The sequence below is a fragment of the Lepus europaeus genome, chromosome X (assembly GCF_033115175.1).
Source record: "Lepus europaeus isolate LE1 chromosome X, mLepTim1.pri, whole genome shotgun sequence".
Lineage (NCBI taxonomy): Eukaryota > Metazoa > Chordata > Mammalia > Lagomorpha > Leporidae > Lepus > Lepus europaeus.
In genome coordinates this window covers 45,435,853-45,580,031 of record NC_084850.1, presented here as the reverse complement: position 1 = coordinate 45,580,031, position 144,179 = coordinate 45,435,853, and the positions used below count along the sequence as shown (strand labels likewise).

Genomic DNA, 144,179 nt, shown 5'->3' with positions numbered 1-144,179 from the left:
TTGGGCCCCTGATACCCACGTGGGAGACCGCGATGGAGTTCATCACTCTTGTCTCTGGCCTGTTTTAGTCCTGGCTGTTGCAGCTATTTAGGGAATGAAACAGTGATGGAATAATTTTTTTCTCTCTGCCTGTCAAGTAAATAACTCAATCTTCAAAAAAAAGAATGCAAGCATTACACCGGACTCATCATAAACCCAAGATATAAGCCATGGGGACTATGAGGCTGAAACAATAGCAATTCCTGAAATTATGAATGGGAGAAAACCTCAGGAGGAAGCCAGAACAGCCTCTGGAAAACATTTAAAAATCCAGAATTCTCTGTGAAGATTTATTTGTTGAGTAACTGATTTATACCTAAAGGTACAGAACCTTATCCAGAACACAGCAGTAACAGGTTGATATGAAGTTCCTCTTTTCCTATAACTGACCTCAAATATCCACTCGATATCTTAAATTCAGAAAACTTTCAGTTGGGCATCTGAGGCTACCAGCTCAGTGAACCAAAACAGCTAGCTCTTTTACACACCACCCATACCCATAAATAAAGTAGAAAAAGGATATAACTTTTGATAAATAAAATAGAGTTTTCCTTTCCAATATGACCATGTATATTCCATGAGTCATGCTGGACATCCTCTATACCACTAGTGCATGGGTAAGTAAGCCTAGGGAGAGATGATAAGTTGGAATTTTCCAGATAACAAAGGAGACAGGGCTAATAACCACCAACTCTCAACACAGCCCAACTTTCTGGGTCCCAAGAGCTATAGAAGATGGATTTGGCATATGTCCAAATGTCCAAGTTGGACTTAAATAGATGATACTGCCAGAGGTTTAAAACATGACTCAATATGAAAGCATGTGAAAGTAAAGTCATATGATGGAATCGGCTAAAAACCTAACAGAAGATGTAATCAAATTTGTAAGGGTCTTCTAATACCCAGATGAGATGTGTGGCAAAGGTTTGCATCAACAGGCTGTTAGAATATTTGCTTACACAGATCCCATAAGCAACTAGAAGAGCAATTATGGCCAACCAAATAAGAAATACACACAGTCACAAACACCTGTCTTTTCCCTCTCCTGATTCCCTAGCTACTCCCCTCCCAATGTATCACCAAAGAATGCACAGGAAAAAGAGGATGGAAGATATGCTTTTTAAAAGAAAAAGAAGGAAAATCTACCAAGCACCCCTCAAACTCTTAGCCACTATATCCAGATATCTCACCTGAAGAAAAAGAAAAGATAGCATTTGAATCATATATGAACTCCGGCTAAAACAAAGGCATTAAAACCAAAATGAGACTCTTCTAATATCTTAAAGTAGCTGAAAAGTGACAGAATCAGACTGAAATGTTTACCACAGTCCCTGTATTCCAGTTTTGTTTTTTTTAAAGTCAGTGTAACATAACACAGTAAATAGCAGTTAGAGGGAAAAATAATGTCACTTTGCATTGATATGCCAATGAATTGAGACACTTAAGGACATGTTAGTTTAGGTCTTTTGTCTACTTCTTGTCCTTTAGAATGTAAGCTCCATAAGGGTAACTATTTAGTCATTAGCTGTTGTATCCTCAGCACCTAGCATAGAGCCCAACACGTAACTGGCGACTAGTACATGTTTTAAGAGCAAGACCTATGAAGGTAACATCAAATTTTCAAGTAATACAAATGAACAGAAGCTTTCAAAGCTATTTTTTCCAAGTTACTCATTTATTTGAACCAGAACATCTTTAACATGATTATCCAGATATGATCTGTATCTAATAACCTGCTATCACAAATCTGTTGGTACCCTCTTCTTCTACCCTAAAAGTCATCTGCAAAAGTCTTCCTGGGGCCAGCACTGTGGTGCACTGTGGTGCAGCAGGTTAAAATGCTGCTTCCAGCACCAGCATCCCACATAGGCAATGGTTGGATTTCCAGATGCTCCACTACTGACCCAGCTCTCTTCTATGGCCTGGGAAAGCAGTGGAAGACGGCCCAAGTCCTTGGGCCCCTGAACCCGCATGGGAGACCCGGAATAAGCTCTTGGCTCCTGGCTTCAGATCAGCCCAGTTCCAGCTGTTGCAGCCTTTTGGGGAGTGAACCAGCAGACAGAAGGTGTGTCTGTCTGTCTCTAATTCTGCTTTTCAAATAAAGTAAATAAATCTTTTTAAAAATTCCCTATGTTTTTCAGCCAGATTTCTCTGACTGAAAAAAATCATAGGAGGTAAATATTATATTTATAATAAAAATATAATTTATTGAGCATTTTGTGCATGCCAGACACTGTGTTAAAATGTTACATGGCATTTCAGCTTCAATAATCTTGTGAAGTATTGTTATTCACTTTTTACCTTTCAGGAAACTGACACTTGTGACTCACCCAAGGTCACAATATTAGTAAGCTGTGGGGACAAAAAGATTTGACTCTAGATCTGTGTGACCACACAGTCCAATCTTAGCCACTGCTAAATTATTTTTGCCAAAGGATTCAAATGCTGTGGAAATCAAAGAGCAAGTTTAAGATTATAAAATGTGGCTGGCTCCTTACCTTCGAGGAGCTATAACCTAACTATGGAGATGCACACAAACTAGACTGCTTAGTCAAGGGGAAGACAGTGAAGAGCCTATATATGTTAAATGGTAAGGGAATATACATGGGAAAAGTATTTTGTAGCACATTCAGTAGGTAATTCAAATTTCCCATTGAAAGGAAAAGTATGCCAAACTGCCAATTCAAATAGCCAAAAAGAAAGCACAATCAATCTCCTAGCAGCACTCATCTGCACAGCAGTAGGCCTGAAATATCATCATTGATCAAGGAATGTCTCAACACTGTGACCACTAGGCTCCCAACATACGGTTCGGTTCTACACATCTGTTTAAATACTAAAAGTGTCAGAAGCAGCTCAAGTTATCCCCTAGAAATGTTGCACTGAAATTTAAGTTTATTACATTTAAATTTTTTCCCCTTGGTGATTTTACAACCAACTTACTGTTGTATGAAGAAAGTGAATAGGAGCATGTATAATACCTACTAAGGTGGAAATTATGCTGCTATTCAATTCTTTCAAAATTACTCCCCCCCCCAAAAAAAATCAATCTTTCTCCCCTACCATGACTATAAATATTCAATGGTTTTCACTCCTGAAGTTCATATTCCCGAGAGCTTTGTGTTTACTGACTCCCTAGGGTTAATATGTAAAAATCCCCATAGACCACACAAGGAATTTTAAAGAATGAAAATGCTAGGACAATAGCTAATGAAGGCATTAGTATTCCTCTCCTTAGAGTACCAAATCCTGCTATAAGTAGTGCCATCTTGAAGAGTTTTTAAAAATGTAATTGAACTAAATCTTTTGACAGATAATTGTAATGATGATGTTATGCTTGAATGACTTTCAAGTATGGTTTGCAAATTACTTTCTCCACTTTACTCTCTTCCTCTTTTAAAGTACCAGGTATGCCAGATTTCTGGTTCATGCTAATTTTGTAAAGTATCTAAACAGCAAACTCCTTGTCTCTATAAACCAAAACAAGTTATGGATATAGTTGAGCACATTTAATATTCAACTAAATATATTAGCTAGCTGCAGTTATATTTCTTATTACGTTGTTGTTGCAAAAGAAAATGTTGTCATCTTTACGATTTTTCCAGTCATTTTATATATAAGATGATCTTTGACTTACAATGTTTGGCTTGTGATTATTGACTTCATGATGGTGTCAAATAAATATTCATTCAGTAGAAACTATACTGCAAATTTTTAATTTTTGTCTTTCCCTGGGCTAGCAATATGAAGTATGACCCTCTCTCATGATTCTGGGTAATGACAGTAAATCACAGTTCCAATCAGTCCCACAATCATGGGGACACAACACATACTTTAACATATATTGTGTCGCTGAACTATAGTGTATGGTAGATTAGATGCATTAAATGCATTGTAAATTACATTTTTCAATTGATGGGTTAGTGGGTTAATCAGGACATAGCCCCATTATAAGTAAAGGAATACACACACATCTCATGCATAGATACACACAAATATGTACACACATACAGAGGCAGTTCTGTAAGATAACACACATTTACCTCAATCTCTTACATCTGAATTTTACAGTCATCTACAATGATATCTGGTACAGTATTTACATAAAGATGGTCCTAAGGTCCTAGATCTTAAATTAGAATACAAAAAGCAATAATGTTAATGAGATTCTCCTAAGATTGGAAAACTGGATCTCAAACTTAAACTTGCAAAAGACCTCGATATTTATCCATTCCAACTTGCAAAGAACCAAAAAGTTTATTTTAAACTTCCCTATACACAGCTTGTCCTTAAGTACTTCCCATCACTTGAAAACCACTGCACAAGGTGGCAGTCACCCTGGTGTTAGATCTAATAGGTAGAAATGGAAGTACAAAGAAAGATACATGTAGGCAGAAACCAAAAAATCAGAGATAAAAGAGTGGGAAAACAGAGAGATAGCTAAAGACAGAGACAGATGGATAGGACACAGATGGAGAGGAAAAAATACATCCATAGAGGAGAAACAGAGAGACAGAGAAAACATATGGAGAAGCAGAGAGACAGAAAAACACAGAAATGTAGACACAAATAGTTAACATAATGAGAAAGGAGGAAACGGAATGGTAATGAAAAAGGAACTGCTGAGAGATAGCAGAAGGGACAGAGAGTAAAAAGGGAAGCAAACATGAGGAAACAATGGTATACACAACTATAGGATTTCTTTATTTTTTTCATAGTCATTGGAATCCCCAGCTTTGTGTTCAGTACATAATCCTCCCAACTAGAGATTTAATTATACAATCTCTCTTGCAGCTAGGTATATCCAAAGTATTTGAGTTTTAACCATTAAGATATAACCCAAACTACTGTATACAACAGAGGTTAGTCTTTTTCAGGATTGTTCCAGCAAATCTAAATGTAGTAGCTATAAGGTTATATAAGCTGTTTAGACAAAAAAAAAAAAAAAAAAACCTAATCATTACTCATTTTGGCATGTTAGTTAAATCCATCATCCAAATCATTCCATAAAAAAAGTATGTCAATGTTCTTCTCAAAATGTAATATACATTCTCATACACTATTTTTTTGTTTTTGAAATCTTTTAATATAAATTTCATAAGGAAAGCTTTTGAAATATAGCAGTTCTTCCCCCCCATATTCCCCTTCCCACCCCCACTCCCATCCCACCTCCTACTCTCTCTCCCATCCCATTCTTAAGATTCATTTTCAATTATCTTTATGTACAGAAGATCTACTTAGTATATACTAAGTAAAGATTTCAACAGTTTGCACCCACACAAAGTATAAAGTACTGTTTTAAGACAAGTTTTACTGTTAATTCTCATAGCATAACTCATTAAGGACAGAAGTCCAACACAGGGAGCAAGTGCAAAGTAACTCCTGTTGTTAACTTATTTATGATGTCAGTGATCACCAGAGACTCTTGTCATGAGCTGCCAAGGCTATGGAAGCCTTTTGAGTCCACAAACTGTCATTATTTAGATAGGGCCATAAGCAAATTCGAAGTTCTCTCCTTCCCTCAGAGAAAGGTACCTCCTTATTTGATGACCCCTTCTTTCCACTGCGATCTCACTCACAGAGAACTTTCATGTAGGCCCTTTTTTGCCACCACATACACTATTTATGACATTACAAATTGGCACAGCATTTTGGAAGGTCATTTAGCAACACTTGGCAAAACTCAAATTCATAATAAGTCCCTTTCATAGAAATCTATACTACAGAAATCCAAAGGCATATGCATAGAAATATGCATTAAGGATGATCAATACTGTACACACACTGTTATAGTGAAAATTCAGGAACTCAATACCTTTTCATGGGGGGAGTATGGTACATCAATACTGTAGAATACTATATAGCCACTAAGGAGACTGATGTAAAGAGCAGTACATTTATCTATAAGATAATGAAAAGCAAATATCCCACATACAGTGGAAACAGTTATATATGCATGTGTGTATGTATGTATGGAAATTTATAGAAAAAATTTTGAAACTTTAAATACTGTAAATATTGGGGAGTTGCTTAAGTTTAAGATTGAATGTAAATTTGACTTTTTACTCTATATTGTGGTGGTGAGAATTAATTATGTTCTCTAAATACTTATAAATCTTTGCCTCCAGGTACATGATAGGATTGTACTTCCTGGTCCCATTGCATTGGTAAAACCATGTGATTGTTCTAGCCAATTACTTATGAGCAAAAGTCATTGTTCACACTTGTTTATCATCTCCAGGCCAGAGCATTTATTTGTCAATGCAATGGATTCCAAAGCTATCTCCTTTTGCCACAATGGCAAATATTGTTTAAGATGATCCTTGTACCATCATCCTGAGTTTCATAATGAAGATTTACAGGGCTGAACTTCTAGTCAACTTGCTACATTAATGAGAAACAATATTTGCTGTTACAAACCATCAAGGTCTGGGGATTGTTACAATAACATCCTCTAAACTATCCTGCTACAACTGATTGTTTAAATTTTACACTTAGGTGAATATTATACTTTTTGGGTACACTAAAATTAATACAACATCTAGAATGGCCTACAACATTCTCTATAGAGAATTCAAAATGCAATGAGACCAGCTGGCGCCACGGCTCACTAGGCTAATCCTCCATCTTGTGGTGCCGGCACACCGGGTTCTAGTCCCGGTCGGGGCACCGATCCTGTCCTGGTTGCCCCTCTTCCAGGCCAGCTCTCTGCTGTGGCCAGGGAGTGCAGTGGAGGATGGCCCAAGTCCTTGGGCCCTGCACCCCATGGGAGACCAGGAGAAGCACCTGGCTCCTGCCATCGGATCAGCACGGTGCGCCGGCCGCGGCGGCCATTGGAGGGTGAACCAATGGCAAAAGGAAGACCTTTCTCTGTCTCTTTCTCTCACTGTCCACTCTGCCTGTCAATAAATAAATAAAGATAATGGCAATACTATTGGTGGTCTCATTGCATTTTTTTTTGACAGGCAGAGTGGACAGTGAGAGAGAGACAGAGAGAAAGGTCTTCCTTTTGCCGTTGGTTCACCCTCCAATGGCTGCCGCGGCCGGCGCACCGCGCTGATCCGATGGCAGGAGCCAGGTGCTTCTCCTGGTCTCCCATGGGGTGCAGGGCCCAAGAACTTGGACCATCCTCCACTACACTCCCAGGCCACAGCAGAGAGCTGGCCTGGAAGAGGGGCAACCGGGACAGAATCGGTGCCCCGACCGGGACTAGAACCCGGTGTGCTGGCGCCACAAGGCGGAGGATTAGCCTGTTGAGCCACGGCGCCGGCCTTAGTATTGTCATTATCTAGATTCAGTATAATAATCAATATGTAAGTATTTCAAGGGAAGAAATTATTTTTTGTTTTCATCCCCACTGCTGACTAGAACACAGGTATGCAATGCACTCTTCTTGAATGCTGAATGAATAGCATTTTTTATTAAACCTATAGTTTTATGTTAATCCCTTTGAAATTTCATTGTTAGTTTTAGTCTGTTGTTCTAAATAATCAATATCACATCAAATCATAAGGCTTATATTCATTTTATTATCTCTCCCATCTAGCTCTGTGTCATCTGAACATTTCATAAGCTTGCTTTCTCTTTTCAATCAAGTCAAAAAAAAGTTCTAAATAAAATAGGATATAGAACACAGGCCTGCAGACTACCACTACAGATCTCTCTATATGTTACCATTAATCCAGTTGACCAAATAGATGTAAATTATTTAACTATACTAGAATTCATCTATCTAGTCTTTATTGGTACATGTTGTCATGAGATATTATTCATTTGTTACATCAAGCTTTCATATTGATACAACAGTCTAATAAGTTCTCAAAAAGAAAACAGGTCTATTTGGCCTTTCTCTTAAGGTCCATTAATTACACACTTAATAAATTTACTGTGTGGCGGCCAGTGCCGTGGCTCACTAGGCTAATCCTCCACCTGCGGTGCTGGCACACTGGGTTCTAGTCCCAGTCGGGGTGCCGGATTCTGCCCCAGTTGCACCTCTTCCAGACCAGCTCTCTGCTGTGGCCTGGGAGTGCAGTGGAGGATGGCCCAAGTTCTTGGGCCCTGCACCCCATGGGAGACCAGGAGAAGCACTTGGCTCCTGCCTTCGGATCAGCGTGGTGCGCCGACTGCAGTGCGCCGGCCGCGGCAGCCATTGGAGGGTGAACCAACGGCAAAAGGAAGACCTTTCTCTCTCTCTCTCTCTCTCACTGTCCACTCTGCCTGTAAAAAAAAAAAATTACTGTGTGGCTACAATGAAGATACAAATGGGAAAAAGGTTAACTATGATATCTACCTTCTATGTGATCATAGCTAGTACAAAAGAAAACAGTTAAACAGCCAATAACAATAAAGTGTTGTAAATGTAATGAGAACAATAAATATTTTAAATGGAATAAGAGAAACACGAAGTGTTTTCACAGCAAAAATGGGATAAACCAAATTCATGTTAATGAGAAAGAGGAGGCTTTCTGGAGAAAGTGATTTCTAAAGTGATACCTAGGACATAATAGGAAAGATTGTTTAAGAAAGAGGCAATATACTATACAGCAGTAAAAAACAATGAAATCCGGTCATTTGCAACAAAATGGAGGAATCTGGAAAACATCATGCTGAGTGAAACAAGCCAGTCCCAAAAGGACAAATATCATATGTTCTCCCTGATCGGTGACAACCGAACATCAAAAAGGAAACCTGTTGAAGTAAAATGGACACTATGAGAAACAGTGACTTGATCAGCCCTTGCCCTGACTGTCGATGAACAACTTAATACTTCATCCCTTTTAGTATTTTTAGTATTTTTTTTGTTCTACTTAATACTATTGGTTGAACTCTGTAATTAACACACAATTTTTCTTAGGTGTTTAACTGAAAAGTGATCCCTGTTAAATATGAGAGTGGGAAGAAGAGAGGGAGGAGAGGTACAGTTTGGCACATGCTCAGTCGGACTTGCCCCAAATGGTGGAGTTAGAAACATACCAGGGGATTCTGATTCAATCCCATCAAGGTGGCATGTACTAATGCCATCTCACTAGTCAAAGTGATGTGTTTCAGCTCACAATTGATCATAATGATAGGTCTAAGAGTCAAAGGGATCACACAAACAAGACTAGTGTCTGCTAATACTAACTCATAGAATCAAAAAGGAGAGAACGATCCAACATGGGAAGTGGGATACACAACAGACTCACAGAATGGCAGATGTCCTAAACAGCACTCTGGCCTCAGAATCAGCACTTAAGGCATTCGGATCTGGCTGAAGAGCCCATAAGAGTATTTTAGGCATGGAAAGCCAAGACACTCTGGCAAAAAAAAAAAAATGCCCTAAGTAACCCTAAATGAAAGATCTCTGAGAGTGAGATCCCAGTCGAAAGAACAGGCCATCAAAGAAGGAGGTACCTTGCTCTGAAGGGAGGAGAGAACTTCCACTTTGACCATGACCTTGTCTAAACAAGATTGGAGTTGGCGAACTCAAAAGGCTTCCATAGCTTTGGTATCTCATGACTAGAGCCTAGGGAGATTACTGATGCCATAAACAAGAGTGTCAATTGTTAAGTCAACAACAGGAGTCACTGTGCACTTACTCCCCATGTAGGATCTCTGTCCTTAATGTGTTGTACAATGTGAATTAATGCTATAACTAGTACTCAAACAGTACTTTATACTTTGTGTGTCTGTATGGATGCAAACTGTTGAAATCTTTACTTAATATATACTAAATTGATTTTCTGTATATAAAGATAATTGAAAATGAATCTTGATGCGAATGGAATGGGAGAGGGAGCAGGAGATGGGAGGGTTGTGGGTGGGAGGGAAGTTATGGGGGTGGGGGAGGGAGGGAAAGCCACTGTAATCCAAAAGCAGTACTTTGGAAATTTATATTTATTAAATAAAACTTTTAAAAAAAGGAACAATAGTGCAAAGGTAAGAGGATGACACATTCATTGAAATAAAATGATTTCAATATAGCAGAATCACAAAGTCTTAGAAGAAATACAGATAGTTGACACTGAATGTATGAGCAGGGGTCCGAGACTGAGTTATGTCCAATACATCTAAACATGAATGCAAAGTGGGAAACTGGAGAAACTCATAGGAGTTAAGGAAAGAGATCAGGGATATATACTTGGTGGTTGTAAGCACATAGATGGCATTTAATGTCAGGACAAGCTAAATGACCAAACATTAGAGGCAGAATAAGAAGGTGGTCAAGGAGGCCTGTTGTGTGGCACAGTGGGCTAAGCTGCCATCTGCAATCCCTTGTCATAGCACTGCTTCAAGTCCTTGCTACTCTGCCTCTGATCCAGATGCCTGCGGGAGAAATATGATCCAATTTCTTGGGCCCCTATTCCCCACAAAGGAGACCTGAATGGAGTTCCAGCCTCCTGGTTTTGGCCTGGCCCTGGCCCAGCCCCAAGCATGGCAGCCACCTGGGAGTAAATCAGCACATGGAAGATTATTCTCTGTGTGTTTTGGCTTCTCTTCTGTCATTCTACCTTTTAAAGAAAATAAATATATAAAGAAAAAGGTGGTGAAGAGGCCTGAAAACAATATTAGGAGGCAGGCAGATTCAGAATAGCCCACAAAAGTGACTGGAAAAACAAGCAATGTGAGTTACAAGGGAAATCAGGAGGGAAGCCAAAGTAATGGCATATTTCAAAAATGACAACTATGTTAAATGCTACTGGGTAATCTAGTGAGTCAAAGACTGAAAAGTGTCCTTTTTATTTAGCCAAGAAAAGGCTGTCAGCCAAGACGACGTTGCCAAAACAGATCAGTGAAGTAGCAGACTTAGAACCAGACTGGGCAGACTGAAAGATGAGTAAATCAAAGTAAGGAGGTAGATCAGTGTGCAGAGACAATGCTCACAACGAATAGCTGTGATAGAAAGTGAGAGAGGGTAAGTGTACAGCATGAGGGCAGAGAATAAACTGATATTGTCTCATGATTAGACTTGAATTATGGGTTTTATTTTTCTTTAGTGAAGAAGAGAAACTTGAACAAGGTTTAAATGCTGAGAGAAACAAGCCACAGTAAAAGGGAAGGGATGGCAGAAAAGAAAACAATTACCCTATCACATAAGAATATTAAAGAAATAAATAAGAAAAGTTGCTGGAGCTCAGGTGGAAGGGTTTATCATATACAGGAGCAGGTCCAGATCTTCAATGAAGGATCAGAAATATAAAGGCGGCAGAAATAATAGATGAAGGTGTGGTAGGCTTGTAAAGCTTGTGGTGGGTAGTGGCCATCTTGTGGCTTTTACATTCTCTGTAAACAGCTAGCAAGTTTATCTGTAGAGAAACGGTAATGGAAGTTGGAGGAAGTATATACGTTTTTGCAGGTAGTTCATTCTAGGATGTCTATAGCACTGGAAGTTAAGTTTGCCAATTTAACTTTCTAGAGGTGAAATTTTTGTTTAGAGTTGTTTGAAACTGAGGCATTTGACTATATCTAATACTATTGCACTTATATTTTCTCTATGACTTTCCTCAAAAGGATATTCAGTGGAAGTTTACTGGTAGTAGCTGAAAGAACACCTTTTTAGTATTCTACCATGCCAACAAAGATTCTCATCTCATTAACCCTCATACCTTCCGTTATCAATACTCCTACTGAGAGGTTGTAGTGTTTGAAGAATTATTTTAACCTCATTACCTTTGTGTAAATGTGGACAAACTGAGGTTCACTGAGGTAACTAAATTTCACTATAGGAAGCATTCATTTGGAGGCATAAAATACTATCCATATTTTATAATGTTTGTTACCTATCCATCAAGATTCATTAATATTAATGACTTAGTCATTTCCCTTCACTGAACAATAGCTAAAGACTTTGAACTTACACTCAGGTATATGTGAGCTCCCTTTCTCTCTCTGTCCCCCCCATTTATAGAATTGAATAAAATTTATCCTGCTGCCCTGTAACTCATGTCCACTGCCATATAAATCAAGAATATGTTCCTGCCTGTACTCTCTATCTGGGTTCCCCTAACCTACTTTGTCTGCAGAAATAATTGCTGACATTTTTCCCCCTTTTAAATTTCCCCTTTTTGAAATCTCTTTGGGGTCTTAGGTAGCAACCAGTTTACCAGATATAACTGTCCTTAAAAATGAACAAATGAGAGAAAGCTAAAGACTGACTCCTCGTAACATTTATTTTAATTAAGTCTTCTAGGGATTAATTCAATAAAGGGACAATCTCTTTAATAATAATTATAATGATTGTTAGCATGGAATTATGCTTCTAGCCCACTAGTGTTTCCACATATTTTAAATATAAGCTGAAATTTTACTAAAATATATAACTATACCCTAGGATCACTGTAATTGCTCCTTAAAGCCTTTAAAAAAATATAGCCCTACCCCAAACTAATATACAATGCTTTGGTCCCCCTTATGCTGATCAAACTGGTGGCATCTAACAAGTTAACAATGATGTTTATAATAACAATGTAATTTAGTGTTAGAAGTCCTGCAGCAAAACAAACTCAAAATTGGCAGAGAATATAAACTGATATTCATTTTCTGAAGACCAAATTAGCTATTATGTTTGTATAATAACCTTTAACAATTATTTATCTCAGAAAATACAAAGACGTGTGTACAATGCTCATTCTAGCATTATTCCTAACAGCACAAAATAAATAAAATATATTAAAAAAGACAGAAATGGTTAGTCTATTTTACAGTATGAGGGTACTTCAAAATTTTCTTAGAGAGGTGGGCTTTGGCCTAGTAGCTCACATACCTGTTGGAAGGCCCACACCCCACACTGGGAGTACCCGTATTTGAGCCCCATCTGTGCACCAAGTTCTACCTTCCTGCTAATGCATACCCTGGGAGGCAGCAGGTGAAGACTCAAGTACTTGGAACCCTGTTGTCCATATAGGAGACCTGGACTGAGTTTCCATCTCCTACCTTTGGCCTGGCCCAGTACTGGCTATTGCAGGCATTTGGGAAATGAACTAGTGGACAGAATCTCTGTTCATATCTCTTGCTCTTTCAAATTTAAAAAAATGTGGAAAAGGGAAATGAGTTAATTTGTTCCCAACATTTTGAAATTTATGCACACAAACAGCCTTCAAAAAGTTCATGGAAAATGATTAAGGATAAGAGGTATGACTTTCAAAACATTTTACAACAAAAAATCTTTTAATTGTACCTTTCCAAACTTTTTGAAGCATTCTTGTAAGTATGACAGACCATTATTCTATATCACAGCAAAACAAAAATGCACACACTTTGACTTAACATCTTAAGAAAATAATCCAAAATGTAACTAAAGATTTGTACACTAATATGTCCATCTCATCAATATTTATACCAAAGTTGGAAATAATCCAAATGTCTAATGGGAAATTTGTTAAATTATGGCATACCTATATACTGGAATATTACATAATCATTAACAAAGAGCTGTTTAAAATATTTTTTGATGGGAAGAGACAGAAGGCTTTAAGATTTGTTTTTCAAAGATTTATTTATTGATTTGAAAATCAGATTTACAGAGAAAGTTGGATCAATCGATCTTCCACCCACTGAATCACTACCCAGTTGGCTGCAACCATTGGGCTACTCTAAAGATAGGTTCTCAGAACTCCATTGGGATTTCCTGTGTGGGTGACTAGGGCCCAAGGACTTGAGTCATCTGCTGCTGCCTTACCAGGTGCGTTAGCAGAGAGCTGGATCAGAAACGAAGCAGGGGAACCTCAAACTGGAACTCAAATGGGATGCCAGCTTCTCAGGCAGCAGCTTAATTGGCTGCACCACAATGCCAGCCCCTAAAATGTTACTGATATAGAAAATGTTCTTTAAATAGTACCAAGGGCAGTCAAGATAATAAAACTGTTAAGTACAAGTTTGCAAGATACAAGATCAAAGTAACTCCAAATGAATCACACACCTAAATGTAAGAACTACAATTCTAAAACTCTTGGCCCGGAACTGTGGTGTAGCAGGTTAAGCTGCTACTATGACACTAGCAACCCATATCAACGCCGGTGCAAGTCTTGGCTGCTCCACTTTCAATCCAGCTCCCTGTTGATGCATATGGGAAAGTAGCAGCAAATAACCCAAGTGCTTGACTCCTGAAACCACATGGAAAACCAAAAGCTCCTGGCTTCAGCCTGGCCGAGCCTCATTCATGGCAGCTGTTTGGGGAGTGCACCAGCTGATGAAGACCTCCCTTCCTCCCTCTCCCTCTCTCAAATAAAATCAATCTTTTTAAAAATTCTAAAATTCTTGATAGATAACATAGGTGTAAATTTCCATGCTTATTTTTTGAGAGGCAGGCACACAGTTTCCATCAGTTGATTCACCCCCAAAATGTACACATTGGCTAAGTCTAGACTGGAGCTGAGGCTGGGAGAAAAGAATGCAACCCAGGCCAGTGCCACGGCTCAATAGGCTAATCCTCCGCCTGCGGCGCCAGCACACCGGGTTCTAGACCCAGTCGGGGCGCCGGATTCTGTCCCGGTTGCCCCTCTTCCAGGCCAGCTCTCTGCTGTGGCCAGGGAGTGCAGTGGAGGATGGCCCAAGTCCTTGGGCCCTGCACCCCATGGGAGACCAGGAGAAGCACCTGGCTCCTGGCTTCGGATCAGCACGGTGCGCCGGCCGTGGCAGCCATTGGAGGGTGAACCAATGGCAAAAAGGAAGACCTTTCTCTCTGTCTCTCTCTCTCTCACTGTCCACTCTGCCTGTCCAAAAAAAAAAAAAAAAAAAAAAAAGAATGCAACCCAGAACTCCCATGCGGATGGCAGGAACCCAATTACTTGAGCATCACCACTGCTTCCTCCCAAGGTCTACATTAGCAGTAAATTGCAATCAGGAATTAGAACTGGGAACCAAATCCAGGAACTCTGATCTGGGACACGGGTATCTTTAACAACCAAGCTAAACAGCCACCCAAATCTTCAGATCTTGATTTAGGCTAAACTCAGAAATGACACCAGCTATTGAAACAAAATACAAACTAGATGCCAGCAGAATTGAAAACCCTGTATTACAGAAAATACCAAGAATAAAAAGAAATCCCACAGAATGGAAAACATGCTTTCAAATCATATATGGTATAGGACTTGTATCTAGCATATATGAAGAATTCTCGCAACTCAAGAATAAAAACAGAAATAGCCCAATGAAAAATTTGGCAAAGTATTTGTATAGATATAATTCAAATGGGTTTGCAATTGGCCAATAGATACATGAAACACAATTATTCTAAGAAAATTAAAATCAAAACCACAAGATACCATTTCACATTCAGTAGGATGGTTACAATTAAAATCACATTGTAACTGGCAATGGTGAGAATAGAGAAATCAGAACCGTCATACATTACTGGTGGGGATTTAAAATGGTTATATGGTGTCATATCTAAGAAGACACAATATGTACATGTTTTTGTGTGAGCATATGTTTTAATTTCTCTTGGACACATACCTAGGAAATGAAACTTCCGGGTCATATGGTGACTCTACATTTAACCCTCTGAAGAACTGCCCAACTGTTTCCAAAGCAGCTAGACATATGCGATACCCCATATATATGTATAAATCTTATAATCTTATTGAAAACATTTTAATTTAAAAATTAAGTTTTCAAAGAGCTTTAAAAATGTGACTTAGTATAGTGCATCTGAAAATATAATTTCTAATAAAATTTCAAAAATATGTATCTATACAATGAAATCTGACAATAAAATGAAGTAGTTATGCATGCCATAATGTGGATGAATGTTGGAAGCATTCTGCTAAGTGAAAGAAGCTAGTCACACACACACACAAAAAACACATATTGAATGATTCTACTTATATAAAATGTCCAGATTATATAAATCCATCGAAAAAAAGATTAATGGTTGCCAGGAAATCAAATGGTGACTGTTATACATTTTAAATCACTAAATTATACATATTTTGTATACACATCTCAATAAAATTAAAAATTAGTTCCTTGATGAAGAAAATGTGATATATGTATGAATATACAATGGAATATTTTTCAGCCAAAAGAGAATGAAATGCTGCCATATGCAACAAAATGGATGGAACTAAAGGACATTATGCTAAGTGAAATAACTGAGACACAGAAAGACAAATACCACATGTTCCCTTCAAATGTGGAAAAGCTTTAAAAACATCTATCTGAATGTAGAATAGTGATTAGTAGATGCTGAAAAATTGGTAGGATGCATAGAGGGATATTGTCTAACAGGTAGCAAAACACAGTCTGATAGAGTAAATTCTAGTGTTCTACAGCACACTGGGTTGAATATAGTTCACAGTGAGGTAAAGAATTTTAACAAAGGAGCTGGTAGCCTCCTAAGGAAAAAGTAAGCCTAATTATCTGATTAAAAAAGGAAATAGTTAAAAAGTTAAATAGTTTTAAAAAGGAAATAGTTAAAAAGTTAAATAGTTAAAAAAGGAAATAGTAAGCCTAATTATCTCATTTCATCAGTAATCACTGTACAGGTATGTTGAAATATTATACTATACCCCATAAAGTATTACATGGTGATTCAAAATAAATGTAAATGTATAAATAAAAATGTAAATGGTCAATCCAATCACTTAATACAATTATATAAAGTTCACTGATGGAGTTTCTCCCCTTTTAAATTTTATTTTCACACATGAAAATCACAGTTCTAGACTATGTGTCAAATGTGTGATTTTTAAAGTTAGACCCTTTGGACATAGCAGATTTTGGGCAAATGATGATTTCATTCAACTCCAAGTATTTCTGATGCAGACCTCTATCACCAAGCTCCCCTTTTAGATCTTACAGGTTTTAGGTATTATAAGATATCTTGAAAAAGTACCAGGTAATCACAATATTTACCACATCATCCTTATATTCTCTCATACATGGGGATATTTGAGGGGACAGTTCATTTTTCACAATAGGCCTAGATAGCCTTAAAGCATGAATCACTAAAATCTTTATACTCCTGGGAAGTGGTAAAGGATAAGTAAGTAAAAGTAACTGGTGCTTGTGGTCTTTATTGACATCATGATCATCTGATGTTAAAACATAAATGTGAATTCTCCTTGTAAAAAGCTAACTTGGGAGGAGAGAGGGCAGTGCTGTGGAGCGGTGGGTTAAAGCCCTGGCCTGAAGCGCCGGCATCCCAAATGGGTGTCGTCGGTTCTAGTCCCGGCTGTTTCTCTTCCAATCCAGCTCTCTGCTGTGGCCTGGGATAGCAGAAGAAGATGGCCCAAGTCCTTGGGCCCCTGCACCCACATTGGAGACCTGGAAGAAGCTCCTGGCTTTGGATTGGCCCAGCTCCAGCCATTGCAGCCATTTGGGGAGTGAGCCAACAGATAGAAAATCTCTCTCGCTCGCTTGCTCAGCTTCTCCATAACTCTGCCTTTCAAATATTAAATAAATCCTTTTAAAGAAATTAAAATAATCCAGTTAAAAAGTAGACAAAGTACTTGAACAGGCATGTACTTGAACAGACATTTTTCAACAGAGGAAATTCAAACAGCCAACAGACCCTAAAGAAAATGCTCAGGACCATTAGCCATCAGGGAAATCCAAATAAACACCATGGTGAGATCTCACCTGTTAGACTGGCTCTCATGCAGAAATCAACAAATGACAAATGTGGTGAAGATGTGGGGAAAAAGGCACCCTGGTCCACTTCTGGTGGCAATGTAAACTGGTGCAGCCACTATGGAACACAGTATGGAGATACCTCAGAAATCTGAATATAGACCTACCAAATGACCCAGCCTGGGAATTTACCCAAGGGAAATGAAATCAGCATATGAAAGTGTTGGGGCTGTGCTGTGGCACAGGGGGTTAATACCTTGGCCTGAAGCGCTGGCATCCCATATGGGCACCAGTTTAAGACCCAGTTGCTCCACTTCTGATCCAGCTCTCTGCTATGGTCTGGGAAAGCAGTGGAAGATGGCCCAAGTACTTGGGCCCCTGCACCCAAGTGGGAGACCTGGAAGAAGTTCCTGGCTCCTGGCTTCGTATTGGCGCAGCTCCAGCCATTGCAGCTAGTTGGTGAGTGAACCAGCGGATGGAAGACTCCTCCCTCCCTCTCGCTCCCTCTCTTTGTACTCTGCCTTTCAAGTAAAAATAAATAAATCTTAAAAAGAAAGTGTTATCTACACCCCCATGTTCATTACAGCACAATTCACAGTAGCCAAGATATGGAATCAACCAGATGTCCATCAGTTGTTAACTGGATAAAGAAATTATGGGATATGTATACCATGGAATACTATTCAGCTGTAAAAAATAATTGAAATCCTGTCTTGCAGTAAGATGGGCACAAATGGAAACCATTACACTGAGTGAAATAAGCCACTCCCAAAAAGCCAGATATGTTTTCTCTGATTCGAGATAACGAATAGAGTACCTGAAATGTAACATATTGGAGTGAAACAGACATTTTGAGATTTGATGATTTTTTTTTTACAGCCCTGTCTCTTTCATTGAGGAAGTTCCACTATTTGTTGAACTCCTTTTCTTAGTGCAGGATTAACTATACAATCATTAAGTAAACTGAAAACAGACCTTCACAAAAATTTTAAAAAAGAAAGCTAATGAGCAGATTAAGACCTGCTCGGGATGCCTTCATCCCATACCACAGTGCCTGGTTCGAGTCCTGGCTCTCGTCTGATTCCAGCTTCCTACTAATATGCACTTTTGGAGGCAGCAGATGATGGTTCAAGTACTTAAATCCTTGCCATTTTAAGAGGATACCCAGATTGAGTTCCAGGGTCCTGCATTAGGCCTGCCCCAGCCCTGTCTGTTGTGGGCATTTGTGGAGTGAGCCAGCAATGGAAGATATCTAGATCTCCTTTCCTCCCTCCATCTCTTGCTTTCTGCCTTTTGAGTAAATATTAATGAGTAAATAAATAACTTCTAACTTCCCTTCACAAAATTACGTTCAACTGTCTACTGCCCATACCACCACTGCTATGGACAAGATGACAGCTCAAAAGATATCTAAAAACATCACAATCAGCACAAAGGTTCAGTAAGAAAATTACTTGGTCCAAATGAGCGTAGCTAATTCTATTACCCATATAATAAAAACTGGAAGGAAATTATATCTCATTTGTAGTTAAAACACTACTTTTTTTTACTGAGTTGTAACCTAAAGACATACTTTACAGATAGCAAACTTGAAAGGATTTTTCATGAACACAGTTTTATACTCCCTAACAAAATCCGTAATCCTAAACTAATTTTTAATAAAGGAGCTAGATTCTGGGTAGATATTTCTACTTGGTATCTGTTTATACAGAATTATTTTTCAAAAGAAATTATTAAAATATTTTCAACTTTATATTTCATATTACTGTGAGGTTAGCAAAGAACTGGTTGGACATTGATAAAATCAAAAATATACTATATGAATATCTTTGAAGCTAAGTAGAGGTTTGTACCAGAGGGTCACAAAAACCTCTATCTCACACACAAATGAAACAGTCACAACCCAGGTAACCCTTAATTTAATTCAGTGAACAAATACTGAGACTCAACTAATGTATTCAGCAGTTATAAAGGATACTGTATTGTAACGAAGAGAAACAAGAAATTACCCCTGCTCCCATTATGCTAACATTGTATGGAAAGAAACACACATTAACAATTAGATTGTTTAATTGTAATATTATGCATGAGCAAACTATGCTGCTTGGAGACCCAATCCAGTATGTGATGGTCACAGAAATCTTATTTGAAGAAGTGTCACTGGGTCGGAGCTACAGAGAGTGGGTAGGAAAGAGAGAGGAAAATGTTCTACTAAGAGAGCATAAGATAAGAAAGGGCTTGTAGGTTAACCTGATACAGAAATCAGAATGAGATCCACTTATCTAGAACAGAGAAGAGTAGCAGGAGAGAAACTTGTAGAAGTGAGCTGCAGCCAGAACCCACAGGGCACTGAGGCAGTGGAAAGGAATTTACATTTATCCAACGTGCAGTGGGAAGCAAAAGTTTGACACAACAAAGTGACAGGGTCTGATTTACTATGCTAAGAATGGCTGCTGTGCTAAGAATGGACTAAAAGCACAAGCAGAGGGAATAGAGCAGCATTCTCAAAAAACTGATACCATCTTTTAAAGGATGTTGGCATGATGGCCATCGACGTAATGATGAAAAGACACTGCTTAGGGAGTGCAAAAGGGAAGCTTAAAACACACAGAAAGGGAGTCAAAAAGTGGTACTTCTGCACTTTCTTGATCTCCCAGAAACCACATGCAGACTCATCTGCTTAGTTCTTAAATCTTGGCTACTCTGGAAGGAAAAGATCTAGAGGCAAGCAGATCAATTTGGAAACTATTATGTAGTACAGATTAGAGATGATGGAGGGTTATCTTAGAATGTTAACAATGAAGAAAAATTAAATATTTTTGATTAAAAAATACAGCTAAGGGGTTGGCATTGTGATGTGGCAGGTAGAGCCACCACCTGTGACACTGGTATCCCATATGGGCACCAATTCTAGTCCTGGCTGCTCCACTTCCCATCCAACTCCCTATTAATAGCCCGAGAAAAGCATCAGAAGATGGCCCAAGTGCTTGGGCCCCTGCCACCCACACGGGAGGTCTGGAATAAGCTCCTGGCTCAGCCCTGGCCATTACAGACACTTGGGGAATGAACCAGCAGATGGAAGATCTGTGTGTGTGTGTGTGTGTGTGTTGGTCTCCCTCTCTTCCTAATTCTTTCAAATAAATAAATCTTTAAGAAGTATAGCTGGGGCTGGCACTGTGACGTAGTAGGTTAAGCCACTGCCTGCAGTGCCAACATCTGTATGGGCACCAGTTTGAGTCCTGGCTGCTGCTATGGCCTGGGAAATCTGTCAAGGATGGCCCAAGTCCTTAGGCTCCTGCACTTGCTTAAGAGACCTGGAGGAATCTCCTGGCTTCGGATCAGTGCAGCTCTGGCTATTGCAGCCATCTGGAGAGTGAACCAGTGGATGAAGACTTCTCTGCCTCTCCTTCTCTAACTCTTTCAAATACATAAATCTTTAAAAAAAGTATAGTTAAAACATAACACATCTCACATAACTGAGAATAGCCCTTTGTACAAATTCACATCTTCTCTGTCTCTTCTAAATTCCTCAGAATAAAGTCTCCCACTGAGACCTACTATTGTTTCTCTGGTTTGTTGTTTTATTTTCTCTTTGTCCAGTGATAATGTTCTCTTGGAAAAATACAGATTATTTTTCTTATGTGTAACAAGGTTGTTACTTGAACTTGTCCATCTGCTTTAGAGAACTCTGGAAGGCACAAATACAGTTCTGTGGCTCAATTTGCACATGTTCCTCTGAACATTGCGCATGGGAGACATGAATGTCTAGTAATGTTAAGTTTCCTACATTCTTGACTTTGAACACTGTAGGGAAGAATGATAGGCCCAAACTCACACTTTTAGGAAATGGAACAGCTCATAGCCAAGGTATTCTTAATGTCTTAAACAATAGTGCTGAACACTTTGTATAGCATTTCAAAGTTTAACACAAAGCATTTAAGGACTTATTTCTATGCAGGAAAAATAGAAAGGGTTGTATGAATTTATATAAGGTTATTCAGGCTTGTTTAGATTGGGAAACAAAATCTAGCACTCAATCTGGTACAAAGAAAGACACAGATACCTACTTAGTATTACCTGTGTGCACACAGCATGCTAGGTATGTCACAGTATAACTATCACAGTATAACCATATAACCTGCAGTCAGACTCTTCAATGTGAGCCCCAGCAGGGCCATCTGCTAGCTGTAGGCTTTGAGCAAGTTCCTTAACCCGTTTATATCTGCTGTAGGATTGTATAATCTGTAAGTGAGATAAAGATAGTACCTTTATTGTGTAGGTACTATTATTATACAAGGCACTTCATAAATATGAAATATAGAATCACACAGAGCTTAAAGTAAAGAATGATTATTATTTGCCATCAGCATCATCTAACTCCTTCAATGTAATATTCACTAAAATACTACAGTCACTGTACAGCAAAAGGACACTGGTACCCAAAGAAGTTAAGTTGTTCCAAGATTACAAAGAATATGGGATTCGAAATTAAGCCCTTTGGACTGAAAATCCATTTCATTTTTCTGTCTTATCATGCTACTGAGTCCCAGGAACTCTGGGTGAGACTTTCAATCCTAACTAAAAATTAAGCCACAGCCCAGCCTTCTCAGGTTCCAAATAAGAATCTGGCACAGAGAAGAGCCCCACTTCCTAACTGGCCCTATACTTTCTGACTACATGCCTTCTCCTCTCTGCTTGTTCCCTTTATTTTGAAGTCCAGATATCCTCCACTCACGTGATCCACCCAAGCATCTTCCTATTTTGATAAAATTTCCCAAGTTACAAGCTATTCTAGGGTTAAATTTACCATATAGGTTTCTTCTGAGCCTTCCATAGGTTAACAAGGAAAGAAGAAAACAGAAGAGAGAAGGGGAAAAGAGACAGTGAGGGCCACGAATGGACAAGAAGGTACTTGTTAGGCAAATTGTCGACATGTAATACTGTAATATAATAATTTTACATCAATACTAATGTTATAATGTCATGTAATGACATAAAAATAACCATTAGATCCGAAAATGGTACAGCAGTTGCCTCTGAAGAATGAGTCTAGTTTGTCATTGTTTTTTGCTCTCATAACCTTCTCGATGTTATTTTCACTGTTTTTTCCCCATGTTTTTTGTTTTGTTTTCACTAAGGGTGGGAATACTTGTTATAAGCTCAAAAAGAAATAGTTTAAATAACTAAGCAAAACATTTTGATAGGTATGTATATGAATATATAGGAAGAAGGATAAATGATAGCTCACCCACAAAGTGGTATGTAGTACAGCATTTGTGAAGAGAGAGGGGTAGGCTCCAAGTTTGTTGTTGGAGAACAGTATAGAAGCAAAATTAGGCTGGTGCTGTGGCGCAGCGGATTAACACCCTGGCCTGAAGCACCGGCATCTCTTATGGGCGCTGGTTCAAGACCCTGCTGCTCCACTTCTGATCCAGCTCTCTGCTCTGGCCTGGGAAAGCAGTACAAGATGGCCCAAGTCCTTGGGCCCCTGCACCCATGTGGGAGACCCCGAAGAAGCTCCTGGCTCTGGATCAGTGCAGCTCCGGCCATTGCGGCCAACTGGGGAGTGAACCACTGGATGGAAGACCTCTCTCTGCCTCTCCTAATTCTGACTTTCAAATAAATAAATAAATCTTTTTAAAAAGAAGCAAAATTATTTTTTTAACATGGCTCAAACACAAAGGCAATACCTGGTTATTAAATGATTCATGAGTACAGAAGTATATAGTGAAGAATGATATATAACTTAAAGATTTACCTTTCTATTTACTTATCTTTTGATAAGGCAGAGAGACATAATGATTTCCTACCTGCCGGGTCACTCCCTAAACGCATCTAACATCAGGGACCACACCAGGCTGAAACCAGGAGCCAGGAACTCCATCTGGGTCTCCCATGTGACTGGCAGGGGCCCAAGCACTTGAGACATCACATGCTGCCTCCCATGGTGTGCATCAGCAGAAAGCTGGATCAAAAATGAAGCCAGAACTTGAAGAAAAGCACTAGGGTATGAGCTGCAGGTGTACCAAGCTCATTTTGACCACTCAGCTAAATTATTGCTCCATATTTTCTAAACAAAATGTTATAAAAACCAGTGCTTTTGGAGTTTTTTCCATGTAATGCTATATGATAAACATCTTCATATGCCAGACCATGGTTACCTACCTCATACTTTCTAGTAGGTACAAACTACACTATCACTTTGCTTTTCCATAATTAATCAAATCATACTTAATGATGGATACTTTTCAGTTTTGTGTTTAGAAGATTTACTTATTTACTTGAAAGAGTTAACACAAAAGGAGAGGGGGAGAGAGAGAGAGAGAGAGAGAGAGAGAGAGAGAGAGAGATCCTCCATCTGCTGGTTTACTCCAACTGTCCAGAGCTGTGCCAATCCCAAGCCAGGAGCCAAGTATTTCCTCCGGCTTTCCCACATGGGTGCAGGGGCCCAAAGACTTGGGCCATCTTCTACTGCTTTCCCAGGCCACAGCAGAGAGCTGGATTGGAAGTGGAGCAGCCAGGACTCAAACTGGTGCCCATATGGGATGCCAGCACCGTAGGCAGTGTCTTTACCTGCTACGGCACAGCACCGGCCAACAAATTCTTTCAATTTCTGTTATGGGAGGTCTTTATTTCACCTTCATTCATAAATGAGAGCATTGCAGGGTACAGTATTCTGGGTTGACAATTCTTTTTCTCCTAAGACTCGGACTATATCTCATCATTCTCTTCTAGCATGTAGGGTTTCTGATGAGAATTCAGCTGTGTGTCTAATTGGAGGTCCTCTGAAAATAATCTGGCATTTCTTTAGTGCACATTTTAGAATCTGTTATGTTTTACTGTGGAGAATTTGACTATGTGTCTTGGTGATGATGTTTTCTAGTCATGTCTATTAGAAATTCTATGTACTTCTTGTATTTTTCTCCAAATAAGGGAAGTTTTCTCTAATTATTTCACTAAAAAGGGTTTCTAATCCATCCTCTTTCCACGCCTTCAAGAATTCCTAAGACCCATATGTGGGGTCATTTGATCATATCCCATAGGTCTCCAACATTGCTTTTTAGGTTTCTAATTTTTTTGTTGTTGTTCTGACTATAAAATTTCCAGAGATTTGTCTTCTAACTCGGATATTCTTTCTTCTGCCTCACCAAGTCTGTTGTTAAAGCTTTCCACTGCATTTTTATTTGATTTACTGAATTATTCATTTCTAGTATTTCATTTTGACTTCTCTTTAAAATCTCAATTTCATGGGAAAATTTTCATTCATGTCATGTATGGATTCCTTTAATTCATGGATTTGCTTTTATTACTTCTAAGTAATTATATGATCATTTTTTTGAATTCTGTTTCTGGCACTTTTTCTATCTCTTCATTTTCACATTCTAGTATTGAAGTGTTATTGTGTTCCTTTGGAAGCGTCATGCTGTCTTCCTTATTCTTGTTTCTTGAACTGCTGCATTTCTTTTTAGACATTCATGGAGATACTGGGTCCCCCCCACACCCACTGTGATGGCTTTTATCTTCAGACTATGCCTTTGTGGCTTAGTGGAGTGTCTGCTCTTTCAGTGAATACCCAGAGGTGTGTGCTGGGTGTGGCCAGTGCTTCAGGGTAAGGAGAGTGTCTAATTTGACACCCAAAGTTGGCATGGTAGATCTCTTTTTTTGTTTATCAGAGGGGAGGATTGGCATAGTTTCATGCTCACCTCCTCTACTCCAAGGAGCCCAATGCCTGGGTGCTAGCCACAGGGGGTACAATATTCATCCTCACTGCCACAAGAACAACACAAAGGATCTATGCAGTCCTTGGTGTAAGCATGGATCCCACAGCAATGACCCTCACCAAGGAACTAGGAAGCCCCAAGCATGTGGAGTTGCCCACAGTGACTGCCCAATCCCAGCCACACCCTGTGCCCTCCGACACAGCCACAGTGTTTTCACAGTTCCAGCATTCAAGGCTCCCAGAGTCATGAGCAGCTGGCCCCCTGTCAATTCTCCCAGGCAGACTTAGGCATCTCCTCTCAGCTGGTTGCTGTGTACATGGATATGAGCTGGCATAGCTGTTACATATGTCCAAAATGGTGCCTACTCCCTCTCAGCTAGTTATAGGACACTGGTGCTGGTTGGTTGGGGTGAGAGAATTGTGCCCCCTTTTTTTCTCTCCTCTAAGTTGGCAGGTACACTGTTCCCCACAGGGCTCCAAGCCAGACACTTACATCATGCTCTTCCTGCAGCTTTATTGCCAGTGGCTTGGGCTGCTGCAGTCTGGTCTCACCTCACTCTCCAAAGTTGGTACTGAGGCTCTCGGCTGCCTGGGTCCCAAGTTGTGTGCATCCACACCCTCCATGTCAATCCACAGTGTCTCTCTAATTTGCATAGAGTTTCCTCTGCAGTGTTTTCCTTAACTCTTCCCTGAGATTGTACTCTCTCCACTTTGTTTTTTAACCATCTTTCCCTAGACTAGATTAGTAAGCTCCCTCCCTATTCTGCCATCTTGGAATTCCTCTATCAACATATTTCTATAGTATAAAATCTCAGAAGAATGGTGGCTTCAAAAGAAACTGGATTTTACATTGTGAATGTTGCCAAAATGTCTCTAATAAATTCAATACCAAATTATACACCCAACAATAGCATGTAAATGCATGTCTTCACATTTAACCACCATTAATATATTTTAGTTTGCATTTATATTTTCAACTATGAGATATATCATTTATATATTTATTGACTATATTCCATTTTTGTATAAATTACTTTTTCATGTATTTTGTCCTATTTTCCATTCAGGTGCTTAGTTTTTATAAGTAATTTGCAATTAAAGTAGCCCTGTAGCTACTATAGGTAATATAAACATTTCTACCAATAAAAGCATTTTTAAGTCAAGGAGTATTCCAAAGCATCTGAAAAGTCAAAAATATCAACTACGTAGTAGGATGAATGTTCATTCTAAAAATGAAAGCACTAAAACCCAGGTGTCTGAAGCATTCTTAAAAAAAATCACCAAGATTTTTGTCAAAAGAGAAAAAAATACCATTTATGGAAATAGCCATCTTCAATATTACCAACTATTTACACAGTGTATTGACAATTGTTAAATTAAGAGAATCTAAAGGAAGGAATGGATACATATGAAATACATCAGAGCATGCCAGGGAGCTGAACTACTTACAAAGTTGAGGACTCCTTTTGTTCCTCTCATTACTTTGCCATGAATGGACAGGAAGGTACTTGTTTAGTAAATTGTTCCATTGACAAAAGATTCCATATTTCTTAGTTACAGTAAATGGCTAGCACCTGGAATCAGCCTGTTAGTGAACATTGTTGCAAATGCAATGAACTTAATGGCAATTCAGGCCCATCCTGCTCCTTCATCCTTCAAATGACTTAGCAGTTTCCCATTCATTCAGTTTCAAAAGTATGGATTTAGAATAGCGTCCTTTCCTAGATTCCGCCTCAAAGGACTGTGGGGGATCTAGGTCATTCCCAATGTCAGGACTAACCTAGTCTAAGTCAGGTATACTCAGAGGTAGCCCACACTGACTGGAATGGTTCCCAGAGATCCATAGTGGTTGAATATGATATAGCCACATTAACTTAAGTGCTCTGGGATATGAAAAGAACAAAGGAAGGACTATGTTTCCAGATGTCCAATTGAAATTTTCAAGGAAGAAGTGAAAAACAACAAAGACTTCATGGGACAAGAGCAGACAGACACCACTGGGGCCAGCTGTGCAGTGCAGCCAGCTGCTGGCTGTGAGCCACCATCCTACCATGTCAACATAGGAAGAAGTTGCCACGTGTCCCACCACTGGCAGTTTTAGCTGAGAAGGAATTCCACAGTCACCCAGTTTCACTTAAGCCTGGAGAGCTGATTGGGGTCTGAGCAACTTGTCGGGCTTGGAGGAGGGAAGGTGTCTTGCTTCCTCCCCATCCTCCACTCCCGCAAAGTGCCATACTCGGCAGCAAGACGTTGTGCAGTGTGCTTCTGTTCTCCTACCAGCATCAGAGTCAGGGCAATGTGTGGGGCAGAGGAAAAATCCCCTGTATTCTGCAACTGTGGGAGTTTTGGGGGCTAACACTAGAAGCAGCCTATAAAAAAACCATTCCCACCCTGGGAGATCTATGTATTGATCCAACTATACCCCGCAACACCAGGACTGTAACAATTAGTTCTAAATTTCTAGTCCCGGTTGGGGCACCAGTTGCTCCTTTTCCACTCCAGCTCTCTGCTGTTGCCCAGGAGGGCAGCGGAGGATGGCCCAAGTGATTGGGTCCCTGCACCCACATGGGAGACCGGGAGGAAGCACCCGGCTCCTGGCTTCGGATCAGCGCAGTGTCGGCCGTAGCAGCCATTAGGGGAGTGAACCAACGGTTGACCTTTCTCTGTCTCTCTCTCTCACTGTCTATTAACTGTCTAACTCTGCCTGTCAAAAAATTAAAAAAAAAAAAAAAGATCCAGCACTAGTTGGTCTCTCCTAGCAGGACCTCAGGAGGGGTCCATCCATATCGCACAGTCCTAGAGCCACAGCAATTGTTGCCACAAGCCCCCATCAGCACTCAGGCTTGCAAGTAGGACAAAGGTACAGCCACCCATGTCTCACTCTCACTAAGAACATGGCCCTGTGTATTACATTTGCCAGGGAGACTGACACTGAACTCTGTGTGGACCAAAGATACACAGTCAAGGAAACCTTTATTTATATCAAGGTCACACTTCTATCCCTATGAACTACAAACTAGTTTACTATGTCACTTATAGACATAGCTGACATTGATTCAGACAAAAGAAATCACTCACAGACTATACTCCGGGGCTCACCTAGAACAAAAGCCAATGCAACAAGCCATGTGATACCTTGCATTCCAGCTAAACCATAAATTATTTTACAATACAACCTACTACACAAAGAAGGGACGAATACATAAAAAGGGCAGATGTCAACATAGGGACAAGGAAACATGAAGAAGGTAGCACGATGGCACCAAAAGAACACAATACTCCTCCAGAATTAGATTCCAAACTGAAGGAAACCTATAAAATGACAGATATAGAATTCAAAATAGTGACTGTAAGGAAACTCAATGAGATGCAACAGAACACAGATAAATAAATGAGATTAATTATATGAAAAAAATATTACTAAGGAAACAGAGCTCATTAAGAAGAACCAAATAGAAATTTTGGAGATGAAATCTTCAATTAGTGAAATAAAAAAATCTGATTTAGAGCTTTAAGAGCAGAATAGACCAAGTGGAAGAAAGAATTTCTGACCTTGAGAATAAGAATTTTGAAATAACCCAATCAGACAAAAATAAAGAGTAAAGAATTAATGAAGAAACTCTGTGAAATATGGGATACCACTAAATGACCAAATATTCATCTTTTAGGTATTCCTGAAGGATAATAAAAGGAAAAAGGCATTGAGAACCTGCTAAATAGTTGAAAATTTTCCAAGTCCTGAAAGAAACATGGACATCCAGCTCGAAGAACTCCAAGCTGACTAACCAAAAATGATCTTCTCCAAGGCATACTGTCATCACACTGTCAAATGTTAAAGATAAGGAAAGGGGAGCTGGCACCGTGGCTCACTTGGTAAATCCTCCACCTTTGGCACCAGCATCCCATATGGGCGCCGGGTTCTAGTCCAGGCTGCTCCTCTTCCAGTCCAGCTCTCTGCCGTGGCCCGGGAGGGCAGTGGAGGATGGCCAAGTGCTTGGGCCCTGCACCCACATGGGAGACCAGGAGGAAGCACCTGGCTCCTGGCTTTGGATCAGCGTAGCATCGGCCATGGCGGCCATTTCGGGGGTGAACCAACAGATTGAAGACCTTTCTCTCTGTCTCTCTCACTGTCTAAAAAAAGATAAGGAGAGACTCCTCAAGACAGTAAGAGAAAAGCCTAAGGTTACATATAAAGTTACATATAAAGGAAGACCAATTAGATTAACATCAGACTTCTCAGCTGAAACCCTACAGGCCAAAAGAATGAGATGATAAATTTAAGGTGTTAAAAAAAACATGTTCTGGGGCCAGCACTGTGGTGTAGTGGTAAAGCCGCCGCCTGCAGTGCTGGCATCCCATATGGGTGCCAGTTTGAGTCCCGGCTGCTCCACTTCTGATCCAGCTCTCTGCTATGGCCTGGGAAAGCAGCAGCAGATGGCCCAAGACCTTGGGCACCTGCACCCATATGGGAGACCCAGGAGAAGCTCCTGTACTGGTGCAGCTCTAGCCATTGTGGCCAATTGGAGAGTGAACCAGCGGTTGGAAGACCTCCCTCCCTCCCTCCCCCCCGCACCTCTCCTCCTCTCTGTGTAACCCTTTCAAGTAAATAAATAAATATTTTTTTTTAAAAAAAAAAAAAACATTTTCCAACCAAGATTATATCCAATGAAGCTATCCTTTAAAAATGGAGGAGAAAAAGTATTTTCTATATAAGGAAAAACAGAATTCACCACCATATTAGCCTTAAAAGAAATTTTAAAGGGCATCCTGCATTAAAAGTAAACATCATGAAAACACACAACACCAAATTCACTAACAGAGCAAGCAGATAGATCAATAAAATTATAAGTCTTAGTTCTTATTTATCAATACTAAACTTGAATGTAAATGGATTAAATTTACCAAAATATTTAGGTTGGCTGAATGGATTAATAAATAAACAAACACGACCCCACTATATGTTGCCTACAAGAAACTCATTTCACAGAGATACATGCACACTGAAAGTGAAGAGTTTGAAAAAGATATACCAGGCAAATGAAAACAAAAAGTGAGCAGGAGTAGCTATTCTGATATCAGATAACAGAGACTATAACCAAAAACTGTAAAAAGATATAAAGAAGGACATTATATCTTCAAAAAAGATTCAATTCAGCAAGAAAACATAACAATAAATATATATGCACTCAACACAAGACCACACAGATACATACAGAAAAGACTATTAGACCTAAAGGGAGAGAAACTCCAATACTACAATAGTGGGTTACCTCAACACCCCACTCTCATCAATAGATCATCCAGACCAAAAAAAAAAAAATCAAGATACAGAGTTGAAACATACTAATAAGTAAATGGACCTAACAGACATTTACAGGACATTTCACCCATCAGTTACAGAATATACATTCTTCTCATCAGTATATTTTCTAGAAGAGACCTAAACATATCAGGTAACAAATCAAGTCTCAGCCAATTAAAAGACTGAAATCATACCATGTATCTTCTCAGACCATAAAGGAATAAGACTACAAATCAACAACAAAAAGAATACTCATAAATACTTGGAAATTAAACCGCATGCTACTTTTAGTGATCAACGGGTCATTGACAAAATTAAAAAGGAAATAAAAAAATTTCTTGAAATAAATGACATTAAAAGCACAACATATCAAAACCTGTGGGATACAGCAAAAGCAATATTAAGAGGGAAGTTTATAGCATTAAGTGTTTATGTTAAAAAAGAGAAATGTCAGGGCTGGTGTTGTGGGTGAACAGGTTAAGCCACTGTCTGCAGTGCCAGCATCCCACATGGGTGCTAGCTCCTGTCCGGGGTCCCAGCTGCTCCACTTCTAATTCAGCTCCCTGCTAATGTATCTGGGAAAGCATCAGAAGATTGCCCAATTTTCTGGACTGCTGCCACCCACAGGGGAAACCCAGATAAAACTCTTGGCTCTTGACTTCAGCCTTGCCCAGTCCTGGCTATTGTGGCCATTTGGGGAGTCAGTCAGTGAATCCAAGATCTCTATCTTCCTTTCTGTGACTCTTCATTTAAATAAATAAAATAAATCTTTAAAAAGAGAGAGAGAGAGAGAGAGAGAGAGAGAGAGAGAGAGAGAGATGGGGCCGGTGCTGTGGTGTAGCAAGTAAAGCTGCCACCAGCAGTGCCAGGATCTCACATGGGCGCTGGTTCAAGCCCCGGCTGCTCCACTTCCGATCCAGCTCTCTGCGATAGCCTGGGAAAGTCCTTGGGTCCCCCCGCACCCACATGGGAGACCAGGAAGAAGTCCCCAGCTCCTGGCTTTGGATCAGCCCAGCTCTGGCCATTGCAGGCAACTGGGGAGTGATCCAGCAGATGGAAATCTCTCTATCTCTGCCTCTCCTTCTCTTTCTGTGTAACTCTTTCAAATAAATAAATAAATCTCTTAAAGAGAGAAATGTCTCAAATTAAAGATCTAATGATGCACCTTGAAGACTTAGAAAACCAAGAACAAACCAAATGCAAAAATCATCAGGAGCCAAGAAATAGGTATCAGAGCAGAAATAAATGAAATTGAAACCAAAAAAATACATAACAGATCAAAACAGTTGGTTTTTTGAGAAGATAAACAAAATAAACCTCTAGCAAGACTAACAAAGAACAAAAGAAAAACTAATAAAATTAGAAATGAAAAAGGAAGCATTACAACTGACAGCACTGAAATACAAAGGATCATAACAATTATGAAGAACTATATGCTAATGAACTAGAAAAAACTCCAAAAATGGATAAATTCCTGGATTCATATAACCTAACATGATTAAATCAAGAAGATATAGACAATCCAAACAGCCCCATAACAAGAAATGAGATTGAACAGTAAGTCTTCTGTCAAGGAAAAGTCCAGAACCTCTTGTCTTTACTATTGAATTGTACAAAACAGTTAAAAAGAAAGTAACTCCAATATTCTTCTAACTATTTCAAAATATTGAACAGTATGGAACTCTGCCAAACTCATTTTAGTGACGCCAGTACTACTTTGATACCAAAGCCAAAGACATAACGCAGAAAGAAAACTATAGACCTGTATCCTTAATGAACACAGAGGCAAAGATGCCCAACAGAATACTAGCAAATTGAATCCTAAACCACATCAAAAAGATCATACATCACTATCAAGTATGATTTGCCCCAGAAATCCAAGGGTGGTTCAACATCCACAAATCAATAAACTTCATCAATCATATCAATAGAATGAAGAGCAAAAACCAAATGATCATCTCATTAGATGCAGAGAAAACATTTGATAAGATTCAACACCCCTTCATGATAAAAACACTCTACAAATTAGGTATAGAAGGAACATTCTTCAAAATTATAAAGGCTATCTATGACAAACCAACAGCCAATATCTTGCTGAATGCTTAAAAGCTAAAAGCATTTCCCCTCAGATCTGGAACAAGACAAGGATGTCACTTTTGCCACTGTTATTCAATATAGTACTAGAAGTTTTAGTAAGAGCAATTAGAGAGGAAAAAGAAATAAAAGACATCAAAATTGCAAAAGAAGTCAATTATCTGTAGGTGACATGATGATGTACATGGAAAAACCTAAACACTCTATCAAAAAGCTGTTAGAATTGATAAACCAATTCATTGAATTTGTATATTACAAAATAAATGTACAAAACAGTAGTTTTGTGTGCTATTAATGAACTCAAAGAGAAATCACATTCACAATAGCCACACACACACAAAAATCAAACATTTAGGAATAAATTTAACCACAGGAGTGAAAGATCTCTACAATGAAAATTATCAAGCACTAATCAAAGAAATTGGCAAGGACAAACAAAAAAATGGAAAGATATCCCTTGCTCATAGATCAGAGTAATCAATATCATTAAAATTTCTATACTATCTAAACCGATCTACAAATTCAGTAGTATCCCTAGCAAGATACCAATGATATTCTTTACATAATCAGAAAAAGCAATCTTTTTTTTTTTTGACAGGCAGAGTTAGGCTGAGAGGGAGAGACAAAAGGAAAGGTCTTCCTTTTCCATTGGTTCACCCCCCAAATGGCTGCTGCGACCAGCGCGCTGCACCGATCCGAAGCCAGGAGCCAGGTGCTTCCTCCTGGTCTCCCATGCGGGTGCAGGGACCAAGCACTTGGGCCATCTTCCACTGAAAAAACATCTTAAAATTGATATAGAATCGGTCAGCACTGCGGCTCAATAGGCTAATCCTCCGCCTGCGGCGCCAGCACACTGGGTTCTAGTCCTGGTTGGGGCACCAGATTCTGTCCCGGTTGCTCCTCTTCCAGTCCAGCTCTCTGCTGTGGCCCAGGAGGGCAGTGGAGGATGGCCCAAGTCCTTGGGCCCTGCACCCACATGGGAGACCAGGAGAAGCACCTGGCTTCGGATCAGCGCGGTGCGCTGGCCGCAGTGGCCATTGGAGGGTGAACCGACAGTAAAGGAAGACCTTTCTCTGTCTGTCTCTCACTGTCCACTCTGTCAAAAAAAATGATATAGGATCACAAAAGACACAGAATAGGGGGGCTGGCATTGTGGGTGCAGTGAATAAAGCCACCTTCTGCAACACCAGCTTCACATATGGGCACCAGTTCAAGTCCTGGCTGCTCTATTTCCTACCTAGCTCTGTGCTAATATGCCTGAGAAAGCAGCAGAGGATGGCCCAACCACTGGGGTCCCTGCACCTATGTGGGAGCCCCAGAAGAAGCTCTTGGCTCCTGTCTTCAGCCTGGCCCAGCCCTGGCTGTTGTAACCTTGGAGGACTGAACAAGCAGATGGAAGATTTCTCACTGTAACTCTGCATTTCAAATAAATAAAACAAATCTTTAAAAAAGGACCCAGAATAGCCAAAGTGATCCTAAACAAGAGAAATCAAGCTGGAGGCATTACAATACCCGATTCCCAAGCATACTACAGACTTATAGTAATTAAAATATCATGATATTGGCAAAAAAAACTGATACATAAATCAATGGAACAGAATAAAGAGCCCAGAAATTTATATATATACATACAGCCTACTGATTTGACACAAATGCCTAGACACTACAGTGTAGTAAGGATAATCTCTTCAACAAATGGTGCTAGCAATACTAGAGAGGTCCAAACCTCTCTCCACATACAAAAATCAATTCAACATGGATCAAAGACCCGAGACTATGAAGTTGCTGGGAAAAAAATATAGGGAAAACACTCCAAGACATTGATGTAAGGGACGACTTCTTGAACAAAACCCCCAAAGCACAGGCAACAAAAGCAGAATTAAGTAAATAGGACTATATCAAACTCAGAAGCTTTTGCACAGCAAAACAAATCAATAGCATGAAGAGACATCCAACAGAATGTTACAAATATTTGCAAACCACTGATCTGACAAAGGATTAATATCCCAAATATATCAGCAATTTAAAAAACTCAACAAAAACATAGCTAACCCAGTTGAGAAATGGGCAAAGGTCTTCGACAGTTCTCAAAAGAAGAAATACAAATGGCCAAATATATGAAAAAATGCTCAACATCACTATCCATCAGGGAAATGCAAATCAAAACCACCAAGAGATATCACCTCACCCGTCAGAATGACTAAAATCCAAAACACAGAGACTAACAAATCCTGGCGAGGATGTGGACAAAGAGGAACACTTATACACTATTGGTATGAACGTAAACTAGTGCAGCTACTGTGGAAAATAGCATGGAAATCCCTTAAAATACTAGAAAGAGACTTGCCATTTGATCTAGCAATCCCAGTACTGGGAATAAATCAAAAAAACTTGAACACAATATACCAAAGAGATACCTGCCCTACCACGTTCATACCAGCACGGTTAACAATAACCAAAATTTGGAACCAAGGTATCCATCATCAGATGAATGAATAAAAATGTAATATGTGCTTATATACACACATACAAATGGATTATTATTCAGCTATAAAGAATGAAATCTTGTCATTTGCAACAAAATGGACACAACTGGAGGACATCACGTTGAGTGAAATAAGCCAGACCCAGAAAGACAAATACTGCATGTTCTCTCTTGTATGTGGAAGCTAAAATCTAAAAAACAAAAAAAAAGAAATTTGTGTATCATTCTTGCAAATGTAATTTTGTAAAGCTTTGTTTTATACCTTTTGTCAAACCAATGGTTAAGAATGTTATATTACGATAGTTTTGATGATCTGTGATTACTTTAAAATTTACTGTACATGGGTGAAATGGTCATTTTTCCATTAAATTATCATTTATAGCTGCTGTCTATATCCCCACCTAACTAGGATCTTTTTGTTTTTCACTTGTTAAACTTCTTATTCGGTGAAGTATTAAGCCTTTTTTCTATAATGTAAATTTAAAGTGTATTATCTCAAAAACTGGAAAAAAGAAAAGGAGAAGAAAGGGTGGGAATGAGAGAGGAAAGGGAGGGAGAAGAGGAGTATCATTATGTTCTTAGAATTGTATCTACAAATCATATTGCATCTGTTAAAAACTAACTAAAAAGTAAACTAAAAAAATTTAAAAGCCCAATTCTCCAAAGGGAACAGCCCTGACTGGAAAACTTTGCCTATTTCTATGATATAAATACTGCCATCATGGCAAATTTCTATCTGGCAAAGTTATATCATTTAACACAGCATTGGAAAGAAATATACCAGCACAGTAACCTCAGCCTCATTTTCTAAGTCCAGTAGTGTGCATTTGGGGCTACTCCAGAAACAGAAATGTCTTTCAGAGCCAATGTATATTCAGAATTGGATGACTTCTACCAAGCAGCCTGGGCAAATGCCCTAAATGGCAGACCATGAATTCAAATGTCCTGAACTCAAGCTACTGCTGTTCCCTTTAAATATAGAAAATTATAAAACATACAGCCTTCCCAACAGATTACAACATGCTTTCCTTACTTTTTAGGAATAAAGTAACATCAATTGGTTATTCTAGGCTATGACTAAATACAAACAGCAGTACTATGTAAAGACAGTTTCTAGACATTCCAAGGTAAAACTTAAAAATAAAGCTTACGGGGGCCGGCGCTGTGGCGCAGCAGGTAAAGCCGCTGCCTGCAGTGCCGGCATCCCATATGAGCATTGGTTCGAGACCTGGCTGCTCCACTTCCAATCCAGCTCTCTGCTCTGGCCTGGGAAAGCAGTGGAGGATGGCCCAAGTCCTTGGGGCCCTGCACCTACCTGGGAGAACCGGAGGAAGCTACGGGCTCCTGACTTTGGATTGGTGCAGCTCCGGCCATTGTGGTCAACTGGAGAGTGAGTGAACAAGGGGATGGAAGACTTCTCTCTCTCCCTCTCTCCCTCCCCCTCACCTCTTCTACTTCTCCTTCTATCTCCATGTAACTCTTTCAAATAAATAATAAATAAAAAATAAAGCTTATGAATCTCAATCAGAAAACTGCAACAAATAACTTGGTAATAAGTATCTGACTTAGAAAGCTACCATAATGGAAAGCAATGAGACTATGTAGGTGGAGACTGAATACAAAAAAGTCAGGATCTTCTTTTATATAAGAGATACAAAGAACCAACCATGAAAAATTATTTTCTCTAGTTCAACAGGAGATTTTTGTATATTCTTCAGTTATGTGCTTGTCCATTGACTAAACAGATAAAGTACACTTTGGGGACTGAGCTCTACCCTGAGATCCACTGGGAGCTCCCAAGCAAGTTCACTCAGCTAACCAGCACAGAACCGAGGTTAGAATAGTAAGATCCCAGTAGACTTATTTTAGACCTCAGCCATGAACTAAGAGCTTCGCATTGACTATTATCCCTCAGTGGCATTATATTGGTCCTCAGGGAAGTACAGTGAGTGAAAAGCTCAGATAAAACCCATTTACTAGTGAAAACAAGCCAAAGCCACCACCCACTGAATATAGCATCAGAGCATCATCTCTACATAAAAAAAAATTACAACTTAGAGACTCCAAGTAGGCAAAATGGTGACTTTTTTTTTTGCAGAAGAGATGGGAAAGGTAGGCAGTTGGCTATACAACAGTCCCTTACAACCACATTCTGAGCAACTTCCCTAGAGTAACAGCCAAAGTAGGAGCAAACACCTGTCTTCCTGTTTACATCATACATCAGGATATATTCACAGTATCCTCTGCTATTCTGTAAAAATGTTACACCAATACCAGGAGGGAGAACAAAGTCAATACACCTGCCAAAAGAGACCCATCAAAGACACATACTCAATATTGCAAGTAGAGAAGTGTGAATACTGAGACAGCCTGCCTACCTTGCCAAGGATCTTTTAAAGGAATTTCTTCAAAATGTTTCTTTTCTAAAGAACGAAGAACAAGCAAGCAGAAGATAACAATTGTAATCAACACTTTGTGCATGAGATACTTCTCTCTCGAGCTCAAAATGCTCTAAATGACCTAATTTCATTAAATAAACATGCATAGTGGTCAGTGCTGGGCCCAGAGTCTTTACAAGGTAAGAACAAAGACATAATTAAGTGATTTCCTAAGCAATTTATAACAGTAAGTAAATGAAATATAATCAAATACACACCTCCTGAATGACACTTTATCCATTGATAATTGTATGGCAAAGCTGCTGGTTAGTGCTCATATTCATCTTGATTTTTGTTTATGCATCTTGATCTTTTCTCTTCCCTTGTATATTTCCACTAAAAAGTATAAATTTGTCTTTATTGGTTAATACCCACTCCGAACTAGCGCCAACATCTTCTAGTATATGGTTATTTATTAGATTAGGATCATAAAGTCAGTCCAGCTAAGTTCTATTGAGGTGCCTTTTGGTCAACAATAATTAGCTGGTTTCAAAAGTACTGTGAAGCACAAAGAGATCATTTTACATCAAGGTCTAGTGAGCACAGGCCAATAGCCAAGCAAGAGTACCTAATTGCCTAACAAAAATATAATCAATGGCCCACACCATGGCTCGCTTGGCTAATCCTCCACCTGCAGCGCCGGCACCCCAGGTTCTAGTCCCGGTTGGGGCACCAGGTACTAGTCCCAGTTGCTCCTCTTCCAGTCCAGCTCTCTGCTGTGGCCCAGGAGGGCAGTGGAGGATGACCCAGGTGCTTGGGTCCATGCACCCGCATAGGAGACCAGGAGGAAGTACCCAGCTCCTGGCTTCGGATCGGTGCAGCGCCAGCTGTAGCGGCCATTGGGGGAGTGAACCAACGGAAGAAAGACCTTTCTCTCCGTCTATGACTCTAACTCTGCCTGGCAAAGAAAATTATAATCAGCTACCTATTACTGTTTTTCAAGTTGATCTCATAGATATCAACTCTTTAATGCTCTTCCCATTAGTCATTTTATGTGTTTTAAACCTTTCATTGCTTCCCATTGTTTTTAGAATAAAAATAAAAATCTGTAATATAATCTATAAAGCCTCTCAAAATATGACTCCTGCCCTACTTTTCAGTCTCTATTCCAGCCAAATTCTTCATTGTTTCCTACGTTTAAGGTCCCTGGAATATGCCATGTTCTCCATCATCTCCTGAACCATCACATATGCTATCCCTCTGCTCAGAATGCTGGCACTTCTTCATCTAGCAAACTTTTCTCATCTTTCAAGTCTCAAGTATGCAATTGCTCCAGAGTGCTTCCTCTGATTTGACAAGTTCTCTCAACTTTTTTGTTGAACACTGCACCCGTTCCTGATAACTCATTTGCAAAAATTTCATCAATGTCTATCTTATTTTCCCCACAATGTCTAACACAATATTTATATATAAGGGTACATCAAAAAGTCCATGAAAATGGAATTAAAAGATCATGTACAAAAAAAAAAAAAGATCATGTGCATTTTTCACAAACCTTTTGAAGTACTTTTGTATATAGAGTAAGTGGCCAAAAAAAAAATGCTTACTGGTAATATTTGAACATCCCAAGTCTTCAATAATATTTCTTGGAGACTAATATAGTAACCACTCCAAAGTTTGTATATCACATCCAAAGCTTAAGTTAACTGAAATTCTGTAACAAAATAGAATTTTATTGTTCCCAGTTTTGAATAGGAACAGTGAATCTGTTTTTATCATATTTTCGCAGCATAAAAATTGATTTACTCATACTCTGGAGAGCTTTGTAGCTGCTACTTGTGTACTGTTAGGAGGTACTCATTAAAGCCATGCCCAGATTCCGTGGCAGTTTTCCTTTGTTAGGTTTCATGTCAGATACCTCTAGGAAACAAATTACTATTTTCCACTAAAGCATGAATTGCCAACACTAATTCTTTTGTCTTTTAGTTAGCTCTGTAGATAATGATTTAAGTTGCATTGCCTTTGATACTATTCCCCACTTTTCTATGGCTTTTAATTTTAATGAGGATTTCCATTTTCTCATTCCTCCCTTTGCTCCCAACAAGCTCATGCTGCACATCACCAAAAGGGTTTTGTTTGCATTTCTTATTCTGACTGCTGATTTCTGAATATCAGTTTTCCTTTCCAGATGCTGTTCTAATGGACTTCTGATCACAACATTTCTATTAACATACACCTGAGATTTGCTGACATTCAAAAAGCCAAACAAAACACACAGAAAGCCTCACATCTCACATAAGGATGAATGGACAACTTAAAGACTCCCTCATCAACTCTACTTGTTGTAAGTTACAGAACATTCTTCAATCTGGAATTCAGTGAAGAATAAATGTGCTTTCATTCTTGTATGTTTCATTGAATATCAACCAATCTCTTTAAATAACTAAATATAAGTGGAAAGATTTTTTAATTCTTTTAAGGTATTCTTCAAGGCAAAAATATATAGAAATGCTTGTTAATCAGCAGTCCCCCCAACATGAATTTCCTTATTCATTTAAACTATTACTATACCCTAGGCATAAATCACACTTTCAGGTCTACTGGAAGAGATGGATGTAAGTGCATGGTCCCTACCCTCTAAGTTACTTCAATTAAAATTTGCTACTTTTCCTCACCTCATTCCACATTTCTATACCATCCTCCAAAATAACTCATCTGCTCCCTTTCAGTCAAGATTCTACAAATGAATTCTGCCTATTATACTTTCACTCACTCTCCTCTAAGCCTTTATAAATGAACATTTCTTTTGTACTTATGACATATCTTTCAAATGTATATGCTATTAATATTAGTTAATAATTATTAGGAAAGACCCCAAGACCCAACTACCATAATACTTACAGTCCCTACTGTTGCAACCCCCCCCTCCAAACTAGTTGGAGATGTAGTCATAGAATCCCCAAACTAGGGTCCACACATCTGACATATAGAAAGCCAATCACTGATATCAGGTTGGTGGAAGAAAGTAGGTATTTATTTGCAAAGCACATAGCAAGGAGCCAGATAGGTATTGCTTAATTCCTGGGCTCCCTGAGGGGTAAGGGTAAAGAATTTTATGGGTTAAAGTGGGACTGAGAGGTGCTTATTCAGTTTATATCTGAGTCCTGGTTGGTGGGTGATACTTGTGACCTTCTGTTGATTCATCAGCAATGTCATACTCTTCAGGGAATGTTTATGATGGCCAGGTTGGCTTCAGTTGGTCTGGGGGATTACATGCAAGTGGTAGTTACATTCCTGTGAACCACCACCACATTATTCCAGGCAGTAGTGGTCATTCCAGATTCTTGTCCATTTGAGAAGCAAATGATTCATCTGGTGATTAGAACTTTGTAGGGCCAGAGAATTCCTAAATGATGGACAAGTATTCCTTGGAGTAAGCAGAGAGGCTGGGTCTTGCTTCTATTTTATGGATGTTTGTGTAGGGGTTCAGTCTCACTGCCTATAAAGTAACTCCTTTAGGTTAAAGTATTATTCCAGAGCCCATCTTAAAATGTCATTTGTACTTGGAAATCATAGCACATTTTAAACCATGAGTAACTAGAGATGTTCACATCAAATTTATCAAATAGATAAGCAAGAACTTTTACTGGGGAAGGAGAAATGTAAAAGGAAGCACTGCGTACTAGACAGGGCAAGTGTAGGCTAAACACTGAAGTGTGGTTTGTGACTCAACCAGGACCTAACATGAAGGCATCAGGCACAGAGATTAATAATAACCAGAAAGAGAAAAAGAACACCAAAGGCTAACGTCATTTCCCTCACAGTTCTGTTGAAAGTCAATCCTGCATTTCAACACCCTCTGTTCACAGTGATACATTCTCATTCCAGATGTAAAAGGTAAAATGGTAATTAATAGAGATGATTACAACCAGCCAGTTTCCTTTGTGTCCATAGAGTTGCTGAGAGGTGTTTCCAGGCCGCAGAGCTGTTGTAAAAGTCAACTGCACAAGCATTTCTGCTTCTTGTTCCCACCCTGCCTATAATTCTGCCTTCCAGCAGTCATGGTGGAAAGGCAATTGAAGGACACAAAAAAACATCTAAACTCTGCTATAGGAAGACCAAGCCTGTTGATTTTCCTTATCACCAGAATCCAGTACTACAAGTAATGAACTCATTTTTTATTTATTTGACAGAGTTAGAGAGAGAGAGAGGTCTTCCATCTGCCGGTTCACTCCCAAATGGCTACGCCGATCCGAAGCCAGGAGCCAGGTGACTCCTCCTGGTCTCCCACGTGGGTGCAGGGGCCACAGCAGAGAGCTGGACTGGAAGAGGAGCAACCGGGACTAGAACCCGGCGCCCATATGGGATGCCAGCACCACAGGCAGAGGATTAACCAAGTGAGCCACGGCACCGGGCCCTGAACTCATTTTTAATAAAGAATTAACTATACAACTAACTCTTTGGAGGACATTCACTACCATCTCATCAAAAGTAGACTAAAAAGACAAATATAATACTTAATCTTATGTATTCTGGAAACCTAACTGTTCCATAATTTCCATGCAGTCAGTGTGTCAATTTCTAGACAAAAAGTATCTCACATAATTTACTTCCTTTAAATGATTACTATGAAAAATTGTAAAAATGGAAGTTCCATGTATCTCTCATTTGATGTTCAATAGGCACTTAGAGCTCAGGTTATCCAAAACTGAACTAAAAACATTTCCTCCCAAAACCTGTCGTTCTTTTCATATTTGGTACCTCCATTAGTAGTGTTTTCATTCACCCAAATTCCCAAGCTAGAAATTTCAAAGTCACCACAAATTCTTCTTCATGGCATATATTCAGGCATTAACATCTCTTAGAAATTCCATCTTCTCTGTGCCATGACCATTGCCTTACTTCAAAGAAACATCCTTTGCTCAATTCAATTATTTCCCAAGGCCTCAGAAATGGTCTACCTTCCTCTGAAGCGACCACACATTTTATCAGTAGTTTTCTTTTCATAAAGAATACATTTTACCACATCTCCATTCAGTATCAAGTTCTCCTCCAACTGCCTGCTAACCACATCATGAAACCCAAACTCGTACGTGGTATGGTCAAAAGGTCCTCTATAGATTTAGGTCAACCTATTTCTACAGCTTTATCTCCTGTCTCTCCCACTTATCCACCATAGGACTCAGCTACCTTGAACTTCTTACTATTTTTAAATACCAGTCTGTTACTGAATTTGTCATTACTGTACATGTTAATTCCTCATCCTAAACCGTTTCCCTCTATCCTGGAAAGTGCACCTTCTTCAGAACTGCGAAGAGTAAAAACCTAGATTCTTCTTCATAGCTACCCACTAGAAGAGGCTAGGAGAAAAGTGGAGGGGACAGTAACAAAGGTTTGCAGACAAGCCTACCTTGGTACATTCAAGCAAAACCACCAAACCAGCACATCTAAAGTCAACAGGGAAGGGATGACATTTTGTCCTTTACTCTTTTATCAGTTAGTTAAATTAATAATACCAAATACTGAGACCCCCTGACATCATCCTTAAGTTTTGCTTCTTTGACGAGTGTCTCTATCCCAGTTCCTGTCTTCACTACACCCTCACTAGTCTCTGTATTTCAGGGTGACAACCTCAAAACAATGCATTTTTTAAAGATTTATTATATTTATTTGAAAGAGTTACAGGGAGATAGAGACAGAGAGAAGTTGTCCATCCGCTGGTTCACTACCCAGATGGCCACAACGGCTGGAAATGCGCTGATCCGGAGCCGGGAGCCTCTTCCTGGTCTCCCACATGGGTGCAGGGGCCCAAGGACCTGGCCCATCTTCTACTGCTTTCCCAAGCCATAGCAGAGAGCTGGATCGGAAGTGGAGCAGGTAGGACTCGAACCAGTGCCCATATGGGATGCTGGCACTTCAGGCCAGGGCTTTAATCCACTGCGCCACAGCGCTGGCCCCAAAACAAGGGATTCTAAGCCTGGAATATGTAAACTTGGACTGGAAAAACATTGTACCATTCTTTTCATTCACTTCTTTCTGAAATTCAGCATGTTTTTATTATGAATCCAGTCAACAAACCACAGTAGTATTATTTGAACTTCTAACTTTGACACTCATAGAAATTATAATATCATATCATATGATTGCAGCATGTCTCCAAATATTATATTATGGTAATATTAGACCTGTTAAAACTGATTATTTAGGCCGGCACTGCAGCTCAATAGGCTAATCTTCCGCCTTGTGGCGCAGCACACCGGGTTCTAGTCCCGGTTGGGGCGCCGGATTCTGTCCTGGTTGCCCCTCTTCCAGTCCAGCTCTCTGCTGTGGCCAGGGAGTGCAGTGGAGGATGGCCCAGGTGCTTGGGTCCTGCACCCGCATGGGAGACCAGGAGAAGCACCTGGCTCCTGGCTCCGGATCGGCGTAGTGCGCCAGCCGCAGCGGCCATTGGAGGGTGAACCAACAGCAAAGGAAGATCTTTCTCTCTGTCTCTCTCTCATCGTCCACTCTGCCTGTCAAAAAAAAAACTGATTATTTAATGGGCTAATAAAATGTATAAATTATATATATTAAATATTTTGTTAACTGTATTTTTTAAAGATTTATTTATTTGAAAGGGAGAGTTACAGAGAGGCAGAGGCAAAGAGAGAGGTCTTCCATCTGGTGGTTCACTCCCCAGATGGCTGCAACGGCTGGAGCTGCGCAGATCTGAAGCCAGGAACCAGGAGCTTCTTCCAGGTTTCCCATGTGGGTGTAGGGGCCCAAGGACTTGGGTCATTTTCTACTATTTTCCCAGGCCATAGCAGAGAGCTGATTTGAAGTAGGGCAGCTGGGACTGGAACCGGCATTCATATGGATGTGAGCACTACAGGTGCTGGCTTTACCCATTACACCACAGTGCCAGCCCCAATTAGCTGTATTTCAAAAGAACTGGTTTCCTTCATGATCCTTTGCATTTTATTCCATGCATGGAGGAACAGTATCTCTGAGAAAACATCTAATCCCTAGGCTTCACCAGATTGCCTAAGGAAACAAGGGCACCAAGAACAGTTGATAGTCCTTTGGTTTAAAAAAAATGATTTTTAAATGTCAGTCCATTAAAAAAAAAAAAACAGAATCCTAGGCCTCATTGAGACACACATCTGGCTAGACACAGATCTTCATTTGAACCAATATTCTGAGTTTATATAAGGCGGCCCTGGACATTATTTTAATAGACACTGATGTGGGAATAGTACCTAAGTTTGAGAAAAATATACCATTTGCACAATCTGATAATAAATGAAGATTTGTTAACTACTGAAATGTGTTCTTTGTTTTGAATATTTTCATAGTCTCTTGTTAAGAGATCTTTTGATTTCTAATGACATTTTATTTTATTTTAGTTGAAAGGCACAGAGGGAGAGGAAGAAGAGGGAAAGGGATTGATTGATTTTTCATTTACTGATTCGCTTTCCAAATGCCTGCAACAGGCAGTGCTAGGCTAAGCCAAAGCCAGAAGTCTGAAACTCATGTCACAGAGTCCTAAGTACTTGGGTCATTATCTGCTGCATCCCAGGGCACACATTAGCAGGAAGCTGGATTGGAAGCAGAACTAGAACTTGAACACAGAGACTCCTACTTGAAATGCGGGCATCTTAACAGCAGCACAAAATGCCTGCCCCAATTCTTAATAGCAACCTTTTAAAAACTAGTCACCTTGGGGAGGAGGGGTAGAAAGGACAAAGACATTTTCTTAAATCAGGCCCAAGATGACTTGCAAAATTGAAATATATGAAATATGTTGAACTTTTATCAACAAACTGATTGAAAGTTACAAGATTTCCCCTTGTATCATTCCTCTAACTGTAACAAATCTAACAACATCCCACCACCAATGATCATCATTAAAATGCATTGTTGGGGTGGGTGTTCAGCCTAGTGGTTAAGACTCCATTAGGATGCTCATGTATCATAATGGAATGCCTGGATCTGAGTCCCAGTTCCAGTTCCTGCTAATGTGAACCCTGGCAGGCAGTGGTGATGGCTCAAGTAGTTGAATTCCTTCTACTTACCACATGGAAGACCTCAGTTGAGCTCCTGAATCCCAGCTTGGGGTTCCTGGCTTTTGTAAGCATTTGGGGGAGTGAACCAGTAGATGGTAATCCTTCCTCTGCATTTCAAATAAATTTTTTTAAAAAAACACATTGCTTTTTTTCAAATTTGTCTTCTATATCTCATCATTTATATCTCAGTGCACAGTATTTCCAGCAAGCCAGCAGCCTCAAGTCAGATCCCAGCATAGTCTTTGACTCTGTTCCCCATCCCACCCCCATATTAAATGCAATTATAAGGCTAACTACAGTGCTTTCTAAAGTATCCCCCAAATATGACATTTCTCGTCACTGCTTCTGTAATGACAGTAGTTGATGTCACTACTCCCCTAGACCACTGCAGCAGACCCCAACTGTTGTCCCTGAATCCTTTCTTATACCCTCTCTACTTCCTATACAGATTCCAGGCTGAGATTTTCAAAATGAAGTTTTGACTCCGTAATTCTGCAGCTTAAAATCTGTCAGCAACTCGTCATCCCCTCTAGATATACTGTTAAGTGTTTCAACAGAGCCCACAAAGCCTTGCATTTTCTTGCCCCCTGCTACTTCTATAATTTAATCACATTTCTCCTCATTCTCTAAACTCTAGCTCTTCTCTCCATTATTAAATTCACTAAGCTCTTTGCCAGGAATTTTTTATTTAATAGAAAGCTTTTATTTAATAAATATAAATTTCATATGTACAACTTTTGGATTATAGTGGTTCTTCCCCACCATACCCACCCTGTCATCCCCCACTCCTATCCCATACCTCCTATTCCCTCTCCCATCCCATTCTTCATTAAGATTCATTTTTAATTATATTTATATACAGAAGACCAACTCTATACTGAGTAAAGACTTCAACAGTTTGCACCCACACAGATACACAGTATAAAGTACTGTTGAAGGCTAGTTTTACCATTAATTCTCATAGTATAACACATTAAGGACAGAGGTCCTACATGGGGAACAAGTGCACAGTGACTCCTGTTGTTGATTTAACAATTGACACTTTTATGACATCAGTAATCACTCGAGGCTCTTGTCATGAGCTGCAAGGCCATGGAAACCTCTTGAGTTGACAAACTCCGTCATTATTTAGACAGGGTCATAAGCAAAGTGGAAGTTCTCTCGCCCCTTCAGAGAAAGGGACAAGAGCCAGTCTTGCCTGTGGCCCTTACATGTGGGTGGAGCCCTGCTGGGGCCTAGATGTTGTGCTACCTCCTAGTCCCAGTGTAACGGCATCAGGGAGGGCAGTGGTGAGGTCCTTCCAGGATCCATGTCCTCAGCTGTGGGAGGACTCAGCAGGATGTGCTGCTTGTGAAGCATAGGCGAGCTCCTCCCAGCCACAGAAACTTCCAGCAGCTCCATGGGCTTCCCAGCCCCAGACTGTGAGCAATGCGTTTCTATTGTTAACGGACTTCCTGGACTAAGATGTTTTGTCCCAGCAGCTGGAGAGACCCTGGCGTCCCCCTGTGCTGAATCCCCGTGATTCCTCCAGACCCCAGGGACCACTCTCCCCTCCTGTTCTGGTGGTCGCTCCTCTGCCTCAGCCTCTTCCTCCTCTTTTCTTTAAGGCAATTTATTCTCAGATTTGTCTGTTTTTTTTAACTTTTATTTAATGAATATAAATTTCCAGTGTACAGCTTATGGATTACAATGGCTGTCCCCCTCCCATAACTTCCCTCCCACCCGCAACCGTCCCCTCTCCCGCTCCCTCTCCCCTTCCATTCACATCAATATTCATTTTCAATTCTCCTTATATACAGAAGATCAATTTAGTATAAAGATTTCAACAGTTTGCACCCACAATCACCAGGAGCACAAAGTTATAATTGTTGGGCTGGATAATGCAGGGAAAACTACCATCCTTTACCAATTTTCTTTTTTTTTTTTTTATTTTTTTTTTAACTTTTATTTAATGAATATAAATTTCCAAAGTACAGCTTATGGGTTACAATGGCTTCCCCCCTCCCGTAAATTCCCTCCCGCCCGCAACCCTCCCCTCTCCCGCTCCCTCTCCCCTTCCATTCATGTAAGGATTCATTTTCAATTCTCTTTGTATACAGAAGATCAGCTTAGTATATATTAGGTAAAGTTTTCAACATTTTGCCCATATAGCACTACAAAGTGAAAAAAACTATCATTGGATTACTAATTATAGCATCAAATAGCAATGTACAGCACATTAAAGACAGAGAACCCACATGATTTTTTTTTCAAATTAATTAACTTTCTATGCCATTTCCCCTTCAATACCAGGTTGTTATTTTTTTTTTTCATTTCCAATTCTCTTTATATACAGAGGATCACTTCAGTATATCATTAGTAAAGAGCTCATCAGTTTGTGCCCACACAGAAACGCAAAGTATAAGGATAAAGTATTACATTCTATATCTAGAGTCAGGACCTAAGCTGATCAGGTCATTGTTTCTTATAGTGTCCATTTCATTTCCGTAGGTTTCCCCTTTGGTGCTCAGTTAGTTGTCGCCGATCAGGGAAAAGAAATGATATTTGTCTCTTTGGGACTGGCTTAATTCACTCAGCATGATGTTTTCCAGATCCCTCCATCTTGTTTCAAATGACTGGGTTTCATTGTTCCTTACTGCTGTATAGTATTCTATGGAGTACATGTCCCATAATTTCTTTATCCAGTCTACTGTTGATGGGCATTTGGGTTGGTTCCAGGTCTTAGCTATTGTGAATTGAGCTGCAATAAACATTAATGTGCAGATGGCTTTTTTATTAGCCAAATTAATTTCCTTTGGGTAAATTCCAAGGAGTGGGATGGCTGGGTTGTATGGTAGGTTATGTCCTTTACCAATTTTCTATGAATGAAGTCGTACACACATCCCCTACAATAGGAAGTAATGTAGAAGAGATAGTGATTAATAATACCCGTTTCCTAATGTGGGATATTGGTGGCCAAGAATCTCTTCGTTCTTCCTGGAACACTTACTATACTAACACAGAGTTTGTAATAGTTGTTGTGGACAGTACAGAGAGAGGATTTCTGTAACTAGAGAAGAACTCTATAAAATGTTAGCACATGAGGACTTAAGGAAAGCTGGATTGCTGATTTTTGCTAATAAACAAGATGTTAAAGAATGCATGACTATAGCAGAAATCTCTCAGTTTTTGAAGCTGACTTCTATCAAAGATCACCAGTGGCATATCCAGGCCTGCTGTGCTCTTACTGGAGAGGGATTATGTCAAGGACTTGAATGGATGATGTCCCGACTTAAGATTAGATGATCTCTACTGACCTCGTCTTACAGACTTTGTGTAAACAGTGTGCTGGACTTTACCTGAAAGCTGCAAAATCTAATAGTTTAGATATATTTATAATAAACTGATTTAAACATTTTCTATAAGAAGAAAAATTCAGACCACTTGTTTGAAAACAAAGAAGAAGTCTCACCTTCCAATTTAGTTTCTCATTATTCCTTCCAAAGTAAGTTATGAAAGCTGTGATTGACATTTTTCTCATAATGAATGCTCTCAGGACATTGTGTAGCCTGTGGTAAGTACAAAGGGAGAGGAATGCATTTGAACTTCTAAGAGCTTTAGTATCAGTATAACCCTCCCTTGTTGAATGTTGTTATTTTCTTGTTCCATTTAGTCAAACTGCAAATCATAGATACTAGGTTTCCAATATTTTAAAATGTAACATTACTTACAAAAAGTATTTTGTGTATGTATTGTATATATACCTCAAGTCAAGTTAATGGCTTTGGTTTATGTGCTAAAGAAAAGCAAGTAACACAAAAATTAATAATATTCTTGGTTATAACCATAATGAGATGAGCACTGGCATTGGTAGTAAGTGCCATTTTGTATGTTTCCTCTTTGTTCTCTGTATTGTACTAACCAGCCCCCAAATCATGGAGCTACTTTAAAAAAAAAAAAGGAAAAGTCAAAAGCTTGAAAAAAAAAAAAAGATTTGTCTGCTTTAAGGTTCTTTTATGGCTAGCCTGAGTAACAATCTTAAAAAAAAATAGAATCCCCTGGCACATTTCTAACTCTTTAACATGCTGTCCCTTCTTCCCCTGATGCTCTGTCCCCCAGCTTTTCTTTTACATGTTTGGATATTTCTCATCCTTTATTTTTCAACTTAAGTGTTATCTCTTCAAAGAGGCCTTCCTTGACCATTCTACTTAAGCTGGTCAAAATCTCCATTCACTCTGTATTACTGTCACCTCTTCATTACATTCATGGCCATAATTATGTTATATTAATAGTATATATATAACTTATTACTTGTCTTGGTAGACTGTAACCTCCAACAGGACAGGAATAGATCTGTCTTATTTGACATAATAGGTGACCAATGAATATTTATTGAATAAATGATTGAGGATATCTTTCAGTGTGCTAGGCCATATCAAGGCAAGCAGACATCATACCATCCTTACAGGCTATTTGATAGCCAATTGCTTGATAGGCATCAATGGTGGAGACAAAGATATAGAAGCAGGCAAGAAAGAAACATCAATATGCTATTAGATACCATTGGTTGAACTCTTTAACACACAATTATTCTTAGGTATTTAAATTTAAGTGAAAAGTGATCCCTGTTAAATGTAAGAGTGGGAATAAGAGAGGGAGGAGATGTACAGTTTGGGACATGCTCAATCGGACTTGCCCCAAATGGTGGAATTAGAAACATACCAGGGGATTCAAATACAATCTCATCAAGGTGGCATGTACCAATGCCATCTCACTAGTCCAAGTGATCAGTTTCAGTTCACAATTGATCACACTGATAGGTCTAAGAGTCAAACGGATCACACAAACAAGACTAGTGTCTGCTAATTCTAACTGATAGAATAAAAAAGGAGAGAATGATCCAGCATGGGAAGCAGGATACACAGCAGACTCACAGAATGGCAGATGTCCTAAACAGCACTCTGGCCTCAGAATCAGCCCTTAAGGCATTCGGAAATGGCTGAAAAGCCCATGAGAGTACTTTAGGCATGGAAAGCCAAGACACTCTGGAAAAAAAAAATGACCTAAATGAAAGATCTCTGTGAGATCCCAGTGGAAAGAACAGGCCATCAAAGAAGGAGGTACCTTGCTCTGAAGGGAGGAGAGAACTTCCACTTTGACTATGATCTTATCTAAATAAGATCGAAGTCAGCGAACTCAAGAGGCTTCCATAGCCTTGGAAACTCATGACTAGAGCCTAGGGAGATTTCTGACGCCATAAACAAGAGTGTCAAATTGTTAAGTCAACAACAGGAGTCACTGTGCACATACTCCTCATGTGGGATCTCTGTCCTTAATGTGTTGTCCAATGTGAATTAATGCTATAACTAGTACTCAAACAGTATTTTACACTTTGTGTTCTGTATGTGTGCAAACTATTGAAATCTTTACTTAGTATATACTAAACTGATCTTCTGTATATAAAGAGAATTGAAAATGAATCTTGATGTGAATGGAATGGGAGAGGGAGTGGGAGATGGGAGGGTTGTGGGTGGGAGGGAGGTTACGGGGGGTGGGGGAGCCGCTATAATCCAAAAGCAGTACTTTGGAAATTTATATTTATTAAATAAAAGTTTTAAAAAATATGCTGTTAGAGCTAAATACTAATATATGTACAAGGAAAATACTATATGCATAGTGTAGGTAATAAGGAAGACAAAGACGTGAGAGATTCAAATGTAGCCATAATTCTAGTTTCTTGAGTCCCCTTCAACAAATATTTCTTGCTTACATACTGAATGTTCTTCTCTGTTAGGTTCCTTGGACACAGATATGAAGAATAAGACACAGAAGCTCCATAAGGATATGGATCTTTATTTGTTTTGTCTACTATAATATTCTTCTGGAGCTATAACTGGAAAAAGTTCATAGGAAGTTCAAAAAGTCTGTGGGAAAATATTATTAAAGTTTATTTTGACCTGGAAAGCTTGAAATCCATGTTTTTCACATTAAGCATTCTCTATGAGCTTTTTGAACACTCCATTGTATGCATACATTTTAATTTTTAAAGATTTGTTTATTTGAAAAGCACAGTTAAAGAAATGGAGGGAGACAGAGAAAGAGCAAGAATGAGATATTCATCTTCTATTCACTGGTTCACTCCCCAAATGGCCACATGGCCAGGGCTGGGCTAGGCCCAAGCCAGAAGCCTGGAACTCCATCTGGGTCTCCCAAAAGGGTGGCAGGGGCCTAAGTGCTTGGACCATCACCTGCTTCTTTCCCAGGCACGTTAGCAGGGAACTGGCTCAGAAGTGAATCAGGGGCCGGCACTGCAGCGTAGTGGGTAAAGCCACCACTGCAGTGCCAGCATCCCAAATGGGCACTGATTCAAGACCAACTGCTCCTCTTCTGAGCCAGCTCTCTTATGGCCTGGGAAAGCAGTAGAAGATGGCCCAAGTCCTTGGGTCCCTGCACCCACAGGAGATCCTGGCTCCGGATTGGCAAAGCTCTGTCTGTCGCGGCCAGTTGGGGAGTGAACCAGCGAACAGAAGACCTCACTCTCTCTCTCTGCCTCTCCTTCTCTCTCTTTCAAATAATTTTTTTTTTTAAAAAAAGTAGTGAAGCAGCAAAGACTTGAACCAGCACTCCCATGTAGCATGCTGGCATTGCAAGCATCAGCCTAACCCACTGTGTCACAAAGTCAGCCACTGGATTATTTTTTTCAGGTCAAAATAAACTTATATTTTAATTCTATCTTCTATAAACATTAAATGTTTTTTCGTGGTTAATAGATCATTTTTTTAATTTAAGATACAGAGACAGAGAACTCTTATCTGCTGGTTTGTTTCCCAAATCCTAGAATTCCTGGCACTCGGCCTGGGCAAAAACTGTAGCTAGCAGATGAAAATGTTCTACAGTTCTCCCAGGTGAGTGGCAGAAACCCAATTACTTAAGCCATCACTACTGCCACTTAGGACATGCATCAGCAGAAAGCTGGAGTCAGGAGCCAGATCCCAGTATTGATCACCAGCACCCTGATGTGAGATTTGGCTATCTTAACAACTAGAATAAATGCCCACTCCCATTTTCCACAAACTTCTTAAAAATACCCTAACTGTTATATAAGTATTTGTGAAAGGAATGTAGGCAAGAAATCAGGCAGAAGTCCTAACAAAATTAAATCAAAGAAGAGACAGGTAAGAAATGAACATGCTGTAACATTTGGGGACAAATTTAATAGAAATGTGAACAAAGCACAAGAGGAGGAGTGGGGTCAGTGGTAGACAGAAAAGTTTTCACTAGGGAATACCAATCTGAACTGGGATTTGAAAGAATGGAAATTTATCAAAAATACTGGAGTGAGCAACTCTGCTAAAAGGCCATTCACTCTGGGGAAATGGAACATTTGCAGACACATGAAAAGGTAAAGAAGTAAGAAATATTCACAAAATTTCAAATAATTTGGTATAGCTGGAACATAAAATGAAAGTAGAGGAGTGGTAAGAAAGAAAGTAAGAGAGGAAAGAACTATGAGGAGGAACTTGTAACAACTATTGACAGAGACAGATTTGTGTGTTATTTTTGCCAAGAGGGATGCAAAATGGGGGGTGGATATGAGCTCAGGAGCAAATACATCAATTAGGAGGTTATTGCAGTATCTCACCTCATTTTAGATCCTCAATTTTACAAATAAGGAAATTGAGGTCCAAATCTCTTGGTGATTTTCTCAAGGTTATTCAACTGCTTATTAATGGAATCCAGGTTTTCTAAGTTGAAATTCAGTTCTCTAGATTTCTAGCACTGGATTCTTTCAATATATTTTATATCATTTTTTATCCTTGAAGGCAACATGAAAATGTTACTGCAGGCTACCAGAAGCTTGAATGCTACCAATTCCCTTTTAAATTGTTATTTGGTCAAAGGGAATTAAAAAGTTCTGATTCAGAGTATCCCAGTGACCTGATGATATAACATTTTAAAGATGTATATAGTCACCACTGTATTTCCCCATGTCAACAACCCTGCTGATGTTGAAAGACAGTCATTTTTAGGGACTTAAACTAGATACTGAGGACAGATTATGTTTTTACCCACATCACAAGATAATCTTTACTTTTGATCAATGTGGTGATCTGAAATTCTGTAATAAAAATCTGGATTACTTTTTAGGTGTTATGAAATGGGATTTGCCCAACTACAATAGCATGTGTCAATGGCTATAAAAAGTTTCAAACATTCTTTCCTTTTTAAATGATCCTAGAAATGTTCTTGAAAGAAAACATGTTATTCCTCAGCATTCCCATCTGTGAAATGTGTAGAAATAATACTTAAAAAGACTTCCAAAATGAAACCGGCCATGTTTCTTACTTCTAGGAAAATAAATATCTTCATAAAGATATGGGGAAGAATTTGGGGGTCTGGCTAAATACTTCGTGATTACAGTTTAAGAATGGTATGGAATAAAAGTCTCCTGGGTTAACTAGATATAAGTTTAACAATTTCTATGACATACTGGGAAATTTTTACTCTTCTTATCCTTTCAAGTATAGCCTAAATTGGTGGAATTTCTTGAAAAGTTAGATGAATAAGGGTATTGGGGAATGTTATGGTTAGGAGTGATTGCATGTGTTAGATTATCACTATATGTCACCTAGCCTACAATGTGCCCACAAAGGTACCCAGGCAATAGTCTGCTTTTGCAGCTATAGTCAGTTACTGCCACGATCTGGTGTGAGTAGTTTTAAAATTTCCCTGTGCAGACAATGGGTAACAACTATGAGAACAGAAAGAAGTGTTCAGGTAGCAATTCTGAATGTGTATGCTTGTGTATATATACTCAATATGGATGTTTTTACACTCTAAAACAAGATAAAATATTATGGATACTTCTGCCCCATGGCATTAACTCAAATCAATATCTTCTTCTCCCTCACATACATATATACACATACACACACACACACACACACACCCCAGGACATTCTAAAAATCATGACATCTTCTAAACCACAAAAGTTAATTTCAATACTGTCTCAGTTTACCAAAAAATACCTAAAATAATGTCTATATCACCTTTGAAATTATTTATACAAGATATAATATAATCTGGTCTTATTCTTTGCCAACAGCAGAACTTTGGGCCTGGAAGGGAAGAGAATTTGAGTTTACCAGAACATAAATAAGATATACTTCCAGATTCTATAAAGCCATACACACAATTGTATTACAGATAAGGAAAACATGCTTCATAATTTAAGTGCAGCAATGCTCCTGTTTTGATATTATCATAAAGAAATTACTTTTGTTCACAGTGTTATCTGACCTTCATGCAGAAACTGATTAAAATGTTTCCTCTTACAACAATGACAACTGTAAACAAAAGTTGAAATGAAATATATGGCCTAACATCATCGTATAGGGAGCTTTCCTATTAAAAAAAATACCACCACAAAAGGAAGAAATCTAGGAAGCCCAATTTGTTTTTCTACAATCAACACAGTTGTCTTCTACACAAATGATATTTTATCATTCATGACAGCAAGTTGTCACTTCCAGGGACAGCTTCAGTGTAGGTTGGTGAGTATTTTATACAGCTTATTCACAAGTATTATTCGTATCGAAATGACTTCTGACTTAACAGCTAGGACAAAGGTGGAAACAATCTGATAGCATGAATATATAATATTCAAAAGCCTATCAGGGCATACAGCTTCACTGTGGTGCTTGTTCCTTTTGTGTTTCTATACCTTTTATGGTAATACTGTGTTAGAGGTGGGCAGATGTAAATGTTTAAGCATCTCTTTCTTATTCATTTCACATTAGCCAATACTAGTATTATTTCTAGTCTCCTGAACAACAATTGCAAAGGAAAGTAAGCAGATCACCCAGACTCCTGCAACTCAAAGCAGAGAACAAAAGAAAAAATGGTTTCTATATAGGACTGAATAATTTCAGATATTTGCCATATAATTTATATAACATTTATTTTGTCTGTATATGGTACCTTTTTTGATAAAGGGATGCAGAAGTGTCTTGTGTTCCTAGTAATCATTAATATTATGGTAAATTTCCTGATCTGGGACAGCTTTCCAATACAGTTCATCATGTCCTATCATCTGTATATTGAGGACATTCGGGGGATTGAAGAAAGGTGATGTGAATAAATTGAGGGAATGGAACCATCTCACAGATTGTAATTTAAAGCACAGAGTTATGAGCTTTTAGAGCTGTAAGAGACCTAAAGTAGTCACCCAGAACAATCTACCTCTTTGAAAAAAAATTTTAAAATGAAGGCCAAAAAGGACCTGTAAAAGGACATAGATGTTGCTAATTGCAAAGCAAGCCTCATTAAAAGCAATCTTCTCCGGTCCACAGCCCAGTACTCTTGACGCCCCTACCCATAAGATGTAGATCATAATTAGTCTCTCTTGATATATGCAATTTTAGATCAAAATTCACATACACAAAAAAAATCTACATGGTTTCCCTTTCCTCAGTGTTATTGGTAAAATTTGGATTTCACTTACATGGTAAAGGGGGAATAGGCTTTAGAGCTCACATCTTTTTGAGACTGTCCCATCTATTTAAGAATACGTTGTTCACTCAGGAAGTGGCGATTTCCAAGCTAATATTATCAAAAGCCTTATGGTAAAATATTCAAAACTAGTCTAATAAGTGTATCAAGCACAAATATCCAACTCAGGCTAATACAGGTGGTAGAAAGGGTGACTAGTATATCCATTAGCATTTACTAACAATTCGTTTAAACTAAAGCCTTCATTACTGTCAGTGAGCAAATGATAACTTGCTAAAATTTCACTGAAGTCTTTTTATCTTATAGAAACAAAGATGGAATTGGATAACTGGTCTCCAAGTAGAGGGTCTTATTAAAGCAAACAGGTGCTTCACTTTCTCAACACAAAGGGTGTCAGAATGCTATTTTGCTTTTACCTTGTTTTGGTAACGTTTTTTAAAATTGTAAATCGTTTAAGCTATAGGTCAGAACTTGGTTCATGTAATTGCTAATGGTTTTAGTTTTACACATAACAAATGTTATTTACTAATAATTACAAAAATAATTTTACCTTGTCACAAAGTGAAAAAGGATGTCATAAAACCAAATGGTACCGAGAGGAAGTTACACCTTTGCAGTACAAAATTATGAGTATAAACCTAACCTCAGGGACTGGAGCTGTGGCGCAGTGGGTTAATGCCCTGGCCTGAAGCACCGACATCCCATATGGACACCCTTTCGAGTCCCGACTGCTCCACTTCCGAACCAGCTCTCTGCTATGGCCTTGGAAAGCAGAAGATGGCCCAAGTCCTTGGCCCCTGCATCCACGTGGGAGACCTGGAAGAAGCTCCTGGCTCCTGGCTTCGGATCAGCCCAGCTCCGGCCATTGCAGCCAATTGGGGAGTGAACCATTGGATGGAAGACACCCCCCCACCACCTGTGTAACTGACTTTCAAATAAATAAATCTTAAAAAAATAAACCTCACATTGTTTGCTCAGTACCTCTAGAAGGCAGATTTTGTGCAGTTATATTTCACATTACAAACATGAAGAAACTAAACCTTTTTCTATTTATAGAAATTTTGTCTCAGATATAATCTTTCTTCCTCTCTTAAGACTCAAATCCCATGCATACTTCAAGAAATCCTGGTACCCCAAAGGAAACATTCAGACATTGAGACAGCCAAGTTTGGTGCTATCTCCTGAAATTTATAATTTACAGTGATGAAAACTGAGAAGTTGCCACTGGACTAAAATGCTGAGATCTGTACAAATACAAACTGAGTATTCCTTAACTACTTGGGACCAGAAGGGTTTCAGATTTCAGAGTTTCTCAGATTTTGGAATATTTGCATAGACTTTATGGTTTGAGCATTCCTAATCCAAAATCTGAAATGCTTCAAAACGTTTTGAAGCTCAGGAGAATTTCAAATTTCAGGTGTTTGAACTACGAATGCTCAAACTGAAACTCATTTGTTTGTACTCATGAAACTGTCCATCATTAATCTTATTTAGTTTAATAAGCTTTACTTAGTATACTATTCAAAATAGATCATGGTTTAGAAACAAGAGTTAATTCTACAAACCTCTAAATAAATTTTTCTACAACACTTAAAACACCCAAGAGTGACAAATTCATCTGAAATCTAAGATATTTAGGTTTCTAAGTTCTAGAAGGAATTTAAGACTAGAGGTTTCTAGTGAGTTTCAAGAAGGTTGACTTCTTAAAAGATTTATGTATGTACATATTTGAAAGGCAGAGAGAGAGAGAGAGAGAGAGAGAGAGAGAGAGAGAGAGAGAGAAATCTTCCATCTGCTGGTTCATTCCTCTGCTTTCCCTGGAACATTAGCAGGAAGCTGGATCAGAAGCAGAGCAGCAGGGATTCAAACAGGTACCATGATGAGACATTAGCATCACAAGCAGCAGCTTCACCTGATGTACCCTAATATCAGCAACAAGATGATTGGCTTTCAAGAATGCTCTTCCTCTATTCCTAGCACCAACCCAAAGGATGTTAATACATGTGTCCTCAGCCATAACAAAGTGTAAGTGGAGGATAAATAACTTCACACACTCCTGTCTTTTACATACTCATTGAAAAGTTCAGGAGAGGGACCACTGACCTAAAAAGGAACAAGGCTCAGTAAGTGAAGATGACAAATTTATAGTGAGTGAGTGAGTGAGTGAGTGGGAAGGAGGGAGAGAGAAGGGGGAGGGGGAGAGAGAGGGGGGAAGGGGGGGAGAGGGGAGGGAGAGAAGGGGGAGAGGGGGGAGAGAGGGGGAGGGGGGAGGGGGGAGTGAATGAACAAGTGTGTGTGTGTGTGTGCGCGCGCGTGCACGCATAGGCAGCAGGTATTAAAGCATGTAGAGCTTAGCAGTTATTGAGTTTTCAAAATGCTTTGGAAGCCTAAAAAAACACTATGAATGGAAAGTCCTAGTTCTACAATGAGTGGAGAGCCAGGTGTTGCTAAGGACAAATGCAGATTCAAAATTCCTCAAAGCCTTCATATTATCCTTACAGGTATGACAGAATGGAAACGTATTTCAAAACAATCACACAAAACATTCTGCTTTAAGCAAGAAAAGAAAAATTTACTAGGCTCATTAAGCAACACTCACATAATGACTATCTAGTGCAAACACTAAGCAATACTATTTCCTTCTTCTATAGTTTTCTTGTAGGTATTGGCTGGTCAATTGAGTTGATGAAGGCACATTGCTAATGACACAAGGGTCAAAAGCTATCAATCTAGTGTCAAAGGTTCTCTTCAGACATGGTAAATTAGCATTTCATAGTTCAATAGCTATAGACAATACAACTATATTCCCCTGTACTTCCTTTGCAATACTATGTGCCCTTGGTCAGGAGGCAGAGGGTGCATGCCTGTGCTCATTTATTACTACGATTGGAAAATACTTTATAGCCTGTGTGATTTCTTCCACTGAAAGCAATCAACAGCATTACAGTGTGGTATGGCTGTTCCAGCTGTTCCTTGGCAGTTTTATAATAGTATAATGATAGGTATATGCTGTGCAGAAAGAGGGGTACTAATGCCATTCCTCTATAGCAGTGCTTTCCCAAGGGTGCTCTGCTGACCACCTTTCATCACAATCACCTAAAGTCTAGTTAAAATGCACATCCATGGGCCCCTACCACTAGACCTAACGTAGTAAGTGGTACTTGAAGTTTCATTTTCAGTAAGGGGGGGGGGGGTCCCTCCCCTACCCCAGGTGATTCTGATATAGTAAAGTTTGAGAACGGCCTAGAGCAGTAGTTTGGAACTTAGAAGTGGGTATCAGAATCCACAAGGAGCTTTCTGACAATGCACACTCCTGTGTCACAGCCTCAGGCCTACAAAATCAAAAAAGCTTATGGGAAAAGGTCTGGGCATCTGTAGTGGCCATTAACAGAAGATAGCTAGTGTGATACCATAAGTCAGGCACTGTACTAAACTCTTTACATGCATCACCCCATTTCATCTCCACAAAACCTTTTGAGGTAGTTACCACCATTGTCCTCATTGCACATGAGTAGTAGCTAGGGCAGAGTCACAGATCTTAAGTGATTTTCCCAGAGCCATAGGGTTCATAAGTGTTGATACTTGGCATGATGGTTGTGAATTTTTGTCTTAGAAATTTATTTCAAGTCCTTAAGATGCAGATGGTCTCTATATCTTAAATGTATTCTGATCCTCTCACGTGCCAAGGCTTCCAGATTATGAAAGGATGCTGTCTTTCCCTTCACTGTATTCAGAACAGGGGTGGGGGATGTTTCTCAACAACCTAAGAAGCATTAACCTACTAACAAACAGAAGAGCAACTTAAATCAAGAGGCAGGCAGAGTGTTATGGTCCAGTGAGTTAAGCTCCCACTTGGGATGTCCATATCCCATATCAGAGTGCTTGTTACATCTTCCTCTTATCTGCTCCTGATCCATCTTCCTGCCAATGCACCTGGAAGGCAGCAAACAAAAGCTCAGATACCCATGTGGGAGACCCAGATGGAGTTCCAGAATCCTGGCTTCAGCCTGGTTCAGCCCTGGCTGTTGCAGGCATTTGGGGAGTGAACCAGTGAATCAAAGAGGAGTCTTTCCCTCTGCCAGTCCATCTTTCAGATAAATAATTTTTTTAAATTAAAAAGTACACAAAGCTCTTAGTCAAATATGTTCAGTGCTTCTCAGGAGAAAAAAATGAGGTGAGAAAACTGCTTTAATTGCTTTTAGAATTAAGAATAAAGATACTTGGACTCAGATTCCAGATTATTTCCAAATTAAAAAAATGAGGTCCTTTCACACATAACAAAATCATTTTGATCAAATTAAAGCATTAAAAATTAATGTTTGCATGATAATCAAGATGTTTAACTTTACAGCCCAAAGAAAATGTTGTGTGGGTGTTCAGAATAATTCATTGTGACCCAACACCTGATTATTACAGAAAATTAAGTTTCACAGCTCAAAAAGAGTTTAGTAGTAATTATTTAAGAGCTGGGAGAGCCACATACAAAGTGTATTTCAATGAATTGAAACAACATCTCTCAAGGTACTGACCTGAGAATCTTATCTATTGAAACTTAGGGCAGAGTAGTATTAGGAGGAATTTTTTTTAAAAAAAGAGATTTAGTTATTTGAAAGAGAGAGAAGGAGGGAGAGAGAGAAACAGAGTTACAGAAACAGAGAACTTCCATTCACTGGTTCATTCCCCAAATGGCCACAATAGCCAGAGCTGGGCCAGGCCAAAGCCAGGAACCAGAAACTCCATCTGGGTCTCCCTAAAGGGTGGCAGGAACCTAAGCACTCTGGATTACCCTCCGCCACCTTCCCAGGTGCATTAGTAGCGAGCTGGATTGGAAGTGGACCAGCCAGGACTATGACCACACTCCGATATGGAATGCAGATTTCTTAGGCAGTGGATTAACCTGTGGAGCCACAATGCTGGCCTACAGAGGGCCCCCATAGGAGAAGTGTTTTTGTTTGTTTGTTTGTTTTTGTTTTTGTTTTTAAGATTTATTTGAAAGGCGGGGTTATGGAGAGACAAAGACACAGACATTGACAGATACAGATATACACACACACACATCATCATCATCATCCATCTGCTAATTCACTCCCCAAATGGCCCTCAATGGCCAGGGAGCCAGAAGCTGGGTCTCCTACATGGGTGTCAGGGGCCCAAGCACTTGGGCCATCTTCCACTGCTTTCCCAGGTGCATTAGCAGGGAGCTGGATCAGAAGTACAGCAGCCAAGACTGGAACTGGTGCCCATATGGGATGGTAGCATCACAGGCAGTGGCTCAATCTGGGCCCCTCCCCAGGCCTGCTCTCCTCACCATTTATATCTGAATCCCCCCCCACACACACACACCTAATACAGAAACACCTTCTCATGTGCAGTACTCCTAAGTAATCTCCCCAATCACCTGGCTCTACTCTTCTGCCACAGTTTCAGTTGTACCCTACAGCACTCAGAGCCACAAAATGCCAATAGAAAAACAAACCAGAACATGCTGATATCATCTCCAACCATATTCAGGATCGATGTGTTGATTATACCTCACTGTTACCTCCACAGCAAAAGGTTGCCCTGTCATCGCTCCATTTTATTATGTTCTTTCCCAAGCCCTTTCTGGCCTCTCACTTCACATGTCCTCACTGTCATCCTTCTCCCACTGTGTCACCTCCTGTATAAACATCGGTATTCTGTCACAGCTTTTACATTTGAACAACTATTCATTTTATAGACATTACAAATAAAATACATGGTCCTGCAAGGAATATTACAGTTGTGCTTCAGGCCTGCATACTTTACGATGTCAACAAGAGAGATCCATTAATTTACGGTTTTGTGCTCAGTCGGGGAGCCATATAATATTCTACATATATTTAGTTCTCCAGAATGCAGCTTAATCAATATGGCACCTCAGGCATCCTGAAATACTGAAGGCAACATAAAAGTAAGATTGTCAGACCAAGAAATTTTATGTCTGCTGATGGGGGTTTAACTGCTTTGGAGGCTGCAGAAGGTATATATATTTAGAAGATTATAGTAAAGTCAATGATAGGAAAGAGTCAAACTGATGTGTATAAAAGGTACTGAGGGAGAGAGGGCTGTGCTTAGCACCCCAAGGCGGGGACCCCCAGCTTCTAATCCTTGCCTGCCAACCTTGATCACCACACTGGTCTCAGTGATGTTTTCTATCTCTGAATATCATTACACATTTATAGGCTGAATGTCTTGCATAGGGAATCCTGCAGTACCACCTTGAGCAAACCATTGACCTTCTCTGTGTCTCAGCTTTGGCACCTGCCAAGTAAGGTGGGGCAGTTAAAGTATTTTCCTTTAGGTTCCTTTAAGCCCTGTGGTTCTACAAAATAGTACCATGCTCTGCTTATCTCTAAAGACTGTTTGGGGGGCTCAAATGAAATATTTGACATGCAAGTGCCATGAAAGTTTTAGAGTGCTCAACAAATGTAAAAACGTTTTAAATTATGCATCTCCAAATATAACCAATAACTTGCTCCCCAAAACAAAGCAAATGGTCTCCTGGGCTTCAATTCTCAGTTAATTTAAAAACATACCATTTTACTTGTTCCAGTTGTAAGAAAAAGAACAAAAGGTTAAAATTGTGATTTTTCTTTTTAAAGGAAGTATTTATTTGAAAAAACAGAACTTCCATCCTCTGGTTTACTACTTCCCAAAGGGCCACAATGGCCCAGGCAGTGCCAGGCCAAAACCAGGAGGCAGAAGCTTCATCCAGGTCTCTCATGTGGGTGCAGGCACCCAAGCATTTGGGTCATCCTCTGCTGCTTTCTTGGGGCATTATAACAGGGAGCTGGATTGGAAGCGGAGCAGCTGGGACTGGGACCAGCAACCATATGGGATGCTGGCACCACAAGCGGCAGCTTTACCCACTATGCCACAGCGATGGCCCCCGAATTCTGATTTTTACTAAGGAGGTATTAAGCCATTTTAGAAATGCTAGACACACACTGCCAGTGCAGTCATTGCTCCTGGACTTCCGGGGGCTATGCTTCAATGGAAACATTCTTGAGTGCCCTATGGGTCTTTCTGGTGCCTTTTATTTCATTTTGAGATTTAAAAAGATTTATTAGAGTCAAAGACCTCCAGCCAGAGCGTCATGGAGGGGAGCTTTTGGAGCACAGGCTTCTCCTGCCTATTCCTTCCTATTCCTCCACCCCTAGTCGTCCCCACCCCCGGGCCTGCAGAGAGTTACATTGTCTGCAAACTTATCTCTACCTCAGCAACCACTTGTTTCCTGGATATTTTCTTGCCCAGCTGGGTGTAGCCTCCTCTCTTGTTTCCTTTGATCTTTCAGATCTTGCCAGGAGGCAAGTCCTTTGCCCTGGCCATGACCTCCAGCAGCCTCTGAGTGGAGTTGGATTTCTGGCCCTCCATCCTGCCTTGGTCTCTCTTGGTGGAGAGGTTCATCTGCTACCTAGACACATCTCACTATCTCAGTTTTCTTTCTGGGGTCGATGGTCAGCATCTGACTTCAGGACCATGGCTTCAACCCAAGCCTTGTGTGTTCCTCATCATCCCAAGATCTTAATGCTTGGGCCCCTGCATCATTTGTTTAGAGAATGAACAAATCTTCCTGCTTCATCAGATTATTAATATACAGGGCATATTTAAGATGCAGGTGAAACTGAAAGGTATTAATACAGGAAGGGCTCAGTGAAATCATGGTCTAAGGCGGCTCAGCTATTAATATTGATATTTTGGCACTGATTTTTGAAAATAGCCCTGGAAATGGCCGGCGCCGTGGCTTAACAGGCTAATCCTCTGCCTTGCGGCACCGGCACACCGGGTTCTAGTCCCGGTTGGGGTGCTGGATTCTATCCCGGTTGCCCCTCTTCCAGGCCAGCTCTCTGCTATGGCCCGGGAAGGCAGTGGAGGATGGCCCAAGTGCTTGGGCCCTGCACCCGCATGGGAGACCAGGAGAAGCACCTGGCTCCTGGCTTCGGATCAGCGAGATGCATCGGCCACAGCAGCCATTGGAGGGTGAACCAACAGCAAAAACGAAGACCTTTCTCTCTCTCTCACTATCCACTCTGCCTGGCAAAAAAAAAAAAAAAGCGCCCTGGAAGTAAGTGTTCAAGCAAGTACAACTTCAGGCGAAGGTTTGCATGTGGTTCTTAATTACTTGGCAATCAGGACATCTACTGTGGCATAGCACATAAAGCCACCACCTGCAAATCTGGCATCCCAGATGTGTGCTCTTTCAAGTCCCGGCTGCTCTGCTTCCAATCCAGCTTGCTGCTGCTTTGCCTTGGAAAGCAGCAGAGGATGGCCCAATCCCTGTGCCCCTGTACCCACGTGGGAGACCCAGGGGAAACTCTTGGCTTCTGGCTTTGGATGGCCCAGCTCCAGCCATTAAGGATGCTTTGGGAGTGAATCTGCAAATGGAAGACCTCACTCTGTCTCTCCCTCTGACTCTCTGTAACTCTGCCATACAAACAAATACATCTTTAAAAAATAAAAAGAAATGCTAGACATATTTTGTAGCTAGGCTAAATTTTTTCACTGCTGTGTGGGTCCCCTGAATAGGGACTAATAAAAATGATAGAATTGAAACTGAGCAAAATTAGATAAAATTTCAATCTGTATTCTGCAGGGGTTTTTCTGTGTGTGCATACTTTCCTATATGCTTTTAATCTTTGTACATGGTTTACAGACCAGCAATTAGTTAACAGGTTTAGGCATGTGATTAATATTTAGGTAGTTGAAAATGCATGTGGTGCATCTCTGTGTGAATGTAGCAAGGGGCTGAATTTGCATATTCACCTCAAGAACCCTGGGAATAGAAAAAGCAAGCCCAGAATGCTATTTGCATAAAGGACTCTAGTTAGGACCTCTCTAGTTCCCCAAGAGAAACACTGCAGTAGACCTTGTTTCATTAAACAAACATCCATTAAGAACTCAATATGTCTCATATACTGTACTAATACCTGGAAACACCAAGATAAAAACAAAATGCCCTTTTCTTAAAAGTTCATACATTCTACAAGAGAGTGAGAGGAGGGTGAGGAAGAGAGTGATGAAGGGAGAGGGAGATACAAGTGAGTAGGAGAAGGAGAGGAAAGGAGGAGAGAAAAGGGATGGTCAGCACCCATGATGCTGACTTAAATTCTAGAAAAAAATAGTTTAAAATTGCCCACAACTCTTCCTGAGGTGGTGGTCAAGGAGAGAGCAAATTTAAAAGATATTCTTGAAAATTTTTATATTCAATCTGAAGTATACCACTTTCTGCCTAAATAATACTGCACTAGGGTCACTCCATTGTGAAATCTCTTTTCATGGAGCTCACATGCTACTGCTATTTACACAACTACAAATGCAGGCAAGGCCAAGGGTAGTCACACCAGCTGCCTTCGTCCATTAATGGACAAAAATACTTGAATTTAATTAAAGCAAATGTAAAAAAGGTTTGCATATTGTCAACTAACAGACTGCTTCCGAGTACTTAACTAGCACACAGGATGGACTCCTAATGCCTACCTGAAATGGGGAGCAGAGTAATTTAAAAACCGTTTGCATAAAAAGACTGCTAAAATCAGCGTGTTTGATGTTCCATTTATATTAAAAGTTGCCATAATCTCTTTCAAATTGGTGGTCAGTAATATTGCTATTTCTTTGATAAATATTAGCATTCTTGATATAATTTGCATAGCAAAAATTTTTCCACCTAAAGTGTATAATTCTATATTTTCATAATATACTCACAGAATTATGAAAGTATCACAATAAATTTTGTAAGTGTTCAATGTCCTAAAAAGAAACTCAATACCAATTAGTAGTTACTCCCCATTCATCCACTTCATACCCCAAGCCCATTGGTAGGCAATCACTAAGCTACTTACTATATCAATTTGACTATTCTAAATTTTTCACATAAAATGTGACATTTTGTGTCTGGCTCCTTTTACTTGGTAGAAGCTTTTCAAATCTCATCCATTTTGTTGTCAGGATCAGTATTTCATTTCTTTATTGACAGATCATATTCCATAGTACGAGTAGACCAGTGTGTATACTCATTTATCAGTTGATGGACATTTGGGTTGTTCTCACTTTGTAGCTATTGTTCATCATCCTTAGCTTTGTGTATCAAATTCACTAAGCACTGATATAGCTACTATAAGATGCTGGTCTTCAGAAGCAGACTATTCACCAATTACTTTCCAAGTCAGCAAAAATCAATAAGACATATGGAAAAACTGAACAACAGGTCTTCAACAGACACACAGTAAGCAGTTAAAAATATTTACTGAATCAGTGAATTAATGAATGAGAAAAGTCATTCGTTCGATGCTGCTTCTTTCAATTACATCCCTACCCATTACACTTAGATATTCTGTCATGACATGTTAGAAATGAAAAGACAATGGAGTTCAGGAGTTCTCAAAATGTGATTCAAGAACCACATGTACCAGAACTACCAGGGAACTTGTGAAAAAATACCTATAAATGCTCCTCCATACTTGTGAAAAATACCTACAGATCCTCCTCCATGTATGATGGAGTTGTGGTGTAATAAACCCACTAAGTTTTAAAGGCATTAATACACCTAACCTATCCAACATCACAGCTCAGCAACCAACGACAGTTTGTTTCCACTTATGATGGGGGACTAATCAGAAGCTCCCCAACATAATGAGATAGGATCATGCCAAATATCACTAGACAAGGAAAAGATCAAAATTTAAAATTTGAAATAGTTTCTACTGAATGTTTATTGCTCTTGCACCATAGCAAGTCAAAAAATTGGAAATTGAATCATTCTAAATCAGGAACTCTGTATTTATGTCTTCTCCCCCTCCTTAGAGAATCTAATTCAATAAATGTTAGGGTGAGGCTACAGGAAGCTGTCTTTGTAACAAGCACCCCAGGTAATTCAAATGCATACTGAAGCAGGAGAATCATTGATTGAGTCCAACCTTCCCACTCCACAGAAGAGGAAATTTAGAGCTAGGGCAGGGAAGTGGCATGCTGAAGGTTACTTAGCATGGTAGAGACAGAGTAACTGAGAGTGGAGGTCATAAATCCCAGTGCAGTACTTTCCATTACCTTGGGTGTCCTCCTCTATCAAACCTCCTTCTCTCACTCAATATATGCCTCCATCACAGACTTGCTCCATAAGTGTCAGTATCTGATACACCCCAAGTGCTCAATAAATATTCTATTTTTAAGCTTGGTCCCTTGTAAACTAAGTGGTCTTCGCTGTGTTTGCCAAAAGTATAAAGCAACAAATATAAGGCCCAAGATGAGACTATCAGATCCAAGAAGGAGGTCTCTATGGTTCCCAGTCCAAATGTTCAAAATGCTGCAAACTAGGAAACTGTCTCCAGTCATGGGCTGTTGGTGGCCAAAGAAGCTGTGTAGTGACATTTCCTATCCAAGATCCTGAAAGTACTCTGTACACCCACTGTGATCTATTTAAAGTAGCCAGGTCTTCTTAGAAAACAGTTTCTACCAAGTTTTCTATCAGAGAGAAATTACAAAGTAGGTGAGTTACAGCCATGACTAAAAGGTAGTGGATTTTTTTTTTAAAGTATAGTTCTTATGCCTATCCAAAAAAAGAAAAAGACTACTGTGGAGCTTAGGGAAAAAAAATCATGGGAGTCCTTTAATTTTTTTCTTCTTTAGGTTCTAAATGTCAGAATTAGTAATTTGTTGCAATTAATCAAAATAGAGTGAAAAGAAAAAAAAATCGGCCATCGTTCCTCTTACAGTCTTCCCCCAAAAATGTATCAATTTGGAATCAATATCTCCATACTTTTCTCTACCCCTATATAAATCAGATACAACTTTATATACATAAAAGATGTAGAGGGCAGTTACAGATAGATACATATTTAATGGCACTATGCCCTCTTCATTACTTTGCACCTTCACATTTGTTTATTAACATTTTTTACTTGAAAGGCAGACAGTGAGGGTGACAGAGACAGACAGACAGACATACCTTCCATCTACTTTTTACTCCCCAAATGCCAAAAACAGAGCTAGAACAGGCTGAAGTCAGGAGCCAGGATTTCCATTTGGGTCTCCCCCACAGGTGGCAGTATTTGGCAGGTGCTTTAACAGGGAGCTAGATTGGAAGCACAGTAACTGGGACTCAAACTAGGACTGCAACGTGGGATGCTGGCATCCTAAACTGCAGCTTAACCTGATACACCATGACACCTACACCCCTCCACTCTGGACTCCTTGTTTCTAAAGTCAATTCTAAACATTTTAAGCTGTTTCTTCTTTTATTTATCTGCATATTTACAAATAGTATCCTTATATTTCTACTTCTTAATTAGCCAATTTTATATATTACCCATTGAGTTCCTAATATGGAAGATAATAACCGGTTGTATTCCCTCAATTCTTCAAGTAGTTATGCCACAATTTTACATTATTATGTATATTTACTTCTGAGCCAAATATATTGTGATTTTATTTCCTTTCTTCTACAACTTTGCTTTTCCTGCAGTTATAATATATTGTACATTAGTGAAAATAACTGTCTCATCTTTGCTTGACTCATTTTCTGTTATCTATAACCAAGTGCTCCCAATAGATCTTCAAAAATCCTTACAGAAATAATCTTTCCTAGAACATATCTCTTGGAGCCCTCTTTCTTCCCAATCAGAATGAGTTGTTCTCTTGACTATTTGCACTAGTGACACACTGGAGCTTCTCACCACCACTTTCCTTTTATTGGGTCCCCTATTCCCTGTATCTTTTTTCATATTATGTTACATAACTTTTATTTGCCCCACCAGATACATGCTCTCCAACCTTTATCAAAAGGTCTCTTTCAGAATCCTCTGGAGGATCCAGATTAGGGTCAAGAGATATGAAAGATTTTCCCTCCCCAGTATCACTTTCACTTGTGCTTTCCAGGGCAAACTTCTGCCCCTTTGAAATTCATGCCATTAAGCTTTAGCATTCTGTTTTCCAGATATTGATAGCAAAGACCTTTCAGCTGTGTATGTTTTGACATGGCTTCATCATTCTTTGAAATATTCTTCTGTTCTGGCAGCACCAGTTGTTCCAGGCTCATTTTGTTCCTCTCCTGCCCCAAGCATGAGATTAGCATTTTTGTCTAAAGAGCTTTGGCTAATTTTAGGGAAGACCAATTTTTAGAAACCAGTATCTGAGTGTTTCTTATGTTTACTACTACTGTGGTGTTACTATTCTGTGCCTCCACAGTGGATGCTTAGGAAACACAGATGTATGACAAACACATAAAAACTGGGAGGGGGTTATGAGTTGACTCTAAGGCATCCAGTTCAGTGCCACAGAATCCATTCTAACCTCCCCACTTTCTGTATTTGCAATTGCTTTTTTTTCAGTGAGATCCTACTCCTTTATTTGCTCTACTCTACCAGTATGTAGTCTACTGTTCAACTTGGCCCAGCCTGCTGATCTTTGCATAAGCCTTTCTTGCATAAGCCTTCCCCCCCCCCCCCATTCTGGAATACCATTCCTCAGCTGCCTGTGAGGATAACTGATGACACGGAATTTCTAAATACCTGGTCAAATGTAGTATTTCACCAAATAGGAGAAGGGAAGAGGAGAGCAGAGGGGAATGGGGAGGGAGGAGGGGGCAAGAGAGAGGGTGAGAGGGGAGGGCAAGAGAGAGGGTGAGAAGGAAGGGGAAGAGAGGGTGAGAAGGGAGGGGAAGAAAGGGGAGGGGAGGAGGGAAAGGGGAGGGGAAGAGAGGGGGATTTAATTTAAAAACATTTAAAAAAATTTTTAACAGCTTTATAGACTCCAGATGAACTTGTAGACCAGGTACTGGTTTTGACATTGGCCATAACATAGGCATGGATTTTCTAGAAAAAGTTCAGTGTTGCAGATGTTACAACAGAGAAAATGGTCCTTAGATTGATCTATGAATGGGGGAGGAGGGCTTCTGGGTAATATGAGTCTATATAGTCAGATGTGGTTGTGAGCTAAAGGAGTACATTACAGACTATCACAAAGCTGTCACTAAGCTCAACTTGGCAATAACTGCACAATTTACATTCCAAAACAAAAGTTTCAGAGATTATCTTTTTATTTCTGGGCTATAAAATTTAGTTATCTTCATGTCAACAGATTGCACTTACTACCTCCATGGGCCATAGTACCAATGCCTTAGGATACTTTGTAAAAACTATTTCTTTTTAAAAGAAAAAGTTCAAAGGGCTGTCTGTGGCTCAATCTAAGTTTTAATTCAACTCTTTTTTTGACAGGCAGAGTTAGACAGTGAGAGAGAGAGAGACACAGAGAGAAAGGCCTTCCTTCTGTTGGTTCACCCCCCAGATGGCCGCTTCGGCTGGCGTGCTGCGCCAATCCGAAGCCAGGAGCCAGGTGCTTCCTCCTGGTCTCCCATGTGGGTGCAGGACCCAAGCACTTGGGCCATCCTCCACTGCCTTCCCGGGCCACAGCAGAGCGCTGGACTGAAAGAGGAGCAACTGGGACAGAACCAGCGCCCCAACCGGGACTAGAACCCAGAGTGCCGGCGCCGCAGGCGGAGGATTAGCCTAGTGAGCCACAGCGCCAGCCTAATTCAACTTTTAATATATTTGTGTGACTGTAGCAATACTATATTCTAATTATAGAACAGTTGAAAGCTACATCAAAAACTAAAAATGATATCTTGATACTCTTAGCATAGAAATATATATAGTATCCATAGTGTTTAAATGCCCAAGTTTCTGAACTAGACTGGCTGAATTCTTACCCCAGACTAACCATTACAACAGCTTTGTGACTTTAGGCAAATGACTGAACTATTCTGTATCCGCTTCCTCTTCCAAAAATGATGGGTTATGAGGATGAAATTTATTAATATACATAAAGCACTTAGAACGGTGCCCAGCACTGGTTCGAGTCCCGGATGCTCCACTTCTGATCCAGCTCCCTGCTGATGGCCTGGGAAAGCCATGGAAGATGTCCCAAGTCCCTGGGCCTCTGCACCCACGTGGGAGACCTGGAGGAAGCTCATGGCTTTGGATTAGTGCGGCTCCAGCCACTGTGACCATCTAGAGAGTGAACCAGCAGATGGAAGACCTCTCTCTGCTTCTGCCTCTCTGTAACTCCACCTTTCAAATAAATCAATCTTTTAAAAAAATGAATGGTGCCCAGAATATAATAGCCCCTGATAAATGTTGGCTATCATTATTACTTGTAGTCCACAGGTCTTGGTCAATATTTGAACCATGCATTAAAGGGGGCATTAAACAAACTAGGGAGTGGACCTCAGGGAAATCACCTTTTCCATCTCCTAGAAAGCTTAAGCATATATTTAGTCAAAGAGCATTTAGGGGCTGATCTGGCTTACTTTCCCCAGTTAAGGGTTTGGCATTGTTGATATTAAGGTTGGTTCAGGAACCGAGAGAGACCTGTTAGCTCTAAGTATCCCCTTAAAAGGAAGGACAGATTATTAGCATAAATGTTTTTATCCAAAATAGGGATATACTCATAAATACTATAAAAAACTAAAGGGAGTATGGGGGCAAAAATCAGCTGTATTTTGGACCTGGCAAGGCTGTTTTTCGTATAGATAGTGTGTTGGCCTTAGGGAACTAATGGGAAAAGTAAGTCCCTGCTGACAAATGCTGCATTGGCACCCACCTAAAAAGGCTTTATCCTTGTCTATTTAAATCACAAAGTTATAGTGGGTGGTCCTTTCCCTACCAATAATTCAGAAACCTTGCAAATAATCAGAAATGGTATCCTTCAGTTATAATTAAAAATGTCACCTCAAAAAAGCAAAACATTGAATTAGGTATTACTAATGAGTGAATGTTATGGTAGGTGACTGATCTCAAAGCTACTGTATTAATTTTTAAAAATTGGTATCTGAAATAGTGTAATGACTATATGGATGTATAGGATATATACAATATTTTGTTATATCAAAGAAGTCAAAGCATTTCATTATTTGGAGGTAATTAATTGGTATAAAGTTGTGTTTGGGAATATATGCCTTCAACAATAATTATTTGTTCCAATGTATCTTTATTTCTTTGCTATTGTATATGTAGATCATGTGAAAGGATTTTTATTTCTTCACTTATTAAAAAGTCTTCTCCAAACCTAATTTTGTCTCCTTCTGAAGTGCACCCTTAACTTCAATTGGCTTATCTTGTCAATTACTAAGCACTTGAGTATCGTGTACTGAGATAAGCATTTTATATACATTTTGTCATATGTACTGTTACTATTCTCATAGTTAAAAGCACAAACTTTTTAAAATAAACGTCAAAATCTCTCCATCTATAATTATCATTTGATGAAAATGTATATGCATATAGAGATATATAAATACACAAGTACATAAACTGAATGATATTTCTTTGTAACATACCTTTTCCACTAAATAGCACTTATGGGTATGTTTCCATATAAATGTAAGTCTACATTATCTTTAGCACGTACAAAGGAATCCACTAAATTGATACATCCAAATTGACCCAATCTGCTGTTACAGCCATTTGGATTGTCTTCAAAGCTTTGCTACTATAAGCAATACATAAATGAACAGCCTTGTATATACAAATTTGAGCAGTCTACATTTATCTTTTTAGGGAAAAAATTCTTAGTGAAATTGCTAGATAATAGGAAGTGTTTTGCATTTTTTGTACACATGGCGAAAACCGAACCTCTGGAAATGAAGCATCATCCATCTCCTTATAACCTTGCCAACACTGTTTCTGTCGGTCTTAAACTTTCTTAATCTGTGAACACCGAGTTTTTATTTTCAAATTGTTTCACATTCCTCAGTTTGTGAACATTCTGTTCATGAATTTTCACCATTTTTCTATCAGATCTATTTTTAATTGATGTCTAAAATTCTTATATTATGGCAATTTGCCCACTGTTATATGTCACATATTTTTTCTCATTTGTTGGCTTTTAACCTCAATTATGTTTTTTGTCATACATATTTTTGAAGGTTAAATGTATCAATCTTTTTCACTTAAGCTTTCAGTCCTCATAAAATGATTTGAACTGCCTTCTACATCTCGATGGTAAAATGTCGTAAAAATAAAATGTTAGGGTATAATTATATATGTAGATGTTAAGATTTTGAGTACCTTTATGGTTTTTTTGCATTTAAATCTTTGATTTGACTGGAATTAACATTGGTTTAAAGAGTATAGATGTACCCTTAGATTAACGCCCTCATTCTCCTATGCATTTCTCTAATTAAAAAGTGTAAAACTAAAAAGTGTAGATGTAGTTTTATTAAATCGCCTCTCAGTGATTAGGCCTGTTGTCCTAACCAAATTTAGAATATTCATCTTTCCACAAAACTTGTGAATTTCAAATGGCTCTTTATCATTTCTTAAAATCCATAGTCTGGATGGGTTAATTTCTTTGGACACAGTTCTATTAATCTGCCTGCTCCTACACAAATACCACAATATTTTAATTATAATACTTTCTAGTACAATTTGTGGCAATACAAGTTCCCTATCATTTTTCTTCTACACTATTTCACTTGAGATTTGAGTATGGTGCACTATAAATCTGATTTTTCTCCCAGAGTCAAAGGTGACTCCTATCATGCTACTAACTGATTTGCCTTCTGACAAGAAAGCAAAGTGGCAGCACTACCACTAGGACACTGAGAACACTGACTAACTCTGCATAAACCCATGAAAGAGGCCATCTCTGTGAGCATGTTTGTGGTGGAAATGACTGAGGGCCATTGTCTTGTGCTGTCCAGTAGAGCTTTCTGTGGTGATGGCAATGCTCTAGAGCTGTGCTTGCCAATACGGTAATCACTAACCATGTGTGGCTACTGAGCACTTGAAATCTGACTAGTGTAACTGAGGGACTGAGTTTTTAGCTTCACTTAATTATAATTCATTTAAATGTATCTACTGGGGCTGGCACTGTGGCGCAGCGGGTTAACGCCCTGGCCTGAAGCCGCGGGCATCTCATATGGGCTGTGGTTCTAGTCCTGGCTGCTCCACTTCCGATCCAGCTCTCTGCTATGGCCCGGGAAAGCAGTGGAAGATGGCCCAAGCTTCTGAAGAAGCTCCTGGCTCCTGACTTCGGATCAGCGCAGTTCCAGCCATTGCAGCCAACTGGGGAGTGAACCATTGGATGGAGGACCTCTCTTTCTGCCTCTCCTCTCTGTATAATTCTGACTTTCAAATAAATAAATCTTTAAAAAAGTGTATATATTTTATGCACTTGAAGAGCATAGCTATCTAAAGAAAATCACTTCTCTATTATACTGCCTCATAGCATTATCAGCACATAATTTCCAGTATAATCTAAAATATCAGATATAGAACTTAAGTAAAATGCTAAGGCTAACCCTGAGATATCAAAGGCAATTCAAATAAATACATTAACACATGTCCCCTACATGTTTGGCACTCTAGAATAAAGACAAGGCAGCCTTCCAGAGGTTTAAAATGTAGTAGAGGAAATAATCGATACCCAGATAGCAATGATAGTTGCATAACAAGGTAAATATCATAAGAGAAATCAAAGTGTCAAGTCAATTTCAAAAAAGACATTTTGCTATGAGACATGAGAAATTAGGGAGGGCTGCATAGAAGTAACACTTAAGCTGCTTCATTTTTTTTTTTTTAAGATTTATTGATTTAGTTGACAGGCAGTTACAGAGAGAGGAGAAAAGGCCAGATAAAGAGATCTTCCATCTGGTGATTCACTCCCCAAATGACTGCAACAGCCAGGGCTGGGCCAGGCTGAAGCCAGGAGCCAGGAACTCCATCTGGGTGTCCCATGTAGGTGGCAGGGACCCAAGCACTTGAATCATCATCTGCTTTTTCAGGTGCATTAGCAGGAAGCTGAATCAAAAATGGAGCATCTGGGACTCAAACCAGTGCCCATATGGGATGCTGGCATGGTGGGCAGCAGCTTAATTCACTGCACCACCAAGCCAGCTGCTTAAGCTGCTTCTTGAACATGGTTCATTGTCAATAGGCAGAGAAGTAGAGATGTGATAGAAGAGGGAAATACTCCATGATAAAAGGATGACAAAGGCACAAAAGCTGCATGACAAAGGTTATGTTAGACAACAGTGAGTGGTCACCTCTGTCTAGATTATGTGAGTAGGAAGGCAGTGAGAAACAAGGCTTACTAGCTAGGCGAATGCTAAATATCAAAGAGCCTGAGAGTTCTAGCTAAAGAACCTACACTTGACATTAGAGCTAGTGAGGAGAGAACAAAGTCACTGGAGACTAGCATCATCTGAGCTCAGAACCCCAGAGCAATACTAGGTTTGTGGGATCAATAAAATAGTTTCCTAGCTTGGAAAGAGCACCCATCTCACAAGATTATTGTAACTATTAAGCATGGTAACAAGGAAAAGACATTTAACAAAGTACAAGGCAAGCACAGCATAAATGTTAAAAAGTCTTAAAGGTCTAGATATTTCCAGTTGTGACACACACCCAAATGAGCCAGAACAACAACAAAAACCCATTCAGGCATAGAAACAGACTAAGAAAGAAGACTCTGAAAATGCAATACTTATTTTTAAAAGATACAGTTTCAGCAGGCAAACTGGTAGGAAACAACACACTACTCAGGTCCTTGGATGTTGAAGGGATGATACGGGCTTTTTGGGTTTATAGTACTGACACATTATGTAGTCCAGTCTCTCAAATCTCATGCTTGAGCTCCTGGCCAAATGCAAGCCCATGCTATGTAAACACCTGAAATGGTGGAGAAATTCTTAGGGTTACAATGCAACCTATTTAAATGTATCAGGCAACTCAAATTGCTAGAAATTTCAAATTCAATAACAATCCATACCACTTAACATCCACTCACTAGGTATTCAACACTTTTAAGTGAAGAACTAAATGGACTCCAGGAAGATTGGTCTCAATATGCAGTATATATTGAATTGGAGATCAGACCAAAGAGGGTAGAAGAAGCATTTCTTGCAGGTCAAGTGAAGAATCCAAGACCTGACTGCCAGTGGTGACAATAGGAATGTAAAGGAACAAAACCCATTCCAGAGACAAGAATCAAGGCAATTAATAAACGACAGGATGCAAGAGGCAGGGATGAATGAGACAGAAGGGAGTCATCACAGATAAACAAGGTAAGAAGTCCTGCGATTTAGCTAACAGCAGACTCTTTAAAAGAAACTGATTTGAGCACTACACAAGACACATATGGAAACACATAAATATGTACAATTACAAATGTGTCAATCAAAAATAAAAAGATTGCTTGAGGGAAAACACTGACTTAGCATTTGAGTATATTTTATATGCCAATAGAACACCAAGGTAGAGGAATAAAGCAAAGCAAGTAAAACATTTTGGAATTCAGGAGAGAAGCCAAGGTGTAGCTACTTGAAGGTGTGTGCTTTAAGGGTAAAAATACAGTTAAGGGGCAGCCTAATGTTGGGCTCTGTAGCCCAGAGAACACAGATTTAGATTGTTTAACCCAAGATTTGGAGCCCCGTCTATGGCAGGGGAAGCTGGAAAGAAATTGGCTCACAATGGACTCACTCCAGTGCCTCTGTTGTCATTAGGAGCCAGGTCAATGTGAACCAGCCCAAGTGGTGGCTTGGGCCAGATGGAGCCATGCAAAACATCTTCACATCAGGCCTTACACTGTTTTACTTTGGTAAATTCCTTGCCCCTATAGCTCAGAGTGTCAACATAATAACAGGCATATTTTCAAGTCCCAGCTGAGGAAAGCACATATTACAGCTTCAACATTTATCTCTTTCCACCAAATTGGCTCTGATCACCCTTCTCATCGACCTAGGCTCAAATGACCAACATCAGGGTTTAAATAAAGGGTATGAGCTACTGGGTATAGCTAGAAATCAGCCCTGAAAATCCCTGCTTGCCCACACCTCAAGGTTTGGCAGCAATTTTTCTTTCGTATTTTACTACTGAATAGCTCCAACTTTGGATTTGTTATCTCTTCCACTTGATTACAGTGCATTTTCACCAAGCTTATGGTACATCTCAAATGAAGAAAGCAGTGTATTCTTCCAGCAGTCCCAGCTGTGATCATGGCTGCCATGGTACAGAAATATCCAAATACAAGGGAGAAATGGCACTTCCTCTAAGTTTCATCATACTGCCACAATCTGTTAGAGAATCCACTCAGGCCATCACACAATTCAGTTTAATTAAAGTGTATGATTACCTCAACCATATTTTAACTCATTTTGCTTTCCCAGCTTTTCCCCTTCTTTACAAACAGCAAACATTTTTCAAAGAGCCACTTCAATGAACTCTACAAGCCAACATATTTGATGAATTAAGATTCATTTATTGTCTTAAACAAAAATGCAGTAGTCACTTCCTAACTCATGTCTTTTATATAGCCAGGTTCTTTAGAGTATGTGTTCGTAAAGCTAAATAAAACTTCACTGAGCCTTGCACCTGTGGAGACATTTTCCAGATGGCTAATTCAGGTTGCTCCTCATGCCGGCACACCATCATCTCACCCTGGTAAGCAGCAGAGCCCTGTATTCACTCTATTACCAGTAATGGACAAATAAGAATGTCCTACTCAACTAAGGAACTATGTCTCAGGAAATGAATGGGTAAATCAAGACTGAGGCTTGATTCTTGCCTGTAAAAAACCACAGTCTGGGAGCATCCCAAAGTCCCCAACCTCTGAGCAGAACCTTCAGTTTCTGCACAGAGTTTCTAGCAAGAGTCCCACAGAAAGGGAAATAGGACCCCGTTGCTCAACCTGAGTTAAGACTGGCTAGAAATTAAAGAGGGTAGCAGAGGTTATACCACAAAGCTGGGTTTAAGTTCCCAGTGCTATTGTGGAAAAGGGCCTGGCTTTGACCTACCAGGCAAAAACAAAAGAGGTCAAGGCTTGCTGTCACTGAGGCAGATTTCTCGGCCAATTGTCCCTCCTTCCCACCAGCTGTAGCTAGGGCGGTGAAGCCAGGAGCCTTTGGTGCCACAATCTTTTACCCAGATTTAAATGCTTTCTATTTAAATCAACTACTTCCACGGCGCATAATTTCCGACTGTCTAGCCTTAGGGCAACCGGCAATTGGAGCGCTCACACGGTGAGCGGGGCGGCTCAACGCTGGAGCCAGAGCAAGGGATCCAGCCGCCGTGTGGTGCCACTGCAGTGGCTCTATGGCAGAGGTTACTCCGTGCTGGAGAGGGGGTAGAAAGGCTGGAAGGAGCTGAAGCCCGGGCTCTGGAACACCTGGGAACTTCACTCTCCCTGGGTCTCAGGGCAGTTGCCCAAATACTATCAGAAGAAACGGAGAGGAACGCGTTCGGAGTGGCAGCCAAGAGGTGGAAGCTCAAGCGACCCTGGTGGCAAAGAGCCCAGTGGTGCAGCATGCATGGGCACAAGGACCCCCAACTCCTCAGGGACAACCCAAGCCGACGTGGGGAAGTGGGAGGTGGGGTGTCAGTGGAAAAACAGCCCCCCCGCCCCCCCACTCTTGTCCGGAACACTTAACTCCTTCCTTCCCAGGAACCCTGTAACTGATAGTCTTCCAGAGATGTGGGATGCCCGCTGAACTTGCAAGGCCTCAGGGACACATTCTTTCCTACCACCCTGCTTATTCTGTTTGGTCTGCCCTCGGCTATGCCGCGCGTTTAATGGTCTACACGTGGTCCCCTTGGCCAAGAAGTAAAGGAAAATTTCACTTGGACGTCTACACGAGATTGAATGTAGTGGTGGTAGAAAAGTGTCCCCAATTCAGGACTAAACTATGCCTAAAAAGATACCACACTCCAAAAACTAACAAAAATACCCGCGCAAGGCTGCAAAGTAACTTTCAGCCGAGAAGTACTTCTCCAACACTTTAGCCCAGTCAGAACTTTCGTGGGTGGAATGGAGAAAACCTGCTTGTTTACTAATGCCTCCTGTTAAGTCCCTAAAACGGGGCGAGGGATCAGCAGAAACACCTGAGGCAGAATTAGACCGCACGAACACACATCTCTCTCTCCCCACTCTCCCCCTTTGGGGTTCCCTCACAAAAAGTCTGAAGCGCAACTCGGCTTCAGTCAGTCCTCACACCCCCGAGAGACGGTGAGGAGAGCTTCACTCAACCCGGGAACTCGCTCGAGGGGTAGCGCAAATTCTTGCAGGAAGAGGAGAAAGCGGCTTAGGGTCTTCGGGAGAGTGCCGTTAAGCAAAGATGGTCCCAGATCGCCAACACTCCCCTCCACTCCACTCCCACCTCACCCTAGGTGGAAATCCTGAGGAACCGGAGCGCGAAGCTGGAGAACCCCCTGCTGCTCCGCCCAGGAGCCCCATTCTCCGCGCCAATTACTCCCTCCGCCACAGGCAGAAATGTGGGCAGACAGAAGCGCCCAGTGAGAAATCGCCTTCCAGGCTGCAGAACTCGCGGGCCAGCCGCAGACACCCCCAAAGATCCCGCCGCACAAATGCGACGCACCGGCTCCTCCACACCTGACCCATGGCGCACGCTCCTGCAGGTAAGGAACCCCTAGTCTTGGGAGCTCTGAACCTTAAACTTTCTGGGAAAGCTTTAGAGAGAGAACGTAAGCGCGCAAGTTTGCAGGTGTTGGGACCCAGGCTTCAGGAGCACTAGAGCCTCAGTTGGCCGAGGCCTGCCTGCTCCCTGCGGCCACCTGAGCGCGCAGCGCGTCCTCTCCCCCTCTCCCTCCCGCCCCGGCCAGCCAACTGTTTGGTTTGCCAGCAGGTATTACCTGAGCCTTGCAAAACAGCCAGCACCGTCCAGAGAGTCTCAGGCGTGTAGTTCCATGTCCAAGGCGAGATGGCGAGCTGGGTTCTGGAGAGCGCGGGCTCGGACTTCCTGGGTGGTCAGAAACGCTGCCTAAAGACTAGTGGCGCGGCAGGAGGCGTAGGGAAGCCCAGGTCTATCCAGGCAGAAGACACCGCAGCCCCGCCCGTTTTCTCTGCTCCCTGTCCTGGCCAGAGGATGTCGGGAAACTTCCGGCCCGGGGCCGATTTCTAGAGTTCAGCGGAGCTTCTGCGGACTTTCGGGGCAGCTGGAGAGGGAGGGTTCTAAATCATTCCAGCCCTAGTTAGAATGGCAGGTGTAGCCTCTCAGCAGAGTACCTCGACTCTCTTAGGTCGCCCGCCTCCCAGCCTCTTCCTTGCCAGCGACTTCTCTTCAGAGCAGCCTTGTTCCTGCCGCACCTTGCGTGGGCCAAGTGGTGCAAGCCAGAACGCGGGCACCTCAAGCTGCGGCTCTTGCGCCACCAGGAAGCAGACCCCCTAGGTACCCTCTCAACCTGACTGCTGAGCCGACTGCGAGTGCGAACTCTGCCAGCCCACGTCCCTGCCTGTTCGGTGTTCCAGCCTTGCCTGGGAGCCCAGTGCGCAAAAAGACCACACGTTCCTGCTAGCACTGAACCGAGAGCGGCGCCTGGGAGGTGCGCTCCAGGTCGCCTCACATCCTGCCAGCGCTACTGCCGCCTCCAAAATACGCCTAGGATGGGGGTGGCAGGGGAGTGGAAGTACCAAGAGCTGCGTCTTCGTCGCTAACAGTTTGATGCCTCCTGGCTGATTGATTCCACCGGGGAGGAGGTGGGAATTAGAACTGCTCTGGCGCGTCACGGAAAAGAGCGGCTTCTGCTCCTCCTCTTCCACACCCCTTTGGATTTGGGGAGGCGGAGAGGGGAGGCAGAGTGAGGAGAGTGGGCAAGGCTGCCAACCCCAAGTCCCCCATTCCCCGGTTACAAAAAGAAAAAAAAGAAAGAAAAAAGAAAAAAAACGCCACTTCTCTTACCTTTCCCCGGAGAAAGAAAGCGCGTCCTGGCAGCGCCGTCTAGCGTCCGCACTAGAATAGGCCGGCATACAGCGTTGGGGGCCAGTGTTCAACTGAACTGAATGCAGGTGTGGAAAACCCTAAGCAAAGTTCATTTCTCCTGTTCCTCAGCTCCAGAGACTGAACAGGAATAGACTTGTGGTTTACCCAGAAGTTCACCTGCTTGGCTCCCCGCACATAAGAACTTAATGTTTTTAGACGCGGGGCACCTAGTTGTACTTATAATATGAGCTTCCCAGTACCAGGGAGAATTCCATTTTTCCACCCCTCTCCCGAAAAAGAGCCTCGAGACTCAGGGTTCTTCGGCTCCACCAATCACAGGGCAGGCAGACAGGTAGGGTCCTGGGGCCCCATTCTGCTGTTTACTCAGGCATGCTCCTAATCACTTGCTGGTCCAATGTCATGCAGCCTAGAAATCCCAGTCTTTAAAAGGGACGAGGAGAGGGCCTAATACCCAGGAACCTGCAGGATCTCAATCGCAGCAATGCAAAGTATCCTTTCTTCGCCAGCCAGGTACCTCCCGGAGCGTTCCTCCAGCTCTCAGGCTCAGGGCTGATTAACACACTTAACAGGATTGCTCATTTAACGGGTCAGCTGAGCGCTGTGCGTCAACATTTGCTGCTACGCTGGGCTCCTATTAATTTGTCTTTCTCCGAGCTTTCTCCAGCTGTTCTCCGAGGCTGCTCCATCGCTCCGCATTATCCACAGAGAGCGAGCAAGAAACTGAGACAGGCACCTGAAGGGAGCATTCCAGCGCCTTGTTTGTGGCGCGCAGCACGCATCCCTGCGTTTCCACTCCTCCTCTAGGCTGCTTGGTCTCAGCCCGCAATCCATTCAACTTTTTTTTTTTTTTTTTTTTTTTTTTTTTAGTATACGTGCTGCCGAAGCGAGCACGTCCATTCAACTTTTAAGACATGAACCTGTGCGTGATTAAAGTCACACTCACTCCCTTGTCTCTCTTGCCAAGTTGACACACTCTTTTTCACTTATGAACCATTCCACCCATCAAATTCCCGCCCCTCCCCGTCAAAAAAAAATAAAAAAGCCTCGCCCCACCCCACCCCCATTCTGGTAAATTCCTTCTGCCATTAGAATTAAGCCAGGAGATCCAGAGAGGTCTTAGGTTGGCTGTAAAAGGAAAAATCCTTTTGAGGGAAACCAACACTGAGTTACCCTCCCAAGTTTTTGTTGTTTGTACACATGGAGTTCTTGGCACTGTCCAGTCTGGCCTTTAGGATGGCACCATCCTTCAGGCCCTGGGACTTAGCTGAGCACCTGAGTTGTTTTGGGTGAAGCCATTTGACCAGAGGATGAGGCCACCTCACTCACATGAGAGAGTTGTTATAGAGAGAGCACTTGGGAGAAGGGGAGCCCATTGAATACCCTAGCCAACAATACCCTAGGCAAGTAAAATAGACAATTCATTTACAACAACAAACCTCTTCCTGTCTGTTGGTTCCTTCTTTCATCATCCTTCAGCATCTGATTTGACTCAACTTCACTCTAACAACCAGTGCCTTTTTATGTATCATTTAACACCTCTGACCCTAGCAGAACTTACTCTACCATGCACTTCACCATTCTTTCAATACTGTCTTTGCTGACCCTGACCGTGGTTGGTGTTCCAGTCTGATTAATGCCCAACTACTCTAGCTAACCTTACTCTCCTGGATAACGTCACCTTTCACCAGCCACTTTAACAAGTCTTTCCAAAATTTGGGATTTAAGGGACTATGGCAGATCCGTGGTTTTTCTCTGGGTGGGGGAAAACCCATTGGAGAAGGCTATTTGTCCAGTTCTACAAGTCTTGTTCATGGTTAAATGATGTGATCTAAAAGGAGTTGGGGGATGTGAGGATTAGCACCCCAAGAGAAATATAATGTCAAGAAAATAAGGAATGGATCAAACGATCTTTCAGAAAGAATTTGGTGAAACTGTATGGTCTGGTTCCTTTTGCCTAAAAGTTTTGTCCGTTGACCAGCAGCACTGGGGCATCACCTGCAAGCTTGTTAGACATACTTGTTAGGCATGACTTCCAGTCCTCCTGAATCAGAATCTGCCCTTTAACAAGTAATTAAGGAGTAATTTTGCGTGCATATTAACATATGAGAAATACTTTCAAGAAAATCTTTGATTTCTGCCCATCCCAGGAAAGGACAAGAGGAAGTGAGTATAATTACGCAAGGAACTAATGAGATGTTGTCATATGATAAGCACTTAAGAACAAGACCAGGGTTATATATGCTTAGGTTATTCAGATCCAATATATTTTACAACCAATGACTATTACCAAATTATGGTTCACTCCCCTACCTACATATGGCCTCTTAGCCCAAATTTCCTTGGTTACATGAAAGAAAAAGGTGAAAGTGTTGGCTTTGCTTAATTCAACTCAATCACTACCTCTAAATTTATCAATTCAGATCATCCACTAGGTTAGGGTCAGTATCATCACCTTCCTAATAAGACAAAGAATAGAACTTTATAGAATTCACCAAATCTTGGATATTTGATAGATCCACACTGATTCATGGTAAGAATAGCTGATATCCATTTAGTGAGGCCAAAAATCTATCATAATTCAGTAACTGAAGTAAGTGACTTTGCAGAAAAAATACACCCCTCCCCCCAAAAAAAGCCTCACTTTATTCTCCTCTGCCCAAGGCAAACTTCAAAGTTGTCTCTTTGGATGGTAATGAGAGACACCAGAGAATGAGTAGTTATTGTGTGTTTACTACTTGCTTGGTACTTTACATATTTGTTTATATTTCATTCATGTTCTAAACCTGGATGAGGGCCAGAATTACTTGTTTAGCATCTTGTTAAAGATTCTTGGAACCATGTCCCAGAACTGTCAAATCAGCACCGTAAGGAGTAGACCTCCTTAGAAACCTTTCTAAGCAAACCTCAAAACCATGGACCATAAAGCAAATAATAAGTTTTAGTTCATACAAATCAAACCTTTCTACAAAAAAAAAACACCATAAGCAAAATCAAAAGAGACACTATACACTGTGAGAAAAAAATGTAACATGTCAAGCAAAGTATTTTGTAGATATATAAAGCACCCTTGTGAATCAATTTTAAAAAGCAACTCAGTAGAAAAATAGGCAAAGGAAATGGATATTACAGATTTAAAAATACAAATGAGCATATATAGATTGATAAATAATTGCAACCTAAACAATGACAAAAGATAAATATTGGATAGTACACACTGTTAGCAAGTATGTGAAGAAATAGACTCTCACACATAGCTAGAGTATGGAATAGTCCAGCCATTTTTTCAGAGCATTGTAGCAATATCTGCTGAAATTATATACACATACCTGTATTACAAAAATATTTCTAGGGAAATACTCAAGAAATTGACAACAGTGGTTTTTTGGAAGGGAAGGTAGTGAGCAATATGTGATGAGAGGCAAATTTATGTTCCATTATTTATTACGTGGTATGTTGGTATTGTTCCCCATTCTTTGCATCCTCACTATTGGAGATTTGCACTTTTTTTTTGACAGGCAGAGTGGACAGTGAGAGAGAGAGACAGAGAGAAAGGTCTTCCTTTGCTGTTGGTTCACCCTACTATGGCCACCGCAGCCGGCGCGCTGCGGCCGGCGAGATTTGCACTTTTACACACATTTTATCTTATGACTTTGAGTAGCTCCTATTTTATTGGGTTTGGTCTTGTGACTTGCTTGACCACAGGAGTATTAGCAGACTTGATGTAAGTAGCTTAGCCTCCTGTGCTTCTATCATCCATCAGTAGTTCTGGGTAGCTCCTGCTCTGAGAATAGTGAGATATGTGGAACAAACTTAAACCCAATACACGGATTGAAACAAAGCCTAGACATACCAAGATGATCTCAGTTGAACCCCAGTGCCCTTTAACCTGTGAGCAAGAAGCATAAATTTTTATTTTATCCTCTTCCTATTCAAATCTTGTACGACTTTTATTGTTACCATGCATTATTGCAACAATAATAAATGCAATTCAACTTACACTTTGAAATATTCACTATGTATATTTATTATTTCAATTTAACCTTTGATCAAAAAGTATATATCATTAGAACACTGATTAAATAAACTATGGAGCATCCAAATGATGGAATACCATGTAGCTTAAAAAGTAATAAGAAAACTCTCTCTTAAATAGACATATAAGCAAGATATACTATTAAAAGAGAAGCACAGCTGCATAACAATAAAAATAGGTTGCTTCCATTTGTGTAAAATAAAAAAAAAACAATTGAGGAGGAGGAGAATAATGAGTCTTTGTGTTTGCTTAGAAGAATGTCCATGAACTTAGTTGTATCATTTACCTGAGGAGAAAGAGGGGCACTAAGTAGAGACAGGAGTAAGACATCTCCCTGAGTACTTTTTATACTCTTGCTTTCCTTATTCTGCTTTCAACTCATGTAAATACATTACTTTTTCAAAACATAAATTGTTTTAAAAATACAATTTGTTTATTTAAAATTAGCTCCTCAGGTGCTAGATGAAAACCCAAGAAACTGGCAATAGTGGTTGTGTTTTATAAGAAAGACAAGAGGGTTGACAATCTAGCCTGGAAGGCAAAATTAAGTTTTGTTAAATACTTGTAGATCTGCATAACCAACCACACTTGGGAAACAGTGATTTCATTTTCACTGCAACACTGTCAAGCAAATTATTTCATCCCTTTTTGTTAATTAAGAAAAAAAAAAGCTAAGTCTTAGAATGACAAGCGACTTGCTAGTGGTCTCATCTGTGTTATTCCCCAGCCTAAATTTTTTTCCACTATGGCTTGCTACCTCCCCACTGGAGTACACAGGTAAAACATATATAAAAGCAATGACAATTGGAATAGTGAAGTTCAATTTTTTTTTTCTGCTTTTATTCCACCTCTATTTCCTTGGAGCCAAAAATGAAAGAAGCAAAAGTGTTTGGGTATGTGTGTAGAGACAGAGAAGTTTGATTTACATTTGCCATTGTACATTTTGTTTTCTGTACGTTTCATATTGTTTTGTTTATTCCTCCTTTACTGCTTTTTGTTTGCATTGAGTAAATACTTTCTAAAAAACCTAATGGGTTTTTAAATTATGTTTTTGAACATATTATGAAAATCTGCTTTATATTTCCTTTCTTTAAAAAAGATTTTTTTATTTATTTGAAAGTAAGAGCTACAGAGAGGGAAAAAGATCTTTCATCTGCTGTTTCACTCCCCAGATGGCCACAACAGCCAAAGTTGGGCCAGGAGTAAGCCAGGAGCCAGGAGCTTCTTCCAGGTGTTCCACATAGATGGCAGTGTCCCAAACATTTGGACCATCTTTCGCTGCTTTTCCCAAGCCATTAGCAGGGAGATGGATCAGAAGTGAAGCAACTGGGACACTAACCAGCACCCATATGGGATGCCAGCATCACAGGCAGTGGCTTTACCTGATATACCAAAACACCAGCCCAATATTTACTTAATTTCAGTCAAATATAGAAAATTTAGTCCTATATTGTACTCCTCCATTTTTGTGCCATTATCATAAATATTATATCTATATGAGGATACTTCATAAATTTCAAAGAAAATAAAAAATGAGTTTATTTTGGTGCAAAAATATTTTTTAAATATTTATTTATTTATTTATTTGAAAGGCAGAGTTAGAGAGAGAGAGAGATCTTCTATCTGCTGGTTCACTCCCCAGATGGCTACAACATCAGGGGCTGGCCCAGGCCAAAGCCAGGAAATCATCCCCATCTCCCACGTAGGTAGCAGAAGTCCAAGCACTGGACCCATCTTCTGCTGCTTTCCCAGGCATAATAGCAGGGAGCTAGATAGGAAATGGAGTAGCTGCAACTTGAACCAGAACCCACGTAGAATGCCAGAATTGCAGGCAGTGGCTTAACTCACTATGCCACAGCACCAACCCACAAAAATATTTTCAAATCCAAGCATACAAAGGGTATTCAAATAGCTCATGAATAGTTTGATCTGGCTACTAGGATGCCAGTTAAGATGCCCATATCCCATATTGGACAGCATAGGTTCAAGCTCCAGTTCCCAATTGCAGTTTACTGCCAATGCAGACCCAGGAAATGTCTAGTAGTTGGGTCCCTGCCACCTACATAGAACACCTGAATTGAGTCCCTATCTTGTAGTTTTGGCCTGGCTGGTCTTGGCCACTGTGGCTGTTTTGGGAGTAAACCCATGAGTCAGTGGTCCCTCTCTAGTTCCCTGCCTCTCAAATAAAGAAAGATTTTGGAATTGAGTATTATGAAAAATCTATGAATGACTTTATTATTTAGCACAAAATAAACTTATATTTTAATTCAATTTTCTACAAACTTTTTGAGGTACACGTTTATGTTTCTTTTTTTAAAGAGTTGTTTATTTTTTTGAAAGGCAGAGTTACAGAGAGGCAGAGAGAGGTCTTCTATCTGCCGGTTCACTCCCCAGATGGCTGCAATGGCCAGAGCTGAGCTGATATGAAGCCAAGAGCCAGGAGCTTCTTCTGTGTCTCCCACGTGGGTACAGGGGCCCAAGGACTTGGGCCATTTTCTGCTTTCTCAGGCCATAGCAGAGAGCTGAATTGGAAGTGGAGCAGCCAGGATTCAAACCAGCACCAATATGGGATGGCAGCCCTGCAGGCATCGGCTTTACCTGCTATGCCACAGTGCTGGCCCCCACTTGGTTACGTTTCAACCAGAAGTAGATTATTATAATATCATATATAATTTTATGTCTTTTAGAGAAGCTAGGAGTAGAAAGAAAGGCAAATATATATCTATATAGTTTGTATCATTAACCTTATTTATCGTTTCTGGTTTTTTTCACTTGTTCCTGTAGATTTGAGTTACCATCTAGTGACATTTCCTTAATCTAATTGTGCCCACCCGCCTCATTTGTGTTGTTAATGTAAAATAGATTGCATTTCTCTGTGTTACAAGGCAACAACATTTTCATGCCATTGCTTTTTAAATCAATAACAGAGCAAAAATATTTATTTATATTATCTTTATAATTGCATAGCTGCCTTTGTTTTTCATGTGAAATCCCATTACTTTGTATGATCACTTGTTTTTTATACCATCAAACCTCAATCAATAGTTCTTATAAAATTGGCCTACTTAGAACACATTCTTTCATTATTAGTTCATCATGGAATTTTTAAATTTTGCCTTGATATTTGAAGGCTAATCTTGATAAATATGGTTACTCATTTTTCTATCCACACTTAGAATAAATCATTCCACTGCCTCTTGGCCTTTGTTGTTTCAGACGAGAAATCATTTGTTTATCTTAATGGAGTTCTTTTGAACATTATGAGTCATTTTTGTCTATTATCCTGCTGATTTTTTTCTCTTTTTTAATATTTATTTATTTGAAAGGCAAAGTTACAAAGAGAGAGAGAGAGAGAATGAATGTCTTCCCTCTGCTAGTTCAGCTGGGTTAATCTGAACCCAGGAGCCAGGAACTTTTTCCAGGTCCCCCATTTACTTCTCCAGGCACATTAGCTGGGAACTAGATCAGAAGTGGAACAGCTGGGACTCAAACCAGCGCTATGGATGCTGGCCCCACAGCAGTGGCTTTATATGCTACACCACAGTGCTGACCCCTCTCCTGCTGCTTTTAAGATTTTTCTTTTTGTCTTTGGCATTTAGAATTTAAAATGCTTTTATTTCTTTTCAGGTTATTGGAAAGTCAGAGAGACAGAGACAAACATTGGTTCACTCCCCAATCCCCACAACTGCTTCAAGCTGAAACCAGGGGCCCAGAACTCAGTTTGGGTATCGCACATAGATGGCAGGGATCCAACCACTGAGCCATTATCTATTACTTCCAGGGTTTGCATTAGCAGAAAGCTGGAATTGGGATTAAAGACAAGACTCAAACCCAGACACTCAAATATGAGATGCAGGTGTATGAAGTGGCATCTTAACAGCTATATCAAACACCTAGTCCATTACGCAGTACTATTACTATGATGTGACTGCATGTGAATCACTTTATATTTTTCCTATTTGGAGTTCATTGGGCTTCTTGGACATGTACACCAATGTATTTTATGAAATGAGTGAACTTTTCATCCATATTTCTTGGAATATATTCTGTTTCTCTCTTTTCCTGGTATGACTATTTTGCATATTTTAGTGTACTTTATAGTGTACCACATTTACTCAATATTTATTTTTCTTCATTATTTTTCTATCTATTTTTGAGATTGCATAATATCTATTAATCTGTTGTCAAGTTCATTGATTGTTTTTCTTGTGGCAGTTGAAGTCTACTGTTGGCTTCTAAACTTTTGTTTTTGATTATCATATTTTTAACTCCAAAATTTCCATTCAGTTCTTGATTTTTAAAATTTTATCTTTTTAGTAACATACTCTATTTGATTACACATTTTTATCATAGCTTCCTTTACTCTATTAAACATAGTTCATTTATTCAAAAATGTTTTTGCTTCTTTAAATTCTTAGTCTCTTACATTTGACATGTTTCTGTTATCCGGAGTAGTTTCTACATTCTTCTTCCTCTTTTACTTCTTCTTAGCTAACATTTCCCTATTTTTTTTTTCTCTTCTTGAATAACTTTTATTTAATTTACATGAAAAATGGGTATTTTAAGTATTATACCAACTTTGGGTACTGATTCACCTCATCACTCCCTGAAGCTTTTGTTTTTGTTTTAGTTTATTCGTTTAATGGCTTGACTAGGCTATTTTTTAGTAAAGCTGTTTTCCCATAGTGTTTAGCTTTTGGTGTCATTACTCAAAAGACACCACCTTGAGCACATACACAGTCATTCTGGGATTGCGGTGGTTTTAGAAGGACTCTCCTCGTCTTTTTTCTCGACCTTTCAGTCCAGTTGACATCACACTCAGTTGTTATGCTCCACTAATGGGGTGGATTTCTCTATTGTTTTCAACAATACCCTGGTACAAAAATATCCCCACAGTGAAATCCAATTAAATGAGGTGGGAACAGTTTTAGGGAGAGTCTTTGCGGTTTCTTCTGACCCCGAGAGGGCTCTGTATAGATGCTTGATTTTCTCTTGTGAACTAAGCTATTCTATGGTTCAACATGCTGTTCTCAGTTAAAAAAATCTTCAAGTCTCCTCTTATTTACTCACTACCAACATCTCCATTGCTATCAAGAATGCCTTTAGGTACTTTGTTTCAATAAAGTTAGTTTCTTTGGAGGATTCTTCAGAGATTTCTGTTATTATAGACTTTCTCTGCACACAGGAAAAATCTCTGAGACATAGCATCAAGTACTAGGGATAGTAACCTTTGTTCTGAGCTTGTCTTCCCAGCCATAAAAGCTCTGCCCTACAAGTGAGCAAGGATGAGGGTGGTCAAAACCACAGTATTCTTATTCTGATATGCCCTGGTTAGAGTCTCTATCAGTGCAGCTTGGGTGGAGGAAGGGACCACTCAATCTCTCAGCCACAATCACCAGGAATTTTACATCTTTTTAAAAAGATTTATTTATTTGAAAGGCAGAGCTACACATAGAGAGGGAGAGAGATCTTCCATCTGCAGATTTGACCCTCAAATGGTTACATTGGCTGGGGCTAGGCAGATCTGAAGCCAGGAGCCAGGAAATCCCACAGGTTTCCCACATGGGTGCAGGGACCCAAGCACTTGGACCATCTCTGTTGCTTTCCCAAGCACATTATCAGGGAGTTGGATCAGAAATGGAACAGCCATGACTCAAACCAGTGCTCATATGGGATGACGGTGTTGCAGGCAGCAGCTAAACCTGCTGTGGTACAACACCAGACCCTCAAATCTTAAATCTTTAATTCTGAGTTGGATCAGGTAAGAAATGCTGGCAGCCTGCCCCTCCCATCACAATACCATATTCCTTGAGTGGGAGATGAGTAGGGAGGGAATCCCATCTTCTTGGCCACACCCACATGGAGCAGAGCTTCCAAGAAGGTGAGCTGGAGAGGACTGAGGGAGCAACTAGGTCACAGATCAAGTGCCACAAACTCCAACTCTTCTTACTGAGTTTTAGTAGATTTTCTTGAATAAATATTTCTTCACTTGCCATATACCTTTAAGAGAATTTTCATATTTGTTTTAGTTTTCATCAGCTATCACTGTTTCACTAGGGAGTGTGTCTAGGGAGCTCCTCATGCTACCATCCCAGAAGTGGAATGCTCAGATTCATTTTTAAGTCCTTTGTGAAAGGGGTATGAATAACAATACAACCATACCCTCCAGAAATAAATATTTACAAGAGGAAGAAGAAAACACATAGGTCACTACATCATAGGGGAAATTTCAGTAAGTTTATTTCAAACAGGAGAAATCATAGGAGATCCCGTGGAGAATCATAGGAGGGAAAAATGGTGAGAGAAATCAGAGAAAGTTTCAGGAAGAGGTGGCATCTGAGGATAGCTTAAGAGATTGGCATATATGAAGAAGGAGAATTTCAGGCAAAGGATACAGTATCAATTCTGTCATTTGTTCAGTGAACAGTTATTCAGCACACTATATATTGGACATTGTTTCTAGGTGCTGGATACTTAGTAGTGAAGAACAGAAACTTCCTGCTAGAATGAAACTTAAATGCTGGTGGTGGCAGAGAACAGAAAAGAAACATAACATATAAGCAAATGGCACTGTACAGCAGAAAATGCGCTATGACAAAAAGAAAGCAGAATAGCTGATCTGGGGGGGACCAGGAGATTGTAATTTGATCGAGTAGTCAAGGAAAGCCTCAGGAAATTTGAGATTTACAGAGTCTTAAAGAAGATGATGGAAAAGTTCACCTGATATCTAGAAAGAGCATTCCAGGCAAAACAAATAGGAAGTACAATGGCCATCAGGCAGGAGCAGGCCCAACAAAGAACAATAAAGGCCCCCATTGTGGTGTAGTGGGCAAAGCTGCCTCCTGCAGCACCGGCATCGCATTTGGCAGCCGGTATGAGATCTGGCTGCTCCACGTCCAATCCAGCTCCCTGCTAATGCACCTGAGAAAGCAGCAAAAGATGGCCCAAGTCCTTGGGTCCCTGCACCCATGTGGGAGACCAGCAAGAAACTCCTGGGTCCTGGTGTCAGCCTGGTCCAGCCCCAGGCCATTGTGGCCAATTGGGGAGTGAACCAGCGAATGGAAGTTCTCTTTCTCTGTATCTCTCTCTCTTTCTCTCTCTTTCTCTCTCTCTTTACCTCTCTCTGTGTAACTCTGACTTTCAAATAAATAAATAAATAAATAAATCTTTATTATTTTAAACAAAAACATGACACCAGTAACAATGTGGACTAAAATAAAAGGGAGCGTGATAGGATTCAAATTCAAAGGAATATTGTGAAGGCCAGAGTCTAAGTGTGACCAACTATGTATGGCAAAAAGTTGTGGTGCATTCTTTAAGGAAAGTGCAGAACCAATGTTACTTGGTTGCCCAGCATCTCTGGAAAGGATGACTGAGAGAGGCCCAGAGACAGATTTCAGCCAGATTTTGAAGGATTTCAAATGCTAGGCTAAGATTCTTTTATTTAACTCAGTAGTAAAGACCAAGCTTCCTAGGTACTAGCCTTCAAAACTCCAAGTCAAAAGGAAGCACTCTACATTGTCTTCTCTCTCCTCATCCTCTTCATTTTCCTCCTTTAGCCTGAAGTTGGCAATCAGCAGCACCAAACATGTGAAGGTGGGTACAGGCCAGTGCCAACCATTGCACTGGCTCTCTGCTCTCCCATCTCAAGCCCTGATCGGCTTTGAAGTGAGGAGGACATCCCTGCCTAATAAAACTCGTTCACGTGTTTCAGGAAATTTCTGCCTACATCTCAGCTAAATCCTTTTGCCTTTGGTTGATTCTTCAGAGAGGCAAGTAACTCTTCCATCAGGTTGGGTTTCTGAAAAGAGCAGCAACAAAAATAAGCATCGGACTGAAAAACCTCTGTTGCCTTCACAGAAAGGAAGTCAATATTTATTTATTTTTATAATCACTAAGGAACTTCTCGCCAAAGTCAAGTCAGATATCACTAAGCATCAGCACATTTACCAGAATGGGTAAAGTGAGTTATATACAGTCCTCTAAATCAATTGATTGGAGTGTGATCTTTTATCACTCAAAGAAGAAAATCCTCTGTATTACAATAAAAGAAAAGCCCAATCACAAAAAGAAACCACAACAATCTAGAGCTTAAAACACATACTTGATACTTAGGGAAATGTTTTTACTATATCAGGAGCTAATACTGCCCCTGTAATGATGCTTTAAATTGGACTTGGAGTTCAAACAGCAATGCTGTAGGTTAAGGTTTCTGGTTTTGACATGAGTACTTTTAAAACACAGAGAGATTGAGACCAATCTTAAAGAAAGGGAGCTCCATAAGGCAATTACGTGCTGCTCTGTGTTTCTAGATCAACACTCTTACCCAGCATTCTAGTAATTGAAACTGTCAGCTGTCACTTCAGCTCACTTGTGGCACAAGGAAAACTGCTCTTTATTAAGGTGCCTTGGTGACATTGTGTGACTGTGTAGTGTCTTCCGGATCCTCAGAAAAAAAAATTAAATATCCCCAATATCAATTTCCTGTCAAGTATCTGATTCTGCTGTCCTGGGTAGTATTTGAAAACAGATATATTCATGGTAATTTGGATTAACCAGAACATTATTTTCCTAACTGTACAGAATAGTTGATGTTTTAACACAGTCAGAATCAAGTTTTATTAGAAAGTATTGTTAAATAGCAAGAATAAATATTGGGAGTAGCTTTATCACTTTCTGTCTTGGACAGATGGCCTTATAATCTGCTCAAAACTTCAAGGCAACGATCTTGTAACAAAATTTCAAAGCCCCTCCTATCTAACAGTACCCACTTTGGTTGGCTTAACTTTAAAATGTCAGGAGCCATTTAAGACCTCAGGTAAGAACTGCCTCCAGCACCTAGCTCCACACCCGCCCCCAGTAGAAATGTCTACTTCTTACTTCTTAGAATATAATACATCTTAGGAATATGAGAAACTGTTGTTTTACTTCCCATGAAGGTACCAAAGAAAACTCGCACTTGTCAAAAACATCACTAATTAACTTGCAAAAAAAAATAAAATTTCGCTTTGTTGGACTTTCACTGCATGCTGGTTATTTTAGATCATACACATTCAAGCAAGGCAGAAAAAGCTGTGTGCACAATATACCAGGATAGGAATCAAAATCTGAGAAAATTTTCTGTTGTTGTTGTTTTTAAAATCCTGGTTCTGCTATTCATCTGTTCCTTGTTTGTTATCGCTGTTTTTCTTTCTTTAAATTGCCTTAGAAGGAGGAGCTGATGAATATTGTCACCTGGCAAGGATATGGTGCAGAATAATAAAAAAGTGCCTGCAAAGCATGTAGAATGCCTTGGAGATAAATACCAACTAGCTACTGTTATAGTATCATTAATAAGCTAAAAATAATCATAAGACACGTTCAGTGAAAATGCTGGGTTAACACAAAATACATCTTTCACAGAAGAAAGTATGGATTTGGATCTTGATATTTTTCTTTCTCTTCCTGGGATTGCCATTCCATCCTGATTCACTGCAGACATCCATTCTCTGGTCCTCTGAGTCAATCTCCTTCTGTGATGTCCAGGAGTCAAATTTATTTTTCTTTTCCTGGTCGTGATCATAAGCTCTAGACACAACAGTGATCCTACAAATTCACCCCAAATCAATAAAACCATTATCAATTTCAAATCTTTGTAAACCTTTCAATTAGAAACTGTCAAAAAGCATAACTTTCTCTTTCATATGCCAAAACTTCAGACCAGAATGCTAATACCTTTTCAGCAATTTAGAACCTCTGCCACCTTAGATCGTCTTTCACTTCTCTTGTCAGGATTATGGCATAAAATGTAACGCTTTAAATTATTTATCATGTCACTTCTTAGAGTCATCTCTTTTTTAGCTGAATTAAGAGATTATAAGCATTAGAATAAAATAACCCATGGACTTTGAAATATACAGTAAGGTGAAATCATATTTAATGATACCTTTGATTTATATTTTAATTTTAAATTCACAGATAAAGTAATATCATTAAACATACTTTAACTTTTTGTAATAAATCAATGGTACCTTAATTATTATGTTATAAAGTAAGGACACATAAATTATTCATATATATCTACTGCAAATTGAATTTTTAAAGCCTGCTTTATTTTCCATATTCTGGTCTCATCTTAGCCACTAGTGGAAAATAGTCCATTTCATAGCCATGGCTAATATGACACAGTTGGCAGTCTTTACTCAGAATCAGCTTAAGAATGAATGAAAAGAGAAATGTCAGTGTTATAGAATATAGATCAGATGAGCACATACTTCCAGGGAAATTGAGTATTTGTACAATGACAGAATAAAAAAAGGAGTTCTCAAAAATATTGCCATTAGTTAAAAGAAAATTTAGACATCTGAATATTTTACTTTTTAAAAGTATTTATTTATTTATTTGAAAGCCAGAGTTACAGAGAGAAAGAAGGAGAGGGAGAGGGAGAGGGAGAGGGAGAGATTTTCCATAAGCTGGTTGTTTACTCCCCTAATAGCTGCAATGGCCAGGGTTGGACCAGACCAAATCCAGGAGCCAGGAGCTTCTTGCAGGTCTCCCACATGGGTACAGGGGCCCACAGACTTGGGCCATCCTCCACTGCTTTCCGAGATGCATTAGCAGGGAGCTGGATTAGAAGTGGAGCAGCTAGGACTCAAATTGGCACCCACAAGTGGTGCTGACACTGCAGATGGCAGCTTAACCCACTGCTCCACAGCACCAGTCCCAGACATCCAAATATTTTAGAATTTGGTTCTGGGTTGGCCGGCGAAGTGGCTTAACAGGCTAATCCTCCGCCTTACGGCGCCGGCACACCGGGTTCTAGTCCCGGTTCGGGCGCCGGATTCTATCCCGGTTGCCCCTCTTCCAGGCCAGCTCTCTGCTATGACCCGGGAAGGCAGTGGAGGATGGCCCAAGTCCTTGGGCCCTGCGCCCGCATGGGAGACCAGGAGAGGCACCTGGCTCCTGGCTTCGGATCAGCACAACGCGCCGGCCGCAGCGCAGTGCACTCCGCAGCGGCCATTGGAGGGTGAACCAACGGCAAAAAGGAAGAACTTTCTGTCTCTCTCTCTATCCACTCTGCCTGTCCAAAAAAAAAAAAAAAAGAATTTGGTTCTGGGTTTTCAACAGTTTTATGTTTTGTGGGTTTTTATTATTATTAACATTATTATTATTATTAACTCATTGTTTGGTTATATTATACTAAGGACCTGCCTCTCCTTGTTTGCTCCCATTCTGTCATGCACTTTGTTCCTGTACCCCTAGGGGCCATAGCAAGCATGTAAGTCTGACTTTATACCTAGTCAGGTGTGAAGAATGGGAAAGGGTGAGGACCAGTAGTCTGATGGGAACTATAGATCCAGCAGCTCACAAGGTCACAGTTTAGTCTCTGTGGCCTTCTCCTACACTAGCACAGAGAAATACAGATGAGAACAAGGCCCCATTTAACCCCTTTGTAATGTTAATTGCCATTGCCATAGTGGCTATCCACCATGTAACACTAGACTGGTGGGGGCATCTTTAACCAAAGCAGTCAATTGTATTCCTCTCCTACTTCCTTTTGATATCTAGCCACCAGAAACCCAGGCTGCCCAAGGAGCTCCAGCTTAGTCACCTCACCCGTGCCTCCTTTCTCATCAGCACTCCCATGCTCCAACCCTTTCTACTTATCTACAACTTCAAACTTAACCTTTCCTTTGCTCCATCCCTTGGATCTCTTCTCGCTCTCTGCAAACTGGGAAGGTGCTGCAGGGATAGTGTGTGGTCATAACATATAAACTGCCCAGAAATGTCCAGCTGTGCTAGACAAATCATTTTGGGTGGGGAATTAGGTCCCTTTTATTTCATTCTGCACAGTGTTAGATTACTCAGATCATACAAAGTGCCACATAAGCTACCAACAAATCAACTATCTCCCACTTGATCCCTTATCAAGAAGAACACATTTTGAAAAATGCTGGTATTTGATAAATAAAAAGGGAAAGCAGTAATTTAGTCATATGTGAGGAAATTAGAGAATTTCTTAAACTTTCACTTATCATATGGTCTGGTGTTTTATGGGGGAAGGCATAACCTTAGTGCTTAGGACCTGGAAAGGTCTTAACCCAGCTGCAAGGCTGGGTGAGAGAAGGTAGACTGTTTCAGCCATTGCAACAACCATTTCCCCTTTCTAAGGTCAACAGTGCAGGTAGGGACCAGCATTGTGGCTCAGCAGACTGGGCTGCTGCCTGTGATGCCAGCATCCCATATGGCACTGGTTCAAGTCCTGCCTGCTCCACTTCTGATCCAGCTCCCTGCTAATGCCCCTAGGAAGGCAATGAAAGATGGTCTAAATGCATCTCTCTGTCTCAATCTCTCCCTCTGACTCTGTAATTCTGCCTTTCAAATAAATAAATTTTTAAAAATCCAGCTATGGGGCCTGCACTGTGGCATAGTAAGCTAAGCCTCCACCTGCAGTGCCAGAATCATGTCCCAATTGCTCTTATTCAAATCCAGCTCTCTGCTATGACCTGGGAAAGCAGTAGAAGATGGCCCAAGTACTTGGGCCCCTGTACCCACGTGGGAGACCTAGAGGAAGCTCCTGGCTCCTGGCTTCGGATCAACCCAGCTCTGGCCATTGCAGCCTTTTGGGGAGTGAACCAGTGGATGGAAGACCTTTCTCTTTGTCTCTCCCTCTCTCTGTCTGTAACTCTACCTCTCAAATAAATAAATAAATCTTTTTTAAAAAAATGCAGCTAGCATGCATGGAGAAAGCAAGCTAAGGTATGTGGGACCTGGTGCAGGCTGAAATAAAGCTTATTAACATATTCATTACTGCACAATACAGTTTGAGGCCTTTTTTTTCTTTTATTATAGTGCCTCAGATGCCTTTTTTTTTGCTCCTGGGATATACACCAAAGTTTTAATGCCAGGACAAAGTGATAAAAAGTCCAGTTGTGAAGAATATTCCTTTGGTCCCACTCTGAACTCTGATGCTTCTCCCACAGGGGTCTGTTTCCTCCAGAGTTTTCTATCCTGAAGTATTCTCCTAAAATTCATCAGCCAATCAAATATACTTCTCCTTAAAGCTTTTGACTTGACATCTTACTACTTGCCCTTCCCAAAAGCCATTAAATTAAGAACTAATTTGGTAAGCTCATTTCTAATAATGAATTTTTTTGGGGGGTGGTGATTTGTAGAAATTACATGAGCCTGAAAGATAATGGATTGGAATCCTAGCAGCACCAATACTGATTAAGCTGTATGGCCTTGAACAAAGTAAGTAGCCTCACTATAAATAAAAAAAAGTAAATACCCTCAGTTTCTATTTTGAAAAATGGGTATAATAATCATAGCTACTTTGTTAGAGAATGCTTTGATAATTAAATAATACAACATATTAAAATTAATTATAGTGTTTAGTGGTCACTCACTAAGTGTTAGTTCCTTGTCCCCTAAATGAGAAAAGAAAACACATTTGCACAGTGAAGTTACAACCTAAAATCTTTGGTTTTTAATTTGGACAACAGCATACTAATTAGGGCCATCTACTCTGCAGTAGGCACCTTCTTGATTCTGGAGATGAGCAATGAATAAAAAAAGACAAAATTGTATACTCTCATGAGGTTTATATTGTACTCCAGAGAGCTACACCCTAGACAACTAAACAGATAGGTATTTGATATATCAGATGTTGCTAAATATTATGAAGAGAAATAAAACAATTACAAAGGCATAGGTTACATGGCATATAAATGAAGAGCTGCATTTTTTTACTTTGGTTTTTTTTTTCATTATTTAGAGAATACTTTATTAGTTCTGTAATCAAACCCACGTAGATAAGACCTTACATATTTAATACAGTGCGTTACCCCTGTACAAATGGAAAAAAAAATTAAGTTTAACGTTTCTAGACCAATATGGCTGTTAATTTCTGTACAATGCCAACTCAACACGGTAAACTGGGATACTTTTCTCAAAGTTGACAGCACAGCTAAAGTTTCCAAAAATTCAATTATATATATGTATATATATATATATATATATATATATATTTATATAAAAAGACCAGTACTTTGGTTTTTTAGAGCAGGTTTCACAACAAAATTAAGAGGATGTTACAGAGATTTCCAGGATACCCTCTGCTCCCACACATAGCCTCCCCCTTTATAAACATGCCCCATCAAAGTGCTACATGTGTTACAACTAATGAACCTTCCCTGACACTTCATGGTCATCCAAAGTTCACAGTTTACATTGGGATCCACTAGAAGTGTTGTAGTTCTAGGGCTTTGGACAGGAGGAAAGGTTATATGAGATGCTGACGCTACAGATGGCAGCTTTACCTGCTACACCAAATTAATTTATTTGAGAGACAGTAATGGTGGTGGAGGAGAGAGAGAGCGCGCGCGAGCGAGCTCCCATTTGCTAGTTCACTCCCCAAATGCAGGTCTCCCACACAAGTGGTGGGAATCCAATTACCTGGGCCATCACTGCTACTTCCTAGTGTGTGCATTAGCAGGAAGCTGGTGTCAGGAGCAGGAGCCAGGAGTGAAACCCAGGCACTAGGTAGGCAAGTGTTTTAACTGGTGTATTAACTACAAGGCCAAATGTTCTCCCTAATATAAATTTTAACAAAAGAGTGACACTTGACAGAAAACTTGAAGGTGGTGATCATCTACACTAATTGTTCAGGTTAGAATGGGATAACTGATAAATGCCAATGACATACCAGTTGGAAAACTTGTTGAGTTTGACACCTAGAAATGGTGAAACCTGGAAGATTCATAAAAATATGAATACACTGAACCCCCTAAATTTCCTTTGCCAGGTAAAGACTCCTTACAAGGTAATAAAGGTGATCTCCCTTGCTGAAATACTCTATAATAGTATTATTCCTCTAAGACAGACTTGGGGGAAAGAATTACATGCAAGAAAGATTCCACGTTTACCAACATAAACTTGAGAAATATATGTAGGAATGTGTCCAAAAGATGCTATAAAATGGAAGAACACAGTTTTGATTGAATTCATATAAATAGGCACATGTGGAAAAAAAAAAACCACTGGATTCAACACACTATCACAGACAGCTAAACACAATTTACCAAGATCAATAAGGGTGGAATCCCTGGCAAAATTTGTACAATTTGAGTTGAAAACCTGTAAAGTTGCACCCTAATATTTAGAATGAGTTGAACCTTAAGCAGCTTTTATACAGATTGCAGTTCAGTTCTGAATCATTTTGGTGACCCAGAAAAATCTCGATCCTCACATTGCAATAAGGTGATCCCAGATTGCTAGTGTTTCTAGGTGTCTGGCAGAAGCAACAGACAATGCTACAGAAAAGAAGTTTCAGTTCACTGTTGGATATGCAATCTGGCATACAGGGAAGATGAACCAATCCTGGATATACAAACAAACAACAGAGGCAAAAACAGAGCATAGAAACAGGACCGCGGGACCCCAGATACTAACATTCCCAGACGTAGATTTAAAAATAACTGTTTACTAGTTTCTAGAAAATAAATGATTAAAAATTATACAGAGAATAGGCCGGCACCGTGGCTCAACAGGCTAATCCTCTGCCTTGTGGCGCCGTCACACCCGGTTCTAGTCCCGGTTGGGGCGCCGGATTCTACCCGGTTGCCCCCTCTTCCAGGCCAGCTCTCCGCTATGGCCCGGGAAGGCAGTGGAGGATGGCCCACAGGAGACCAGGAGAAGCACCTGGCTCCTGGCTTCGGATCAGCGAGATGTGCCGGCCGCAGCGGCCATTGGAGGGTGAACCAACGGCAAAAAGGAAGACCTTTCTCTCTGTCTCTCTCTCACTATCCACTCTGCCTGTCAAAAAAAATTATACAGAGAACAAGGACAGGATAACACATTGGTTTTATAAAAAATGGAATTTCTAGGGGCTGGCGTTGTGGCACAGAGGATTGAACCATCACCTACAATGCTGGATCCCATATGGGACTGGACTTCTCAGTATAAGGTATTTTGTGACAGCACTCTGATGGATTAAACCAGATGATTTTTTTTGGGCTGGCGCTGTGGTGTAGTAGATTAAGTCACCGCCTGCAGTGCCAGCATCTCATATGAGCAGCTGGTTCGAGACCCAGCTGCTCCACTTCCAATCCAGCTCTCTGCTATGGCCTGGAAAGCATTAGAAGATGGCCCAAGTCCTTGGGCCCCTGCATCCACGTGGGAGACCTGGAAGAAGCTCCTGGTTCCTGGCTTCAGGTGTTTTTTCAACAAAATGAATGAGTTGTAGTGTACTCATAAAGTTATAGCAAGCTATGTGCTACAATTTGAATTAGTCTCACAACTGTAATGATGAGCAAAAGAAACCAGACAAAATAACACATACTTCCATTTAAGATATACAACCAATATATACTTTCATTTAAACAAGATTCAAAAACAGTTCAAATGCTATTTGTTGTGTAATTAAGGATGCATATTAAAGTGGCACATTTATAAATAAATTCATGGAGATGCTTACCATGAAAAGTGGGATAATTGTTGCACTTTGGTGGGAGGGAGAAGTATGTGATTGGGAAGTGGCATACTGAGGATTTCTGAAATGCAAACAATGTTCTATTTTTAAATGAGCATTATTGTTCTACAAATAGTTCACTAAGCTGTATATGTATGTTTTGCATACCTTTCTAAGTTCATGTTATATTTCCCCCCCCAAAAAATGGATTTTAAATAAAGCACTACATATAGTGGTCTTCCACTGTAGTTTGGAGTGGAGATGAAAGTGGGAGCTCCACCACTGAAATGGGCTGCCTTATTTCAATGAGAATGATGGCATAAAAGAGTGGCAGATGCCAAGTGGCAGCACTTCACCACCAAAGGGAAAGTGAGCATTCTTACTGTGATAAGCAGCAGAGACAGAGTGTTATTCAGAAGGGCTTCATATTCAAAGGGCTTAGGTAGTAGATAGTTATTCACAAGATCCTTGGAATAAAATAGCTGAGCAATCCAATAAGAACATGCTTGAGCTGTATAACATTATAGTTCCTCCCCCAGTTCCCAAACCTGAATCAATTTATACAGCTAGAGTCCCTTGAGGAAGAATCCTATAATACCACCACAAATGTATACTGTACATCTTTATTCCTATTTCTACCAAAAGGAATTTTTTTTTAAATAAATGAACTTCCAGCATCAGCAAGAATGCAAGGAAACATGACTTTTTTTTTTGACAGGTAGAGTTATAAACAGTGAGAGAGAGAGACGTAGAGAAAGGTCTTCCTTCCATTGGTTCACTCCCCAGATGGCTGCTACAGCTGGCGCTGCACCGATCCAAAGCCAGGAGCCAGGTGCTTCCCACTGGTCTCCCATGTGGGTGTAGGGGCCCAAGCACCTGGGCCATCCTCCACTGCCCTCCCAGGCCACAGCAGAGAGCTGGACTGGAAGAGGAGCAACCAGGACTAGAATCCAGCGCCCATATGGGATGCCGGCGCCACAGGCAGAGGATTAACCAAGTGAGCCATGGTGCCGGACCCACCAAAAGAAATCTGTAGCCATTTGTCATGATAACTACATACTGGGGAAAGAGAAATACCTATAACCTTTAGAAATAATTGGACACAGGTTTTGAATTATGCTGATCCCTGGAGATCTAGAAAACCACTCTGATCTACTGGTAAATACAAGGTCTTACAGGAATCAGATGACAAAATGGAATTGTGTCCACCTCACTGTCGGTGCAGTGCATCTATGCACCAATCCTGTGGTTACTGTTCCACTTTGCAAATGCACAACTTGGAATTATTCCTTGGCATTGCCCTCCTAAGCTGTAAAACAAGGGCTAATGTGGAAGAATCACAAAGCAAAAGCCTGTGAAATATCCTTCTTTACCAAAATAGTAAACCAAAAGTAATGCACTATTTCTGGGAGAAGTGCAGAGTAGTGACACCATCAAAGATATGTGCAGGGATTGTGATTCCTATCACATCCCGTTTATGTGACCTGCTTTGCCTTTGCTGAAGAGTCAGGTCTTATCAACTGCCAGTGACATATCTTCAGCTTAATCAGTGAGAAACACCAGTTTGCAGCTGCTGTTCTATTTTTTTTTTCTTTTAAAGAGATTGGAGCAAATCAACAGTCCCTAGCACCTGGTATGCAGTTATCAATCTGGAATTTTTTTTTATCCTGGTACCAGTAAGCAGTAAAGACCAGAAGCAATTTTCATTAACCTTACAGGAACAGCATTTACATATTCACTATTTCTTTTCAGAGATATATAACTTTTCTGCCATAATTTCATCCACTGGAACTTAGAACATCTTGCAGGACATCATGCTAATCTACAACATTGATAATATGCCAATAGGAGGGCATGATGAGCAGGAACTCCACATGTCTTGGTGGACAAGAGACAAAACCCCTGAGAATCACGGGCCTGCTACTTCAGTGAAGTTTTGGGAAACCCATTGGCCAGCGATACATTGAAGTATACTCTCCAGTGAAAATGATTAGTTTATCTCTTGGACCCTACTAATAAAAAGACATAGTATTTGAATATTTCTTTGTGATTTGGTAGAAAACTATACCTCACTTGAATGAGTTGATTTGACCCACTTAACCGAGTAACTCATAATTCTGCCAACTTTTTGTGAGGTCCAGAATATTAGAGGGTGCTCCAGGATGATCAGGCTACAGAACATACAACTGAGTCACATGGACCTCATGGGCAAAACATTCAGTAGAAACTTAAAAATACCTAGAATTGAATTCAATGAGAATATTACATAACAAAACTTCTATGATGTAATCAAAGCAGTATTTTGAGGGAAATTTATAGCCTTAAATACCTATACTAAAGAAGGAACAATCCCAAAGAGTTATAACTATTGATCTTAAGAAGTTATATAGAAAACCCAAGAGAGTATGTCCAAAGAGACTAGATGGAAAGAAATAATAAGTACAGAGGCCAGTGTTGTGGTATAATGGGTTAAGCTGCTGCCTGCAACATGGGCATCCCATATGGATGCCAGTTTGCATCCCAGCTGCTTCACTTCTGATCCAGCTCCCTGCTAATGCATCTGGGAAAGCAGAAGAAGATGGTCCAAGTGCTTGGGACCCTGCACCCATGTGGGAGACCCCCAATAAAGCTCATGGCTTCAGCCTGGCCTAGCTCCAACTATTGCAGCCATCTGGCGAGTGAACCAGCAAATGGAAAATCTCTCTCTCTCTCTCTCTCTCTCTCTCTCTCTCTCTCTCTCATTCTTCCTTTCAAATAAATAAAATGAAAATTTTTTTAAAAAAGAAATAATAAATACAAAAACTGAAAACTAATGAAATAGAAATCAAAAATACAAAAGCCATCAATATTCCTTTGGCAAAAACACAAATTACCAGAACTTGAAAAGATATTTTGGAATATTAAATCATCTTGTAGCTATTTTAAAATTTTTAAAAGTGGGTAAAATTTCCTGCAAAGGAAAAACTAGGTCAAGGCTGTTTTATAGATGAGTTTTATCACTATTTAAAGAAAGAGATACTTCCAATCTTATACAAATACTTTCAGATAATAAAAAAGAGAATACCATCCAACCCAGCAAACAAAGAAAACATATACCTTGACACCAGAACAAAGAAATTATAAGAAATGAAGATTGTGTATTCTTTTAATTAATGAATACAGATGCAAAACTCAGAACAAAATATTAACAAATCAAACCAAATACTGTATAGAAAAAGACAATATATCACAACCAAGTTGAGTTTATCCTAGGTAGACAAGGATGGTTTCAAAACATTCATAAATGCACCTTATCATATAAACAGATTAATACAGAAAACCATATGATCATTTTAATAGGCAATAAAAATCTTTCATCAAATGTAAAATTCATTAATGATAAACGCAAGATTCTTATCAAGCAAGCATTTAGCTTAGTGGCTAAGACACCCATGTCTCACATTCATGTACCTGGGTTCGAGTCCTGGTTCTGCTGATGATTCCAGCTTCCTGCTATAGCCAGTCACGTGAAGTGGCATTGATGGCTCAAGTAACTGGGTTCCTGTCATCCACATGGGAGACCTAAATGGAATTCCCAGCTCCAGCTTTGACCTGGCCTTCTCCTGGCTGTTACAAGCATTTAGAGAGTGAACCTGAAGATAAGAACACTCATTGTCTCTGTCTGTCTCTCTGTGTGTGTCTTTGCCTCTAAAATAATTAAAATTTAGAAAAAGCTCACTCTTCCTAAATCAGAAATAGAAGGGGATATTTCTTAACCTGATAAAAAGCATCTTAATAGAGTACAAAATTTAGCATTATCTTCAACGAACAACATTGAAAACATTCTCTTTAATTCATGAATGAAATTTTTAAAATTAGTATCATTTTTAAAATTTTTTAATAGATGTGTTTGTTTATTTTAAAGGTGGAGTTACACAGAGACAGGGAAACATATACACACACACACACACAGAGTGAAAGAGAGAGAGAGAAATCTTCCATTTGCTGGTTCACTCCCCACAATGGCCAGGACTTGGCCAGGCTTAAGCCAGGAAATACATCTGGTTCTCCTATGAGGATGCCAGGGGCCCAAGCACTTAATCCATCTTCTGCTGTCCTCTCAGATACATTAGCTGGGAGCTGGATTGGAAGCAGAGCCGCTGGACTCATTCACCATCATGCGTATGGGATGCCAGAGTTGCTGACAACAGCCCAACCTGCTGTGCCATAATGCTGGCCCCTCAATTTAAAAAAAATATATTTTAGAGGAAGAGAGAGAAAGAAAGAAAATTGAAAGTGTTTCCATTTGCTGGTTCACTCCACAAATGCTTGCAACTGCCAAGGTTGGGCCAGGGCCAAAGCTGGGAGTGATGACTTAATCCAGATCTCCCACATGGGTGGCAGGAACTAAGTCCCTTCAGGCATCATCACTGTCTCCCAGCGGCTGCATTAGCAGGAACCTGCAGTCTGGAGCCAGAGCTGTAAATAAAACCCAATTATTACCACTTTTATTTAATATTGTAAGTGAAGTCCTATCCAGCATAAGACAAACAGAGGTATAAGGATGATAAAGGAAGAAAGAAAATTGTGATTGCCTGCAGATTATTTATAGATGATGCAATAATTTCCACAAAAAATCCAAATAGTGTACTTTTACATTGTTAGAAACAATGGAAGAATTTAGCAAAGTGGCTATGTAAAATTAACATATGCGATTCATTTACATCTTTAGTCACCAGCAACAAACTATTAAAATGTATTTAAAATGAAGGCACAATTCATAATAATACTAGAAATGTCAAGTAATTGAGAATAAGTCTAATAGTAAATGCATGCACACCTTCAGGTAAAATTATAAAGTGTTATTAAGATATATCTTAAAAGATCTAGTGAGATGGCATTGGTACATGCAATTTTGATGGGATTGTATTGAAATCCCCTGGCACATTTCTAACTCCACCATTTGGGGCAAGTCGGATTGAGCATGTCCCAAATTGTACATCTCCTCCCTCTCTTATTCCCACTCTTATATTTAAAAGGATCTAAATAAGTTAAAAGATCTAAATAAATTAAATATGCTCTATTATTGGACAAAAAGACAATATCTTATAGATACTCATTTTCCCCAATTGATCTAGAAATGAAATCAATGCAATGTCAACATATATTCCAAAAGTTCTTTCATGTGGCTTGATGATTACAAAATGTATAAAGAAGACAAAAGGGCCAATAATATTCAGAATACAACTGAAGATGGAGAGCAAGCTTGGGTTGTGTGCTTTCTCTGATATTAGGATTATGATTAAGCTATAGTACTACAAGAAAATATTATTGGAGGGGCCGGCACCGTGGCGCACTGGGTTGATCCTCCGCTTGCGGCGCCAGCATCCCATGTGGGCACTGGGTTCTAGTCCCGGCTGCTCCTCTTCCAGTCCAGCTCTCTGCTGTGGCCTGGGAAGGCAGTGGAGGATGGCCCAGGTGCTTGGGCCCCTGCACCTGCATGGGAGACTAGGAGGACTCGCCTGGCTCCTGGCTTCGGATCTGCGCGGCTCCGGCTGTTGCGACCTTTTGGGGAGTGAACCGGCGGATGGAAGACCTTTCGCTCTGTCTCTCTCTCACTGTCTGTAACTCTACCTGTCAAATAAATAAATAAAATCTTAAAAAAAGAAAATATTATTAGAATTGTATAGATAAAATGACCAATGGAATAAAATATACCCAAAACAAACTCACCCATGATATAATACAGAAATGGCAAATCTGCTCAGTAGGCAAAGAAGGGGCTGTTTAATAAATGAAGCTGGTAAAACGGTTACCATATGGAAAAAGATGAAATCAGCCTCTGCTTCGTGCCAAATGAAAAAATAAATTTCACATGGATTAAGGCTTTAAAAGTCAAAAACAAAACTTTAAAACTATTTGTAGAAAACATGGAAGAAAATCATTTAGTCAGTGGGGTAGAGAAACTTTTTTTTAAAAGACACTAAAAGATTGATAATTTTGTATATGTTAAAACTCATTTAAAAACTCCTTAGAGAAAATGGAAAGATAACTAACATTCTGGAAAACTTTACTCAGAGTATACATAACCAAGAAATGATTAGTATTAAGAATACATAAATGAATTCTATAGAACCATAAGAGAAGCACAAACAAACAAAAGTAGATGAGAACTATGATGGCTGGGTCATATGCACATCTATTTTCAATTTTTCTGAAGAACATCCACACTGTCTATAACGTCTTACAAATTTGTATTCCACCAGCAGCATACAAGCATTCCCCCTTTTCCACATACTTGCCAACATTTGTTATTTTTTTGTCTCTTTGATAACACACATTCTAACTGGAGTGAAATGACATCCCATTGTGGTTTTTATTTGCATTCTCATGATGGCTAAGTGATATTGATCCTTTTATTATGTATTTCTTAACTGGATTATTTTGTTGTTGAGTTTTTGATTTCCTTATATAGTCTAGATATTAATCCTTTGTCAGATGAGTAGTTTGGATATATTTTATCCCAGTCTGTCAATTGCCTCTTAACGCTGTTGATTTTTCACAGCTATCCCACTCGTGGGTATGTATCTGAAAGCAATGAAATCAGCATATGAAAGAGACACATATACACTCCCATGTTCATTGAAGCACTATTTATAATAGCCAAGATATGGAGTCAACCTACGTGTCCATCATTGGATGAATGAGTAAAAAAATGTAGTATATTTACATGGTAGAATATTATTCAGTCATAAAAAATGGAATCTTTTGAGCTGAAATTGATCACTTGGACTAGTGCGATGGCATTGGTAGATGCCACCTTGGGGGATTGTGTTGGAATGCCCTGGCACATTTCTAACTCCACCATTTGCGGCAAGTCCGATTGAGCATGTTCTAAATTGTACATCTCCTCCCTCTCTTTTTCCACTCTTAAATTTAAACAGGGATCACTTTTCAGTTAAAATTTAAACACCTAAGAATAATTGTGTGATAATTACAGAATTCAACCACTAGTACTAGAACAACAACAACAACAACAAATACTAAAAAGGATAAAGTATTATATTGTACATCTAGAGTCAGGACAAGAGCTGATCAGGTCATTTTTTCTTATAGTGTCCATTTCACTTCAACAGGTTTCCCCAAATGATATTTGTCTCTTTGGGACTGGCTTAATTCACTCAGCATGATGTTTTCCAGATTGCTCCATCTTGTTGCAAATGACCGGGTTTCGTTGTTTCTTACTGCTGTATAGTATTCTATGGAGTACATGTCCCATAATTTCTTTATCCAGTCTACTGTTGATGGGCATTTGGGTTGGTTCCAGGTCTTAGCTATTGTGAATTGAGCTGCAATAAACATTAATGTGCAGATGGCTTTTTTATTTGCCAAATTAGTTTCCTTTGGGTAAATTCCAAGGAGTGGGATGGCTGGGTTGTATGGTAGGGTTATGTTCAGGTTTCTGAGGAATCTCCAGACAGACTTCCATAGTGGCTTAACCAGTTTGCATTCCCACCAACAGTGGGTTAGTGTCCCTTTTCCCCCACATCCTCTCCAGCATCTGTTGTTGGTAGATTTCTGAATGTGAGCCATTCTCACCGGGGTGAGGTGAAACCTCATTGTGGTTTTGATTTGCATTTCTCTGATTGCTAGTGATCTTGAACATTTTTTCATGTGTCTGTTGGCCATTTGGATTTCCTCTTTCGAAAAATGTCTATTGAGGTCCTTGGCCCATCTCTTAAGTGGGTTGTTTGTTTTGTTTTTGTGGATTTTCTTGATTTCTTTGTGGATTCTGGTTATCAATCCTTTATCTGTAGTATAGTTTGCAAATATTTTTTCCCATTCTGTTGGTTGCCTCTTCACTTTCCTGACTGTTTCTTTTGACGTACAGAAACTTCTCAATTTGATTCAAGGAAATGGAGATCATTATGTTATATGAAATAAGCCAGGCACAGAAAGACAAACACTGCATATTCTCTCTCATATTTAGTAGTTAAAAAATAGTTCATTTTAAAGTAGAGATTCCAGGATGTTTTTTGAGGGGAAGAGGGGCAGTTAAGAGGAATAGGGGAAGACTGGATAACATATACCTAATTCATCCAGGTGGAAGGAACAAGTTCTAGTATTTCACAACACAGTGTGGTGACTATAGTTCCCAATAATCTATTATATACTATGTAAAGAACTACATGAAAGATGGTAGACTCCATCACAAAGAAAAGATAAGAAAATGGGTAGGGCAGGTGTTATAACCCAGAATTTTAAGCTTCCCCATGCAATGCGTGCATCCCATGTCAGAATCCTAGTTCAAGTCCCAACTCCTCCACTTCGCATTTAGTTTCCTGATAATGCAGCCTGGGAAGCAGCAGATGATGGCCCAAGTGATTGTGCCCCTGCTACCCACATGGGAGACCAAGATGGAGCTCTGGGATCCTGGCTTCAGCGTGGCCCAGCCCTGGCTGTTGCGAACATTTGGGTTGTGAACCAGCAGATGGAAGATCTCTCTCGAGCTCTCGAGCTCTTTCACTATTGTTTTGCCTTTCAAGTAGTTGAAAGTAAATAAAAACAACAACAACAACAAAGAAAATGGAAAGACTGGTTGTCTAACTTCATTGGATTATGCTGTATATATGCACCAAAAAAATATACTGTACCCCATAAAAGCATGCACATGCTACATCATAATTAGCACCTTCAAATAGTAAAGGGATTTTTAAAAATATGCTTCAGAGGGGCCAGTGCTGTGGTGCAGCAGGTTAAAGTCCAGGCCTGCAGTGCCAGCATCCCACATGGGCACTGATTCGAGTCCCGGCTTCTTCTCTTCCAATTCAGCTCCCTGCTAGTGCACTTGGGAAAGCAGTGGAAGGTGGCCTAAGTGCTTGGGCCCCTGCACCCACGTGGAGACTCTGAAGAAGCTCCTGGCTTTGGATCGGCTCAGCTCCAGCAGTTGCAGCCATTTGGGAAATGAACCAGCAGATGGAAGACGTGTGTCTCCGTCTCTACCTCTCTCTGTAACTCCACCTTTCAAATAAATACAATAAATCTTCTAGAAAAATATGTTTTGAAAATTCAGTAGGAGCCGCCTATCCTGGGAAATTTTGGGCACCACATTCCTGCCTTAAAACTTACCCAGCTGTTAGTTTACAAATTAGTTGAGGCTGTCCTTGTTTAACAAACCACCACTAGCAAAAATTAAATTTAAAAAAATGAAGAAAAGAGGAGAAGAGACATATATAACCGAAGTAGTGTGAAGAGAGTTTCACATCAACCGGTGACTTGGGGAATGCAAGACTTCAATGAGGCATCAATTTATAAATATTTTAATAGGAAAAAAAGTGAGAAGTATAACAATACCTAATGTTGGGGATGATGTGGATCCACCATATGATTTATATATTGCTTCTGAGAATGAAAATTTCTGCAATCACTTTGAAAAACAGTTTGAAATTATCTCTGAAAGTTAAACATTTGCATAGCCTATGGTTTAGAAATTCCACTCAAGGTAAATCCACGTATACGAGGATATAGATATATATGGAAATAAGTACAAGAATGTCCATAGCATTACTTCACACGACATGAAAGACTTGGGTGCAACCCAAATTACCATTAATCAGATAGAAGTTTAGTACACAGCGGTACAGACATATAATGGATAGGAATAAAAAAGTTAAAGTGAATGAACTACAGCCAACTCACCAATATGTATAACTTTCAGCCAAATGATTTTAAATAAAATAAAAATAAAACTCAAATATTACATGAAGGTTGATGCCCATTCTGTGAAAACACAACTATACATTTTAAATATACTCTTTTGGAATATATTTTAAGGCAATTAAATTATACAAAAGGAACAGAGGAATCATAAAAGGGAAACAGGTTGGTGCTATTTCATATGGAAGTAAATGGGAGGATGGGAGAGGGTAATGCGCAGAAGTTGTTTTTGAGGTCCTAGTCTTTTGTTTGCATGGTTACGTTGACAGTGCTTGCTATGTTATTAAAATCTAAAGTTCATTAAATGATCAGTAAATAAATAAAGGCAGGCTATACATGAACCAGAGATGAAAATGTGCTTGTGAAGTCCAGTTCAAAAAAGGAAATTAGTGGAAAACTGTAACGACCGATTCTAGGAGAACCATAAGGAACCCTTGCCCCTTGAATAGTTTTAAGTCAATCTATGAAGAGCCCAAACCTTCAGAGATACTGGCTGATGTCAAAAAAGCACAGAAAAAAAAAAACCAGAAAGAAGCACTTATTAGCTTTCATGATATTGTGGTCTTGTAACCAGTAACAAAATGAGAATTGCGGTAAGTACCTATATTTCACATTTTGCATACACACACTCACCCACATACACACACACACATAAATGTACACATATTTTTGCCTTTCCTTTCCCCAACTATTTTGTGAAAAGTGTTGATCATAATTAGTACATAATGGGGCTGGCACTGTGGTGTAGTGGGTAAAGCTGCTGCCTGCAGTGCAGGCATATCTTATAGACGCCGGTTCGAGTCCCAGCTGCTCCACTTCCGATTCGGCTTTCTGCTATGGCCTGGGAAAGCAGTAGAGGATGACCAAAATCCTTGGGCCCCTGCAACCACGTGGGACACCTGGAAGAAGCTCCTGGCTTCGAATCGGCACAGCTCCGGCTATTGCAGCCAATTGGAGAGTGAACCAATGGACGGAAGACCTCTCTCTCTCTGCCTCTCCTCTCTGTGTAATTCTAACTTTCAAATAATGAATAAATCTTTAAAAAATAATTAAGTACATAATGGTCTATGATTTATAGTATATCAAAATGGGATTATAACAAAGCCATTAAGATGAATAAAAGTCATGCAGAAATGGATTCTGTGATGTTGAGAACCTAGTTCTCCCCATTTCTTGGAAGAAGATGGCCACCCTTTTGTTTTGAACAGAAAGAGTTGTGTTATGATAGGCATTATGGTATTGTCAGTGTCATTTTTTGTTTCGAAGTATAGGAAGATAAATTCATGCAATGTTTAGTGGCAAAAGAGGTGGTGAATCTAGTGAAGTGCATTCAACACTCACTCTCGCCTCCTTCTAGTATGCCTTTTTGTATTGCTGAGCCTGGGAACACAAAATCTACGTTTCTGAGACTCCCTTATGATTATATTTCTGAATGCAAATTAGGTTTCACTAATTAACTGTCCTTTTGTGAGACTTAGAAGACAGAAGTGATCTGAGGATTATTTTCTTTTTTAAAAAAGATTTATTTCTTTATTTGCAAGTCAGAGTTACAGAGAGGCAGAGAGAGAGCGAGAGCGAGAGAGAGAGGTCTTCCATCCACTGGTTCACTCCCCAGTTGGCCACAACGGCCGGAGCTGCGCTGATCCAAAGCCAGGAGCCAGGAGCTTCTTCCAAGTCTACCACGTGGGTGCAGGGGCCCAAGGACTTGGGCCATCTTCTACTGCTTTCCTAGGCCATAGCAGAGAGCTGGATCGGAAGTGGCGCAGCCGGGACTTGAACCAGCGCCCATTTGGGATGCCGGCACTGCAGTCGGCGGCTTTACAGCGCCAGCCCCGAAGATTATTTTCTTGCTGCTTTGAATATTGTTGCTGGCAAGCAAAGTGTTGAAGACTTTGGATTTTTCAGCACCAGCATTCCAGTGTCTAGATTAACTGGTGTAGATTAATTGGTATTAGAAGCAGGTGTATTCGTGATGGAAGGTGTACTCGGTCATGGATGCCCTCGCATTAGCTGCATAGAATGAGAAGGTATCTGCAGTAGTGGTAGCTTCCTGATTTCTCAAATACAGCCATGAATTTGAACTCAACAGTAGCAGTAGGAGTATTCCTGATTCCCTACCTTCACATGTGAGCAGAGGTAGCATATCCTTCAGCAGTGTTATTGTGAGATCCATTTCTGTAGGCTCAGTTCAGAAGTCATTCCTCTAAATCTGGCCTATTTATTTGGAGAAACCTACTCTCTGTGTTAAATACATAGAATATGAGAATGGTTTTGTTTTCTATAAACGAATCCTGACTCATAGAGATACACTCTTAGTAAGTTATTTTTGTAAGAAATCCTTATTTGCTTACACAAGAACATAGTATAAAAGACCATAGTTTACTTTTGATTGAATTTCAGGGATTTTGGCTTATAAAATGTTAAATTTAAATTTCTCTAATACCTAGCTTATCTATTGAGCTTTTAATTACACACACAAAATGTTTTCATAAAATAAATAATTAACCACATGACAAAGAAAAAGCCAGCTCCAGATATTTATGGAGTCTTAAATCACTCCTGTCGTTGAAACTAAGCCTTTAAAATACAAGCATTTCCACTAAAATAAATTGAATTAAATTTATCTAATATCAGCTCACATATATTGAAGACTCGGTCTGAGCTAAGCAGTGTTCCATTATCCTGCTTTCATTTTGTTCTCCTTGCTACAGATCTCTGATTCCCTGTCTTCCCCAAAGACAAACTAATATGGGATTATTTCAATGAGTAAAGCACACATACATGCATTTTCAACTTGGAGAGGTGCTATTTTCTACTAATTTGACTTCATTTCTAGGATTTGTTACATTACCATTGGAACTAACATAATCAACATACAGAAACTAAATTCAGTAGTCAATAGACTCCTACTTGTATGTTGATAGTAGTAATAGAGTCTCTTTTCATAAGAACTGTACTGACAGGGTTCAAAGTACTTGAGCCATCATTCATTGTTTCTCAGGCACATTAGAAGGGAGCTGGATCTGAAACAGAGTAGCCAGGACTCAAACAAGCACACCAACATGGGACACCAGTGCCACAAGTCCCAGATTCACCCACTATGCTAGAACACTGACTCCTACAATGTTACTGATTTTTGTACATTGACTTTGTTTCCTAAAACTCCCCTGCATTCATTTTTTTTTAAGATTTATTTATTGGGGAAGGTGTTGTGGCATAGCAGGTAAAGCTGCCAGCTGTGGCGTTGGCATCCCATATGGGTGCCAGTTCAAGTCCTGGCTGCTCCATTTCTGATCCAGCTCTCTGCTGTGGCCTAGGAAAAGAGTAGAAGATGGCCCACGTGCTTGAGTCCCTGCACCCATGTGGGAGGCATGGGAAGAAGCTCCTGGCTCCTGATTTCAATCTGGCCCAGCCCTAGCCATTGTAGCCATTTAAGGGAGTGAACCAGCAGATAGGAGATCTCCCTCTGTCTGTCTTTCCCTCTCTTTGTAACTCTGCCTTTCAAATAAATATAAATAAAATTATTTATTTATTTATTTATTTGAAAGGCAGAGTTACAGAGAGAGAGGGAGAGATCTTCCATCAGCTGGATCAGAAGTGGGGCAGCCAGGACTCAAACTGACAACCACATGGGATGCTGATGTTGCAGGTGGTGGCTTAACTTGCTGGCAGCATGATGGCTGCCCCCATTGCTCTGTTAAGTTTCTATGTTAGAATATTGAATGTTTCTCTATGAAAGAGTTTCTTAAAGCATGCTGAGTTTCCTTAAAAGACCTATTTTTAGTTCTGTGTCCAAAATATTCCAGATATCACTTGTTCTCTGTTTAGTTTCTGGCACTTCATTTTGTTCATTACGTGAAGTCATACTTGCCTAAATGTTCTTGGTGTTTGTTGATATATGGTGACATCCGACCATTAAAAGATTGGGTATTTTCTAGTCTTTGTGATCTGCCTTTGTTTGTGCCTGTCCTTTCAAGAAATTCTAAGCAATTTGCTCCTTTTTTGTCTGAGCCTGTGGAAATTTCTGCTATTTCAACATTAGATGGTACTCTAAGTCTAGGATTGCTGAGTCTGCTGATGGTACTTTGTCCCTGTTTTAGCATTAGAGGGTACTCTTATCCTAGTTTTATCCTAAATGCATAGATGGTATGTTTTTCAGAATGAATTGGTGAAGTATCTCTGAAGGGGTAATCCATCTCAGCATGCTTCCATCTGGGGCTGGTGTAAACCCAGACACTTTGTCCACAGACACTCACTTGCACTCAGGCACCACAGGATTCTACCTGGTTCTGGGCCTTACTGTCCCTGGTTCCTATGCAATGATTTGAAAGCAACTTTCTTTTTTTTTCTCCAAGCAGACAATTGCTATCTCCATGTTGTGTTGCCTGTGGTTGGGGAAAGAATGGGATGGACATCTCTGTTGTCACCAAGACTGCAATGCTAAATGACATTTGAAACCCACAACCCACTAAGGCCAGCATAGCACGGGGATGGAACCAAGGCCCATGCTGCTATGGACTGCCTGCTGCTGAGGTGAACATGTGGCCCTACCACTGCAACCAGCCACAGGTATTGTTTGCTCTTATATAAAGCCAATCAGCTGAGCTCTCCTATGAGTCCAGAGGTTTCATTTGCATGCATCAGTCTGGGTACAGGGACTACAACAATCTTCCCAGCGCTAGGTCTTACCACCTTTATGCTGAGTTCCAAGATATAATTCCATGCTCGATTTTGTGCCCTACTCCCTAGCAGCTAGAGTCTTCTTCATCATTGCCTGCCTGAGGTTGAGGGATGTTAAGGCAGTCTCTTGGCCACTCAATTTGATTCTAAGCTGGTTCTCACCTGAGTCTTGCAGCTATGGGGACCTGCACAGTCTCATAGGTGTGACTAAGCCTATGTGAGGCTGGCCGTGATGTAGGCCCAAACTCAAATCCTTCTTACTGGGACACAGGTCTCCATCTGATGTCAGGGAAGACCTAGATGCTGTGTCTGCTAGCACTGGCCTAGGGATAGAGGCTTTTGGGCTTCTTCTGCTGATTGGCCTCACTCCTGTAAGCCCTACACTGAGCTCAAAGAATATCTGATATATACTCAACAATATGATCATATCAATACTGGCAGAAAAAACATTTGACAAAGTGCAACACTAACTCATTGGGAAAAAAGTGTCAGCAAGCTAGAATAGGGAAGAAGCCTCTCAACTTGATGAAGTTTATCTACTAAAACATGCAGCTGGCCAGCACCGCGGCTCACTAGGCTAATCCTCCACCTGCGGCGCCGGCACACCAGGTTCTAGTCCCAGTTGGGGCGCCGGATTCTGTCCTGGTTGCTCCTCTTCCAGGCCAGCTCTCTTCTGTGGCTCGGGAGTGCAGTGGAGGATGGCCCAAGTCCCTGGGCCCTGCACCCGCATGGGAGACCAGGAGAAGCACCTGGCTCCTGGCTTCAGATCAGCACGGTGTGCTGGCCACAGCATGCCAGCCATAGCGGCCATTGGGGGGGTGAACCAACGGAAAAGGAAGACCTTTCTCTCTGTCTCTCTCTCTCACTGTCAACTCTGCCTGTCAAAAAAAAAATGCAGCTGGGACTGATGCTGTGGTGCAGTGATTTAAAGCTCTGGCCTGCAGCACGGGCATCCCATATGGGCACCGGTTTGAGTCCCAGCTGCTCTACTTCCCATCCAGCTCCCTGCTAATGCACCTGGGTAAGCAGTAGAAGATGGTCGAAGTTCATTGGCACCTGCACCCATGAGGGAGACCTGGCAGAAACTCCTGGCTCCTGGCTTCTGGTTGGCTCAGCTCCAGCTGTTGTTGCCATTTGGGAGGTGAACCAGAATTTTACTTAAATCTCACATTTTTATACAAAGATTAAATCAATGGGATCATAAAATTAAATGTAAAACTATAAAACTTTTAGAAAAAAATAGAAAAATTATTCAGGAGCTAGGACTAGGCAAGTGGTTCTTAGACTTTAAACATGAGCCATAATAGGAAAATTTGATATACAAAACATATTCAAAAATGTTAAGCCTTTGTTATGCAAAAGACTTTTATAAAGGATTCAAAATATTCTAGAGAAAGGAAGAACATATTTGTAAGGTATGTATATATATATATATATATATATATATACACAGCAAAGGACTACTTCCTAAAAAGAATAAGAAAACTGATACTACAAATGATGACAGGAAATTACCTTTGGGACTTACGTGAAAATCTTAGGGCCAGAGTAGAAGACAGACAGATAATTGGGCTAGCAGGCATAGGAATAAGTATGTTAGGGAAAGTCCTTAGCAATAATACACTGGGCAAAACTCACGCAGCTGGAGTCTGGATGCCTACATAGAGAGTTGTTTTGGTCTTGCACTAGTGGATGGAGCAAAAATGGAGCTTCCTTCATCAGAAACAATGACATCTGAGAGGGAAATATCTATAAGCTTGGCCTGGGATAGAATAACAGGGGGGACTTATCAAGGATGGAATCATCAAGGGAAAACTGAAAGAATTGTAAGAGTCAGGTATCTCAATGCTTACTAGTGAGTTCCAATGATAGATTTATTTAGGTAATGAGACTGATGCCTTGTACCTGACTAACTTTTATTGTTTGTAGAGTGTGCTTTGAAATCAGTATAAGCTGCAGAAAAGAAATATTGTGCTTTGACTTACTTCTCATGTGCCTGGCTGAGGAATACTGTTGAAAGAGATGTGTTCCTGAGAAAAGAAATGGCAAGTTCTAAGTTTGAAAGGCAGGTTCTTTGGAAATCCACTCCCTTCCCTAGGTGTCTTCCTTGGTAGAAGGGGTTTGTTAGTGTTGTCCTTATGTTAAATTTATGTTGGGGTTGTCTTTTGTTGAGTATCCCATACCCTTCTCCCCATTACCACTTTGTTTTACAAACTAATTTTTCTAAATATGGCAAATTTTTTTAAACAGAAGTGAGCCTGTACTTCTAATCAAGAGATATGTTCTAATGCAAGATTTATTACTTATTTGCTAATTTAATAGAGGAAAAAGAGCCTTCATGTTTTGATTTTTAGATTTTAAAATGAAAGGTTACTTTTAGCAAAATGAAGGAGGCATTGATTTGAAAATGTTGACATAGATATCTTTCCCTGGAAAGTGGTTTTTCTCAAGCCACATATGTTTTGACTTAAGAAGATCTCAAGCAATGTACAATTCTCAATTTCATAGGGTAGGCTACATTCAAATGACCTATTTTTGCTTATTCCAGTAGACTTGGATATGGATTTAATGCCTTTCATGCCTGACAATAAGCAGTACTAGACTATAAGAGAAATGGCCGGGGCTGGCGCTGTGGCTCACTTGGTTAATCCTCTGCCTGCGGCGCCAGCATCCTATATGGGCACCGAGTTCTAGTCCTGGTTGCTCCTCTTCCAGTCCAGCTCTCTGCTGAGGCCCGGGAAGGCAGTGGAGGATGGCCCAAGTGCTTGGGCCCTGCACCCACATGGGAGACCAGGAGGAAGCACCTGGCTCCTGGCTTCGGATCGGTGTAGTTCCAGCCGTAGCGGCCATTTGGGGGTGAACCAACAGCAGGAAGACCTTTCTCTCTGTCTCTCTCTCTCTCACTGTCTAACTCTATCTGTCAAATAAATAATAATTTAAAAAAGAGAAATGTCCACTGATATAGCTGGCCCCATCCTTGAAGCAACTTAACATCTGCTTCTGTTCACCTTGATCTTGGCCATTTGAAAAAAAAAAATTCCACTCGGGAAGTGAATATCTAGAGGAATTATCCTTAAGCTATTTAGCCCTGCTCACAGAAATGATCCTGGAACCTTTTTTGACTTCATGTCCTGTCATGGACTCTTTTTGCTGCTCTCCAATTCCGACCAGCTTCTTCTAAATGTTTTTCATTTATGGGCCTCCACTTGCCCCTCACAGGACAGAATCGTACTCCCCATGCTTTGGCCTAGGACATTTATATCTGGCTCTTCCTACTGCTGTCCTCCCTAGTTTACTTCCACCCCTCTACACTAATTTCAGTTACAGACCTGAGGCCCTTGCTTAGTTGAGCAGCACCTGATCTAGGCCCACACAGGCCCCTCTGCAAAGGAGAGGATGAAACGATTTTTCTTCCAATCTCAGCTGCTCATTTAAGATTTAGGGGTTGGGAGAGAATGGATGGTATCACAGTTGGAACTTCTGAGTCAAGAATACAATGAGAATCCATATGAAGTTAGAACAGAGGCCACCCTAAAAACTGCAGTAGGGGTGTGCATTTGGCACAGCAGTTAAGACATCTGCATCCGGTATCAGTGCATCTACATCCCATAGTCAGAGGCCTAGGTTCAATAGCCACCTCTTGCTCCTGACACCAACTTCCTGCTAATGCAGGACCTGGGAGGCAGTGGTGAGGACTCATGTAATTGAGTTCCTGCCACCAACATGGGAGACCTGGATTGAGTTCCCAGGTAGCTGGCTCCCAGCTTCAGCCAGCTCAGCCTGCAGGCTATTGTGGATGTTTGGAGAATGGACGTGTGAATAGCTGCTTTATCTCTCTCTCTCTCTCTCTCTCTCTCTCTCTCTCTGTCTCTCTCTCTCTCAAATATGTTACTTTTTTAAAAATTCAAACTGTAGCCATTATATTAGTAGTAGTAACAACTGTTGAGTCATTTCCCATGGCCAGTCAGTGTTCTATGATATAAGTACTATTATTGTAGCCATTTTACACATGAGGAAACTGAGGCACAATGATATTGAGTAATTTCCCTAAATATTCACAGCTAGGAAATACTAGCTAGGAGATAAACCTAGGTAATTTGACTCCAGAGCCTTTATTGTTTTAAAAACAATGTATTTATTGATTTGAAAAGCAGAGGCAGAGAGAGATCTTCCATCCACTGGTTCACTCCCCAAATGGCCACAATTGCGGGGGCTAGGGCAGGCTGAAGCCAGGAGCTTCTTCTGGATCTCCCACATGGGTACATGGGCACAAGGATTTGGGCCATCTTCTGCTGCTTTCTCAGGCACATTAGCAGGGGGCTGGATCAGAAGTGGAATGGCCAGAACGCCAACTGGTGCTCATATGGGATGGTGGTGCTACAAGCAGTGGCTTAATCTTCTGTGCCACAGTGCTGGCTCCTGGCTTCTTAACAATACCATGCTACCTCAAAGTGGTAACTAAGTAACAAAAAGGATTTCCAGTCATAGTACTATTATCCCATTTAAAAGGGCCAGACTGTTTTTTTTTTATAGAAAGCTTTTATTTAGGGGCCGGAGCTGTGGCACAGTAGATTAATCCTCCACCTGCAGCGCTGGCATCCCATATGGGCACCAGTTCTAGTCCCAGCTGCCCCTCTTCCAATCCAGCTCTCTGCTGTGGCCTGAGAAAGCAGTAGAAGACGGTCCAAGTGCTTGGGCCCCTGCACCACATGGGAGACCAGGAAGAGGCACCTGGCTCCTGACTTCAGATTGGAGCAACTCCAGTCGTTGGGGCCATCTGGGGATTGAACCAACAGAAGGAAGACCTTTCTCTCTGTCTCTCCCTCTCACTGTCTGTAACTCTACCTCTCAAAAAATAAATAAATAATTTTTTTAAAAAAGAAAGCTTTTATTTAATGAATATAAATTTTATAAGTACAACTTTTGGATTATAGCAGTTCTTCCCCCCATACCCACCTCCAAACCATCCTACCTCCTACTCCCTCTCTCATCCCATTCTTCATTAAGATTCATTTTTAATTATCTTTATATACAGAAGGTCAACTCTATACTAAGTAAAGATTTCTGGTTTTGTTGTTCTCCCTTCACCACTAAAAAAATATATAGAACACGCTATAGATTGAATTGTACCCTCCCATTCATATGTTGAAGCCTTAAGCCCCCAGTGTAATGGTATTTGAAGATGGACCATTGGAGAAGATAATTAACTTTAGATGACATCATGAGGGTGGAATTAGGACCTTTATCAGGATAGACAGCAGAATGCTTGCTTGCTTCATCTCTCCCTGCCATATGAACATAGAAAGGAGGCTGTCTGCAAACCAGGAAGAGAGCCCTTCTAGAAATTACCCATGCTGGCACCTTGAACTTAGACATCTAGCCTCCAGAGTTGTGAGAAAATAAATGTATGTTCTTTAAGCATCCAGTCTGTAATATTTTGCTAGGGAAGCTTGAACTAAGGCAGGACTGTCCATACTCATATAAGCATGTGTCATTCCTCTGCCCTTTTGAAATATTGGCTTTAGGTAAAATGTTCACAAGGAAAATATAAACGATATTTCCATGTACTAACCAAACTCCTAGGTGGCCATGGGAGAAGTAAAAAGAAAATAATTTTAATGGGACATAGAATACAATACAGTGAAGTAATTTCATTCTGGTATCAAATTTCAGGGCCGTTTTGAAGGGTAACTAGATACCAAGCTGGCTAAAACCCAGAGCAACACAGTAACCTGGAAGGGAAATAGGAAAGCCACAAAATGTGAAAATCAGGCTAGGTCCCTAAGGAGGAGTAAAAAGAAATAATACGAGACATAAAAAGTAGCAGGAAAATATTTCCCAATCACACAAGGTAAGAAAGGAAGTCCAAAGAACATGACAGTTTTCAGATAAATGAGGAGACGGAGCTGGGAGCTGGTGATTGAGAAAAGCTTCTTTCCTGGTCTTTTTGAAAGTGTCCAGGTGTGATCAGTTACACAGAAGAAAAGCCCCTGCGGGAAGGAGGATTGTATGTCCTACCATAAGAAAGAAGAGACCGGCTGAAAACAGCATCAAAATGCTGAACAGGCTATTTTAGAACACTGGCAGATGGGAAGCCTTAGTGTGCTTCCTTAGAAGTGCCCAAGACTAGAATGAATACTGCAGACAACCAAGTTGACAAAAGGTCAGCTTAATTTACCTGTAGTTCATTAACTCATTGCAATCTGAAAGTTGAACTCTCTGTCATGCTCTTTATGTCCTTCCCCTATCACCCGGAAGAAAATGTGTTATATGTTTAGTAGTTAGGAAAGACTTGGCAAAGTCGTAACTTAGAAGGGCACCAGATTCTAGGTAGCAAGCAACATGCTTCTCCACAGAGCAACTTCTAACAAAAACAATCCTCCTGTGATCGGCTTCCTGCTGAATATGGAGAAATAGCAGCTATCACTGGACAGAATTAAGGAGTTTTATATTGTAATAATAGACAGTCTCACCAAAAAGAAACAGGGAGAATCTCCTTAGGCCAAGGATAGCAGCCCAAGCAAGAGTAACAAGGAAAATTCACGAGTTCCATTGATGAAGGGCCACAATGACTACAAATCTTGTCAACAAGGGGGCAATTTAAAGAGTTCACTTTTGTCATGAAAATATTTTTCTAGATGATGGTTCACTCACTCTCTCTCTCTCTCTCTCTCTCACACACACACACACACACACACACACTTTCCTCCCTCTCAAATTAAAAAAAAGCCTCTTAATCTTCCTGTATAATTTTAGGTCTTGTAGAATGCATAGTTACAATTCAGACCCAAAAATCATTTAATTCCAGATGACAGTTTTTCTCGTTACATACACTTCTTAGTCATATCTGAAGCCATTCAGGAGATATTCCAAGCCATGGGACAGTTGTATGAGCACCCCTGTTTGACCAATACCAGTGAAAGTAGTTGACCCAATGGGCAATATCAATAATTATTAAAGGGGTATATAAAGTTTCAATTAAACAAGATAAATAAGTCTTAGAGTACTACAATAAACGTGGTGTCTATAGTTAATAATACTGAATTATATACTTACATTTTGCTTAAAGAGTTGTTCTTACATTAACTTTTGTATCACAAAATAATAATAATAAGTTAGAAGGAGAGATTTTAAGGAGAGAAACTTATGGCATAGATTGTGGTAATGGTTTCATAGGTATGTACTTATCTCTAAACACAGTAATGTGTATACATTAGTTAGTGACAGTTTTTAATGTCAAAAACATTTTTAATCTTTATTTGAAAGTAAGGTACAAAGAGGGAAGGAAGGAAGAGACAGAGAGAGAGAGGGAGGGAGGGAGAGATATCTTCCATTCAATCATCCACTCCCCAGATGTCTGCAAAAGCGACAGGTAGGCCAGGCCAAAGCCAGGAGCATGGAACTTAATCTGGACTTCCCACATGGGCAACAGGGACCTACGTATTTTGGCCATCGTCTGCTGTCTCTCAAAGTGCACATTAGCTGGAAGCTGGAATTGGAAGCAGAACTGGACTCAAATCCAGGGACTACAATACGGGATGTGGGTAACACAAACCATATCTTAACCACTGTACCAAAGCCACCTCCCCATTCATATTTTTTAGCACAAGTAACAATTTTATCTCTTCTCTGCCAGGCATCACTCTGTTCAGTGTGAATACAACATTGAATGAGACAGATAAGGTTCCTGCATTCAGTGAGATTGTTATGTTCTAGTGAAGGAAGACAGGTAACAATCAAGAAAAAATCTGCTTGTACTTATGAAAAAGATAGTTTCAGGTACTGATAGCTATAATGAAGTCAGTGATAGAGTAAATAGAGTAAAGTTATGGAAAGCCACGAGGTGGTAAAAAATGCCTCTGTATGGAATTAATGTGAGAGATGGTTTCTGAATGATGAGGAGGAAGCAGTCATTCCCTGATGAAAGGGCATTCCAAGGAGCTACGAGCAATGAGCTGGAGAGGGAACATAGTGGCAGATTCCTCCCTGTCTACTCTTCACCTTGCTTCCCTCTAGCCACACTCAACTTTTCACTTTGATACCTTTGAATATGCCATTTCCTCATCTCCTATCCCCTGGGATGATTCCCTTGTATCCTTAAGGGCTCAGGTTAAAGACCCCTTCCTCAGGTAGTCCTTTCCCAGTATCCCTTGGATGACATTGGGACCCCATGCTAGACATTCCCCTAACACCCTCTTCTTTCCAGCCCCTCAGTAACTGTTTCAAATAAATAAATAATTGAAAAGAGTCCAATAACTCTTTCAAATAAATAAATAATTAAAAAGAGTCCTGGGCTGGTGCCGCAGCTCACTAGGCTAATCTTCCGCTTGCGGCGCCGGCACACGGGGTTCTAGTCCCAGTCGGGGTGCCGGATTCTGTCCCGGTTGCTCCTCTTCCTGTCCAGCTCTCTGCTGTGGCCCGGGAGTGCAGTGGAGGATAGCCCAAGTCCTTGGGCCCTGCACCCCATAGGATACCAGGAGAAGCACCGGGTTCCTGGCTTCGGATCAGCACAAAACGCCGGCCGCAGCGGCCATTGGAGGATGAACCAACGGAAAAAAGGAAGACCTTTCTCCCTATCTCTCTCTCTCACTGTCCACTCTGCCTGTAAAAAAAAAGTTACTGAGGGAGAGAGATCTTCCATCCACTGGTTCACTCCCCAGATAGCCCCAACAACCAGTGTTGGGTCAAGCCGAAGCCAGGAGCTTCTTTCGGGTCTCCCATGTGGGTACAGGGGCCCAAGCACTTGGGCCATCTTCCCCTATTTTAAATAGGCCATTAGCAAGGAGATAGATAAGAAGTGGAACACCTGGGACACAAACCAGAGCCCCAGTGTGATACTGGTGTCACAGGTGGTAGCTTTACCTGTAACATCGCAACACCAGCCCCTGGCATCAGGACTGTTACCAAGAATTCAATGATAGCCTTGTTAGTGACTTCATATAAGCATAAAGCATCTTTTACATATGCCTTAAAGTTCAAATATGCATCTCTTACATTCACTAAATTTTATTCATTTCTATCTATGCTTACTATTTTCATCATTCTATAAAACAAGTTCTCTGAAGTGATAGTCCCGAGATTTTGAAAATGTCTCCCATCATCAGGGATTATCAAACCGAAACTACACAAGAATCTCCTAGGATGCTGGTTAAAAACATATCACACTCATTTGCCACTATCATTTGAACATCTTTTATTATCCATTTTTAGTATGTAGAATAAGTAAAAGGTATGGGGCCGGCATTGTGGCGCACTGGGTTAACGCCCTGGCCTGAAGCACCAGCATTCCATATGGGCACTGGTTCTAGTCCCAGGAGCTCCTTTTCCGATCCAGCTCTCTGCTATGGCCTTGGAAAGCAGTACATGATGGCCCAAGTCCTTGGGCTCCTGCACCCACGTGGGAGACCTGGAAGAAGCTCCTGGCTCCTGGCTTCATATTGATGCAGCTCTGGCCATTGCAGCCATCTGGGGAGTGAACCAGTGGATGGAGGACCTCTCTCTCTGTCTCTACCTCTCTCTCTAACTCTGTCTTTCAAATAAATAAAATAAATCTTTAAAAAAAGAATAAGTAAAAAGTAATCTGAAATCTCTAAATTAAGAAGAGGTGATTTTGGATGAGTATTGTGGTACAGCACATTAAGCTGCCACTTGGGATGCTGGTACCCCATATCGGATTGCCTCATTCAAGTCCCAACTAACTGGAGTCCTAGCCACCCACATGGGAGACCCAGATGAATTTCCTGGCTCCTGGCTTTGGCCCGGCCCAGCCCTGGCTTTGGCAGGCTTTTGGGGAGTGAACCAGTGAAAGATCTCCCTCTCTCTGTCACTCTGCCTTTCAAATGAATATTTCTTTAAAAGTAAAACACATGCGATTTTGAGCTCTGATAATTTTTGCCATCATCAATACAACCAGTCATGTCTTATCACATAGGATATGAATGTTTTTATATTAATCTAGCATAGAACACACAATGGTAGGAGTGGATATTCTGTCAAAACCGCTTTGGATATTCCAAGCTTTCTGGCACCACTTACAATTTTAATATAGCAAAATTGGCTTGAAGTTCTGCGGAAAGTACTGGGTGCAGTTCAACTTTAAGCATGTTCTCTAATTTAAAATGTCAATAATTGGAAGGTAGAAAATAATGAGCTCTATTACAGTGCTGATAGGTTAATGAGAGATTTGGAGTTTGTTTATACACTTCATATTATTTTTCTAGACTGGCCTCCTGTCAGAAATTTCTGTAAAGCAGTCCTACAGAGTGAAAAAGAAAGTGAGAGATAAATTCACATTCATGCTAAAGCCCTCCATTTAGCATGTTTTGTCTTGTTGTCAAATTGTATTTGGCGTCTGACCTTGGCGTCTGCGTGTGGTATATAGTGCTCATTGCCGAGAGGGGCTTCTCTGCTGTGCTGGATAAAAATTGGGATTTCCTCAGCATCTGATGCCTCCAACCCCACAAGCTAAGGTTACATTGAACAGGGTCTACAGGAAGCCTTGCATATATACAAGAATGATATGGAAACTCCTCTTTCATTAAGAAAAGGGGGGCCAGTGATGTGGTGCAGTGGGTTACGCCCTGGCTTGAAGGGTTGGCATCCTATATGGGCGCCAGTTCGAGAGCCAGCTGCTCCACTTCCAATCCAGCTCTCCGCTATAGCCTGGGAAAGCAGTAGAAGATGGCCCAAGCCCTTGGGCCCCTGCACCCACGTGGGAAACCCAGAAGAAGCTCCTGGCTCCTGGCTTCAGATCGGTGCAGCTCCGGCCATTGCAGCCAATTGGAGAGTGAACCAGAGGATGGAAGACTCTCTCTCTCTCTCTCTCTCTCTCTCTCTCTCTCTGCCCTTCCCCTCTCTGTGCAACTCTGACTTTCAAATAAATAAATAAAATCTTAAAAAAAGGAAAAGGAGGAATTTCCATCCCATCAGACGATTTGCTGCCAGTGCAAATGCTTTTATGAGAAACATACAAGCACTCTTATTGAAGGTAATATGGACAGGTGAGCATCTTGAGAAATCCCACCAACTAGAGACATTAAGAGCTATGGAAAGCATCAGCAGGAAGTACCCAGCATTTAGCTCTGTGAAACGCCCATGGTTTGATGTTGAAGGGGAAAAAAGTCTTTTCCAGATTACTGTCCAGATGAGGCACTTTTGTGATGCATTCTGCATCAGAGAAGGCTGGCATGCTCTCTTTTTAAATGCACAGAAAACACATACACATAAACACAGACATGTGCTTACCAGGTCCTCAGCAAAATCAGAGAAGAAAATGGATAACATTGTCTTTGTCTCTCACCTAACCTTTCTATACTCATGACACGTCCCATTCAGTGCCTTCCATAACTCATTGCTTGCATTTCTCATTGCTGTCATACTACTCCCAAAGGTGGGCCCCCACCCCAACCCTTGCAATATATCCTGGGTACTGAACCATTCTCACCCTGTCTTTCAAAGCACATCACATGTTTTCACCATCTCCACCCTTCTTGAGCTGAGCCGAATACTTGAATCAAGATGTCAATATCCAATAAGTTTAGTGTATCACTTTACTTAGTTAAAAGCATTTGCTGCCAGTGCAAATGCTTTTATGAGAAACATAAAAGCAGACAGGTAGGATGGGAGGGTGCACATTGTGACGGGATCAGCAGAGGAAGGGGAATAATGAACATTCCTCTTCTCCATTCTAAGCACAGTGGAGGAGACAGAGTGAGCAAATGAAAGCTGGGGCCTGGGAGATGCTCATTCTCAAAGAATCAGAAGTTTCCAGTGGTGCCAGTAACAACCACCAGTTCTAGACAGTTAATGCTCAGGCAAGTCCCACATTAAAAAACAACAGTCTATTAGATTCTCACAATAATCCTATGTGGTAAATGTTAGTCTCCTCTCAACACTACAGTAAAGGAAACAGCAGCTCAGGGAGGCTGATTTGAGCTAAATACTGCAAAGTCAGGATTTGAAAACCAGAGTTTTTACTCTTTTTTTTTTTGACAGGCAGAGTGGATAGTGAGAGAGAGAGACAGAGAGAGAAAGGTCTTCCTTTTTTTGCCGTTGGTTCACCCTCCAATGGCCGCTGCGGCTGGCGCACTGCGGCCGGAGCATCTCGCTGATCCAAAGCCAGGAGCCAGGTGCTTCTCCTGGTCTCCCATGTGGGTGCAGGGCCTAAGCACTTGGGCCATCCTCCACTGCCTTCCCCGGCCACAGCAGAGAGCTGGCCTGGAAGAGGGGCAACCGGGATAGAATCCGGCGCCCCAACCGGGACTAGAACCCGGTGTGCCAGCGCCGCAAGGCGGAGGATCAGCCTGTTAAGCCACGGCGCCGGCTACTCTTTTTTTTTAAGATTTATTTATTTGTTTGAAAAAGTCAGAGTTACACAGAGGGAGGAGAGGCAGAGAGAGAGAGAGAGTGAGGTCTTCCATCCGATGGTTCACTCCCCAATTGGCCGCAACGGCCAGAGCTGTGCTGATCTGAGGCCAGGGACCAGGAACTTCTTCCAGGTCTCCCACGTGGGTGTAGGAGCCCAAGGAATTGGGCCATCTTGTACTGCTTTCCCAGGCCATAGCAGAGAGCTGGATCAGAAGTGGAGCAGCTGGGACTCGAACCCGAGCCCATGTGGGATGCCGGCACTGCAGGCGGCGGCTTTACCCACTACACCACATCTCTGGCCCCAACAAGAATTTTCTATGCAGCAGAGGCGAGGCAGGGGGTCTTCCATCTGCTGATTCACTTTGCAGATGACCACAATGGCTGGAGCTGCACTGATACAAAGCCAGGAACCAGAAGCTTCTTCCAGGTCTCCCATGCGGGTGCAGGGGCCCAAGGACTTGGGCCATCTTCTACTGCTATCCCAGGCCATAGCAGAGAGCTGGACAGGAAGTGGAGCAGCTGGGTCTCCAACTTGGCGCTTCAGGCCAGGGCATTAACCCACTGCGCCACAGCGCTGGCCCCCAGAGTTTTTGCTCTTAACCACTACCCTTGACCGAATTTAACCAAATGCCTTAGTCTGTTTCTGTCATAACAAAACACAACAGATTAGGTAATTTATATGAAAAAGCAATGCATTTGTTCACAATGCTGGAGTCCAGGAAGTCCAATGGCATGGGACCAGAATCTGCTTGGCTTCTGGTGAGGACCTTCTTGCTGTTCCATAAAATGGCAGAAGGCAAGCACATAGGAGCAACAGAAAGCTGAGGAAGCCATACTTGCATTTCTAAGAACCCACTCTAGTGAGAATAAACAGCATTAATTCATTCATGAGGGTCAAGCCCTCACAACTCAAAACACCTCCCAACACTGCTACATGGAGAATTAAGGTTCCAACACATGAACTTTTGTGGAACACATTCAAACCATAGTACCAAATAAACTAAATGGAAATTCAAGAGTAAATAATTTCTCCCCCAGTTTAAATTCTATGCTTCATTATGAGATAATAGTGTATATCACAGGAAGCACATGTTGTCTCTCAGGACATTAACCTATTCTTCTACATGCAAAATAGCCATAAAAGAATTTTGGCTTCTTAAACCAAAAATAACCTCTCTTTGATATGTAGATGTATAGGCATGGGTGTGTGTGCTCACACAAGCATACCTACCTATGTGTGAACATTTATGTATGTATGCACAGTCCAGTTTGAACAACTTCACATGTAGATGTTTCAGGATGCAATTAGGGGCCACTATGCTTACAAATCTCCAAGATGATCTCTGGTCATCCCTACTTCTAATGCCCTTATGAAATTGGCTCCCACATTTATAAGGGTTGTTCTGTGTAAGCAATAGAACACAAAAAAGTGATCCTGTATATACTGGCTTTCATTACTGTAATTACATTACTACTGATGCAGCTTTTCAATACCTGCCAAATCAAACTTTATGAAGAGAGAATATTTAATTTGTAAATTTATAAATTTATTTTCATTTTATTTGAAAGGCAGAGAGACAGAAACAAAAAAACAGACAGAGGAGACCTTCCATCTTAGCTCAGATTTGGAGATTCAAATCCAAGATTAGGCAGCTCCACTGGTTTAGCCTCTGTTGGGGTCAGTAGATGGCAATGGTGCAACATATGCAAAAGAAGGATCACATCATGATATATGAAGCAGAGAGAGTGGTTGGACCCCAATTCAGGCTTTTATAACAACATGTGCCTCTGGAGGACATTCAACATCCAAACTAATGTCCGAGCCGTAGCACTATATTACTTACAACATTAAGTTATAAAAGATAAGTTGGCTTCTTTCTTGGGATGTTGTAGGCAGCCCTTTGGAAAAGTCCACAAGATGAGAAACTGAAGAGTTCTGCTCACAGCTTTGAAGTTAGGGTGTACTTCAAAAAGTTCCTGGCAATTGTAATTAAAAGCTAAGTTTATTTTGGTGCAAATCATGTTTTAAATATATGCAGTTTTTTGCATAATGCACATTTTCACTAGTTTTTTGAAGACCCACTTACCCCATGGATACCCTAGCACAGTTAAGCTTTCAGAAGACTACAGCCCTGGCAGACGGCTTAACTGAAACTCCACAAGGAATCCAGAGCCAGAACAACCCAACTTGCTGATATTCAATTTCTGACCCTCAGATGTTGTGAAGTAATAAATGTTTATTGTTTTAAGATGCTATATCTTAGGGAAATGTATTGTGGAGCAATAGATAACTAGTACAGCCTACAAAATATATCTTCCCTTAGAATGTCTTTCTATAAGTACCTAAAATTTTCAGAGTAGGTACTTAAATTTTGATGGTGTAAACTCACAAATATTTCAGAATCCTTGTTTGTTTGAGGAAGGGTTGAATATAGTACATGAAATCATATAAGTTTAATACTTTTATATAAAAATAAATTATGCAAAATATTTGTCCCCTACAAAGCCCTATGAATAAGACAAAGGGAAACTCTGTTTTCATCTTATTTGTTTTGCTTGATTGTAAGTCTTTCTTTTTAAAAGCCCTTTACTATATAAAAGTAATGTTTATTCATTGTGGAAAATTTGGAAAGTATAATATCAATCCAGAAGTAACCACTGCTAATAAGGATTAATAAGAGCCAAAGGGCAGATAAGCCAAGCAGCAGATGAGACCAAATGGAGGAATGAGAACTGAAAACCAATTTTCCTGAATTAATAGTTTTTTCCAGGACAGTGATTTTCAACATATCAAACTCAGCACCCTTTTTGTTCTGACAAATATTTGTAATGTTCACTTTAACTTTCCAAAATGAAAGTCATAGATAATACGCGGAGCTTCAAGTGGCTGTGAGAAAATGGAATTAAAAGTTAATGTACATTTTCTGTGAACATTTTGAAGCCCCTTCAAATAGCCCCCTTAATTGTAATTTGAAATATCATTTTAAATTAACTGTAATATAAAAGAGAAAGAAATAGATAGCAACTAAAAAGAAAATGGTATATATTTTTATATGTAAATGTTTTGCTATGACCTCCCTAGAGGATGTAATAAAGGGGTCAGTTGTCTATAGTCAATGTGATAACACATGTAGATAGATTTGGGGGTGTTGTATTGGTCTTTTAAACACTACAAGCAGGCCGGTGCCGTGGCTTAAGAGGCTAATCCTCCGCCTTGCGGCGCCGGCACACCGGGTTCTAGTCCCGGCCGGGGCGCCGGATTCTATCCCGGTTGCCCCTCTTCCAGGCCAGCGCTCTGCTATGGCCCGGGAAGGCAGTGGAGGATGGCCCAAGTGCTTGGGCCCTGCACCGGCATGGGAGACCAGGAGAAGCACCTGGCTCCTGGCTTCGGATTAGCGAGATGCGCTGGCCGCAGCGGCCATTGGAGGGTGAACCGATGGCAAAAAGGAAGACCTTTCTCTCTGTCTCTCTCTCTCTCACTATCCACTCTGCCTGTCAAAAAAAAAAAAAAAAAAAAAAAAACACTACAAGCACTATGCCCACCAGAAGACCATGTAGTGACTTATTTTAAAATACTGAAAGTAGAAAGCTGTCAACCCATAATTCTACATCCACTGAAAATATCTTTCAAAAATGAAGAAAGGGGGACAGTGCTGTTTTGTAACAGGTAGCCTCTGCCTGTGACACCAGCATCCCATATGGGTGCCAGTTCGAGTCCCAGCTGCTCCACTTCTGATCCAGCTCCCTGCTATTATGCCTGGGAAAACAGCAGAGAATGGCCCAAGTGCTTGGGCCCCTGCACCTTCTCTCTCTCTCTCTCTCTCTCTCTCTAATTCTGCCTTCCAAATAAATTTAAAAAAAAAAAATAGAGGAGCTAAGAACTGTTTAGACAACTGTTGAGGGAACTCATTGCCAACAGATCTGCATATCAAAAATTTTTAAGAAATTTTTCACATAAGAGGAATATAATACCAATCAGATACTTGGATATCTTTGGATATCTACAAAGAAATGGTAAGCATCACAAAGGGTAAAAAACAAAGCATAACTATCAGGAACGTGAGTTTTCATAACTGTAGCTACAACTTGCTAAAGCCATGTGACCTTGTACAGGTTATTTAACTTCTCTGACCCTCAGTTTCTTCATCTGTAAAATGGGAATAATAATAGTATATGATTTTTAGAGCTTAGTGAAGATTACACAAGTCAATATATGTGATATGCTTACAACAGAAACTAACACATAGTAAATTGGGTGTTAGCTCTTAATATTATTACTAAAATTCTAAACAAGACAATGTAAAATCTTTCTTCAATAAATAGTTTTATTCCTAGAAAATTCAGCATATAGTAAAACTGTGTGAAGCATGGAAGTAAGCAGACTTAGGTTCTAGGCTCACGTAATTTTGAATTACCTGAGCATATTGAATGACATTCAAACCTCTTGTGGAAATAGGCCACTTCTTTCTTGTGCGAGAATGTCCTCCTCCTCATTGCAGGGCATCCAACATCATTGATCCTTCCTCTTACCTGATGCACCTTCCAGCACTGTAAGAACCAAAACTATCCTGACAAAATTTCAAATGCCTCCTATTGGCAATATTATCCTACTGAGAACATCTGGGAGCAGGTCTGGGTATCCCAAAGGCAATGGGATACACAGCTGTTTTCCTGGAAAGACAATTTCATCACTTTCTAAATGTAATTCTATATCAACCCAGGTTCAAATACTATCCCTGTTTCATATCAGCTACATATGCTTGGACTGGTCTCTTAAACTCTGTGCTGAAATCAACAAACAACAAATGCTGGTGAGGCTGTGGGGAAAAAGTACCCTAATCCACTGTTGGTGGGAATGTAAACTTGTGCAGCCACCATGGAAGACAGTATGGAGATACCTCAGAAGTCTCAATAGAGACCTACCATGTGACCCAGCCATCCCACTCCTGGGAATTTACCCAAGGGAAATGAAATCAGCATCTGAAAGAGTTATCAGTACCCATATGTTTATTGCAGCCCAATTCACCATAGCTAAGATATGAAATCAACCCAAATGTCTGTCAACTAAGACTGGATAAAGAAATTATGGGTTATGTACAGCATGGAATACTACACAGTATTAAAAAATGAAATCCTGTCATTTGCAACAAAATGGATGCAATTGGAAAACATTATACTTAGTGAAATAAGCCAGTCCCTAAAAGACAGATACTATATGTTTTCCCTGATACAAAGTAACTAATAGAGTACCTACAATGTAATGTAATGGAGTGAAATGGACATTTTGAGATTCATTGATTGTTTACAGCCCTTGTATCTTCTGTTGAGGAACAGCGTTGTTTTTTTTTTTTCCTCTTCATAGTATTTGTTGAATCCTTTTAGTTAGTGTGGGTTCAACTTTATGATCATTAAGTAAACTGCAAGTAGATCTTTGTAAAAATTAAAAGTGGGAATGGGAGAGGGAGGAAGAAGAAGTATGGAAAGGTAGGGAGGGTAGGGTGAGAAATATCACTCTGTTCCTAAATCTTATACAGGAAATACATGAAGCTTGTGTAACTTAAATGAAATTTTAAAATTCTCTGTGCTTTGGTTTCTCACTTGTAAAAATAAAAATGACTTGACAAAAAAGTTCTTATCTTACCAGGTTTTGATGATTAAATGAGACATTGCATGTACAGCATTTAGCAAAATACCTGATACATGATAAATAATAGTAGCTGCTATTGCTTAACATCATTGTATGTTAAACATTGTATGTATATAGAGGAAAAGTTTTCCCTTATAGATGAGACTATTAGTTTTTACTAAATACTCCATGTGCTCCCTTACATTTCCCAGTCTCCTTTGCAGTTATGGTGGGACCTGATGACTGATTCTGTCCAATGAACTATGAAGAGAAGCAGTGTATAATGTAGGGTGGAGGTAGATAAGAGCTGATGTGCTGTCTCCTTAGCTTTCTTTTCCACATGGGTCTTTCATGAGAAAGAAATAAGCCTCTGATCATTGCACCCTTACAAAAACTAATGAGGAAATTGAGGTACAAAAACATAAAACCAAACTGGCTTTCATATGCAATAAATTTCAACCTTTTGTATGTTGTGTAATAATAGGCCCTTGAGGTAAACAGGTATTATGTTTCTAAACATCCAAATTCACCACTGAATATAACTTCCCTTATAAAACTGTATCTAATAAGTAGAGAACAATTGAACCTTATTGGGGCAGAGGTGCTAAGAGGTTGGTCAGGCTCACTCTAGGCAGGAAACTTTCCCCCACGGTCCAGCCTCAGATAGGAAATTCAATTTCTTGTTTTAGCAAAATGACAAACTTATCCACATAGACCTAAAGTGTTATTCTTTTTAATTATAAAAAAGATTCATTTATTGGAATTCCAAAGTGATGAAGAGAGAGAGGAAAGGGCAGAGATATTCTATCCTTTGGTTCACTCCCCAAGTGACTGCAATAGCCAGGGCTGAGGCCAGGCTGAAGCCAGGATCCTAGAACTTCGTCAAGGTCTCCCATGTGGGTGGCAGGGACTCAAGCACTTGAGCCATCGTCCACTTGCTTTCTCAGGTGCATTAGCAGGGAGCTGAATCGGAAGTAGAGTAGTTGGAACCCAGACTTGCACTCTGATATGGAAAGCTGACATCCCAAGCAGTGGCTTAAGCTCCTGTACCACAATGCCCATCCCTGAGGTATTGTTCTTAAACAGTTAAGACAGCAAATGATAAAATACCGTATGCTCAGGATCTACTACACACATAGAATGTTAGAGATGTGTGTAGGTATTAGCGGTCATATCATCCAATGTTTATTATTTACACACAAGAAAACTGAAGCCAATGAAGGGAAAATGCTGTCTTCAAAATAATAATAGCTCTAGCCTAATAATCAAGGTCCCAAACATCCCAAATCAGTGATTTTTCCACTAATACGCACTCGGTCTGACATATGACAATCTATGCACTATCTGACACAGTTCTGTTTCCTTTTTCTTTGGTATGGGTCCATTGAGTTATTTAAGAGGTTTAAATAGTACATCATGATTGGCCAAGTAAAAGAACTGGATTTTATTGAAATATGAGAAATGCTGCAACCAGAAGTTTTTATTCATTTCTGAGAACCTCTCATTCCCGAGAAGCTTGCATCCTCAACCAATGCAGCTTCTCCATCTTCAGTCTCAACACCATGAAAGAGGAGAAAGCATCGCTGGAATGGAATCTCCTTCATGGTGAACTCCTTTTCTGCAGAAAATCTCCTACCTTAATCTCCCCAGTCCTTCGGCTAGATTGTAAACCAGTAAATCTCAGTCCAAGCAACTACAGGCCCTATAGGTCCAGTTGGGAGCAGTTTTTGTAATGTGTTGTGCACCAGGGGCAGAGATTACAGACAGCAATGCTTGGGAGGCCCTGTTTATAAAAAGAACTTTTAGCGGCTGGCACTGTGGCATAGTAGGGTAAGCCTCTGCCTTCGGTGCCAACATCCCATATGGGCACCAAGTCGTGTCCCGGCTGCTCCTCTTCTAATCCAACTCTCTGCCTATGGCCTGGGAAAGCAGTAGAAGATGGCCCAAGTCCTTGGGCCCCTTACCCACACAGGAGACCCAGAGGAAGCTCCTGGCTCCTAGCTTCAGATCAGCCCAGCTACAGTTATTGCAGACATTTGGGGAGTGAACCAGCAGATGAAAAATCTCTCTCTTTGTCTCTCCCTCTCTCTGTCTATAGCTCTACCTCTCAAATAAATAAATAAAATCTTGGGATAAAAAGGGTTTTTGAAGTATATTGTTAACTCTCGTATCATCTACTTCTAGTTAATGGAATCCTTTTTTCCCTTGGTGTGGGAGGTTGGGTGGGCAGAAAGGGCCTAGTGAATGCACCTGCTGGAATACCACTATTATGCAAGATGCTGACAAGGCAAAACATAGTGCATACCCAAGTGGGTTTTGTCAGGTTTTCCAGTTGTCAGTGGCTTAGTGAAATCATTAGTGAATTCCCTCCAGATCCCAAAATGAATATCATCCAGACTTGCTGATTGGTATATATTTGAAGTTTGTTCCCTTGCCTGCATTTTTATCAATAGCTATTGCTCAGAGTTTTATTACTGCCTAAATGTTTCTATTCCTTTTCTGTTGTTTTCCAAGGATGATTTTAGTTATATAGGTGCATACATGCACGCACACACATACACAAGTATATGTGAATATATACACATGTGGTTGTGTGTGATAGTAATGTGTGTTAGTGTGGTATATATGTAGTATTTGTAGTCATTTAGGAGAATTGCTATTTAAAGACCTGATCTCTCTCAAGCACAAATACCCTAAAGAAGGCCTTTATAATTAAGCAATTCGTTCTATATTGCAATTCCCCTATTGTCCTGCTCAGATCAACTCCCCCCTCTACTGTTCCAGCTGCTTCTAGTTTTGGAGAGACTGCAGTTTGGGGATAGAAAATGCTTTAAGCAGTGGTTCTCAAACTTACCATGCATCAGAATCCCCTGGAGGGCTTATTAAAGCACAGATGGCTGAGCCCACCCTAGTTTCTGATTCAGTGGGTCTGGTAGGGGCAGAATGTTAAAAGTGTACGTGTATAACAAATCCCCAGATGCTGCTGTTGCTGCTGGGCCGGGGAGCACACTTTGAGAACCGCTGTGGGTGCTAACGTGCCTGTCTGGCCCTGACTCTGACTCCATAGATCAAAAATGGCTCCCAGAGCACGGAGCAAGAGAGACAAAGAAGACATTCGTTTACATGTGCCAGTCTGATGAATGCAACTCCACAGATTCCTCCCAACCTCCACTGCAACTATGCAAATTTGCACAGAGTAGGGTAACTTATACTTGTGGTAAGAAAAAGGTGGAGGCCGGCGCCGCGGCTCACTAGGCTAATCCTCCGCCTTGTGGCGCCGGCACACCGGGTTCTAGTCCCGGTTGGGGCACCGATCCTATCCTGGTTGCCCCTCTTCCAGGCCAGCTCTCTGCTGTGGCCAGGGAGTGCAGTGGAGGATGGCCCAAGTGCTTGGGCCCTGCACCCCATGGGAGACCAGGAGAAACACCTGACTCCTGCCATCGGAACAGCGCGGTGCGCCAGCTGCAGCGTGCCTACCGCGGCGGCCATTGGAGGGTGAACCAACGGCAAAAGGAAGACCTTTCTCTCTGTCTCTCTCTCACTGTCCACTCTGCCTGTCAAAAAAAAAAAAAGGTGGAGAACTGTGGAATAATAGACACTAGTCTGTCCATGTTTGCTGGACACTGATCTTAGGCTGTGACAGGCAAAGACAAAAATGAATTTACCAATTCACTTCTGCCCTAGGCAAGCCTAATGCTGCCTGTCTCAAACTTCAGTGGGAAAATTCAGAATGCAACCACTCTTACTAACCTATTAATGTGACTCTCAAAGCAGCACCCAGGAAATCACACTTTCACAGGTGATTCTGGCACAGGTGGTGTAAGGACCATGCTTAGAGAAGCACTGTTCTAATGGCAAAGAAGGAAAACCTGTAGGAAAGGGAACAGAATAATAATATCTAGAGCCAAGTGATATTTCATATAGTGCAGGCAAAATCTTCAGGGCTAGAAAACTAATGGAGTGATCAGAGTGAAATTTGGTTCTAGAAGTGTCATTTTAGGATTTTTGGAAATGTACCTAGTACATAGGGATTTGTTTAAGAAAGAAAATATCTCCAGCACTGAAGAACACATGGAGAGATGTCTAAGTTAGTCCATGTTTAAATATAAAGATTTACACATTTTCTTCAAAGCAGTAAAGTTAACAATAGTGCATCCTCAACAGAACCTCTGTGAACTTGCTTGCCCCCATTTTGACAGATGGATCAACAGAAATCCAGAGGCCACTTTTCACAGCTAACACAAAAAGTGATTACAATTAGAACCCAGGAGTCTGTTCAGGGACCATTGTGTTGTGCCAGGTTGAAATCACAGAAAGACAGCTGAAAAGCACACTTGGTAGTCTACCAGGTTGGCATCATTCTGAGTGCTACGCCATGTTTTTGTGCTGGAAGCTCATAAAACACAGTGCTAGTAAGCAGGAACCAGAATAAACAAGCACATTGCCTCCTCCACTGAGGTGTGTTTTGCCTTCTGGACTATTCTGCTCCAAGAGTGCAGCATTAGAAGGGGGTGGGGAAGAAGGAGGAGAGAGATACCACCCAAGGCCCATTACTCTTGGCATTATCATTGTTTCAGGAACACAACCCAAGAGCCTACTCTGCTACAAGGCTTTTTTTAAAAAAAAAAGTTATTTTGAGAAAATTAACATAATCTGGTGTTCCTTTGTGCCTTCAAACTGTATTTACCTGAAGCAGCTGTCCTTAATTATTAGACATCCTCATGTATCCGGTATGGCCCTACCTGTCTATACAGTGAATAGCTTTTGCTAGATGCAAAATCAGGAAGACAGACCAGTCAGGGCCATGTTTAAAGAGCCAGGATACAGTTGCTCTGTGGCTGGGTGGAACATGCAACAGTATAAAGACTGAGGAGCGGCAAGATGGCGGAATAGGAACAGAGCACATTGATAGTTCAGCAAGACACACAGGTTAATAAAAGTGGAGATACTGCAGGGTCAAGGAAGAGTAGGGGAAGAAACAGCAGCGGAAACTCTTCCAGAACTAGTGATTCACAGTGGACCTGCGTGGAGAGCGTGGGAGCCCCAGTTCGGGACACCAGCGGCAGACTCAACACACCAGCGCTGGAACGCGAGGTGAGCCGAACCTCAATAGCCCAAGACACCAGCGGGCAAGCAGAAAGAGGAGACTAGAGGGAACGAGGCTTGAAACTCTGTGGGGAAAAGTTCACCAGGCTAACTAGAAGAGAGAGAGGAAAAAAAAAAAAGTGACCGATACGGACACGAGTTTCTCTCTCTCCGCTCACTCCTCAAAGGCGAGTAAGACAAAGAGCAGGCGCCATTATGGACATACGTCATAAGTAGGGCGACCTCAGGTCTGCACCGGCCCTGAGCCTAGCAGAAAAACCTGACTCTGGGGGGAGGGGTGAAATAACAGGAGATTAGGATCTAACTTGGCAACGCAGTGGGAGACTGCAGGAGAATTGGAGCCCACACCGAGGGCAGCAGAGATTCCCTGTGTGGTCCTTGGGAAAGAGCTTCCGATCTCTGGCTCCTGTGGGTATATCATTCGCCTGCTAACTACCTCCAATTACGTTCAGCTGTGCGGAATTACTTCCCTTTTGAAGCAAAAAAAAAAAAGAGAGAGAGAGAGAGAGAGAGAGAGATTTACCACGCCTAACCTGGGAGTGTCATCTTTGACACACCCTCAACCCTGAGGAACCAAACCCAGCTCTCAGTCCACACTTATCTCAAGCCTCTAAGGCTCCACCGAAAGCAGACAGTCCACTTAATATAGAGCCATAGTGTAACAAGAAAAAACACCACAGTGAAGAAACCAAATATCTCCAACATGCCATACAACAAACGCAAAAACTGAGGTAACAAGAACAAGGAAGAAACTATGACGCTCCCAAATGAAAAAGACACCCCAATGCAAGATTATGAAGATGATGAGATAGAAGAAATGCAAGAAGCAGATCTCAAAAAATTGATAAGAACATTAAGAAGTTCTCAAAAACAAATTCTTGAACTACAGAAATCCTTAATGGACAAGATAGAAAATCTCTCTCGTGAAAATGAAATATTAAGGAGGAATCAAAATGAAATGAAACAACTAGTAGAACATGAAACTATGATAGTGACAAAAAACCACAATGAAATGAAGAATTCAATAGATCAAATGACAAACACATTAGAGAGCCTTAAAAACAGAATGGGTGAAGCAGAAGAGAGAATATCAGACTTAGAAGACACAGAACAGGAAAGGAAACAGGCAAACCAAAGAAAAGAAGAAGAAATTAGAAATTAAAAAATATTGTCAGGAATCTACAGGATACTATTAAAAAACCAACATTCGGGTTCTAGGAGTTCCTGAAGGCATGGAGAGGGAGAAAGGATTAGAAGGCCTTTTCAGTGAGATACTAGCAGAAAATTTCCCAGGTTTGGAGAAGGACAGAGGCATCTTAGTACAGGAAGCTTATAGAACCCCTAATAAACATGACCAAAAGAGATCCTCACCATGACACATTGTAATCAAACTCACCACAGTGAAACATAAAGAAAAGATTCTAAAAGGTGCAAGAGAGAAACGTCAGATTACTCTCAGAGGATCTCCAATTAGACTCACAGCAGACTTCTCATCAGAAACCCTACAAGCTAGAAGGGAATGGCGAGATATAGCCCAGGTACTAAGAGAGAAAAACTGCCAGCCCAGAATATTATATCCTGCAAAGCTCTCATTTGTGAATGAAGGTGAAATTAAGACTTTTCATAGCAAACAGAAACTGAAAGAATTTGTTGCCACTCATCCTGCCCTGCAAAAGATGCTTAAAGATGTGTTACACACAGAAACACAGAAACATGGTCACCAATATGAAAGAAGGTAAAGGAAGGAAACCTCACAGCAAAAGATCACAGGAAGCTCAATTTCTCTTTGACATAGAATTAAACTCTGATGCTCTGTTAAAGCAATGTGTTAAAGTAATCTAAAAACAAAAAGCAATTCAAATCAATTGACAATCTACAAAAAGAGTTAAAGATTTTAAAAGCTATTATTAAAATTGCTATATTGCTCTATTATGCTATGTTATATGTGTGTACATATTGTATGTCCACATAGGAAATTTTATTAAGAGTTTTATTTTAAATGGCTTATAGATAAGATTGTCCATAAATTTAAGCTGCTAAAATCAATCAAAGATACATTTTAATTTGTGTGACCTGAATCTGTGTATCATATGTTTTAAACGTGTTGGTAGAAAGAAACTAAAAACATTTTAGATGGTTGTGCTTAAGTTTACTGGCTAAACAAACTACACCATGTTAGATATTTAAGAGGTGTTTTCAAATACATGATTCTTAAAATTTATAGAAGGCATTGGACCTTCTGGTAAATGTTTTCTTAAGTTGTTATCTAATGGTTGAAACTGTTTGCTAAGTATTCATGTGATATTGCTATTGTCAGCAAGCGATCTAGGACTTGCTCCCTCATTTCTCTATTCTAAGCCCAACTTGTTCTTTCATTTCTCTATTCTCTTCAAGGTAGGAAACTAATTCTATTATGAAGGAATCTGTAGGATGCACAATTTAATCTTTAGACCTTATAAAAGAGATGGCTAACATTTTTCTGTAATAGCATAGCCAAAATAAGAACTTAAATAATAATCTCATAGCTAGATTCACTTCGCCATCAGCCAAGTATACAGTAAGTAGAAAAAACCTCCCTTTCAGACCAAAGGGAAAGAAAGTTTTAAAGTGAGAATATAATTTTCCTCATGGGCATTGTCTACCTTAGAAAAACTACTACAGAACATGCCTGTGACTATAGACTTGTAGTTCAGGCCACCGAAGATTAGAGATGGGACATGGGCACTCCCTTGACTTGCATCCTCTGGTCTGCTTTAACACAAACCAGGAGGAAAAGAAAGCTAGGCATCAGAAGCAATGGGTGGCAGGCCTATTAATGGCTGATCTGTACAGTGATCTGCCCTCAAGGAGACCCAACAGGCCAGTCCACTGCAGTGGCTTTCAATGTGGTAAGCCTGGGCTTCAGCAGAAGTCAGCTTGTGAAGAGCCCTGGCAGCTCTGCCAAGAGTTGGATCACTGGAAATGGACCTGCCCTGGAGTCGAAGGATGCCCAGGTCAGAGCCACAGATCTTATTGGCTCTAAGCTGAAAAGCCCTTCACTCAGCCCAACTTCCAAAGTGACCACTGCAGCTGAGGGGACGGCCAAGTAGGGTCAGCAACATTGCAGGCAGAACTGTAAATTTCTTGTTAGAGATGCCACCTGCCTTTACCTGGCCAGCTCTCCTCCCAGGCCAGCCAAGTAATGAAAGTCAACAGAGTGCCTTCCCCTAGGAGCTTCACACCTCCCTTAGGATATACCCCATGTGAAGAGATACATAGGTCTGGGCCTCTTAACTTACAAGGCCTAAAGCCCAACAGATTATTATCAAGCCCCTTCTATCAGGTTCTATTTGCCTCTCAATCAGAAAAATTACTTGTAGCTTAGACAGCACCTTTCTTAGCTCCTCTAATAATGACTCTGTCCTTTGTTCTAGACCCTGTCTAGCGCACTTGGGCCTCATTCCTTCGTAATCATAACCTCTACTCTACCTCCAATGGCTCTACTCCCAACATGTGTGTACTGATGGTCCTCTTCCCCACTTAATGCTGTATAATTGTTCAAACCTGGTAAATGCCACTCTTAGGATCATTGGTTACTATCCTCACTCTGTCTTTTATGACCTTGTCTAAATATGATCAGAGTCGGCAAACTTGGAAGGCTTCCATAGCCTTGGCAACTCATGACGACAGCCTAGGGTGGTTACTGGCACCATAAACTAGAGTGTCAATTTGTTGGGTCAACAACAAGAGCCACTGTGCACTTGCTCCTCATGTGGGATCTCTGTCCTTAATGTGCTGTACATTGTGATTTAATGCTATAACTAGTACTCAAACAGTATGTTTCACTTTGTCTTTCTATGTGGGGGCAAACTGTTGAAATCTTTATACTAAATTGATCTTCTGTATATAAAGAGAATTGAAAATGTATCTTGATGTGAATGGAAGGGGAGAGGGAGCGGGAGAGGGGAGGGTTGCGGGTGGGAGGGAAGTTATGGGAGGGGGAAGCCATTGTAATCCATAAGCTGTACATTGGAAATTTATATTCATTAAATAAAAGTTAAAAAAAAAGAACTTGCATGTTAAAACCCATTTGATAGTTTTCAAATCACTTTGCAACTGTTCATCTTCTGAAGCTGGAAGCTGCTCCATCATCACTGGTCAGTGACAGCCTTTGCAAGTTGACCTCTGAATCTTTTTGACACGATGTCACTGGTCTGATAATTTTCCAGGTTTTAGTATAGGAAGGTGTTCCAGACTCACCTTGTACCTTTCCAGTCCCAGACTGGAATCTGCCCTTTGTCCATACTCTCCTGGCATACAGACTTCTTCTTGAAATACCTGATAACCACATGATTTTCTTTCCCTTGTAAGTCACTTGTTCTTTTGAACCTCCAAGTAATGTGTTTGTTTCCTTTGAAGTCAAAAGTTTACTAGAGGGGCTGGTGTTATGGTATAGCATTCCATGTGGGCGCCACTGCTCCGCTTCCTATCTAGCTTCCTGCTAATGCTCCTGGGAAAGCAGCAGAGGATGCCTCAGTCCTGGCCATTGCAGCCATCTAGGGAGTGAACAAGCGGTGGGAGATCTCTCTCTGTATGTCTCTTCTCCTCTCTAATAAACAAATTTTAAAAATAAAAGTTTACTAGAAAAAAAAAAAAAAACAGTATAAAGACTGTGACAAGGAGCCAGTCTCCAGGATCACCTGACCACAGGAATTCACAGGCCTAAAGGTACTTCCCAGAATTGACTTCTATAAATATTAGATGAAGGCTGGAGCCTCTGAATGCAACTGAATTTTTCCTATCCTTCTGATCGGATCAAAAGGCATACATTTGTACCCCACCTGTCCTTCCCATCCCTAAACCTTATTAGATGTGAAAAAGAAAACTTAGCTATTCTCCCATTTCCCACCTAATTATTGGGAGAAGAGAGACATTTTGGAATGGGTTTCTATCGATTTCCTTTTTTTGTAATCTATTAGCATTCCAACTAGTCAGAATACTTGTTGTTCTGTAGCATTTGGGTTGGGGGGGGGACTATAAATAAATAGAGCTGTGAGAGTACAGCCCTCTGTCAGCATAGCTTGCAAGCCATCGCATTATAAAAACACACTCTGGAGTTTGCCTTTTTACCTTCTGGGTTCAGTAGCTGGCCTCTAGCCAAGGTTAGACTGAAATACCTTAGGTACTTGACATTTCACCTTCTATTTCTTCCAGATCTGAATTTTTCCCCCTACAGCAGGGAGCAGGAGAAATGAGCCTCACTTCACAAGATCCAGAGACAATATCAATGAAAATAAGGGTGCAGGATGAAGGCAAACAGAAAAAAAATTGTAGGCACTATGCTGTTCCCATTGTGAAATAATGCTCAGTATCAAGGACAAAACCAAGCA

At 40.5% G+C, this 144,179-nt stretch overlaps 1 pseudogene; it reads left to right on the top strand.

Moving 5' to 3' along the window:
• The first annotated feature begins 48,470 nt into the window (after positions 1–48,470).
• On the top strand, positions 48,471–49,012 carry LOC133753259 (ADP-ribosylation factor-like protein 5A; annotated as a pseudogene).
• The last annotated feature ends 95,167 nt before the right edge of the window (positions 49,013–144,179 follow it).